This window comes from Carcharhinus amblyrhynchos, chromosome 10 (genome assembly GCF_965287045.1).
Source record: "Carcharhinus amblyrhynchos chromosome 10, sCarAmb.v2.hapA, whole genome shotgun sequence".
In the NCBI taxonomy this organism is placed as follows: Eukaryota; Metazoa; Chordata; class Chondrichthyes; order Carcharhiniformes; family Carcharhinidae; genus Carcharhinus; species Carcharhinus amblyrhynchos.
In genome coordinates, this window is record NC_137333.1 from 62,496,899 (window position 1) to 62,622,834 (window position 125,936).

The following is a 125,936-nucleotide window of genomic DNA, read 5'->3' on the forward strand; positions in this document are numbered from 1 at the left end:
CTCGCCTTAATCCTACGCCCCCTAGTTTTAGACTCTCTTATCTTTGAGAAAAGATATCGACTTTCTAGCTGATCTGTGCCCCTCATTATTTTGTAGACTTCTAAGGTCAATCCTCAGTCTTCTATGCTCCAGAGAAAAAAGTCCCAATCTATCCAGCGTGTCCTCGTAACTCAAACCATCAAATCCCAGTAGCATCCTAATAAATCTCCTCTGGACTCTTTCTAGTTTAATAATATCCTTTCTATAATAGGGTGACCAGAACTGTACACAGTATTCCAAGTGTGGCCTTACTCATATCTTGTACAACTTCAACAAGACATCCCAACTCCTATATTCAACGTTCTGGCCAATGAAACCAAGCATGCTGAATATCTTCTTCACCACCGTGTCCCACCTGTGACTCCACTTTCAAGAAGCCATGAACCTGTACTCCTAAATCTCTTTGATCTATAACTCTCTGCCATTAACTGAGTAGGACCTGCCCCGATTCGATCTATCAAAATGCATCACCTCACATTTATCTAAATTAAACTCCATCTGCTATTCATTAACCCACTGGCCCAATTGATCAAGATCCTATTGCAATCCAAGATAACCTTCTTCACGGTCCTCTATGCCATCAATCTTGATGTCATCTGCAAACTTGCTAACCGTGCACTATAAATTCTCATCCAAATCATTAATATAAATAACAAATAGTTGTAGACCCAGCAACGATCCTGAGGCACACCGCTGGTCACAGGCTTCCAGTTTGAAAACAACCTTCTATAACCATCCTCAGTCTTCTTTCATCAAGCTAATTTTGTATCCAATTGGCTACCTCACCCTGGATCCCATGAGAGAGGTATCAAGTTAACATTTTTATAATTGTACAATTAGTGTATTGTCAATCTAGTGATTTCTGTACATTTTGATCAATAAGCCAAACTTATGAGCCCATAGTGGCATGGTATTTCCAGCCTTCTAACAAAAAAACAGTGAACATCCCATAAATTTGTCACTGAGTGATTTACCATAATGTTAGGTTGTGTAATCTAGACTCTGCATCCCATGCATTGGCAGAGAATAGAAATGCAGGTTTTGGTTTACAGAACACTTCCTCCAGTCCAGTTCTGTAAGAAATTAAGAAAATAAGGACAGTTTGGGTGTGGAAGGACTGAGTTTTAGTTCCAAACTGAATTCTGGATCAGGAATCCAGAAATGGGCATGGTGGGACCTTGGAGGAGAATTTTGGGGGGGGCAGCAAATTAAGAGGCTGCTTCCAGTAGCTTCATCAAATTAAGGATGATGAGAAGGCTCAGTAGCTGAGAGGGCCAATCGGAATGTCCAAGGCTCTGGGTGGCTGGCTGCCTCACCTGGAGAAGTGGGAGGTGCTGCTATGGGTGAGAGAGCACGAGGGTACTCCAAATGGGGGAGCGCCCTCTGAAAGCATATAGATGATACAAAATCATTGCAGAGGAAGTGAGGGGGAGGGGGTTGCTCACCACAGAATCATAGAATTCTTATAGTGCAGAGGAGGCCATTCAACCATTTGAATCTGTACCGGTTCTCTGACAGAACATCTTACTCAGACTCTATCCCCATAACCCCACATATTCACCCATAAATCTTGGGGCACTAAGGGAGAATGAGCATGGCCAATCCACTAACCTGCACATCTTTGACTGTGGGAGGAAACTGGAGCATAGGGCAGACACCTACATAAACACAGGGAGAAGGAGCAAACTCCATACAGCCAGTCACCCAAGGCTGGAATTGAATCAGGATCTCTGGTGTTAAATAACCACTGTGTCGCCTGCACACTGCCCCCGCAATTGTGTCAATCACAGGAGAGCAATTCCACAATGCACTGCTTTACAGGATGCAGCTCTGGCAACCTCTGGCCTGCCACTGGGAGATTGCCACCATTAGATCTACAAGATCCAGCCACATTGGGGAGCTGGATGGGGGGGAAGGGGACTGTGCCAGTCTGGAAAATCCAGATGGCACGTGGCATGCCCTCAATTGGCTATGTAATGGGCCTAATTGACTATCCACTGCTAGTCAGTGTAAGGTTGCCAGCCCTCCAACAGCAGCCTCCATGGAAAGAATCTAGAGGTGGGAACATGGGATCATGCCAATCGGTAGCAAGAAATTGCTCACAGTCCCATCTTTGAACCTACGTTTACCTCGGGAATGAGAAATCAGCCCACCGGGTTTGGAAGATTATCAACCGAAAAGTGGTGATGTTTTAATAATTAATTTGTTTTGTTAATTCCTTCTAGGCAATGAAACACTCTTTGGAAATGGTGATGCTGAAAATGGTAATGAAGACAATTCATCTCAAGGTGTCCCTGCATTGCATTATATTCAATTGCAAAGGATTTTCATTACTTAAGAATCTAGTCTATCTAGAGATGTGAAATGGTCATTTTTTTCGCTAAGGAGTGAATTAGTGACACAGTCCAGTCCTCATGATGACGGAGTGTAATCACACCCTTCACAGCTGTGTTCCTGAGGTTCTGAATGAAACTGTGAATTCAGGCAAGACAAATCTTCCCATCCTTGTAAGGATATTGCTAGCAATAGTTATGATGTCAATGATTGCAGTTGGTTTCCTTGGTAATGCAATAGTGTGTTTAATTGTGTATCAGAAACCTGCGATGCGCTCAGCAATCAACCTGCTCTTAGCAACCCTTGCATTTTCTGACATCATGCTGTCTTTGATGTGCATGCCTTTTACTACGGTCACCATCGTAACCGTCGAGTGGATCTTTGGAAGTTATTTTTGTCGGATATCTGCTATGCTGTACTGGTTCTTTGTCCTGGAAGGTGTGGCCATACTTCTGATAATCAGTGTTGACCGCTATTTAATCATTGTGCAGCGACAAGACAGACTGAATCCTCACCGTGCCAAAATAATGATTGTCATTACATGGGCAGTCTCCTTTTGCATTTCGTTTCCATCAGCGATTGACGGGACTGTGGTAGAAGTGCCAACTCGGGCACCTCAGTGCGTTCTGGGATATGCAGAGACTGGAGCTGACCGCGTTTACGCAGTGCTCTTGCTGGTTACTATTTTTTTTGTTCCTTTCAGTGTGATGCTATACTCTTACCTCTGCATACTGAACACGGTGCGAAGAAATGCCTTGCGGATCCACAACCACGCGGACACCCTGTGCCTGAGCCAAGTAAGCAAGCTGGGACAAGTGGGCTTGCAGCGCCCTCATCAAATAAACGTCGATATGAGCTTTAAAACCCGAGCATTCACAACGATTTTAATCCTCTTCATTGGCTTCTCATTTTGCTGGTTGCCGTACACAGTGTATAGTTTACTCTCTGTTTTCAATGAGAACTTTTATCACAGCCAGTCCTTCTACACTGTTAGCGTCTGGATTTTGTGGCTCACTTACCTCAAATCCGTGTTCAATCCTCTCATCTACTGTTGGCGCATTAAGAAATTCCGTGAGTCCTGCATGGAATTCGTACCAAAAACATTCAAAATTCTACCAAAGCTGCCGGGCAGGACAAGGCGGAGAGTCCGGCCCAGCACAATTTATGTTTGTAATGAGCATCAGTCAGCTGTATAAATGAAAACTTTTGTCCCAAATGCCTTGTCAAACTGCCCATAAGTAGAATAATTTTTGGTGTGACATGCACTTGCCATTTATTATATGAAATTGACCTTTTCTTGTGATAGGTTGCTGCCAAAAAGTAATTTGTTAATCTTGCAAACCTGTTTATTACTGCCCTGAACGGATGTGTTAATGAGAAAATGATATTTGTGATTTGTGCTTTACTATGTATGATAATGGAGCCGCATTGAGAAAAACCCTCTGCACCTTTAAGGATCCTCATTAGAAGTGAACCAAACAAGACTTCATATTTCATTCAAAATTGTCCCATGGAATTGTGCAGGGTATGGCACAGTAGGATTAACACTTCAAATGTTGGCACCTGTGATTTATAATTCCTTCTTTTGTGAAATGGACTGTTTTCACAATTTTCTAAGGTGTTGTTTCAATTTAACTAGCATCAAACTTGCTGCCTGGATTTAAAGCTATTGTTACAGATCAGTCATACATTTCAAAAACTGCATCATTTTAATTTTCACTGAAACTACTTGTAATGAAAATTAAGCAGTTTCTATAACCAACAGCCAATGCACGATGTTAACAAAGATAGATAAAGAGCCTGTGGATTTGATACGAATCAGCATATACTATCACATATTAATTCTCTCAGTGTTGATTTCCAATCTGTTTACTTGCACACGGATAGGCTCCAAGTCACAGGCTTATGTCAAGAATATCAACATTTGCCTATTTACTTCTAAGTAGAATAAAGTTGGGGGTCTTGAGAATAGCTGATTAGCTTTGCTACTTGGCTACAAGGCACATGTGATTCATATTATCATGGAGATAGGCTTTGAGAAGGAGAGTGTCCATCAGAAACCATTGTGGGATGAGGTTCTATGTTTTCCTAAAAATATTGCTTAACCTCACAAACCTGAAAACAAACAGAAGGATAGAGAGGGCAAGACTCTTCTTCACCATGCACAATGTGGGTTGGAGCTCACACTCAGTTAAAAAAAAAATCCACGTAAAGCTAACGAAGGGGCTAGACAGGGTAGAGGCAGAGAGATTCTTTCCACTTAGAAAGGAAACAAGAACTAGAAGACACAGCCTCAAAATAAGAGGGAGTCAGTTTAGAACAGAGTTGAGGAGGAACTTCTTCTCTCAGAGGATAGTGAATCTCTGAAATTCTCTGCCCATTGAAGCAGTGGAGGCTACCTCATTAAATACCTCAATTATCTATCACAGGTAGATAGATTTCTGATCAATAAGGGAATTAAGGGTTATGGGGAGCAGGCAGGTAAGTGGAACTAAACCACTATCAGATCAGCCATGATCTTATTGAATGACAGGGCAGGCGCGAGGGGCTAGATGGCCTACTCCTGCTCCTATTTCTTATGTTTTTATGTTCTTATTTGCCAAGCTTTAGCTGGAGGAAAGGATCTCCAATTTGTTCTTCACAGTGCAAGTCAATTGGGGGAGAAGATGTTATCTGCCTGGAAAAGGATAAAGGAACTGCTTTAAACTGTTTCGCAAAATGAAGTGCCCATTTAAGGGACAGAGTATAGTGTAACCATGGCAGGGGGATGTTTGGCATTTATTGTGCAAGTTTCCCACTGAAATATTGTTTAGTCAATGCTGCTTTTAGTTTGTTTGTTCCAGTAAAAGTTTTTAAAACCTGAAATCTTGATGTGTGATCCTTTCAGCATTTACTGCAACTTTGAATTTCTTTTTAAAAATTGTCGGTGTCCACAGGAATCATAACAACTACACTGGGATTTGCCAGAGTCCAAATGAACCAGATTTCACAGTGAAAATGCCTTGCAATAGTTAACAAAGATTCAGAAGCAAAGTTAGATTGAACAGTTAACTTTGAATCTACTGTTGCTGTCAGACTTGCTGAACATTTCCAGCATTTTAGGTAGCATAAAAACTGATAAAGCTCTGGGGCCTGATGGCATTTAACCCAGGCTGCTTAGAACATAAGAAATAGGAGCAGGAGTAGGCCATCTAGCCCTTCGAGCCTGCCCCGCCATTCAATAAGATCATGGCTGATCTGTCGTGGCTCAGTTCCACATTCCCGCCCTCTCCCCATAACCCTTAATCCCCTCTCTTATCAAAAACCCATCAACCCGTGTCTTAAAAATATTTAGCGAGGTAGCCTCCACCACTTCAACGGGCAGAGAATTCCAGAGATTCACCACCCTTTGAAGAAGTTCTTCCTCAATTCTGTTCTAAACCACCCCCCCTTTATCTTGAGGCTGTGCCCCCTAGTCCTACTGTCCTTTCTGAGCGGGAAGGGAGGTGAAAGATGAAATTACTGGGCAAATCTTTGTCTCTTCTTTGGACACTGGTGAGGTCCCAGAGGACTGGAGGGTAGCTAATGTGGTACCACTGTTTAAAAAGGGCAGTAGGGATAGGATGTATAAGTATTTGGAGTGTTGCAATCTGATTAGGGATACGCAACATGGCTTTGTTCAGGGGAGGTCTTGCCTTACGAATCTAGTAGAATTTTTTGAGGAGGTGACAAAAACGGTTGGCGATGGGCGAGCCGTTGATGTCATCTATATGGATTTCAGGAAAGCGTTTGACAAAGTCCCTCACAGTAGGCTGGTAGAAAAGGTTAAGGCACATGGGATACAGGGACAGGGATCTAGATGGATTGAAAACTGGCTAGGCAACAGGAGACAGTAGTAGTGGAAGGGTCCTTTTCTAGCTGGAGGTCTGTCATCAGTGGTGTGCCACAGGGCTCAGTACTAGGATCTCTTTTCGTAATATATATAAACGACTTGGAAGAGGGCGTACGTGGTGTGATCAGCAAGTTTGCAGATGACACCAAGATGGCAGGATTTGTGGATAGTGAGAAAGATTGTCAGGTGACACAGCAGGATATAGATAGGCTGGTATACTGGGCAGATAGATGGCAGATGGAATTTAATCCTGACAAATGCGAGGTGATGCATTTTGGAAGGAATAATGCAGGGAGGAGTTACATGATAAAAGGTAGACCAATTAAGAGTATAGAAATGCAGAGGGACCTGGGAGTGCAAGTGCACAAGTCTCTGAAGGTGGCAACCCAGGTGGAGAAGGTTGTGAAGAAAGCTTATGGAATGCTAGCCTTTATAGGAAGGGGTATAGAGTATAAGAGCTGGCATCTAATGCTTCAGTTGTACAGAACGTTGGTTAGGCTGCATTTGGAGTACTGCATCCAGTTCTGGTCACCTTACTACCAGAAGGACGTGGAGACCCTGGAGAGAGTGCAGAGGAGGTTTACCAGGATGGTGCCTGGTATGGAAGGACTGGGTTATGAGGAAAGATTGGGTAAACTGGGGTTTTTCTCCTTAGAAAGACAGAGATTAAGGGGGGATCTGATAGAGGTGTATAAAATAATGAAGGATATAGATAGAGTAAACAGTGGCAGGCTTTTTCCTAGATTGGAGACAAATATCACGAGGGGTCACAAGCTAAGGGTGAGGGGGGAGAAGTATAATTTGGATACTAGAGGGAGGTTTTTCACACAAAGGGTCGTGGGGGTATGGAACGTGCTACCAAGTAAGGTGGTGGAGGCAGGCACGTTGGACTTGCTTAAGGTTTGCTTAGATAGGCACATGAATGAAACAGGGACGGAGGGTTATAGGAGACGGTTTTAAAAAGGGTCAGAGCCTCGGGATGATACTGGAAATGTAATACTACATGTTAATGTTTTGTCTCTTTTAATCCACAGGTGTGTCGGTCCACCTTGTTGTCAAACGAGGGGCATGCACACGGTGGGTCATGCGTGGGCTGCTCTTGGATGTTTCGAGAGTGGCCTAGTACTTCGCGTTGTGTGTGCTTAAACCTGGACCAGCACATGGGCACCACAACAGCTCAGTGACTATCACTGCTAGCTGTGCAGATACATGGATTTGGGCCTGTGTCTGTGGGAGTTTGCGCATTCTCCCTGTGGTTGCGTGGGTTTCCTCCGGGTGCTCCAGTTTCCTCCCACACCCCAAAGATGTGCTCTTAGGCTGATTGGTGCACCAAATTGACCCTACACCATTCTCCCCTGAATCTGGTTACAATAGGAGTACCATTCGCATACACACGGGGCAAGGTAGGTGTTGGGAAATGCTTTGTTAAGATGGCGGCGCAGGCTCGTTGGGCCGAAGGGCCTGTTTTCCGTGCTGGGTTGTTCTTTGTTCTTTCTGTTTTATTTAAGATTTCACTGTGACAGTAGCTGTAATAATTGAAAGATTACCATAGTCCAGTGCTAAAACATTCCTCAAAGAGAGGAGATATCTTTGCAGCAATTAATAAAAGTTAACTTGAAGTTGATAGCAAATAAATTGAAAATAACTTTAAAAATAGGTGCAGAGAAAGTTGAGGTATTGGCTCAACATTTGAACATTGAAGAAGTGAAAGTAATGAGACAAAATAGGGTTAGGTTAGCCAGGATTCAGTCACAAATAAAGCAATGTGAATTAGAATTCCAAAGGGAAGAAAAATATAATTTTTTTTAAAAAGCTTGAATTAGAATTCCAAGTGAAGGAAATTAATGACATTTTAATTCAAAGTGCTGGGCAGACTTGAAACGGAGTATTTCAGATCCAACTTTTCAACCCATTCGCAGGCGCCCCCGTACGCACTCTGCCTGTGAAAATAGTAACGATTCCGAATTGCACTGTACAAGCCTGTGGGTGGGACTTAACATGCCCGAAACCCTGCAGCTTCAATTGCTGCCTCCAACTGCGCATGCGCAAAAAATAAGATAGAATGTGGCTCCCCTAACACATCACTTGCAGCCGGAAAAAGCCTCCCCTGGCACCCACAGACATTACGCCACCCCCACAATATTACTGACCCCCTTATCCCTCCCACCCAACCCCCACCCAGACTGATTGCAGCCTCCTCATCTCCTTCCCCCTCACTTTTCACAGGCAGGGTGGCAGTGGATTCCCCTTCCCCCTTACTGATCACAGGCAGAGTGGCAGTGGACCCCTCTCTCCCCTGCCCCACCAATCTCAAGTAGAGAGCTGTTGTACCTACCTTCCCCACCCTCCAACTCCTCCCACCACCAGAGAGCCATTGGATGCTCGACACTTACCTCCTCACTAACTGGAGCGCCCAAATCGGACTTTTGTAGTGTATATCTGTTTAGTGCCATATCTGGATGGACAAATGCGATGGTAAAGTGGGAAGTGCAGGTAAGGTTCGGTGTGCAGTCCATTAAGTCAAGTTAAATGCATGCACGGTCCCGAATGTGGCCATTTTTGGGCCTTGGTAAAGGGGGAACCGGCAAGAAGGAAGGCATGGATCGCACTACTCACCTCACGAGGCAGATATCTCTGTATAAAGATGTAACATTTATTCAAAACAAAAACACAAAAGCAGCTGCTCGGAGGTCACCAAAAGGGTTAAGTAGCTCTGAGATAGAGCAACAGAACTTCTCCAATGAATCTAGTGTATACAATCAAAAACAGATCAATTACAGGTTTCCTTATTGATTAATCCCACCTCATATTAGTTTAAAATCAAGTACATTCAGTAAACTTACATCAATAATAATTCCTGACATATACCTCAGCTAATTGCATTTTATCATCCAACATAGTGATATCTCATTTGTCCATTTAATCCAAACACTAGCTCCCACCTCGGCTAAAGTCACTTCCTGGTCGCCTCTTTCCCCAGGATGCTTGCTACTGGGGTCAAAGTGGACATTCCCACCAGATCATTGCCAACCTGGAAAAACATGTTCCTGCAGCCAGGCACGTCCTTATCCAGAATTTGGACAATAAATGGACCTATTACGTTGCAAGATGCATTCCCTCATAAGAAACTTTCTGATATGAATTTCGCTAACTACAGGAGGTTCCCAGGCCTTTAGTTCTGACCTATTCCCCTCTCCCATCATAGCTTGTGGTAACTTGCTTTTGGCTGAAATGAGCAATGAGTCACATAACACTTAAAATACATTCAAAATATCAGTATATGTTTTAAAATCATAATTATTTGTTTATTCTTATACTGCATCCACATGTAATCTATTTGTCTCATTGGCTTATTAACTTCGTTAAATGATTCTTGAAACACTTTACTGGTAGTCTTGTCAGTGCCTTATGGATTCTGTCTAAAACCTTATTAATTGGTTAGTAATTTCCCTCTTCAGTAGAGAAAGTGATGGAGGTTGACTCCATCACTTTCATGATGGAGTCAACCAGGGTCATTTTAGATGAACAGTCTGTAAAATTTCAAAATGGTTAAGAGTGCTGTGTACATTAAGCATATAAGTTAATTCCAGAAGGTCGCACGCAGGACTTTGGAGAACTGAGGAATGAACTACATCAGACTTCAGAAAAACATTGTTTGATGGATGGTGTGGATTATTGAGCAAGATTTTGAAAGCTTCAGATAATAGAAAAAATGAAAAAGGAATAAGATGTCACCAAGGAGACTAAGGTTTCTAAAATAAGAGAAGTTGCTGTTTTGGCTGATGATTACAAAACTATCTCATAAAGCTTTGTTTGCAAACCCACACACCATTTGGAGAGATAAGAGGAGGAATCATGAACTGGACACAAACCATCATGAGAGGTGTGGTAGAAATGAACAGATATGCTTCTGAAAGTAGTGAAAAAAGTATGGAAGATAAGTGGTTCAGGTGGCCAACATGATACTTTTGCCACAAGGTGAGGCTGTAAAAGAAGAATTCTGGAAATTAGAAGTTAAGCTGATGGCATCTATAGGTGTGTCTAATGTATTTCCAGGTTATGTTGTACCAGTGAATGGAGTTTGTGAAAAACAGTGGATATACATTGGAACATAAAACATAATGGAAGTTTTATGCTTGAGACTAAGGTGAGTTTGCTTTTGTCAGAGAAAAGTACCAAAAAGGTTGTTATTCTTCATGATTTGGGTCTGGGCTCAATCCCTGCTATCAGTAAAAGGTCTGAATTTCTCACTGGATAGTTAATTAAATAAAAGTGTATTGATACAGAACATTGATGGAAATTGTTTGCCTGTTTCATTGTGTGGAGTGAAATTGTGTTTTAGTCAAAGGTTCTGTTATTTAAAGAGTGGTGTTAAGATTGCCTATGAAAGATATTGACTTTATCTTGGGAAACAATCTACCTGGAAATCACATGCTACCTCTGGACATTTCCACCAAATCCGTTGAATCTGTTAAAAGATACAGATCAGCAAGATCAATGGAAAGCAGACGGCACGGTGGTAAGCACTGCTGCCTCACAGTGTCAAGGACCTGGGTTCGATTCCTGGCTTGGGTAACTGTCTTTGTGGAGTTTGCACATTCTCCCCATGTCTGCATAGGTTTCCTCAAGTGTTCCGGTTTCCTCCCACAGTCTGAAAGATATAGTGGTTAGGTGGATTGACCAGAACAGGCGCTGGACTGTGGCGATTAGGGGAATTTCACAGTAGCTTCATTGCAGTGTAAGACTTACTTGTGACTAATACATAAGCCTCAACTTTAAAAATGTACATCTGTCTGAGTCTGTTGCAGCCAACAATAGTTTGACTCAAGAGGGAGATTCACAAATTTGGACTTCTGAGATTAAAAAGACACTGAAATCTCAGCCTGACAGCAAAGAGTTTTTAAAAAAACTGAAAACAAATCGTCTGAGTTAAGCCTGCCTGCAGACCCTAAACACAGTAAAAAGTCTGACAACACCAGATTTTAGTCCAACCTATTTATTTGATAATATACTCGCAAGCTTTCGGGTTAGCCCCTTCGTCAGGTGAATGGAGAAGGGGCTAACCCGAAAGCTTGCGAGTATATTATCAAATAAATAGGTTGGACTAAAACCTGGTGTTGTCAGACTTTTTACTGTGTTTACGCCAGTCCAACGCCGGCATACCCACATCATGCAGACCCTAAGCCATAGGAGTCAAAGCAACATACAGCAGCAGCACTCCAGACTAATGGAGAAGCAAAGGAAAACAGTTCTTAGAAACAAAATGACTTGGCTGTAGCTAATGATACTGCAGAACTACAAGGACAAGATTAGGTTTTGGAATCATAGAATCCCCACAGTACAGAGGGAAGCCATTTGGCCTATCGTGTCTATATCAACCACAATCCCTGGCCTTATTCCCACAACCTCAAATTTACCCTGCTAATCCACCTTACACTAGGGTCAGTTTAGCATGGCCAATCAACCTAACCCGCATATCTTTGGACTGTGGGAGGAAACCCATGCAGACACCAGGAGAACATGCAGACTCCACACAGACAGTGACCCAAGGCTGGAATTGAATCTGGGTCCCTGGTATTGTGAGGTAGCAGTGTTAACCACTATGCCACTGGGCCATCTTGTTACAAAGATACCCAGACTGAACCAATTTTTTAACCAAGGATAGGGAAGCACTGGAAATTACTCAACGGGAAAACGGAGATTTACTTCAACACATGACAAAAAGTGAGTGAACAGTAACAGCATGAACTCTCAGTCAGAAATCTACTGAAATTGAGTTTGAACTTCCAATTGTTGCATGCATTTGTTTTGGTATAGATTAAACATTGTGATGCTGCCAGGATAGATTATTTAAATACTGAGATTTGACAACAATTTGAAGAAATTGATGAGTATACTGTGTGTTGTAAGTTAATTATTACAATGTATAGTATATTATCAGTTATATTTTGGCTAGTGACTTTTTTTAAAACGTCACTTTGGTGATGACTTTTCACCTTTAAAGAGGGAGGTGTAACACAATGCAAGATTTATCAGATTATTGTATTTTGCAACTCTCTCTTTAGGTAAAATGATGGGGATCATAACGCTTGGTCAGAATTCTGCTGATAGCAAGCCAAGGTAGTTTGGTTGTTGGGATGAGACAGGTGGTTTTAAAAAGGTGCAAGACATTCACACCTGTAAGCAACAACCCAGGCAGCTGTGCCGACTGTGGATAGGTGCTACCCATCTGAAAAGGGAAAAAGGAGTTGAAAATAGGACTGGTCCCTGCAGAATGTAGTGTCCAGTTAAGGAAGAGAGTAAAATATAACTTTGATAGAGGGATTTTCAGTTATTGTGAAAGGTAAATGGAGAATCTTTCCTGTAGTTTAGAAGCTGTCCATTCAAAGTGTTTAGTCAATTTTACTTTTTGTTTATTACAGTAAAAGTCTTAAAACCTGAAAACGTGTGATCTTTTCAGTCAAATTTCTTATTGAAGTTATCAGTCACACTGGGGACTGTAACAAAGCTCAAGTGCGCTGGTGGATACTAGAAGCTTTAACTCACCCTGCATATATGTCAATTGTGGCTCATGCGTTAAGTCACAAGATTAGGGTTTGACTCCTATTCCAGGAATTGCACATCAAATTTAAGACTGACACTCCAGTGCAGTACTGAGGGAGTGCTGCACTGTACGAGATCCTGTCTTTTGGATAAGATGTTAAACTGAGGTTCCATTTGCCTGTTCAGGTGGCTGTAAAAAAAACCTGTGGCACTATTTGCAAGAATTAGTCAATAGCACAAGAACAGAATATCTGGTCATTATCACATTGTTGTTTGTAGGAATTTACTGTGTACATATTGATGTATATCAACCAACACGCTTCCTACATTACAACAGTGACTGTTCTTCAAAAGTATTTCATTGGCTGTAAAATGTTTGAGATGTCTGTGGCCATGAAAAGTGCCTCATAAATGCAAGTCTTTCTTGGTTTCATAGCAGCTTCCACAATTAAACTAGGTCCCAGTGCAATTGAAGGAATGGAAGCTCCAACTGTAATGAAACCCAAATGGATGGATCTGCCTTTGGGAGGCAAGAGACAGATGGAGAATCTGTCCCTCAAAAACATTCAGGCATTCACTGAAACAGTGGAGGAATAAAACCTCACTATGGAAACTTGATTGCATCAAAGATCATTTCAAATGGACTATTATTAGTTGTCTAAGTTAAAAGCAATTTAATTCTTGGGTCAATGCTTATATGTAAGCTCTGAATTGTAATGTGATTCCTAAGGGCTGGCCTCACTGCAAGGTGCAAAATTTGCCCCAGAGTGTAATAAGCTCCCAGATCTTCTAAAAGTGAGCTGCTGTCACTATGAAAGGTGAATGTAACAGAGCCAAAGCACAATGGAGGTTAACTTCAATAGGTCCCAAAAATGGACATCAGAATCACCAAGCAGGTTTAACGCTTGCCTGCTGCTTTTGACTCAGGCAGAATGCCAACTCCCTGCTGCCTGCTAATTAACATGTCTGCAAGGTGCAGCGAGCATTAGCCACAATTCTGAGTGGATATGTGCCCAAGTAGGCAGCCCAAAATGGTGAGCAGCCACCATTAGTCAAAGCTAGCCTGCACTACTACTTAAAGCTATTGTTTAAAATGGACATGCACTGTGGCTAGAATAGGTTCAAGAAGTCGTCACAGAACTCATTCTGACATGGAAGTGGTTGCAATAATGCCACAGCATTTAAGTGGGCAGACTTCAAGATTTAACAATCCTGTACAATCAGCAGGTCAGGGAGGTAGAGAACAGCGAGATGTGTTTTGCCCACAGTGGACCAGGACGCTCTTCGGTCAATCCCCCAGAAGGCAGTGGGATTGATAGGTAAGGCAGTCAATACCAGAAATCAAGCTCCGAGGACCTCAATACAGCATTGCAAGATGTTCATTGGCCTCAACATGAATGGTCAATGCCAATTCCTACTATTCACAGCACTAACATTACTTACAGCTCAAGATACTACACTCCCACCACTAACCTACCAACAACCTTGATCAATCAGGACTCATACTGAACATTCATAGCTTCACCTCATATTCACAAATTTAGCACTTCGGCAAGCCTCTCAACTACATCTCACAGATTGCAAAACCAGTCAACTACTCAACCATAAAATCCATATCACCCACATTACACATACTCACCAAGACACTTCCCTTTCCCGATGCGATAACCACAGGCAACAACACCTAATTGGTGAGGAACAAGTGTGATTCATGTCCTCATCCCAATGGTGGATATGGTGCTCACCCTCAATGGAGTGGCTATTGTCGTGGGTGCAGCCAGTGGTGGGTCGGAGAGCACCGAAGGTGGAGATATCATAACACTTAATTCTCTTTCTCACATTCCATCCCTCCTTCATTCCACAATCTCTGAGTTAGAAGCTGCAGATCGCATAAGCATGCAACTGTGAATGAGAGGGGTGGCTGGAACACAGAGCTTCAAAATGTCGATTCAGGCTTCAAGTCAGCATTGTGGCCCTACTGTACATTAGGCAGATACTCACTATGCACAGTAGCCCCATCATCAGTATGATACTCAGTGCAACTTGCACAACAGGTTTTCTCATATGCTGCATTTAAGATTTTGGGCCTCGAAGGACACCCTTACTGCCCAAAAAATAAAACAGGTATTATGTATCCAAATTTTGCACCAAATTTTGCAAATTGCAGCTGTTTAATTAGATGCATTGGGTGTACTCTTGCAGGCCAGGGAAAGGAGAATGACATTCCTTGGAGTGGAAGGCTACCTTCCAATTAAAGGTGCCAGCTGCCTGAATGGGTCGTGAAAGGGATTCAATGACTGCTAAAAATTAATGAAATCTGGATAAAGTTAACTCAGTGTCAAAATATGTGAGTAGATATACTTTAATTAACATCCAGGGATGAAAAAAATTGTGTATTGCAGTACCTCAATGTGCTGAACAAAGTATCTGGACAAGTTTGAATTTTCTGCAATTGTATAGAAAGGAGAAAAGTGCAATATTTTAAGGTGCACACAAGAACATTGTACTGTTTCACACAAAAGTGAAAAAGTGTGCTCCAAAACCTACATTCCCACTAGACCCTACATGCATGCTGCTTTGGTTTCATTCACACTGGATGGGATATGTAGTTCCCACAGGAATGTTTATCTGGGTAACTGTCAATTTCCAACATCCGGGAGACTGAGTGCACTTTTTGGAACAGGCTGCTCACCATTAACTTGAATTTTACAGTCACTCAAGATGAAATTTACTTAATAGTCACAGGTAAGGCTTATATTAACACTGCAATGAAGTTACTGTAAAATTCCTCTAGTCACCACATTCCAGCGCCTGTTCGGGTCAATACACCTAACCAGCAGGTCTTTCAGAATGAGGGGGGAAATTGGAGCACTCAGAGGAAACCCACGCAGACACGGAGAGAATGTGCAAACTCCACATAGTTACCCAAGCCAGGAATCGAACCCAGATCCCTGGCACTGTGAGGCAACAGTGTTACTGTGTGGAGGTAATGGATCACTACAAGTGACCCAATTTCAGGAGAAGCCCACAAACAGATTAAACATTAAATTGATGAAGGAATGGAGGAAGCTATGTTTGGAAGGAGACTATGTCTCTCCAACAAAACCGCAGCATTTCCAGAATCTTTTACAAGGACAATAAATGCCATCCTCACCAGTGACACATGCATCCCATGAATGAGCAACATAAAATTGTGACCTTTACTCTTTCACATGGTAATAAGGAGGCAAACACTGCACAATAATAACACAATGCACATTATATTGCTATTTACATTGATTATATCCCAAAACTATTTTTTTACTTCCTGAATTTTCCAAAAATGAGAGTGAATCAGCTGGGGCACTTCAGAGCATGGTGCAAGACACAAAAGCCAGCTGCTGCAAGCACTGTCACAGGTCCCCGCACACTATGCCATTTAAAGAGTGAGTTTAAGGTGGATGCATCAGCTGAAACACTGATTACAGGGCACAGGGAGGCGATGGCCTGGTGTTATCACGAGGCTATTAATCCAGAATCCCAGCTAATGTTCCCAACAAAGATGTGCAGATTAGGTGGATTGACCAAGTTAAATTGCCCCTTAATATCAGGGGGACTAGGTAGGGTAAAGGCACGGGGTTATGGGGATGGGGCCGGTGCAGACTCGAGGGGCTGAATGGCCTCTTTCTGCACTGTAGGATTCTATGATTCTATAACAGTACAACGGCGAGAATAAACTCATTATGACATACTTTGGTGCCATGCCAAACAGCCTCCAAGGTGTGTTAGTGCTTTGCAGGAACATGAGAACAGAGTTTGGATAGATGTGCCAAGTTGCCCCCACCTCCTTTTGTTTTCCCTGGGGTAGCTTCTGTTCATCAACAGCAACTTACTGAGGTTACTAATGATGCAATTAGGAGATATTTTGCAAGGGCAGTGGAATTTTACCAGTGGTGCACAGGACCCCAATTGAGTCTGCAGCTTGTCAACTCAAAGGAGATGACTGCACAGCACAAGATTGGAGCACCATAAAAATAATCTGCAATCTGCACATTAACAGAGCAAATCAGTAAGCCTGAGGCCATCGGCAAGCAAAGACTTGCAATTAATTTTGTGACTATCTCCTTGATAGTTCAGACAGTTCTGGTAGCTGCTGTTTCCTCCAGCCATTTCGACCCTCACTCAATTCACTACTCTCACTGCAGATGTAGTGAAGGTTGCTGTAGCAACTGTGTATGCTGAACTACCCTCCCACCTCCTCAAAACACCTGCTGCCCTGAATCGGTCAGTCATCCTGAGAGCTTCTACAGGCAGTTTTGCTGCTGTGATGTTTAGGTTTGCAACCTGAAAATGTTACAGAAAAATCTAAAGGTGGGAAAATTCATCTCAATGTGTGAAGGATTTGAACAATGTGTCATGTGGCTACTTGACAAGATTGTGAATACTTTGCAGTCAACAGCAAGAATAAACAAATGGTGTGACTCACTGCTCGGAGACCTTGGGTTCACACCCACAAAAGACTGACTTGACCAATTTGAGATTGTTTTGAGAGAGGTCTGATAGTAGGATTCACACACTTCGTGGAAACAGATGATGTAGACATATCCAGGAGCTGAGACAATGAATGCTTTCTCTCAGGGCAATCACATATAAGAACATAAGAACATAAGAAATAGGAGCAGGAGTAGGCCATCTAGCCCTTCGAGCCTGCCCTGCCATTCAATAAGATCATGGCTGATCTGTCATGGCTCAGTTCCACATTCCCGCCCTCTCCCCGTAACCCTTAATCCCCTCGCTTATCAAAAACCCATCAACCCGCGTCTTAAAAATATTTAGCGAGGCAGCCTCCACCACCTCAACGGGCAGAGAATTCCAGAGATTCACCACCCTTTGAGTGAAGAAGTTCCTCCTCAACTTGGTTCCAAACCGCCCCCCCTTTATCTTGAGGCTGTGCCCCCTAGTCCTACTGTCCTTTCTGAGTGGGAAGAGTCTCTCCACCTCTATCCTATCCATCCCATTCATCATCTTATATGTCTCAATGAGATCTCCCCTCAATCTTCTAAACTCTAACGAGTACAAGCCTAGTTTATTCAGCCTCTCCTCATAGCTCAACCCCCTCAACTCCGGTATCAGCCTAGTAAACCTCCTCTGCACTCCCTCCAAGGCCAAAATATCCTTGCGTAAGTGCGGCGACCAAAACTGCACACAGTACTCCAGCTGCAGCCTCACCAATGCCCTCCAACAAAACACAATGGCAACCTAGCTATATAAATTTCAGCTGATGACTTTTGAACATTTTATTTATCTTCAGTGAATTTTGACTCTATTAAGTGCCATATTAAGGTTAGACCTGGTAATAAGATAGTGACTGTAAGATACTAGAGTAGACAGAAAAGTACAGATTATTGTTTGAATGCACATTATATTATTTTGTTTATTTACAATATTTGTAAAACCGTCTAGAAATTATAGAAAGTGAGGATCATCTGCATACTAATCTTCCAAGCTGTAATCTTCCTGTGCTATTACTATACCATTGGCCAGCTCATCCTGTCTCGTACTGATACCTCTTTGTGCTGCAAAGCTGAGTGACATGCAGCAAATAGTGTTTATCTGAGCCACCTTTGCAGACTGAAAGAGGGGTCCACTGCTGTTCTAAACAGCAGACACTTTTCCTTCAGCAATAATATAATCTCTACAATTTCTAGTTGAGGCATGTGCTTTGATGTAGCTACATTTCACTGTTGTTCAGGAGTTTTGCAATGTGATGGGAGTGGGTTGGGTTTGTCTTTGAGTGACCATCTATGAGTCTTCATGGCACACTGGCATTGTTGGCTGCCTTATAATGACAGCATCATGAGTCTTGCCTAAATAATAATCACAGACTTGCATTAGGATGTTTGTGATCAGACGCCACCTACAGATTAATTGAATGAAAATACTTTCAGGTTAGAAGTTTAAATTATATTTTTTAGAAATTATATTTAAAAAGGTCACATTGTATCAAGTACTGGTTTTCAAACTTAAAAGCCATTGGACAGAATTTCCCCAAATGAGAGGCAGTCCCAACCAAGGTTAAATTCAGATCCTGTAGCCACCTGGGTGCGTGTGCACCAGGACATCCTCATCCACAGTCAAGTAACATTTGTCAGGTGGGAGAGCCAGTTAATATCAGGTGGTGAGCAGGAAATGGTCCTATATTGTCAAAGAAAGGTGCTATTTTAGTCAGCACAACCTTTATCCAGATGGCACACAGGGCATTGCAAAGGAATCTGAACAAGGGAGGTTCAGAAGGAAACACTAGCGTCAGAGGAAAGGTTGGACTAAGGTTCAGTGGTGTCTCCCTTGAAGTGCTCCTGCAGATGGCAATAATATAAAGAGGTGAAAGGGAGGAAGAGGCTGGTAAGTTTCATAAAGAATTACCAAAAAGGTCAGCAGCTATGGGACGCTTGCGGGAACATTGATGGAGTACTGGAAACATCTAAGTGACTATATATGGTCTGGCAAGGTGAGTGGTATTCATAATTATAAACACCTATAATACCTGGTTGACCTATGCATTGGCCAGAGGCCAGCACCCACAGTTAGATACAGAATTGACTCAGACCAGAGGCCAGAATAAATCACTGCATTGACAACACTGAATGGCCACTTGCAGCAAGCTTCCATTGGTGCAATGCTGTAATGGAAATTAAGAAGTCTTATAACACTTACCTGACGAAGGAGCATCGCTCAGAAAGCTAGTGGCTTTTGCTACCAAATAAATCTGTTGGACTCTAACCTGGTGTTATGAGACTTCTTACTGTTTATCCCAGTCCAACGTCGGCATCTCCACGTATTGGAAAGTGACAGGCTGATGAGCATAGCTGGGCTATGAAACAAGAGTGTCACTGTGTGTCCATGCATATTGCTAACAGGAGAAGTATTCTCACAATGCCAGGGAGTAAGGAGAAGCGGAGGTAATGTGCAATTCATAGCATTGACTCCAATAGACAAGGAAGCAATGAAACTAGAATAGGTTGCAGAAGGGCAATCTGTCACTGAGGGCAAGGTGGGGTCCACAGAGAATGAGCAACATGATGGATGTGGGCACTTTCTGATAACCAACTATGGTACACATCATGCTTGAACACAGGGATACCAGATCACGTTCAGCAAGCAGGAGGTATTGGAAGCACAGCACCTGAATATCACTTGTCTCCTCAGCAGGCCTAGTTGAGAGCATGGGACCAGCAATTGCTTAAAAATCATGAGACCTCAGAGGAGAAGCTACCATGTGAGGAGACATTAATTCAGCATACCCTCCACCAATGTGGATACTTGCACACTTGAGGGCCTTCATGTGCAGTTAGAAACTGCTGTGGGTGAGCACAGCATCGATGCACGAGGATAGCTAACAGAGGCAGTGACAGCAATGGGCACTTAACATCGGAAAACTGAGGGGGGGTTCAGTGATGCTCAGTTTCAGATGTCGGTACGCAGAAGCCACCAGCAAAGTGGCAGATGCTGAAGCAACAGCGTGAAATGTGGATATTGGTCAGTTTTGAGAGGCTGTTCACTCCCATGCATATTCAATAGAGGAGTTTCTAAGCAGGTGCCTGCCTTACAATGTTGCTTAACTCAACTGGCTGCCAACTCCACCCAATACTTACCTGCCACTGAGCTATTGCAGGCATGCCACAAACGCTCTGTGGATCCCATGCACTCCAGGGAAAATTTAAAATACACTTCCAAATTGCTGTCAATTGGCTGTTTAACAGCCCTAATTGTCTGAACACTGCTGTCTTGTGCATTCGCAATCCCATTGCCTGTATGCCCCTGGTTTTATGATCTTTTAAAAGGAGATTCAAATTTCCAATTATTAGTTGAAAGAAAGACATGACAAGATTTCACATTTGAAAAATTTACTGTAACAAATGACAAACAAAATGCTCGACAAAACAATATTTTCTTTTTGTAGGTAACATATACTTTAAACAACAGAGGATACAGACCTTTGGGAATGTGTAATCGGCAGAAAGGGAAAGCTAACACCAATGGTACCCTGCTCCTGACAAAATGCCTAGAACATGACCTTGTCAAAACCAACACCATGATCCATCAGGCAGACAAGTATAAGGCAACACCTTATACTTGTCTGCCTTGCAACACCCTTACTCCAAGCACTGGCACCTGTTTGACTACATCATTATCCAAATGAGAGACCAAGTGCATATCACATGCACCATGACTGGAGGCAACGACTGCTGGACAGACCACCATCTAATCCACTCTGTGATCAGCATCGATGTAGCCCCAAAGTAGCAACAGCAGCAATGCTGCAGGAAAAACAGTGCCAAAATTGCTTAGGAACATTTCTCTACAATGGAAAGAGTACAAAAGTGCAAGATATTATTGTTGTTGCCCTGATCGATTTTAATTTGTATTTTGTTGGTCCTGCACGTTTTAATTTTATCCAAATGTTGGATGGATTAGTAGCCTAACACAAATGTAAAAGCATCTTCAGAAAGGACCTGTTAATTCCCATAAAACATTGTCTGCTGTTGATTATAATTAATAAATATGGTACAATAATTTTAGGGCAATTCGAAGTGTTGTACAGAAAAAGTAAAGGTATCTTGCACATTACAACCCAACCATTTAACAGCCCATCTTGCTGGCAACATGACATTAATTTCTTCCTATGTAGATTTATAGTCAGGCCACAAAAGCAACTTTAATTTGCAACATTGTGAAATGGCTATTCCAGATATGATTCTTAGATTTTTTAAAGCAGTGATACACTAATGGGTTGGTTCTGTTAATAGAGGTATAAACCTGCAAAGCAGCATCAGGTTTTCATGGGACCACAATTTGGGCATCCAACACCATCAATGTGGCCATGAAGCTGCCACTTTACGTAGCCATATTAGTACCAGCAACAATCTACACCAGCAAGACATCGAAGAAAGCAGCAAAGATGTCACCCAAGTTGGCCATCTTTCACCTCACAACCCAAGAAAGAAACTGGGCATCACATGGAAAGACAGCCAATGAGGAAGTGTAATAGAGGACTGATTAAAAGGTGCCTTGTGTGATTATGACCGAGAACTGACTGACGCTGGCAGGACAGGGATTTTAGCTCCTGGACATCCACCCCCCCCCCCCCCCCCCACACACACACACACACACACACACACACACACCCGCCCCCAGCATGACAGTAGAGTGGAGAGAGCAGCAGGTAGAAGAAGACAGGGCTGTCCTAAGATGACATGCTATAGTAGTACATTTACGGAGGATCTTAAAGACTGGGTCATTACCTGCACTGTAGCCAAAGGGATTGTGATGAACCTAGGCCAGGCAGAATCTTGCTGCTCATTGTCCTGAATGGGACTGCAGGAACCAAATCCAAGCCTAAGGTAGCTTGTTAATGGATCAACAATCATCCAACGGCAGTTTGAAAACTTGAATTCAGTTACAAAAATATTCTGATGAAAAATTTTAGCAGCAGTAAGACTGATTGTAAAGCTGTTGGATTGTTTCATTCATATCTAGAATGAAAAAAAGTGAAAACATTAAAGTATTATTTTGTAAATGTGTAGCTGCTCAATGCTTATAAGATGATGATTTAAGAGCAATTTTTTTACATCATAATATTTGAGTAAATAGTGTAATTACTATTAAACATGTTTTACAAACTGTATTATAATATACACCATTAGCAATGCTAAATGGTTCTGCGTGTAAACAATTTACAATGTTGTGTTTAGGGCCACTGGAGTTTTCAATCTCTGAAGGTACCTCTCCTTCCATCCTGAAATATTGCTGTGGTTACATTTAGTAAACAAGGGGGTTGCGTTTTTATCTTCACCATCTGGGCAGTAATCTGGCAGGGAAGATTGCTGGCTTATAATAGATGAATGATTTTCATTCCATTGAAATTGAGCTCGTTCTATAACATCCAGGCAATCTGCCACACCAAATTATAATCGCAATAATTTTCTCCAATGGTTTTCAGAAAGCTTTAGAAGATTTTCAGTTTGGCAAATTAAAAACTTAGGTACTGAACAGAAAATCAATGGTTTAAAAGATGCACCAAGAGAGTCTTTCAGTATTTTAGTCTTACTTCATACAATCAGTATTTTCCTTTAATTATCCATGGGAATTGGTATTTTAGGTTTATCAGCTAACTTTCAGAGGAGCAGAGGGTTTCAAGGAGCAGTTGTGAGGCCTCTTTGCTTTTAATCAGGTCTCTTACAAACACAAGAAACACAAATGTTCTAGTAGTGTGTAGGTTAAGACAAGGTGAAAACAGCATTCTATATACATTTTTGGTCCTAATTTCATTCTAACAATACAGTTGAGCTAAATTTACTTGCAAAATAATTATGAGTTTAACGCTATTTGCTGTTATTAATATCCAAATCAGAGAGAATTGTGGTAAGATAAGAGATACCTCACAAATTGCAAACTACAGCGTGTTGCTGGACATCTTGAGTTGCTTGGCTATCAATTTCTAAAACAGCAGCTAACAACTTCCCCATGTGTTTCAAGAAATTTTCTACATTTACACATTAATTACCAATTAAACTTGCCACAGTACATTAGGGTGCAAGTACCCTTTTGATGGTGAAACATATGTTAATCCAATGCCACTCAACTTCTCCAGCCCAGAAAAGGAATCTGTGAACTTGCAGAGTTTCATCCAACGAATAATAAGTAGTTCATCTAGATTTTAATCTTTTCTTACTTTTCCTTTTAATTTGTTTCTTGTAGTCCAATGCTTAAATCCCACTTCATTTCTTTGTGCCTTTTTTGACTTAATTCATCCTATTCCCTTCTCAGTCTCATTGCTTGAGCAGATATACACTGTTGGTCCTCACATTCACCTGTCCATCTGGTCACACTGCTATCATCTCACATATCCAACCATTTGAGCTGCAAAGATTTTTTGAGCTGCAAAGATTTTTTGAGCTGAAGGATGAAACAAAAACTGTTACCAGGTCATACTGAGAGATGCCCTGTTTCAGAAGATTCTGGGCTAATACATAACAAACGACTGCATGGTTGGCTGTGCTGATCTATGCATGATCGAAATTCGTCTGTCTGAAGTATTGTAACAATGGTACACAACACTACCTTAATTTTGAATTGTGCTTTTTGTTATTATGAATTTCCCTCCCATATTACTCACTTTTTACCTTAACTATTTGCCTCCTGTGTAGAAAAACCATTGGGAAATCAGAAATGATTAACGACAAGAAAGTGCATTTGCAAGGCTCAGCGGTAATTTTGCAAAATTTTCAAGGGTAATTATAGAGTCATAGAGGTTTACAGCATGAAACAGGCCCTGCAGCCCAATTTATCCATGCCGTCACTTTTTTGAACCCCTAAGCTAGTCCCAATTGCCCACATTTGGCCCATATCCCTCTGTACCCATCTTACCAATGTATCTGTCTAAACACCTTTTAAATGACAAAATTGTACCTGCCTCTACCACCACCTCTGGCAGCTTGTTCTAGACACTCACCATCCTCTGTGAAAAAATTGTCCTTCTGGATCCTTTTGTATCTCTCCCCTCTCATCTATGCCCTCTAGTTTTAGATTCCCCAATCTTTGGGAAAAGATATTGACTAGTTGATCTATGCCCCAAATTATAACGGCAAGGTTATGATATAATGTTATCGTAGTGCTTTGCATCACCTCCAGAAAGTTGATAGTGAAGACTCCCATGGCACACTGGCCTGCCAATCTTCCCCCTATAATAACTTAAATTCGTACTTTTAGTGTACAAAATAATTTTGAGGAACTTCACAGATGCAAGATAAATATTGGTACAGAATCAAAAATTGGAGAAGCTCGGACAGCTTTTGCAAAGATATAAGGTCTACTGGTAGAAATACAAGTTATTGCTGACAATGAGTTGGTAAAGCAGCCCTGTTACTTTGCCTCCCATCCTGTTGGGCTGAATTGCACATTACAGGAGACTGGGAATGATTGAGGACCAGAAACTCAACCCATCATCAATTGAGAAATGCAAAGGGTTGGTGGCTAAGAGTGAGAGCAGTGTTTCAGGGAAAAAGAAGTGGCAGCAAAGGGAATTGAAATGAATGCCCTTGGACCTGAGCACACAAAATGAAACCATGCCCTTAGAGAACAAGAGTGGGGGTCTAGGAGCAGAGTGACATCTCAGGCAATTGATACGGCAGCCCATTGGCAGACAAGCAGATGCTGTAGTCAAGGAACCATCAGGACAGAACAGATGCAGCCACGGGTAATTTAATGATTTCTGGTTTGGTTTTAATTTGGAAATATTTATCAACAGAAGGAAGTCATTTTGGTCTCTCACCGGAGCCCACTGGAAATGGAATAACATGGAAAATATATAAACGTAACAGGATATTTTCATTCTAGTGGGAATGTTTTTCAATGCAGTTCACCATTCAAAGCTATACAAGAGAACAGAATTTGCACTGAAGTTACTTGTGCCATGTAATTTTTCAAATGGAATACTTTCATGTTGAAATAGGCAGTGCTTTACAGATTTTAGTCACACTGCAACTCTACTTTTTATGTCATAGTCATAGAGGTTTACAGCATGGAAACAAGCCCTTCGGCCCAACTTGTCCATGCCACCCTTTTTTTTTAAAAAGATCCCCTAAATTAATCCCAATTGCCCACATTTGGCCCATATCCTTCTATACCGTACATACTCACGTAATTATGAAAATGCTTTCTAAAAGATAAAATTGTATCCATCTCTACTACTACCACCTCTGGCAGCTTGTTCCAGACACTCATCACCCTCTGTACGAAAAAATTGCCCCTCTGAAACTTCTGCATCTCTCCCCTCTCAATTTAAATCTATGCCCTCTAGTTTTACACTCCCAAACTTTGAGAAAAGATATTGACTCTCTACTTGTCTATGCCCCTCATTATTTTATAGACCTCTATAAGGTCACCCCTCAGCCTCCTACACTCCAGAGAAGAAAGTCCCAGTCTATTCAGCCTCTCCTTATAACTCAATCCATCAAATCCCGGTAGCATCCTAGTAAATCTTTTCTGCACTCTTTCTAATAATAAGGTGACCAGAATTGCACACAGTATTCCAAGTGTGGCCTTACCAATGTCTTGTGCAACTTCAAAAAGACGTCCCAACTCTTCTATTCAATGTTCTGACCGATGAAACCAAGCCTGCCGAATGCCTTCTTCACCACTCTGTCCACCTGTGACTCCACCTTCAAGAAGCTATGAACATGTACTCCTAGATCTCCTTGTTCTGAAACTCTCCCCAACGCCCTATTAACTGAGTAAATCCTGCCAATCACTGCCAATCAGCTCATGGTCATCTGGGACAATGGTGACTTTACTATTACATGCCACATTTGTCTTCGTTCTAATTTTAAGTCTTAAAAAGGCGGATAAGTGACAATGTCCCCATAATTCTGTATTTAAATAAGGAAATGCAAAATGAATCTAGTGCATAGGATGATCATTATATAATTCAAAATTAGGACAGCATGAATCACTAAAACAAAAGGGCCGAACCGAGCATGATCTATAAATAATTGGTGTAAAGTTATATTTCTAATATGTTCTGCCAAATGTGTGCAACGTGAAAGGTAAAATCGTAGAACCTGCTTTAGAACCCCAACATAACTCATGAGCAGAGCTGGCCCTAATTACATGGCCAGTAAGATAATTTTGCCAGAATACTTAGCAGATTCTGAAAAATGGCAGATGTGATTTATGTCCTATGTCACCCTGCCAACATTTTGCTGACAATTCTGTCGCTCGGCAACTTTGTTTAACGCTGAGTTTCAATTGGCAAACAATTATAACGTTGAGTAAAATAAGTATAAATTCGAATTGTGGACAGGGATTTTCTATGCCAGCATGCCTCTGGGAAAATTAATCAATTTGCCACCAATTTCAGCCAGGCTTTCAGTCCAGATTGAATTGATGCTGCATTTTGCACCTCAGATGAGAGCTGCCAAAATTGCGGCAAGTGACAGACATCTCTGGAGTCAATGACAGTCTGGTTTGGTGTCTCAAGGCGATTGTCTTCAAGTTAGCCAGCAAGAAAATATCTAATTATTCTATCCATTTTTAAAGTTCTTTCACAGGATGTGGCTATACTAGCAAGGTCGATGTTTATTACACATTTCCAATGTGTAATTGTATGAAGGTGCTCGTGAGCTGTTTGTCTGTGTGAAGAAAGTTACTATGGAGGGAGTTCCAGAACTTTGACCCAGAGCTAATGAAAGAGCAGCATTATGTTTCCAAGCCATGATTATATGTTGCTTGGAAGAGATCTTGATGATGATAGTGTTTCCATGCAACAGCTGCGCTTGTCTTTCTGGGTGGTAGACACCTGAATTTGGAAGATACTGATGAGGAAACCTTGGTGAGTTGCTGCAGTACATTTTATAGGTAGTATACACTGTATACCAGTGATGGAGAGATGCCCAACAGGCTATGTCCCAACTGTTGACAAGTTTCTTGAGCATTATTGGAACTGCATTCATCCATGCAAGTGGAGAGCATTTCATCTCACTCGACTTGCTCCTTATAGACGGTGGAAAGGCACTGGGGAGGTGAGCCATGTGTGGCTACAAGCATCTGTTCCCCACTGAGTTGTTCATCAACATTCATGACTGCATGTGGCAAGGCTGTAGAATCTTGAACTGATCCTTTGATTGTGAGATTGTTTAGTTCTGTCCATAACATTGTGCTTCAGCTTATGTTCTGGCATGGCAAGTGCTGCTCTTGACGTGATCTTCTACGCTACTCATTGAGCCAAAAGGTTGGTATTCTTAGTGGTAATAGCAGAATGAGGAATATGCCTGTCCATGTGGTTACAAATTGTGGTTGAATACAGTTGATAGCCCACAGCAACTCAAGAATGCCCAGTTTTGCACTGCTAAATCTGCTCTAAATCTATCCTGCTCAGCACGACGATGGTGTCACACAACACAATAGCAACAGATTTTTGTTCAGATAGGATTTCACCTCTTTTTGATTTATTGTCACATGTATTAGCATACAATGAAAAGTATTGTTTCTTGCAAGCGACACAAAGCATACTTTTCAGAGGAGGACAGTGAATGCTGAATGTACTTTTACAGTCAGAGCTAGGGCATAGAGAAAAATCAATTTAATGTGAGGTATGCCCACTCAGAAGTCTGATGGCAGCAGGGAAAAAGCTGTTCTCAAGTCCGTTGGTACATGTCCTCAGATTTTTGTATGTTTTTTCTTACAGATGAAGGTGAAAGAGAGAATGTCTGGATTGCAATGGGGTCCTTAATTATGCTGGCTGCTTTTCTGAGGCAATGGGAAGTGTAGACAGAGTGAGTGAGTGATGGGAGGCTAGTTTGAGTGATTGACTGGGCTTCATTCGTGACCTTAGTAGCTCTTGCAGTCTTGGACAAAGCAGGAGTCATACCCAAGCTGTGATACAACCAGAAAGAATGTTTTCTATGGTGCATCTGTAAAAGTTGGGAGTCGTAACAGACACGCCAAACTTCCTTAGTCTTCTGAGAAAGTAGAGGCGTTGGTGGATTTTCTTAACTATAGTCTCAGCATGGGGGGACTAAGACAGGTTGGTGATCTGGACACCTAAAACCTTCAAGCTCTCGATCATTTCTATTTCGTCACCATTGATGTAGACAGGAGCATGTCCACTGCTTCTGAAGTTGATGACCATCTCCTTTGTTTTGTTAACACTGAGGGAAAGATTATCATCGTTGTATCAATTCACCAGATTCCCTCTTTCCTGTACTCCATCTCATTATTGTTTGAGATCCGTCCCACTACAGTGGTGTCATCAGCAAACTTGAAGAGGAATTTGGCCAGTCATCAGTGTATCAGTAGGATGTTAAGTGGCTGAGGACACAGCCTTCTACAAGGACAGTACAGTAGTCACTATCAATACTGTCATGACAGATGGCATTTGTGATAGGTAGATTGGTGAAGACAAAGTCAAGAAATTTTTTCATGTTAGTATATATAAAGGTTCATCAAATCAGAGTGCACGTTGTTCTGGGACTCATGGGGAAACCATAAATCAAACAACTAAATTTTTGCAATGACCCCTCCAGATGAAGTGATTACCAACAAGATTCTACTTTTCATAGCATTTACTTTAATGCACATCAGGATCAATATCAATTACACATGAATAGGCAAACAATACTTCAAACAAAATGGTACATTTCACTTTGAATAATCAATATAACAAGGATACAGCTTACATAGCCACAGGACATTTGCATCACTGCCCATGGAAATGTGGCATTATGTACCCACATAGTTCCACAATCTGCTGTTCTTTATTCATGCAGGAAAGATTGTGTTCTAATTGACAATAGTGTTCACCAAGTTTCTCGGGTATTATCAGCAAGGCACACTTGTATCAATCGTCTCTCCCTTGAATCATGACAGTCCTGGTGATGTGCCTTTCTAGAGTTTATATTCGATTGATCAACTAGTTACATTCCAGTCCACTGTTTGGCCACTCCTTGAAAGCATCCAGTCCTCCAACTTCTGTTTGTAGTTCTCGCAGTCAAATGGACAAAGCCTGAGAAATTAGGCCCAACATAAAAGTGGACTTTTTAAAATTAATGCAGCTAAAAACTGCTTCTGAGGTTACCACAGGTCAAAAGCCAACAGAGACACATGCCAGAACTGTCTCGCACATCGAACAGGGTGCTTCACCTTAATAGGGAAGTCATCAGAACCCGAAATCAAAACCCAGACCTTTTACATATTGAATAGAGAGGCTCAAACTTCACAATGGAAGAGTCGTTAATGGGCTGAAACCCATCAGGGAGTACTCAGACATGATGATTGTGTATTCCCTAGATTCAGCCAGACTCCCTGCTGCTAAAGAGTATGTACAACTAGGATGACCTGGCCTAACCTCATTGGGTGCTGTGACCTCCCCTCCCCCCACCCTGTCACCCCATTGGCCAAAAACCGAGCATTTTAAAGGGAGGAGAATAACAAAAACAGCCATATTCAAGACAAACTCCAGGAAAGACTCTGCCAAACCTATTGTGCCCTGGGATGATGCCAGGGGTTGTGCAAGATCCATCTTCATACGAAGAGGATGCTGAGCTCAGTGAATTGAATCCAAAACCCAATCAATTTCACCAGACTGGGTAATATCCATTTCTCAGGTAATTTAGCCTAATTTGAAGAAAGTTAACAGTCTGTGTAAGAATTGTTTCTTTAATCCAGGAGTGTTTTTAATAAATCTAAACTTGAACCACAGTTCTTTGTCTGAATCAAAGTAAAGGCATTTGAGATAAATGTAATAAACTGGTTGAAGTGTTTGTATAAAATATTTCACCATCAACTCTCCTTTTTGTCTTTACACCTCCCAGTCTTAACTTTCTTCCTGTTGGTACTACTTTTAGGTCAAATGGACCAGTATTTATTACCCAAGAAAGTTACAAATTGATCTCGATATTTGATGCAATTCTTAAAAGCCTTTTCAGTCATTCTGAAAAACAATTAATTCCATACCCATTGTAATTACTAATTTTCCTTACTGTGGTGCTTCCAGATCAAAGATCATCATGACATCAACTTTGAACTCAAAATGATAGGATGATTTGCACTTGTTATATTTGCACCGCTACCATCACTTGTAACCCAAAGGAGTTTTCATCATGTCTGATGAAATTCAGGTCATCAAACTGCAAGTTTGAAAGCCAATATTCTAACTCAATTTCCACCCAACATCACACTTGGATGTGCCGTTACCTAAATTTAACCTAAATGTTACTGGGGATCTCATTACAGCAATATTAAGTGAAATTACTTGGGGAAAAATGGATTACTTTGTTGGAATAAAGAAAAAAAACTGCTACAACATATAGAATTAAATCAGCGATGTTGAGCTTGTGGTCTAAATAAGTAAATGCACAATTGACAATGCATGGGATAGCTCAAATTCTGCAGCATTGAAATGGAAATTAACAATAGCAAACTATGGTTTGACCTCAGGAAGAACAGTATCAGTTTGAATTGTTGAGTGTATGATCCATGTCAGATCATTAAAATATGGGGTACACTGTAAAAGTTGGAATTGATAGTTGATGCAGTTAATAATTTTGAAACCAAATTTGTTTATTGAGTTGCGATTGGAACAAGACATTTCAGTTTATATTTAATCTCTCACTATGCATCTCCTTCAATACAGTACTGGGGCATATCTGGCTGGATTTGAGCAGAATACAGGTCACAGCAAGTATACCGATATTGCACAAATCAAAAGGGGGGATCAATTCTGGATTATGGATGGAAGTTTTGGTCCTGGAAATTGGGCTAAGACTGAAGCTTAAGGAAACTAGGTTTTTCAAGACAAGCTCAAGTAACTACTTTCCTTGAGAAAGGTACTAGGATGATCTAAGGATTAAAACACTAAAAGCTAAAGTAAGGAACTAACATGGACAATAAACAATACAATACAAGATTCATAAGATTCAAACAACATTGGAGATGAAGAATAAGCATGGCAAATTGTTATTATTTTGTCAGAAGAAAACCTAATGCCCTTTAAAATATAGGACAACTTGATGGAGATAGTAATATTGATGGGGGGTGTCAAGTGGTAGGATTGTGTAGAAAAGTTCCAATTAATTCTGGTTAATAATAACAACTTGACATGGACCCCAAATATAGCTAACATGATGGGCTGAAGGTTTTCTCACTTCAGTTTATGCACGTAACTCAGTTCATTTCCAGTTTGCCGCAGAAATTCAATTAAATAATTTCTAACACAATCACATCTCAAGTGAAATGTCTGTATGTGGTACCTAACCACCTTTAAATTTAGTATGTATGACAGGAATGCTACAAAAATACAACATTTGCATTGCGCAGAGAGACCAAAATACTGAATGAATTCAGAAAATTATGGAAACTGAGATGTGGAACTTTTAAAAGATCAAAGTGCGAGGATGTGCTTGAAGGTTAACATGAAGAATTAATGAAAGCCATCAAGTGGATTTTTATAAAATTATTATTTAATTACCATACAAAAAGCTGCCAAATGTCCAATTGCAATTTTCTCCACAGGTACAGGGATGTTGGTATGGGTGGTAGGTGCAAGTTTCCCTTTAATATTAAGTTCTAGGTGGCCACCACATTCCAGAGCAGCTCCACAGACTTGCACACATTGAGGAGTAGGGGTATATGGTTCCCTACAGGTCAAAACTCACTGGAAGTTTGATTGGCATATACACAGTACCATACACTCCAAAAGGGCAAGTTTCTGTAGTGATGACCATTGCTTACTGTGCTGCAGTATCCATTGAGGCATTCTTCAAGGAACTACTCATGCGATGCCTGACTGGACCAAATGGCTTGCCTTGCAATCTCCAGTATTTGGGACTGCAATGGCCTGTTTTGTTGCAATGACATACAACAGCGGAGCAGGCTCAAAGGGCTGAACTGCCTACTCTTGCTCCGAATTCTTGTGAGGACACATTGGCCTCCATTTAATCTCCTTTTGGGCTTTTGGGGGGCGGCAGGGGGGGGGGGGGCAGAGGTGGTGCTTCTCAAACCCTCTTTAGTGGTCTTTTTTGGGTGAGGGTCCTTTCCTGAGTGGATTGCTTTGCTTATCTTTACAATGCTCAGGGGCATGGTTTGGAAGGTGTCAGCCTGAGTTTCCAGGCTGCTGGGTAAGGTCATAGCCGTCTGCTATGATTGCTGAGGATTCTTTGCTCCCTGAGGTGTATTCACAGGTTGGAGGAGGCTTGGCAATGTCTTAATTCCTCCAGTGCAAAGCCTCATGGGTGAATGGGATTCTTTGATATCTTATCCATTAATTGAACGCAATTCATTTCAGCCATTCAAATGTAATGTCGGCCTGTGATGGAATTGCCAGCAGTATGGCTTTGGGATTAACTCTTAGGTGTTCCTAAATAATGAGCAGAGTAAGACTGCCATCTTCAGTGGGTAGAATGAAGTAGACCTCTTGGGTTCTCCCACACAGCTGCCCTCGAATTAAAAATATTCAGATTTCCAAGGGCCATTTTAGATATCCTGCTAGCTTCTCAAAGGTGGTAAACTTTGTCACTCCAAATTTGGGAAGGAACCTCGTATACGTCAAGGCCTGGTGATTTTCACTCGAGTTGCTAAATCAGCTTCAATTGACAAACCTTTGGATTTCTGTTTACAATATTGCCTCTAATTAAATTAGTAGCAATCTTAAATAGTAGTTCCTTTAAACAGTAAAGAACACAGGCAGCTGAGGACAAAAGGCAGGCCAGAAATAGGCAATACCAACAGATCAGACAACTCGTCCTTGTCAGCAGTGTGGTCTACAATCAAGCCCCTTGGCCACATTAGAATGCACAACAGATGATGCTCTGCAGGCAAATAACCATTTTCAATAATGAAGGGAAAGCACTAACGACAAAACAAGGTGGTCAAAATTAGTCAAATTCAGACAACATCAATTGGTACATTCTTTGACATGGGAAAAGTCAGTTTGTTGCAAATAAACTGAATTATCTTTATGATAAGGAGATTTAAACTTGGTAACCTCAGTACAACAGTTTTAAATATGGAAGGTAAGTTTCTTTTCATAGGTTAACCAAGAAATGATACATTAATGGTGTTCGAACAGAGTTGCTACTTGTTAGGAGTGCAATGATATTTCAACAGTATTTACACCAAGAAGTTTGAAAAGGAAAATTGAATTCAGACAATGAGGAGAAAAGTTAGGAGAGATGACTTGAAAGAATGATTAAACTTGGAGAAATCAAGTTTACATTGCCAAGTTTACGGCAATTTTTAGAGGAAAACAGGACTCAATTTAAGTTCACTTTTCTGACCATTTTTAAAATAGAAAATATATGCAAGAAATTGCAAAGTAAGCTTATGCTTCATTATAGTTCAAACTATAATGAAAAGGGTTAAAAGGTCAGAACATACAATGGCCAGAATTCTCCGGCCACTCATACCAACGGGATTCTCTGGTCCTGCCAACAGCACAGCCCCACCCAAGGATTTGACAGCGGCAGGATCAGAGAATCCCACCACTAGCAAACAAAGCGCCACCTCTCACAGGTGAGAAACATGTGGCTGAGAGGCCGGAGGATCTTGCCCAATATGTTTGAACCAATGACTCAAAAAATTATTGATCAAATAGATGCACTGCAAGCAATCATAATTCACATCATATATTGTAGAATTTAATTTTGAAGCACCAGTCAGACTTACTGTTTCTTGATGATACGGTGATCTCTGTAAAACCAATATCATCGAAAACTCTGCTGCCTGTGTCCGAACCTACACCGAACCTGCTTCACCTGTGCACACATTAACTTTGGTTCACTAATGTGTTAAACTTTAAAATTCTCATGCAATTCTATTTTTCCAATGAAAGAATTTATTAAAATTGTCATCTGTACATTTATACAATTAAGTATGTCACCAAATATTTACAGTGCAAAGTTTAATAGAAGCAGAGCAGTCAGATACAACAACTAAAGTAAAAATTACTTCACCGCATTAGGCAATTTGCAATGGTTAAAATGTTTCCACCTAGATGTCACCAGGTTTAAGTGAGCATACGGAGGAAACAAAGTTTAGATCATCATCCAATATATAGTTTACTGCTACCAGCACTAATGCACACAGACTACAAAACCACAGAAACAGTAAGTGCACATCTGTGATTCAATAGTGAACATGCACTTTGGTTCAGTTTTTCTCATTTGATTGCATTGTTTAAAACTTCTGATTTTTTTAAACTTGGTTGTTTTGCTATTTGAAGCAAAAGTTACGTTTTCCTTTTAAAATCTAGTACAATTCACAAATTGTAAAAATATGCACAGTTTAGTAGAAAAACCTTTGCTTACTTTAGGATATACCTTTCAAAGGATGATGCAACAGAATTGGAAGTTATCATCGATTTAAATCCATACCAAACAAAATGTCATTGGAGATAGGGACATTAATAAAGATTTGATTGCAAAAAAAACAGAAAAGGAAGAAACACTGTAAAGACTGTAAAGGATGTGCAAATTTTGATCTAGTCAGTAAGCAATATGTTCAAAACACACATCTGTTACTGCAAACATTTAAAAAGTATCTAAAGTAAGAGTCTTTTATCCAATACTTAATAAATCCTTCAACATAGGTTAATACAGAACACCCGAAAAAGATACATTTGACCAGGCTAGAGACTCAATAAACAAGATTTATAAATTAAATGTTTACTTACTACGGAAATAATCATTACAAGATGGAAGATTAAACAAAACTCAGCCAGATGCAAGAATTATGTTAATAAATTAATGGCATATAATTGATAAATATTTAGCTGTAGATTAAACAAATAGCTATTGACAGGTCCAAAAGGGGTTATTCTCATTTTTACAGAATTGGATAATCAAACATTGTTTCATGAAATAATATTCCAGATCATTTAGATTGACTAACATTCTTGAGTAGCCAAAAGCTATCTTTTTGAACAGAATAGGATTGTGTGAATTAAAACCTAATCCACCAGCTTCTCATCCTGTCTTCCCCATTGTTTCCCTTCTAAAAATCTGTGGAAATTGCATTAGGACGTTCACAAACTGGATATATTGGAGATCAGACAATCATTATTCTCAAGGTTTTTTTTCAGTTTCTCTTCTGTCCCCTCTCCGTGCAACCCCCCCCCCCTACAAACAAATCCACCATTGTTTTTCAACTGCCTGCAATCTATTATCACTGGGAAAGTCAGATTAAAAGATGGATAGGAAGGGAAGTGTAATTCATTACATAAAACAGCTGGTCAAGACTAAATTACAATAGGACATTATACCATTAGCTGTAATGAACTCTCAGCTCTCCCACTATATACATACTGGCTTAAGTGTGACATGTACATCCACGGTTCACCCTCATCAGTTATTCTATGACAGAACTATTGGACAGTAAGAAGTCTATTACTGATGTTCAAATAAGTCCTTTCAGGAGCAGCAGGGATAGCCTACACATATCCAATGGAAGGCCAAAATTCAAGGGATAAAGTATGATTCTTGCACACTCATACAACAAAATTCCCAAACCATCAAGAAGTACAGAACCAAAGTCTAAATCACATACTGTGAAGTTAAACATGGCCAGATTATCAGAAGATCAGTGTGTTTTCTGCATGTTGCACATTACAACTAATAGCATCACCTTTAGTATTAGGGAATTTGGGAAGTTCAGGTAATGCTCGACTGCATTTTCTTTGTAGGTCAGTGCAGTTACATATAATGTAGGTTGCTGGAAATTTCCAGTAGATGCAGACTCTTTCTTCTTCCTCGATTAGCAGCATGTTCCTCTTCCTTACCATGATCTTCAACAAAGGTAATTTTTGAACTGGCCAACCCATTCAGTTCTGGCCAATATTTCATGACTGATTTCTAGCACTGGCAAAGTTCTGACCAGTGGCAGGCGAACTGTGGAGTTTTGTAGCACACTGGATGTGAGCAAGACCACCCTCTGGGTATCGCACAAAGACTGGCTCAGTGAAAAAGCCCCGGCATACTTGGCAGACCTTTTTATCTGAAAGTTTAATAATGTTTCCTCTTGATTTTACCTGAAAAGTGAGGAGTGGAAAGCAAAAACAAAGAGGGGACTCTGTTTCAGTTCATTGCAGTTTAAGATCCGAAAACTTGAACTAGAAAAGTAATAAACAATATGATACAGACTATCACAAGGCAAGTCGTGTGCAAAAAAAAAGAAAAATCTTTTATACTATAAAAAAAGTTATTTTTGTTTGTCATGCCCTTGATTTTGACAAATTAGTTTTTAGGTTTTGGCATTTGGACATTTTGATTTAACCCTCACACAAAGAGCTGCCACACTCACTGCTCGGTCTGTATCTGAAGCTTTACTATCCTACGGCAGACAGGATAAGAATAAAATATACTTTGTGCAACATTGTGGTGCAGCAAGAGGTAATGGTATGATAGACAACTCCAAAAGCTAGTGGTTTGTGCTACCAAATAAATCTGTTGGACTTCACGCTGGTGTTGAGACTTCTTACTATGATAGACGTCATGGTTTTGCTCCTAGTGAAACTTTATCATGAGTTCACAGACAGATATTTCTGAAAGCCAAATGTATAACCCATACAGAGTTAAAACCAAGATGAGGCCTCTCATATTGCTGCCAGAACAGACAAGACAATAGTCAGTTGTTGGTCAACCCTCGAATAGGATACTTGTACAAAGCTGCTGTGCTGCTTCTTTAACTTAATAAAACCAGCTTCATCTGAAAAGAGATAGTATTGCATTCTCAGTAGACTTTGATCAATTATATCCAAGCTGTAAGAAAAACCAATAAATGTACTGCTCTGTGCAATTACAGGTAACAGCTATCGAGGTAGAGGTTGAGGAGAATGATGAAACAGCTGAAGTAACAGAGTATGTCATTTATGATTCTGACCAGCGCAGTCTCTGTGACAGAAACCATGATCTCAAAAGGAACGGTGGAAACGTGGATGAGGAAACGTCATTTTTCAGATTTTTCTTATTCAAAACCATAACCAACTTGTGTATTCAATCACTTCTTCCTATTCTATGATCACGTAACAGAGTTAGGGGCATTTTATTTTTCACTGGAGCTTTACACCACCACAAATACCTCCAATTTGTGAATACAGAGTGCCTTTCTAAACCAAGCCAAATAGAATGAATTGATACCAAATAAGCAGAGTAAAATTAGAAGGAATTTTTTTTAATTCTTACATGTGGGCATTGCTGGCTGCCCATCTCTAATTGTCTCAGTTCTTGGACTGAGTGGCTGGCTAGGCCCATTTCAGAGTCAACCACATTGCTGTGGGTCTGGAGTCACATCAGGTAAGGATGGCACATTTCCTTCCCTAAAGGACGTTAGTGAACCAGATGGGCTTTTACGACAATTGGCAATGGTTTCATGAATCATTGCTTGACTCCACTCCCCAACTTCACCACCTACTGCTCATCATTTGCAACCATTTTAAAGCTTGTCGAGAGATAGATTATTGGCAAATATGACATTTAGGACAAGCTTAAATCGGGTGAAGCTGGGTATCAGTTGTTAAATGATATGGGAGAAAGCCAGAGTTACTACAAACTGGTTTGTAACTCTGAAGAGTCATATGGACTTGAAATGTTAAGTCTATCTCTCTCTCTGCAGATGCTGCCAGACCTGCTAAGTTTTTCCAGCACTGTTTTCAGATCCCCAACATCTGCAGCATTTTTCTTTTATTATACAGGAGTTTATTGTTACTGTGGAATACAAAGTTCCCCCAGCCTAAAGCAAATGTGGGAGATAGGATTAAAGAACGTTAAAACTTGTTTAGTTTATCTAGTACAACCTCAAGTTCAACAACAATTTGCATTTATATAGCATCTTTAATTAGGAACGGGTTCCATGGTTTTTCAGAAAAATAATGAGAACAAACTGACATAGCTGAGGAGAAGGTATTAAGATAGGCCACTAAAAGCTTGGTCAAAGAGATTTTTTTTTTAAAAGACTAGGGTTGTGTAGAGATATTGGAAGGGAATTGTAGAAATTCATGCCAAGATGTCTGAAGCCACAGTCTTCAATAACGAGGCAAAGCTAGTGAGGAATAAATAGGAAATGGAAATTGAGGAATGAAAGCCATTGGAGCACATTAGAAAGAGGACATCTTAGGCAATGAAGGGATTTAAACACTTGGTTGAAAATTTTAAATTGGAGGTATTGTAGGGACCACAAACCAATGAAGGTCAGTGTGTACAGGAATGACAGGTGAGAGAATTGGCACAGATAAGTCTGGGGTAAGTTCACGTTTATGGAAAGTTGTCATTTATTAGAAGGAAATGAAATATGAAATTAGTGAAGTTTTGCTACAGTTGTGCAGGGCATTGGTGAGGCCATATCTAAAGTAATGTCTACATTTTCTGTCTCCTTATTTAAGAAAAGGCATAACTGCATTAATAGCAGCTTAGGGAAGGTTCACGCGACTAATTCCTGGGATGAGGGGGTTACTTTAGGAGGAAAGATTGGACTAGTTGGCCTGTAGCCATTGGAGTTTAGAAGAATGAGAGATGGTCTTATTAAAACAAAAGATCCTGATAGGATTTGACAGATTGGAAGTTGAGAGGATATTTCCCTTACGGAACAGATTGGAACCAGAGGACAGAGTTTAAAAATAAGGGGTCTCCCATTTAAGATGGAGATGAAGTGAAATATTTTCCTCGCAGAGGGATGCAAAGCTCTTCCCCAAACACGGTGGAGGCAAGATCATTGAATATTTTTAAGGCAGAGGTAGACAGATTCTTGACTAACAAAGCAAAGAACATATGGTCTAAGCAGCATCAAGATTGCAATAAGGTCACCATGATCTTACTGAACAGCTAAGCAGGTTCGTAGGGCCAAAAAGTCTACTCCTGTATATTGGTAAAGGAGACAGAAAGGTTGAGAAGGATGAGAAGGTTCAGAGCACCAGGTCACTGGTGGTATCATTTGGGCCTATTAAAGCTGTGGTAGGGACAACAATTGCATTTAAAATAGGAACAGAGGCAATCACAGATTAAAAGAACTTGACAGAAAATGCTGGCCAAGATGGGACGATAGATTGCAAGAAGGATTGAGGGTGTTCATCTTTAAGGGCATAACAAAGTAACATGCTCAAAAAAATAAAGCGTAGGAAGAATAGGAGGATGAGGCTAAGGTGAGGTTTGATGAAAAGGACCATGGCAGTGCTTTAGGTGTGAGAGACAGAGGGCAGAATTTAATAAGCTTTCATCAATGCAATCATGCATGAATAGTATCAACACAATCACCAATTTTAAAAGATGTCGAATGACAAAGACAAGTGACAAAGGGCGATGCAGAGGGGATAATAAGCAATTGACTGGCAGGGTCCAAGGCATCAGTGATGCAAGGGAGCAACAAAGCAAGGGGGAATTTGGCAAGATTATCCCAATTTCTTTTGGAACAATATAGAAGCATATCAACAAACAAAGCATTACAAATATGTTGGTTCCGGAATTATACTAAAGCACCATTGAACAGTATAACCAAGATAAAGACGACTATACAGTATATTAGGTAGATATTGCATCTGATTAAGTTATTACCTTAATATAGAAATTAAAATTTAGAATAATTTTATACATAGCATTTGACATTTTAATTATTTTTAAATTAACTTATTAAATGAAAGATTGAAAAAAAAGTAATTTAAGTGCAAGGTTTGCTTTTACTGAAAGCTACCCACCTTTGCATATTTATAACTTAAGTTTTCGGATCTTGCCAAGCCAGATGAAAGTTCTGCTGTGCATTTGGAATGAAAGCTCCCTCTCATTGCCTTAGTTAGGAATGGTGAAAGCAGTTGTATTGACCAATTTTCAGGGACCTGCTGTAAAACGCGAATTGCATCAAATTCAACAGCACGGTTATTTAAGAGGTCCACACCAGCCATTGCTAATGCATCACTAGCAACACTGGGGTGCAGGTAAAGTGCTAATAACATGTGAAAGAGCCTCTGCCGACATGAAGGATCCTTTCCATTAGAATTCCACAAACAGTAAGACTCAGCTGCTTGGAAATCTTTTAACTTGTGAACCAGGATTTCGAGAGCTTTCTCGTGCTCTTCCAGCTTTCCGTGTAATATTGCACATTCCATGTAGAGATCAGTGTCTTTAATTTTACCTGCAAAGAGAGGAAGGGAGAATACATATTAGTTAATAAGTAAAATGCTGCTGCTATCATTTTAGATGACGGTTGAAGTTAATTACTTTTCAAAACCAACTAAGGATACTTTTTCATGATGCAGTCAGTTATAAAAATATAAACAGTGGGGCACACAACAAGCAAGGTATAGACTTCCTGAAAGGAAATGCTCTACCGCTGTCAGCAGCATCATAAAAATCCAATAGATGGGGCCAGTGTGCACAGCTTTTTCTTATTCAGGAATTTCCTGATCCACATTCAAGGGAAACTTTGATGTCATAGAACCCCTACAATGCATAAGAGGCCATTCGGCCCATTGAGGCTTAATTAACTCTCCAAAAACAACATCCCACCCTTATCCACATAATCCGTACATTTACCATACCTACCCTAGACATCTTTGGATGCTAGGGGCAACTTAGCATGGCCAATCCACCTAACTTGCACAGCTGTGGACCGTGGGAGGAAACCCATGCAGAAACAGGAGGAATAACTCCTCAGTCACCCAAAACTGTAATTGAATCCTGGTCCCTGGCACTAAGCAGTGCTAACCACTGCACCACCTGTCAGTCAGAGCTACTTGTTGGCCTTCCAGCAGTTGGCATCAGGATAGTTGAGGAGGAACTTCTTCACTCAAAAGGTGGTGAATCTCTGGAATTCTCTGCCCGTTGAAGTGGTGGAGGCTACCTCGCTAAATATATTTAAGTCACGGGTAGATAGGTTTTTGACAGACAAGGGAATTAAGGGTTATGGGGAGAAAGCAGGAAGTGGAACTGATCCACTTCAGATCAGCCATGATCTTATTGAATGGCGGGGCAGGCTCGAGGGGCTAGATGGCCTACTCCTGCTCCTATTTCTTATGTAGGAAAGCTCACGACTGAAGGGATAAATGATAATGGTGGAAACCCTTGGGTTTGAGAATGACTCTTGCCAAGATAGTTAGATAAATTCAGCACTGAATTTGGAAGAAATAAGATGGAAACATTGAAAATACTTAGCCATTTTCTCCTTTTATGCAGTGAAAGTATAGGTTATAGAAAGATTTCTTTCAAGCCACTAAGGCAAGTTTCAATATTACAAATTTAATTTTGTATCACTTTGAAGTGTTGAACTAACAGGAATATGCTGGCAGGATTTACCTAGCAAAAGATGAACTCTATAGAGATTAGATTGTTGAAGCAGATTCTTGAGACTGTGACGTGCTGAAATGAGTTCTTCTGACATGCTCCCTGCCCGAGAGTGTAATCCTAGAACTTTGTCCAGGTACAATACAGCCAAATGAGTGTGGTACTTTTCCTTCTGCAGATGCAAAAAAATCATAATTCACACTATGATTAAAACAGGCAATAAAAATGAACAGAAAGTTTATGCACTACTTGGGAGCTATCAAATAGCCAAAAAGACCACAATTGTCTTCTATAGCTCCATACATCTCTATATGCTTATCACATCAGATTTGGACAACTAGAACTATGGCCAGAGCAAAATACATAGCAATCAAGGATAGGCTGTAGAATACAAAGAGGCAACTCTGGAAATATGGCAGGAGTTGGGCAAAGTAGATAGATGACCACCAAAACAGAAAATGCTGACAAAATTCAGCTTCAAAGGCGGCATACTGACTTGAAATGTTAATTCTATTTTCTCTCTCCACAGGTGCTGCCTGACCTGCTGAGCTTTCCCAGCCTTTTCTGTTTTTGTTTCAGATCCAGCATCCGCAGTATTTTGCTTTTAGTTTAGGTAAATGATTAAATGGATTCAGTTTAATAAATTTGTTCCAGAACACACTTTCAAAAGGGACACAGATCCAAACTAGTGAAGGGAATATTTCAGATTGATGTCAGAAATTTCATCACACCAGTGACTAACAAATGGTATAGACACTGAAATGAAAGCAATCCATTGAATTGTTTAACAGTTGGATGCTGTGGTGGGCTGGAGGGGAGAGAAGGATATGAGACTAATGACCTTTCTGGGCGCATGTATTAAGCAGGGTCAACAGCTTTTCTCTTCTGAAAATCAATCTTGTGGTCAACTATGCCAAAAATCAATTTCCAGCCGTAACTTTCTAAATTAAGGAATATATTCCATTACAAGTGACAGCTGTTCACCTGCTGTAAATGGATAACAAAACAATTCAGCTTTCCATTAATGCTGAGTGCCTGCATAGTTTAAATATTCCAGCAGAAACTAAGGCCCACATGTTGCTTGGGGGGGTGGGGGGGGAAGGGGAAAATGGTTCGCACCACACATCCAGCAGATGCAAAGTCAGCGTGTACCTTGCTCCATGCCTGCCTGGGCCCACAGTGCTACTGGGTGGGCTAAATAGGTAACGTGTGGGACTTCTGCCCCTCCCTCTGTGGAAGTCTTGCCCTCAGGAGTTTTTGGCCAATTGCACTGGCTGACAGCTCCAGCAGTCCTGGCAACCCCAAAAGCACATCAGTGGGCTTATTTCGGAGGTGGGTGAGAAGGTGATACGGTTGGCACCTGTGCTATTTTACATGCCTTCCCCACCACCATGAGAAATACATTCTGCACATCAAATCCAGCCCCAAGTTGTCAGTTGGATTTTCTCACATATAGAATATCATATTTCACATTTATGAACCATAAATATTGGACAGGACTTTGATTTTCAAGCTCCATATTCATACAGGTTTGACGGTTTACCTGAATATTTCTTTCAAATACTAAGTGTTCCAAATATACAACAACAGCTTTCTTGTACTTATGAAGATAGTTGACAACGTCATCTGGATTCATATGGCTTGTCTGGTTTTCATCCAAAGGTCGCCTTGTGAAAATTTGTACACCAACCTATACCACAACAAAATGATAACTGTGTCACTGTGTGGACTCAAATTTACTGCAACACCCCTCCAGACCCCCCCACTCCCCAACCCTCTGCTGACAGGATTCTTCTAATTTATCACAGGACCTAAGCTTTGGGAATTTTTTAATTCAGTCTCCTAAATCTAAGCCTACAATTGCTTGACAGATGATGTGTTTACAGGGAATAAAAAGCCCTCTTTCTTTCCTCCCCTATCCCAGTATGCTAGCCGACTTGTTCAGCCGAACAAAATCCACTCAGAAACAGACTCAAATGACAGTCATAGGTTGGGTTCTCCACAGCTGGTCTATTTAGCTCAGATGTCTTTTTTCCCCCCAAACGTCTTCCACAATTTTGTTCACTATCAATTCTGAAGCCACTTGGTATTTAATTCTAAATTTTCAAATTCATAAGCAGATGGTGATTTTTATTTTAACTCGTGCCCCACATCTGTATAAAACAGCTTTACATATTGCTGAGATTATTGTATCAATTTTTCAGTTTTTAAACTAAAAATAACCCATTATCCTTACACCTCATTTCGTACAGCCTGTAGGAATGTGCACCATGTTCTTAAGTACACAGTTGCTGCTCGTGATAGTAACTAATATACCCTTTTAGTTAAGCTATACTTGGGAATAAATGCAACTTGAACTCAGCTTGTGCTACAAGATTAGCCCATGTGAAATTAATTCAGATTTTTAAAAACATTACATACACATACATTAGAATAAATTTCATTTCTAAATTACCATAGGGCAAGTTGTCCTTTGTACATCGTGCATTCAAATTTTCAGTTGAGACCAGATTGCAAAACAATAATAAATAAATCAAGGCAAAGACAATTCATCTAGCACCTACATCCATGAAATTAAAAAGAAAGCAAACCTCTTCATTTTTTTGCAAGGCCCAGTCCGCATACTTCCACACCAGTTCGTGGTTAGAGCAGAAACTGAGAAAATCCACAATATACTCAAAAAGATCTGAACGAGTTGCATCCTGTAGCTGTCCATCAACTATCTTTACCCACAACTATGAGGAAAAGAAAGGAAAACATGTAGTTGTATAAATGCCTCAAATTATCAGACATAACGGACCAGAACTACTGAGGAGTGGAACTCACTGTTGGATTGCCACTCCACTCCTTTTCACTTGCCTCAGTCGGGAACTGCACATTTCTTGCCCATTCTTCCAATTCAGGCCTGGTAAGAATGGTGCAGCGCAGCAAGGTGCCAAGGCCTTCAGCTTAGGGCAGCACAACTGAACTGCACAGTGGGACAGGTAACTGAATTGACACCTGATGGGAAGTGAATCTATGCTTCCTTTTTGAGGCATAAGCTACCGTAAAACAAGCAAGTTTAAAAGTCCCAATCACTTTGAGAAGGCAGGCAAAATATACGTATGTATGTTAAGTGGTAGTGCAGTGTATGTTGCGTGTCATCGATATGGAATCTTCAAGAGTTAGAAGTGGTTTTAATTCTTACTTTTCCTGGATCACTATTTTGCTGAGGGAGTCCGAACCATCTGAAGTCTCTGATTTAAATTATTGGATGGATGGTTCCCAATGCAAGGTAACTGGCCGTCCAAAGTTTTAACTTCCCAGGTAATTCCCACGCAGTCCTGGCTGTGGAGACTTCTGGAGGATCACCCAGCGCATCTTCTGGGGTATCTCCAAGGTGTGTGTTTCACGCCCCCCCCCCCCCCCCCCCAAAAGAATGTTCTTGGCCATTCTCAATAAGTATTAAGTACAGTTGTAAGTCAGAGACATAGAGGTTTACAGCATGGAAATAGGCCCTCTGACTCAACTTGACCATGCCACCATTTTTTTTAAACCCCTAAACTAATGCCAATTGCCCACATTTGGCCCATATCCCTCTATACCCATCCTACTCATGTAACTATAAATGCTTTTTTGAAAGCTATTGAGATGGAGTTTGAAATCTATTCGGTTATGAGTTTTATTTGCCTAAAGGAAGCCAAGTGTAAAATTATAAACTCAAAGGCCTTCACCATTTGTACAGTCAACATGTTGGACCTTCACCAACCATATCACCATCACCCATAGAAAGGCACTGAAAAAAAATCAGAATCTAACAATGCTGTAATTGATGGCTGATCGAACAGTGGAATTTAATAAGGTAAAAGTGGCATGATGGCACAGTGGTCAGCACTGCTGCCTCAGTGCCAGGGACCTGGGTTCGATTCCCTGCTCGGACACTGTGCGGAGTTTGCACATTCTCCGTGTCTGTGTGGGTTCCCTCCCACAGTCCAAAGATGGGTAGGTTGGGTTGATTGGCCATACTAAATTGACCCTCAGGTGCTGGAACGTGGCAACTAGGGGATTTAGACAGTACCTTTTTTGCAGTATTAACGTAAGCATACTTGTGACTCATAAGTAAACTAACTTTTAAGTGGGACGTACCAAGCCCCTTAATCTTAAGCACCTCAATCTGCTCTCTTCTAAAATGGAGAATCACAGACTAAATGGCTACTTTGTCAAATCCCTGTTCTAATCAGAAGTATAACTCAAGCTTCCCATCACTTCTCAATTCAGTTACCTGTCTTACTCCAATTTAACTTCCATCTTTTGCCTTCTCCACTCTTCCAACAGACTGGAAAAACAACATTCTTAGCAAGCATATTTTGTCTTTTAAGTCCTGCAGCTGTAATCTCAGTTTTGACCAAAGGTATACAATCTCAAGTGTTAACACATCAATTCTCACCAAAGAATGTTTAACATTTCCCGGTTTGTTTCAGATTTTCAGTACCTACAAAATTTGGCCTTTTCTCCTGTTAATGTTCTTGGGTCTATAACAAAACGTCTGCTCATATGCTATCATCCCTAGTATTTTAGTCAATCTCATATCTGCACAATTATCCTACCATTGTTCCTGAAGTAAGGCACCCAAAATTTAAGTGCAGCTCAATCACCAATCTGTACATGTTTAACACTGCTCCTTTGCATTCTGGGTCCTATATTAACCGAAGTAGCCATCTTAAAAATGTACTAAATACACTTGTGAAATTAAAATGAGGATTATGCTGGCAAACAAAACAATTAAAATAAAGGTTTCCTTGACCTAAATCTCTTTATCACCCTCCATTTCATTAAGACTCTCCTTAAAAGCCACCTCTTTTGATCAAGCTTTTAGTCATTCCATTATCTTGATCTCTGTGCAATTGTTTTTTGATTACACTACCATTAAATAGCTTTGCCATGTTCAAGGCACTATATAAATGCAGGTAGCTATTGTCATGAACTTTCAAAACATTATGTTAGCTTGAATCAGGGCTGCTTTTCTTGCTTTGATTTCCAGTATCCAGCATCTAACCAGGATTTTTACTTCTGGTTGCTCCAGTGAAAGTGCTCATGGATATCAAGGAGGAACAGTATTGGGCTCATTTATATTCCTGATACACTGTCCAGCTAACATGAAAAATGTGAACGGAAGTAATAAAGTAAATATGTCTTTCAATTGATTTGCCATGGCCCCACTGATACTATATAAAGCTCCAAACAATTTTTGTCTCTCAAATGGCGAATGGGCCAGGAAATGGCAAATGGAATTTAATGTTGGCAAGTGTGAGGTGGTCCACTTTGGTAGGAAAAATGGTAGGAAGGACTATTACTTACGAGGCGAAAAACTGCAGCAGGCGACGGTGCAGAGGGACCTCGGGGTCCTTGTGCATGAGTCGCAAAAACCCAGCTTGCAGGTGCAGCAGGTGGTCAGGAAGGCGAATGGGATGCTGGCCTTCATAGCGAAGGGGATTGAATATAAAAGTAGGGAGGTCTTGCTGCAGCTGTATAGGGCATTGGTGAGGCCGCAACTGGAGTACTGTGTGCATTTTTGGGCGCCGCACCTGCGCAAAGATATTTTGGCCTTGGAGGGAGTGCAGAGGAGGTTTACTAGGCTGATACTGGAGTTGAGGGGGTTGAGCTATGAGGAGAGGCTGAATAAACTGGGCTTGTACTCGTTAGAGTTTAGAAGAATGAGAGGAGATCTCATTGAGACGTATAAGATGATGAATGGGATGGATAGGATAGAGGTGGAAAGACTCTTCCCGCTCAAAAAAGACAATAGGACTAGGGGGCACAGCCTCAAGATAAAAGGGGGGCGGTTTAGAACGGAGTTGAGGAGGAACTTCTTCACTCAAAGGGTGGTGAATCTCTGGAATTCTCTGCCCGTTGAAGTGGTGGAGGCTGCCTCGCTAAATATTTTTAAGACGCGGGTTGATGGGTTTTTGATAGGAGAGGGGATTAAGGGTTATGGGGAGAGGGCGGGAAAGTGGAACTGAGCAGCGACAGATCAGCCATGATCTTATTGAATGGCGGGGCAGGCTCGAAGGGCTGGATGGCCTACTCCTGCTCCTATTTCTTATGTTATGTTCTTAAATTAGCCATGACTGCAACAACATATTCTTGTCAATTTTCTTAATTTGCTTAACGCATATCACTTCATACACTGGTAACTTCCATCTTTCCTGCTCCTCAAAGCAACTCAATAATCATCCTACTGGAATCACAGCACCTCTCTATCCTGTCCTTAACTCATTTAAAAACTCTTTCACAACATACCTCCACTCAGATTCCAGTTGAAAATCAACACGTTTTTTAACCAGTTCCTCCAGTATCTTGAAGGATAAAGGCCTCAACTTTTGTTTTTCCGATCCAGGCCACAGGCTCAATCCCTGATCTGTACTGAGCTAGTTGATTGTGGATGGAACACAAGCCACACTTGGCCTCAGTTTCTTCAAATTAGGAAAGGAAGGGAAGGGAAGGCGGCCGGGGGCAGCGGGGGGAGATAGTATGCTGAGTGAATAAAGTAGGATTACAAACTGAATAATAAATTATTGATTAAGCTGATCTAAGCATCTCTACTTTCAGAAGTAAAACGATTCCCTGATCATGTTGAATTTAATTTGATTGATTGTAAAATAAAGCTCAGTTGAAAAAGCAAGATAAATGGATACTGGCAAGCTAACAAGACCATTCATAGACTGCTTAGCTTCATCAACTTGGGGAATACGGTGAACTTTATATTGATCAAAATTTGAGTAATTAATGTTTTAATAAAGAAAAAGGGAGTGGAGGGGAAAAAATTTCTGTAATGCATGGAGGAGAATTTCCCTGACCAATACGTTCTCAATCCAACTAGGAAGTCGGTATTGCTGGGTCTGGTGCTGGGAAACGAAGTGGGTCAAATGGAGCAAGTGCTTGTGAGGGAACACACAGATAAGAATGATGAACACAAGGTTCAGACTAGAATTAGAGAAGAACAAGGAACTATAAAAGTGGAACTTCTAAACTGAAAGAGGGCTAACTTCATTGGATGAGAGGGGAACAAACCAAGGTAAAATGGACTGACAGGAAAAGCTACATATAATAGGTGTTGAAGAAGAAAAGTTTCAGGTGGCAGATAGAATTTAATACAGACAGCTGTGAGGTGATGCATTTTGGCAAAAGGGACAAGAGGCAATATTGGCTGAATGGTACAATTCTAAATTGCATGCAGGGACAGAGGAACCTTGTGGTTCATGTGCACAGATCCTTGAAGATAGGAGGACATATTTGGAGAGTAATTAGTAAAGCATATGGGCTGCTGGTCTTCATTAATTGAAACATTGAATACAAATGGGAAGTTACATTGAACCCTTAAAAAGCTCTGATTAGGCCACAACTAAATTATTGCATCCAGTTCTGACCACCCCACTGCAGGGAGGATCTGAAGGTCCCCAAGAGGGTTCAGAGCAGGATTACCAGGATGATTCCAAGGATTTTAGCTACAAGGTTATATAGCTGGAATTGTAAAACTAACTTTGGGGGAGATATAGAGATATACAAGATACTGTCAGTGTTAGATCAGGTGAAAAAAAACTGTTCCCATAACTTAAATACTGGGGCAGACCCCTAGTCAACAAGGACTAGGGTACAGAGAATTGATGGTTTGGGGAAGAGATTCAGGGGGGAATTGTGAGGAATAATTTTTAATGCTGCTAGTGGTAATGATCTGGAACTTGTTGCCTAAAAGAATGGTGAAAGAGGAGACAATCAATGATTTCAAAAAGAAATTGGATGGACACAAAGGAAATGAACTTGTGGGGGCTATGGGGATGAAATGGGCAAATGGGACTGATTGGATTGTTCGATACCGATTGTTCACTAATCTAGGTTGCAAATAAACTGGGAAATCTACAACTTGAGAAATTAATATTCATTAAAAACTATTTCAAGCCAAGTCTGTTTTTGTGTTAATTATAGACAAACAAATTGACAATCAGTTCAGAAATTTGCAATGTTCTGAAAAATGATAACAAGCAACACAGATATGAAGTGGGTTATACCCAAGGGGCACATTTACCCAGACTTGATTTCTCCATGCCAGCTGGGAATTTGAAATTGATTCTGCATTCACAGTTGCTGCTTTCTAATACAGCAAAGCTTGCATATTCTTGACTGCTCAGTGACAGTGACACTTCTTAAAACAACGATCTGCATAATCACATTAAGTTCTCCAAAATGCAGAATCTTTTCTATTGTTGTTTTCTAGACAGTGCTGAAACAAATTTTTAAAAATACATGAATAAAAAGGTAAAAAAAACAAAAGGCTGAGAGTTAACCTGCTGAAAACTTTCATACATGTTTACCAATTATGTTTTTCATTAAATATTGGAAAGATGAAAGTTTTTTGGGCTTCACTCCAAACTCCATTCCCTAATTACTGACCCAAACCCATTCTCTGTTAAGTCTGAGATTGAACAAATTTGTTTGTAATCTTTGTCATATTTGATCCCAAGATCAGCTTCTGACCTCAAATTTGCATCACCACCAAGACCTACTTCCATCTCTATAACATTGCTCAACGTCGCCATCTCAGTTCACCGGCAGATCAAACTCTCATTCTTGCCTCGGTTACCTGCAGATTTAACTACTTCAACACGCTCCTGGCTGGTCTCCCATGTCCAACCATTTGTTAACTTGCAGTCATACAAACCCACCTGTTACCAAATTTCTGGTCATTTGACCAAATTTTGCCTTGTGGTTCAGTGTCATATTTTGTTTTAAGACATTTTCTTATGTTAAAAATACTATTTAAATTATTGCCATGCTAGCCAATATTATGATCACCTAACATTTACAAGGCTATACATTGATACATCATGCTAGCATTAAGGCATGTAAGGCACTTCTGCTTAGCTAACGTCAACAGATTGAACTATAGTTGCCATCCAATAGTAGATTTGGGGTAGTGAGCTTCACACCAATGTTGCTGGATTACCCCAATGTTTGGGCAGTGTTCTACTGGGCCTTTGGGGGGGGCGGGCATCAGGAATATTAAATAGATGCTCTTCTTAGATGAAGTAGTGACTGATCTTCCTGAATGCAGATTTCAATTTTGTTGCGTTACATGTGATGTTCTAATTCCATAACTAGTAAAATCTCCAAGTCAGAACATTGAGAAGAGCATTCCTCCATAATAATCATGAACTTTCTCTGCAGGAATCCCAATGAATGTCCGCACAGTAAGTTATTTACACTGGATTATTTCTAAACTAAATACATATTATACTTAGTGGCATCACCACCGACAATAACATATTTTCACTTGCCCTGGTCATTGCTTGCTCTAACTGGGAGAAGAATCTATTGAATATCACTGTATTAGACCCATCAACACTTCATAGTTGTAAGCTGTTTCATGTTAGACTAAGAGCACTGCATTCCCTAAGTGTGGGTACCTTGCAACCAGCTGCAAACGAAGTATGAACTTGCTTTGATTCACCAAAAGCTGTCCAAGATCCCTATGGCTTGGGGAAACTGTTTACAGGAGCATACGTCTCACACTATATGAAAAGCATCTACATTAGTGGCATGCCGCTGACCACTATAGCTTCTATAACTACCTTCACCCGTTTGAATAGCCAGAAGGCATTCTTTGGATGCTCCAACTGTTGTTGTATTCCATAATTACCAATGTTATTCACATTTACACCTCTCCTCACTCCCACTCACTAATTGAGAAAGTTAAGTCTATTTCTGCCAGTGAGTTTCACCAATGCAGAAAATACAGCACAGTGGGTAATAATGGTATTCAAATATGATGTGTAAATATCAACTTACCTGTAGTGCTGCTTCATTTTGACCATTATAATGGTAAAGAAGACCAAGGGCAAAATACCTATGTTCAGAAAAAACAGAAATTAAATAGCCTTAAAAAGCTTAAGGTCTTTAGCATTTAGCTGGATTTAAGATGCAATATTGTATGTTGCATTAGACGGCAGCAATCACTTAAATTTCAAAAAGTAAAAGCTACATTAGAGCTGCTTTCTTGGTGATTCTAACCTTGAGATACAGGTGATCTGTTCATCGCCCCGCACACACTCACCTTCCGCAACCTCTAAATCAAGTGGCCATTGAAAAGGCCTAAGTCAAGCAGCTTTAAACTCTAATGTGGGGAAGTATAGGAGGAGTCAGAAAAAAGGGTAATTCTAAAGCAGTAAGAGAAAAGGCAAGAATGTAATAGAGAAACAGCTTGGGTAAAAATAAGCATGTTCGGTCAGAAAAAAGCAGAGAACTTAAAGGTAATAAGCATTTATGACAATGGCTGCCATCAGGGAAAAGCAGAAAAATGTTAAAAGCTAACCACATATTTGAAGCATTCATTGTGAATTGTTAGCACAGATAGAAATAAATATGTTTGATCCAATAGTCGCTACAGAATTATGGTGCCAGGGTGACCAATAAATACTTCCAGGAAACTTGACTTTAAAAAACAATAGGCAATATGGGTACCTGATAAAGTATGGGATAAAAAGACAGCAAAGAGAAGGGATCTTAAATAAGTATGGGTTCAACTAACAAGGGGCAGAAAACATTTAGTAGGCGTAATTCATAATTCCCAACAATAATTGGAGCATCAGGCAGGATAGAAATCAATAAAGTGTATGTGTGGATTTAAGATGGTAATATTGTAAGACAGTGTATTAAAGTGTATGTGAAAAGTAAAAGAGACTAATCAGGGAGAACTTTAATCGTCATATAGAATGGGCAAACCAGATTTGTGGTAATAGAAGAGGTCATAAAATGCATTCAAAGTAGTTTTCTGTCAATCTGTCAATGAATCAACAGGGGAATGGGCTCTTTTAAATCTAGTTTTGTGCAACGAGACAGGGTTAATTAATAACCTTATAGCAAAGGAGGCTGGGGAAAAGTGGCCATGATCTGATATAGCTAAATCCAAAACTAGGATTTAAACGTGGGTACAAAGGGCATATTGGTTAAATTACATTAGATTAAAAAATAAGGTAGGAGATAAATAATGGCAAACTATGTCAAGACATTATTCATAATTTGCAATGAATATATATTCTCTTCAGGAATAAAAGCCCACAGCAAAAGTTATCCAACCCGGACTAACAAGAGAAGTTAAAGATGGTAATAGATTAAAGGCTTATAATACATGGGAATGTTCAGGAACAAGACATTTCTATATTACAGAATTACATTAGAATGCATTACTACAAGATTGTGAACCAGAAACACTGCAAATATAAACACTCACTGAAACATGAAACAGTGATAACACATTATAAAGCAGTAATAAAAATGGTTTTACTTATCCAAATATTCTATCTTCCATTATATTAAATTCCATTTAAAGAACTTAAGAGTTTTTCACACTACATCTTGGAGTCATAAACTGTTCAGCTGCTTGGGATCTGCTCAAAATATTTGAGGACAACTTGTTTCTGAACAATGGATTTCCAGATGGGAGAGGTTACTGTATTGCCAAAAAAAAGCCCGAGGATTAGGTAGATTTTGGAGTTCAGCAAGAGGAAAAAAATTGAGAGAAAACACAGATTTGGCACAGACCAACAAGAGGTATAGAAGCTTTTACAATCTGCTCAGCAGGTATATAAACAGGAGAGGTTGGTGACAGTAAATGTATGAAACCAAGAGATGGAGGAGAAATTATAATGGGGGACAAGAAAATGGCAGAGACATTAACACTTTGGATCTGCCTTTACAACAAAAAGACACGAAGAACATTTCAAAAATAGTGCAATGCAAGAGGATCTAATGAGAATTAAGGAATTAAAAAGGTAAATAAGTTCTAGTGAAATTATTCATAAATTGACCAATCCCCAACACCTGATGGCCTACATTGTGGGGTTTTAGAAGAGATAGCTACTGAAATCAGGGATGCAATGGTTTTTATCATCCAGAATTCATTAGATTTTAGAATGGCTCTCATGGATTAGAAGGCAGAAAACATAACCCTGCTATTCAAAAAAATGAAGGAATAAATAAAACAGGGAACTATAGGCCAGTTCGTCTGACATGACTAGCAGGGCAAATGCTAACATCTGTTATTAAGGACATGAAAATAAAACATTTTGGGCAGAGTCAATATGGATTTAAAGGCAAATAATGTTCAACGTATCTTAGGATTGGCCATGAGTAGGGAATCTAAGTATGAACCAATGGAAGTAATGTACCTGGACTTAAGTGCTAAACAATGTTGTTACCAAAAAAATTAGAGCACATGGGATTAGAATTGGATAATGGACAGAAAGGAGAGAGTAGGAATAAACAGATCATTTGCAGTTTGGCAGGGTATAAATAGCGAGGAACCACAAGGGCCAATGTTAAGAGTCTGAGCCATTTACAATCTTGATTAGTTACTGAAATGGAAAAGTGTGTAACATAACTGAGTTTGCTGATAATACAGAGCTAGGCAGGGAAGTACGCTGTGGAGGACAGCGCAAACTGCAGATGAATATAGATTGGTTGGTGAGTGAAACGTACTGTGAGGAAATATAAAGTTACTCACTTTAGTCAAAAAATAGGAAAAAACAGAACTTTTTTTTAAAAAGCTAACAGACTAGGAAATGTTGATATGCAGAGGGACCATTTCCTTGTATACAAATCACAAAGTTAACATAGCACAAGAAATGAAAGTGCCTTAGCCTTTATTACTCTCTGTATAGCAATCCTTTCATATCTTGTTGAGCCCGCACCATAATTCTATGTACAGTTCTGATCTCCTTATCCAAGGAGAAATACGCTTGTCTTCAAATGGGACACAACAAGTGTTCACTTGATTGATTCCTGGGATGAGAGTTTGTGCTATTCAGGAGACAGTAGAGAGGGCCTATATTCTCTAGTGCTTAGAAGAATGGGGCGTCATCTCATTGAATCTAAAATAATATATTAAGGGAACTGACAGGATAGATGCTGAGATGATGTTTCCACTGGCTCGGGAGTCTAACACCAGAGTACGCAGTCCCAGAATAAGGGGTTAATTATTTTAGACTGATGAGGAGAAATATTTTGCATTCAGAGGTTTATGGTTCTTTGGAATACTATTTCACAGAGCTGCATATGAATCAGAGTATATTCGAGACAGCAATAATTCACAAAGGTGGAATAGGCTTGAAGAGCCAAGTTGCCTATTCTTGGCCCCTATTTATATTTTTGTCCTTTACATAGGAGCTAAGCATCAAGTCATTGGTAGCCAATCTCACCACTGCTATCAGGCTGACTTTAAAAGACTCTAGAATGTTTGGTATGCTATAGAAATTAGATAGCAAATTGCTTTATTTAATGAATATTTAGTAAATGTACAGATTCAAATATTCCAACTAAATTATTCTTAATTTACTGCCGCTTTTAAATCTGTGAAAATGCAAGAGGCGCGCCCATCCAAAGAAAAAAAATAGGAAAATCAGTAATCGTTTGGAAAGTATCACAAGATTCACTTGGACTTTGTTTCCAGTCCAAATAGAAACAAACAAAACTTGTCAATTCTATTGATATAGTAAAAGACAGACAGGATACATGATTCATATTACACAAGGATCAAAGTAAAGTGGTTTATAGGTAAGCAATAAGCAGATCTAAAGATGCAGAAAATAGCTCAAAAAGGAAACAATAATTAAAATGTCTCTTTCATTGTCTGATAAATACAAAAAAAGCAATGGAAAAGCTCAAATGCAAGGATAAGAAACACAACAGTATAGTGTAAATCTACAGGTTATGCTATAGCAGTGCAAACCAGTCAGATAACTTCAGAAATGTATTCAGTTTTAAGGCTAAGAAAGCAGGATCACTGGAAATAAATAGAAATGAAGTAAAATTTAATTTAATGCAGATATCAGGAACAGCTTTTACTTTTGGGAATGGTCTGCTGGATCAAAAACAAACCAGAGGCAGGAAAAATAGGGTTAATTTGGATTTTGCTTTCAGATACTTAGGGATGAACATTGCTTAGGCCAAATGGCCTACATCCTCCACTTTTCTTATGTTCCCAGAACACAAAAGGTTGTGATACCCACCAAATTTTAAGAAATACAAGACAACTGTGTTACATACTTCTTGTGTTTTTCCAGCCAGGGAATACAGTCCACTAAGAGACATGAATTTTCAGAAACCAACAGATCCAGCAAACTGTCATGATTAGCTTCCGCATAGAGTTTCAGCAAAGCTGTGTCGATATCTTCTTTATAACCATTTGCTACTTCAGTGCTACGAATCTCATTCAAGTAGCTCATAAGGAAGCGTTTGCACTTTGTAATCTTTTCTTGGTCACCCTGCATTAGTTGATTTAAGTCAGCATATTCATGCAATGGGGGATGGGAACGGATAAATGTAGAGGTTGAAGGAAGCAGTAACGGATAGAGAGACATCAACTCCCTTACATCCAGCTGGCCATTCCTGTTGATAAAGACAAAATTAAAACAAACATAAGCTACCAATGTTTAATAAAATACACTCATCTGGATAGTAAATTGATTCCTAAAGGAACTATTTTGTCGATAAAAGGCATTAAATAGCCAGATGTGAACTAATAAGCAACAGAAGTAAAAGTACTAATCATTGTAACTGGAGGAGTGGGAGCGAGCTGATTGGATAGCTCTTTGAAAGAGCACATGCATGATGGGCTGAGTGGCCTTTCACGCTGCAAGATTTTACAATTCTATGACACTTCGAGCCATGGTTAATTTAAGGTTGTTTTGTCAGAACTACCTAAGTTGAATCTTCAGACAAACAGCTAAACAAATAGAATTCTAAAAATTTTTGATAACAACTGCAAAGGTTCATTAAACACCATTAAAGACAATGACTGCACAGCACTGAACTAATAGAGTGGCTGCTGTAATTATAACGAATCATGTAAAGCAAATACCATAAAGGAACAAATTGTAGTTTGTACGTAACAAGATTGGTTACTGCCTTCCTGGATTTGATATTTGGACACTTCTTCCCCTCTATTATTCAAAAACACAAACATAGAAAATAGGAGTAGGCCATTCAGCCCTTCAAGCCTGCTCTGCATTCATTCTGGTCATGACTGATCATTGAATTCAATATCCTGATTTTGCACCCCTCCCCCCACCCTCCATATTCCCCAATTCCTTTTAGCCCTAAGAGATATATCTAATTTCTTCTTCAAATCACACAATAATTAGATAAAGAATTTATTTAAAAGTAAACAAAAACAATATTTTAAACAGATTTAGTATAATCTAGTGTGCAGTAGTTAATTAATTTTCCATATATAACAAAAACAGAAAACAAAAACCTTAGCAGGTCTAACAACATCTACGGAGAGCGAAAAGAGCCAACGCTTAGAGTCTGGATAACACCGTCAGAGCCAGACATGATAAAGGGTCATCCAAACTCGAAATGTTGGTTTTGTTCTCTCACCACAGATGCTGTCAGACCTGAGATTTTAAAGCATTTTACGTTTGTTTCCGAATCCAGCAACCAATTTTTATCAGATACAATATTTGTTGCTTATAGGTTTTTAAAAAGTTTTTTTGAGAAACGTATAATGCAAGGCCCCTAGCAGTGGGATTAATGCAAACTATTAAAGGAAATTATATTTGTGTGCAAACACTTTAGAATTAACACAAACAAAATCTGGTATCCATTAACTAAGTCTACATAGTACCAAGGCTGTCCATACCTGAAGAGTTCTTTAGCTTCTAAAAATTGAAGCTGGCCAAACTGTATGAATCCTGCTTGCTGCAGAATTCTTCTGTACATACCCTAAATATTATAAACAGGTGGATAGTCAAATATCTATAAACAGTTAGCTGGAGCCTTTCAAGAATCAACATGGATAATTAACCAGAGCTATATAAATTTTCACAAGTTAGCACACAGATTAGTGTTATTTATAAACACTTTTCTGCAAAAGAATACTGATACAATCCATAACAAAATCATGCAATAAAATCTTTAACCAAATACTACTGCAAACACCTCAATTATTTTTCAATATGCACAACAAAAGCAACATTTTTCATACAAGCTAGTTCAATTTGTCTTCCCATTTTATTCTGGTGGCAAATTCATTATTACAGTTTTAATATTTCACTCCCAACATATTAATAATATGACACAGAAGTATTTGTAGTATTCAAAGTTCACAAAAAGCATTTTTTTAAATTTTAAATACACAGATTTGATTAGAGTAAAACAGCTAAATATTAGCATATTTGAAGAGAATATAGAATGCATTACATTCACTTTCATGTTGCAACAAGCTTGTAGGAGACCTAGGAACAATACTAAACTGCAGCAATGTTAATTAATAAGGACAACAGATAGAACATGTCATCATTTCAGTAATAGGTAGTTATCAAGACAGCCCTGTTTATTTGTCATAAGCAGAAATAACTTGATGTGGATGAAGAGGAGTCAGTGGAGCAACGAGGAGCAATATAAAACAATGAATGACCCAGATAAACACATCTTAGAGTTCTAACATTCACCATTTAAAGACATTAAATAAACATGGGTCTTTATATTTAACAGAACAGAGTTAGCAATTTCCTCACTTAAAATCCTACTAACCTGGAATTTCTCTTTTGGAATGTTTCGTCGAGCTCCTTTTGTTAGGACTAGTGCTTCTTCTACTCTATGACTGGCCAGAAGATCTTGAATTTGCTTTTCCAAAGGTAAAGGTACCAGGATATGTACTTCTTTACTTGTGGCTAAAATCAGTTTTCCTATTGAGTAAAAGACCTAACAAATCAAGATCTGCAAATTTATGATTCAACTAATACTGTCAAAAACAAAAGGTGAATGCAAGTAACTAAGCAACATCTGCAACATGGTCTATGTTGTTCAATTAAGAGAAAATACAATTCATTCTAATCTAATCTTGAAATTCAAGGTCAATTTAAAGATTGAAACGCAAACAGAAAATACTGGAAACACTCCACAAGTCAGACTGCCTCTGTGGCAAGAGACAATCTTTATGAAATGTTGCTCTCTCCACTGTTGTCTGACTTGCTGAGTGTTTTTAGCATCGACATCCAAAGACGTGCAGGTTAGGTGATCGGCCATGCAAAATTACCAAGTGTCGGGGACGGTTAGTGGGGTAATTAGGTGGGGTCTGGGTGGTATTGTTGTCAGCGTAGGTTTGATGGGCTGAATGGTCTCTTCTGCACTGTAGTGATGTAGAGATTTTAGGACATAATGTGCTTTTAGAACCATTGAAACTCTACAGTGCAAAAGGAAACCATTTGGCCAGTTGAGTCTGCAATGAGTCTCCGAAAGGGTATCTTACTCAGTACTCCCTCCAATCTATACATCTTCGGACACCAGAGGGCAATTTAGCATGGCCAATCCACCTAATCTGCACATCTTTGGATGGAGGAAACTGGAGAGAACCCCAGCAGACAATGAAAACGTGCAAACTCCATACAGTCACCCAATGTTTTGTTCTGAAGGTTTGAGCAATTATCCAAAAAGCATTAGCTTCAGAAATCACATGTTACAAGTCAAATATTGCTCAGTAATCTCAGACACAAAACTGATCAACATACGTTGTCCTTTCAAGCCCAGATAGTTGATAAATTAGAATAAATGTACACAACTCCCACGTCATATCCTCTACAATGTAATCCTGTATTAAATACCTTCATTTTGCTGTATTAACTGCTACAATTTCAATACTTTGAAAATTCTAGTAATTAAGATTTTCACAGCAGGCAGAACTCTTGCCTGCCGATGAAATCAGTGGAAACCCACCTGTGCTTTACTGACTTCACACCACTGAAGGATATAAACATGGTGCTCACCAAAATCAAAATGTAGAAATACATCAAAATTGCATAATGGAACAACAACACCAGAAGCATCTGTTGTGACAAGATTCCCCAGATTGTCAGATCCTTCCACAGATATACGTCAATGGGTGAAGGGAACGGACAGACTGGTTCTTTGGCACTCCCAAAAAGCCTTGGGAATTATGGACGAATTCCAAGGCAAAACAGCCACTTGATTGGCACTCCCATCCACCACCTTAACATTCATTCCTTCTACCATAAATGGACCGTGGCTGCCGTGTATACCACGTACAAGATTGCTGAGTCTCCTTTAGCAGCATCCATGACCTCCATCACCTAGAAGATAAAGTGGACCAGGTGTGCAAACACCACCATCTCCAACGTCCTATCTTCAAAATCTCACCGTCCTGACTTGGAAACATATCACTGTTCTTTCACTGTTTTTGGGTCAAAATCCTGGAACATCATGGGTTATAGCAGTTCAAGAAGGTGATTCATCACCAGCACTTCATCAAGGGCAAATAGGGATGGACAATAAACGCTGATCTTGCCAGCAGTACCCATGTCCCATGAATGAATGAAAGATTGATCTGTTAGTGCCCAAGCTGAGATTGCAGCATAACCTGCAATTGAAAGGACTAATCCTGGAACTGTTGCAGATACTTGGATATGTTAAGTGTGACATTCAAGGGTCTTGAGCAACGTACATTATCCCTGCAAAGAGGGGAAAAAAAAAATCCTATCAGTGACAAAAGAAGTGTAGGGGTGAGGGGAGAGGAGGAGGAGAAAGGAATGTAGTAAAGGAAAGGAAGGAGGCACAGCAACTTTCAGACCCTTCAACTTCTTTTCAGTGATAGAGACTGATTTGTGTTGATTGATTTTCTGAGACATTAGTGCAAAAGCTAACTTAAGGAATCATGCCAGAAGGTGATTCATACCAGAATGATCTGCTAGATAGAGCAGTGAATTATGGAATCCCTACAGTGCAGGAAGCCAGCCTATTGAGTCTGTGCCATCTCATCCATATAATCCCACACATTTCTCACTAATCACCTGTACCCACACATCTGAGGACAATAAGGGGCAATTTAGCATGGCCAATCCACCTAATCTGCACAATTTGGACTCAGGAAGGAAACCCACGCAGACATGGGGAGAACATGCAAACTTCACAGGCAGACATTCGAGGTCAGAATCAAACCCAGGTCCCAGCGCTGTGAAGCAGCAGTACTAACCCCTGTGTCAATGTGCTTAAAGTAAAACTCAATCCATTCATATTAGATAGAAGGGTCATAGGCCCCTCATTTATATTTCCTTATCTGCACTAAAGACATGTTATTGTACCAGTCTATCACATCTGGACTGATCCTTGTTAAGTATTGTTTGAGTTTATTACTGTGGCATAGGTTGATCTGAACCCCCCAAAAATTACTCAGTTACGTCCATTCGTTGAAAGAACAATTGCCCTCAAGTATAAAAATATTCCACAGTGGCAATTTGCAAAGTGAAATGCTCATGTTGGAACAAACGTATTAAAAAAACTTCTAAAAAAAGTGGTGGGGAAAATTTAGGAGAGGGAGTTTCAAAAAGTTCAGCTAAGATGGCACTCTGAATTCACGGCTCTCGTTCTCCCTCAATCTCTGACTGTGTAAACTTCCCAACCCATATTCTCAGCCTTCCCCTCAACTTTGCCATCTCACTTGGTCTCACTAGTCCCAACATATCAAGTTAAGGCCATCTCTGATCATTTCCTCACATCACTCACCATGCACACCTACCACCACCATTTTCAAGTCTCCTTGACTTATCTCCTTCCGTGTTCAACCCTGGATCTACCCCCAATTCAATTTACATTCGCACTTTTAAAATCCCAACTAAAAACCTTTGGCTCACTGTTCACCATAATATTTCTGCAGTGACTGATTTACTCAACTGCACCCTTAACTCCACATCTTTCCTGCCCCAGCCTCCAATGAAGCTATTTCTCTCTCTCTCACCCTGGCACATCCAAGGGATGCACATTCAAAATAGCTTGTTTAGGCATTCACCAGCAGATCTGATGGACCCTTAAAATATTGTCAGGTTCTGCTCTCATCTGCAAGAACTGCTCATTATTCCAGCATCATCTTTCCCCAGTTAAATAGTGGGAGGACTGAAGCAATTGTTTTTGGTCCCTGCACCAATCTCCATCTAGTAATCGCTGATTACATCCCTCACGTTGGCAACAGTTTAAGATCAAGCCAGTCTATTTACAACCTTGGTGTCAACGCCCTTGGGGTTACCATTGACCAGAAGCTCAACTGGACTCGCCATATAAACATAATGGCTACAAGAGCAGTTCAGAGGCTAGGAATAATGTGGCAAATAACTCACCTCCCGACTCCCCAGAACCTACCCATCACCTACAAGGCACAAGCCAGGAGTGTGATGGAATACTCCCCACCTGCGTGGATGGGTGCAGCTCCAACAACATTCAAGAAGCTTGACACCATCCAGGACAAAGCAGTCTGCTTGATTGGCACCACATCTACAAACTTCCACTCCGATACTCAGTAGCCACAGTGTGCATTATCTACAAGATGCAACACAGCAATTTACCAAAGATTCTTAGACAGCAACTTCGAAACCCATGACCACTTCCATTTAGAAGGACAAGGACAGCAGATAAATGGGCACACCACCTCCTGCAAGTTCCGCTCCAAGCCATTCATCATCCTGACTTGGAAATATATTGCTGTTCCTTCACACATCAAAATCCTGGAATTCTCTCCCTAGTGGTATTGTGGGTCAACCCATAGCACAGACTGCAGTGATTCAAAGTGGTGGCTCACCATCACCTTCTCAAGGGCACCTAGGGATGGGCAATAAATTTTGGCCAGCCAGAAACACCCATATCCCACAAATGAATTTTTAAAAAATTTTTGAACTCAAGATGACCTTCTGACCCATATTTGGGCAATAACTCAGACTGCCCATCTCCACCTCCGTAAAAGGTCCTCACTTTGGACATCTTTGCTCATTTGCTGCTGAAATTCTTGTTCCTACCTTTGCTACCTCTAGATTCAACTATACCAACACATTCCTGGCTAGTGTCCCATATTCTACCTTCCGTAAACATAATCCATCCAAACACTGCAGTTTGTGTCTCAACTCGAAAATTCCCCATCACCCATACGCTTTATGATCTAAATTGGCAAGGTAGTGTTAGTTTTCACGTTTGATGATAATATCCAACTGTATCTCACCAGGTCTACATTACACATCTTACTTTTAAAATTCCCATCCTTGTTTTCAAGTCTCTCCATGGCCCCACTTCTCCCTGCCTCTAAGCGCCCCCAGCCAACAACTCTTAGCAATATTTGTTTTCCCATAATTCTAGCCTCTTCCATATCCCCAATTTTAATTGTTCCATCATTGGTGACTGTGCCTCCAAGCTCTGGAATGCCTTCCTTACACCTCTCTATAGCAGTCTACCTTGCCTTCTTCCTTGAAGATATATCTTGACCAAGGTTTTTAGAACTCTCACCTAATCTTCCTCATTTGGCTTGGTGTTGTACTGTTTTAGGATGCTCTTGTGAAGCACTTTGGGTTAAAGATGCTATATAAATATATCATGTCACAACTTCCACAATTAGAAGCAATATATTACTGAACTCCATAATGGAGGAAAATAATCTTTCCAGAACTCAAATTTTATTCTGAAAGAGTGACAGTGAAACTTAAGCACAATGTGTAAATAAAATTGCAAAAGAAGTTAAAATAAGTCAATGTCACTTGTCAAGTAGGTTTGCATAGCTTCTGAATGTTAAGGTTGGACACAGCTTAATTATGTAACAAAGTGCTTTTTCCATTACCCTTATCTTTCAAATTTGTAAACAACACACATTTTTGAACCAAAGAGTAACTATTGATACTGAAGTAACTGAACATATGCTGGTCAAAAGGTACTTCCTTTGAATTACCTTCAAAGTCTTGCAGTATGTGGCCATCTCTGAATGGAATAGTTTGCTTCTGTTGCTGGTCAAGCATGCTGTGCACAGTAACAAATTCTTCATCAAGAGCTACTACATAAGGAAAACATACAGCTGCTCCAATCACATTCTCTGACCAGTGAACAGGTGCACGCTCTGAGATTCCTGCAGCTGTCACAAACATTCCTGCAAAGGAAAATTTTAAAAAAAGAACTGAATTAATGAGTTGCAATTACCATGTCCCTAATGCCTTGCAGCAAACTTGCTGCCTGATTGGTAAGCATTTGTTAATAATTATAGGACCTACACTACTGAGAATAAAAGTGTTAATTCACACATTTAATTACAAGCAATGCTTCAATCCCTTTTCATTCCCAAGACTCTTGACTAGCGGAGATGGTATTGGAAGCTGTTTCTTCATTCCTCAAAAAGTGCATGAACTTTATCCACAAAACATGCAAAACCACTTGGATGTACTGCCAGTGACCAAAATAGCAACCAAGTACTATGCCTTTCAACTGAAGCAGTTTAATTTAAAATTCTTTAGAAGAATTACTGGAAAAAGGCCAGTTTTGAAAAGGAGCACAAAAAAATCACCTAATTATCATTAATCTTGAATAATTGGTAATAGAAACAAAAAATGATTTCTGTATGGACTGCTCGCTTCAGGTTATTTCCACACAAACTTAAAAAAGTTGACACTATTTAAGAACATAATTTTGCAAACCTCAGGTCCAGTTCCTGAGCAACGAAGGGGAAAAAAAACGTTTTTCCATCCAGGAGTATTTTCTTGAAAGGCCATCTCCAATAAATTGTGATAGTGTCATAGCAATTAACTCTTGGCATTTGGTGGCACTGTAAAAAAGTCTTCTTTTGAAAAACATTAGATTATTGGCAAGCTTATGCTATCAGGAGCTTTGTCAAACTGTGATGCATTTCTAGAATCTTTTATTAAAATAACGTATTTAGATAGGGAGTGAGATTTGTACTACAAATTTTACAGTGATTGATTCTTAATGTCACCAATCAGTTCTATGCAACGTCAAAATGGAGACTCTTAAACCCCAATACTCCCGGTTTACACAAACTAGCCACATTCTGTCCACTGAATGAGGGAAGCAACTTCGCATCCTGTTCTTTGACATGACGTCCGGGATAATTAAAAAATGCTGACAATATTTAAGTCACCACGCTTTCATATTTTCCACTACTTTTCTTTCCACTAATCTGCCTTTCTTGTCTCTTTCAATACAAAACAGGAACTCAAATGAGTTAGCAGAAAATGGTCAAACCATTAACGCTTGATGGACACACAAAACTGAAAGTTCAATCCCAAATTCTGCTGGCAAAATAAAATAAAGCTATTTATTGTTGTCTCTGGGAATTATGCAAGTTTTTTCCAGAAACTTTGTTCTGGATTAATAGAACTGGAAAGCAGGGATATTATAGAACATAGAACAGTACAGCACAATACAGACCCCTGGCCTCTAATGTTGTGCCCAGCTTTGACCGAAACCAAGATCAAGCTATCCCACTCCCCATCATTCTGGTGTGTTCCATGTGCCTATCCAATAACCACTTCAAAGTTCCTAAAGTGTCTGACTCCACTATCACAGCAGGCAATCCATTCTACACCCCAACCACTCTGAGTAAAGAGCCTATCTCAGGCATCCCTCCTATATCTCCCACCATGAACCTTATAGTTATGCCCCCTAGTAACAGTGACATCCACGCGAGGAAATAGTCTCTGGATGTCCACTCTATCTATCCCCCTCATCATCTTATGAACCTCTATTAAGTCACCTTTCATCCTCCTCCGCTCTAAAGAGAGAAGCCCTAGCTCTCTCAACTTTCCTAATAAGACCTACCCTCCAAACCAGGCAGCAACCTGGTAATCTCCTCTGCGCTCTCTCCAATGCTTCCACATCCTTCATAGTGAGGTGACCAGAACTGCACACAATATTCCAAATGTGGTCTCACCAAGGTCCTGTACAGAACCCCATGGCTCTTCAACTCAAACCTCCTGTTAATAAACACCAACACATTGTAGGCCTTCTTCACAGCTCTATCCACTTCAGTGGCAATCTTCAGAGACCTGTGGATACGAACCCCAAGATCTCTCTGTTCCTCCACATTCCTCAGAACCCTGCCGTTGACCCAGTAATCCACATTCAAATTTGTTCTACCAAAACAAATCACCTCGCGCTCATCAGGGTTAAACTCCATCTGGCATTTTTTGGCCCAGCTCTGCATCCTATCAATGTCACTTTGCAGCCTACAACAGCCCTCCACCTCATCCACTACTCCACCAATCTTGGTGTCATCAGCAAATTTACTGACCCACCCTTCAGCCCCTCCTCCATGTAATTGATAAAAAAAAATCACAAAATAGCAGAGGACCCACCACTGATCCCTGTGATACATCGCTGGTAACTGGTCTCAAATCTGAAAATTTTTCATCCACCAGCACCCTCTGTCTTCTATGAGACAGCCAGTTACTTAACCAATCAGCCAAATTTCCCCTCTTTCCCACACCTCCTTACTTCCTTCATAAGCCTACCATGGGGAACCTTATCAAATGCCTTACTAAAATCCATGTACAGGACATCAACTGCTCTACCTTCATCTACACACTTAGTTACCTCCTTAAAGAATTCAATCAAATTTGTGAGGCAAAACCTACCCTTCACAAATCTGCACTGACTATCCCAGATTAAGCTGCATCTTCCAAAACGGTCATAAATCTTACCCCTCAGGACCTTTTCCATCAACTTACTGACTACCAAAGTGAGACTAACTGGCCCATAATTACCAGGGTCATTCCTATTTCCTTTCTTGAACAGAGGAACGACATGCACCACTCTCCAGTCTTCTGGCACTACCCCCATGGACAGTGAGGACCCAAAGATCAAAGCTCTGCAATCTCATCCCTTGTCTCCCAAAGAATACTAGGATATATCCCATCTAGCCCAGGGGACTTATCGACCCTCAGGTTTTTCAAAATTTCTAATATATCTTCCCTCAGAACATCTACCTCCTCCAGCCTATCAGCCTACGCCACACACTCATCCTCAAAAACATGGTCCCTCTCCTTCTAAACACTGAAGAAAAGAATTCATTCATTGCCCCTCCTATCTCTTGACTCCATGCACAAGTTCCCACTACTATCCTTGACCGGCCCTAACCTCACTCTGGTCATTCTTTTATTTCTCACATAAGAATAAAAAGCCTTGGGGTTTTCCCTGATCGACCTGCCAAGGACTTCTCATGCCCCCTCCAAGCTCTCCTAAGCCCTTTTTCTTTAGCTCATTCCTTGCTACCTTGTAACCTTCAAGCAACCCAACTGAACATTGTTTTCTCATCCTTACATACGCTTCCTTTTTCTTCTTGACAAGACATTCAACCTCTTTTGTGAACCATGGTTCCCTCACTCAGCTATTTCCTCCCTGCCTGACCAGGACATACCTATCAAGGACACACAGTATTTGTTCCTTGAACAAGCTCCACTTTTCATTTATGCTTTTCCCTGAGTTTTTGTTCCCATGTCATGCTCCCTAATTCTTGCCTAATCGCATCATAATTACCCCTGCCCCAATAATAAACCTTGCCCTGCCATACAGCCCTATGCCTTTCCATTGCAATAACGAAAGACACCGAATTGTGGTCACTATCTCCAAAGTGCTCTCCCACAAACAAATCTAACACTTGGCCCGGTTCATTACCCAGTACCAAGTCCAATGTGGCCCCACCCCTTGTCAGCCAATCCACATAGTGTCAGGAAACCCTCCAACACACTACAAAAACTGCCCATCTGAACTATTTGACCTATAAAGGTACCAATCAATATTTTGAAAGTTAAAGTCACCCATGATAACTACCCTGTGACCTCCGCATCTATCCATAATCTGCTTTGCAATTCCCCCTTCCACATCTCTATTACTATTTGGGGGTCTATAGAAAACTCCTAACAATGTGACTGCTCCTTTCCTATTTCTAACTCCAGCCCCATATTAACTCAGTAGGCAGATCCCCCTTGAACTGCTTGTCAGCAGCCGTTAAACTATCCTTGATTAACAATGCTACTCCTCCACCTCTTTTACAACTTTTCCTGTTCTTATTTATTCTGTTTGGATGTCAGAAGTTGCAGCGAGACATAGATAGGTTGCAAGACTGGGTGGAGAAGTGGCAGATGGACTTCAACGCGGATAAATGTGTAGTGGTCCATTTTGGCAGGTCCAGTGGGATGAAGGAATACAATACCAAGTTTAGCAGTGTTGAGGAGCAGAAGGACCTTGGGGTTCGGGTCCATTGGACTCTTAAATTGGCCTCACAGATGGAGGATGTGGTCAAGAAGGCGTATGGTGTACTAGCCTTCATTAATCAAGGGATTGAGTTTAAGAGTTGTAAGGTAATGCTGCAACTTTATAAGACGCTTGTCAGACCCCACTTGGAGTACTGTGTGCAGTTCTGGTCGCCTCACTGCAAGAAGGATGTGGAAGCTATTGAGAGGGTGCAGAGGAAATTTACAAGGATGTTGCCTGGATTGGATGGCATGCCTTATGAGGATAGGTTGAGGGAGCTAGGTCTTTTCTCCCTAGAGAGATGAAGTTGCGAGGCGACCTGAAAGAGGTTTATAAAACATTGCGAGGAATAGATAGGGTGGATTCTCGGAGGCTATTTCCCAGGGCTGAAATGGTCGCTATGATAGGACACAGATTTAAGGTGCTGGGGAGCAGGTACAGAGGAGATGTTAGGGGTAAGTTTTTCACTCAGAGGGTAGTGAACGAGTGGAATCGGCTGCCGTCGGTGGTGGTAGAGGTGAACTCGTTGGGGTCTTTTAAGAGACTTCTGGATGAGTACATGGGATTTAATGGGATTGAGAGTTATAGATAGGCCTGGTAGGTATGAATATGATCGGCGCAACTTGTGGGCCGAAGGTTTGTGCTGTAGTAGTCTATGTTCTAAAAGTATACAAAACTTTGGTTAGACTACACCAAGTTCTGTCCAAAGTTCTGGTCTACGTATTACAAAAATGGATACACAGACATTAGAGAGGATGCAAAATAGATTTTCATCTGGACTTACCAGAATAAAACAGTTATAACCATCAGGAAATGTATTTTTTCTCTAGCAAAAGGCTGAGGGTTAACCTAACGGATGTCTTCAAAATTATGAAGTGACTTGAGATGATAAAGATAGGGAGCGATATTTCCACTTGTGGGGATGTTCAAACTTAATGCAACTGTAAGTCCAATTGGGAATTTAGGAGGCACTTCTTCACACAGCAGCAGGGACCCGGGTTCAATTTACCTGGCTTGGATCACTGTCTGCGCGGAGTCTGCACGTTCTCCCTATGTCTGCGTGAGTTTCCTCCGGGTGCTCGTTTCCTCTCACAATCCAAAAGATGTGCTGATTAGATGCATTGGCCATGCTAAATTCTCCCTCAGTGTACCCGAATAGGCAGCAGACTGTGGCAACTAGGTGATTTTTTGCAGTAACTTCTTTGCAGTGTTAATGTAAAGTGAATGACACTAATGAACTTTAAACTTCGTTCCCGAGAAGGAGAAAAAAGCTGAAACAAGTATTTGATTGCCCAAATTGGCAACTCGTCACATGCATGTGTTTCCAGTAAAGATATCCTCGCTTCTTTTGATAACCTCATTAAAGGTCACTTGTAACTAAATGATTTTATGCCTATCCTTTCAGTAGCTATAACTGGAGTTAAATGTACCCATTAAACTTCTGAAATTAAATACTTTATGCAGTGAATCTGTTTCTACTCAAATTGGTGTTGCATTCATTCTTTTTGATTACTTTTTTTTAGGGGGAGACACAGGGTCAGGAATGGGGGAGGAGCAGCACTGAAATACATACAGAACAGGTGGTGAGAAACTTCTAGACTACAGTACATTATTTTCACCTGACTGGATAGCTAGATACGCCCAGATAAGCCATTTAAGTCAGGATGATATAAACTAGTGATACAGTTGGCATTGTTATGGTGGAGAATTACAAGCAGATTCCCTAACACACATCAAGCACCGGGGCAAGAAAATGCTGCAACAAAGCTTCTATGTGCAGCACAAATAGTGGGAGCAACTTTCTCATTTTGTATCCGCGTATCACATGCTAAGGTTAATGTTGACTACATTAAGAGCTCTTGAACCCTTCCCCTTTTTAACTGCAGCAAACATCATCATAGTCTTAACCTCATCACGTATATGATCATATTAATTGTAATGTGTTGCTGAAAGCACTATTCAATAATTGAAAGACTGAGTATGATTTGTCACATTTGGGACTAGACAGCCAGTTGATCAAAGATGACTCCTTTTGTTGGAGACAGTAATCTATGAGCGGTGTAATCGGTTCCTAAAACTTCTAAATTTCTATATCATTCAAGCATTATTGCTAATTTTTGTATGTCATTGAAAAAAAGTCCATGAATTTTATGCATTTGCAGATTTATCAATACAAATACCACAAGCTGAAAAACGAGAAATGTGCATAGCAATAAATATCGAAAAGATTCTGCAACATTTCTGTATGAGGAAGAATTTAGTACAGTAAATGGGTCTGCCATTGGCATTACTGTAAACGCTTGAGCACTTTTACAACTTTGCTGGCAAGGCTGGTAGTTTTAAAGTCAGGAATGGAAACCAGTTTCTCATACTATTGTAAAGAGTGAGAGGTGAAGACAACCTGCAATAATGTTGGCACAGTGGATGGAATCCTCCCAGTCATGTGGGGCATGTTGAAAACGGATCGGAGGAAATTCACAAGATTTAGTGTTAGATCAGAGTGCTGACAGTCTTCCCAGAGGCTCTGCCTGGTAATAGTGGGAAGCCAATCTACATGATTAACTGCCCATCTGTAGGCTAATGGTGATCTTCCCAGCAGTGATACCCCACTGAGGGCCAAGTCTGGCAGGTGCCTGGAACCAGCATGCCAGTCACCACCCAGAGACTCCACAACGCCTGTAGCCATCCTGTGCAGCAGCTTCCACTCCACAGGCGTGCCTCATAGCTGTGACCGTCTTATATTTGATTAGCTTGATACCTCTTCAGGGGGTGCCTCAACATGGGGCCCTCCCAAACTCTTTCCTACACTGAGAGTGCTCACCTGTGGGACTGCCACCCTTGGAGAACTCAGGAATCCACCTGCCCTCCTTAATTGGACCGCAGACCTGGGAGGTGGTCTTTTGATTGGTCTACTCCAGGAAGATCTCCCTGGCAGGCATGCTGATGGCCAGTGCAAGTTTGGAACCCAGAAATGACACTGGCCTTCGATTCCACCCAGTGTGTGGCTTAACGAGGAAGTCTTAAATTCCCAAGCCCCACACATCAGAAGGGTCTTGACAATTATCTTTTGTAGCTTTGCTTTTGCTAATCTCATCAATTTAAACTGACTATTAAAGTTACAACATCCATTCACCAAAGACAAAAATCTTATCATTTCTTCAGTACACACTGTACAAATTGTTCCTTATAATTTTGGACATTACAAAGTACTTACTTTTTGTTGTCACATACTATCAAACCAATGATTAAACTATCTAACGGCTAATAGAGATTTCCACACTCTCTGAAAATGTGACCTTAAAATATTCACTGCTAAAACATTTTGCGAGGGTTGGAAATACATGCACTTTGATATTACTGCTGTTATTTTTTAACTTCCATTTTCTGTAATGGTTTACAATCAGCAATGGTATGAGAATTTCAGTTTCTTCATGTTTCCCCATGACCGGAATAAATTTTTGCTTTAAGTATATGTTAAGTTCCTTTTTTAATGTTACAACTGAATCCGTAGTCCATCATCCTTCCAGGCAGGGAATTCCAGATCACAACACTCTTCAGAAGTTTTCTCTTCAAAGGAGGGTCGTTGACAATTATTTGCCAACCCACAGCTAGGATTTTTATTTTTAACTACAGGTAGGTTGAGAAGACAGGCCCTCAGCATGAACGGAATTGAAGCTAGTGCTGTTGGCATCAAGTTGATTACACGATAACTGTCCAGCCAATTGGTTCCCCTTGCAATAACTTCCCATTTCTGTCTTTTTGGCAAAATATATTAAATCTGTCTCCTCCGGTTACAGATCTTCCTGCTAATGGAAGCAGTTTGTTTCCATCTACTCTATCAAAACCCTCATTAATTTTAAATACCGCTTTCAAATCTCCCTCTTAAATATTTTTCTGCTCAAAGAAAAATCCCGAATTCTCTATTTTCTCCAGATAACTGAAGTCCATTCTCCTCAGTACTATTCTGGTATTCTTTGCATCCTTAAAGAAATGCCTTGGCATTTTTTCTAAGCAGTACTGACCAGCACTGGGTACATTACTTTAGCTGGGACCTGACCAGTGACTCAATAGATTTATCATTATTTCCTTGCTTTTGTACACTACTCTAATTTAGGATTTTGAACACTTTATCAGGATTGAAGCATTCAAGTTAGTCTATACCAAGCTATCCTGTTATCTTAAGAGATTTGTGTATGTGAATTCCAAGGTCTGTTCCTATACCCACTTTAAAATTATACAATTTAACTTTCATCACTATTCTTTTAACCAAAACACATCATTTCACACTTGTCTGCATCAAATTTCATCTGCTGTCTCTCTTCAAGTCTGTGATCATGTCCTCATTGTTTACCACATTTCCATGCTTTCCCTGACCTGCAAAGTTTGAAACTGTGTCCAGAGTCCCCAAATTACATTCAATTTAGGAGCTGGAAGCCACTTGGCCCTTTCAGCCTGCTTCGCCATTCAAGATCGTAGCTGATCTGACTGTAACCTTAACTCCACATTCCCACTTACCACAGATAACTTTTCACCTTTGAGGAAGAGTTCTATAGACTCATGACAAAAAAAACTCATCTGTATCTTAAGAGTCACCCACTATTTTTAAACAATGATTCCTAGTTCTAGATTTTCCACGAGGAAATACTCTCTCAACATCTACCCTATCAAGGCGCCTCAATGCTTCAGGCATGGTCTCACCAGTGCTCAGTATGACTGTAAGCATAACCCCTCTACTTATGTAATCAATTGTCCTCACAATAAACAATGACATTCTATTCACTTTCCTCGGGTGTCCTACCTGCACAGGTTTTTTGTGATTCGTGCACTAGGATACCCAAATCCCTCTGCACCCTCTCAATTTAGATTATATGCCGCTTTTTTATTCTTTCTTCCAAAATGGAAAATTTCACATTTGCCAGAAATATGCCCATTCACCTATTTTATGACCCTTTGTAGCCTCCGTATATCCCGTAGTTGGAGAAATGCTTGAATCCGTCAAAGAAGAAATAGCGAGGCACCTAGAAAAGAATGGTTTGATAGAGCAGACGCAGCACGGATTCGTTAAGGGAAAGTCGTGTTTGACGAATTTATTGGATTTCTGTGAGGATGTGACTAGTGCAGTAGACAGAGGGGAATCGGTGGATGTGGTGTTTTTAGATTTCCAAAAGGAGTTTGATAAGGTGCCTCATAAAAGGCTGCTACAGAAAGTTAGGGTGCATGGAGTTGGGGGTAAGGTGTTAGCGTGGATAGAGGATTGGCTGTCTAATAGGAAGCAGAGTGTTGGTATCAATGGGTGTTATTCTGATTGGCGGTTGGTGACTAGTGGAGTGCCACAGGGATCGGTGCTGGGGCCTCAGCTATTTACCGTTTATACAGACGTGCTGGAGGAGGGGGCTGAGTGTAGGGTGACGAAATTTGCTGATGACACAAAGATGAGTGGAAAAGCAAATTGCGTGGAGGGTGTGGAAAGTCTGTAGAGGGATCTGGATAGGCTAAGCGAGTGGGCGAGGACCTGGCAGATGGAGGGCAAGTGTGAGGTTATCCATTTTGGCAGAAATAATAGTAGGAGGGATTATTATTTAAAAGGCGAAAAGCTGCAGCATGCTACGGTGCAGAGGGACCTTGAGGTCCTTGTGCACGAGTCGCAAAAACCCAGTCTGCAGGTGCAGCAGGTGATCAAGGCGGAGAATGGAATGTTGGCCTTTATAGCGAGGGGCTAGAATATAAAAGTAGGGAAGTCTTGCTGCAACTGTACAGGGTACTGATGAGGCCACAGCTGGAGTACTGTGTGCAGTTTTGGCCGCCGCACTTGCGAAAGGATATATTGGCCTTGGAGGGAGTGCACAGGAGGTTCACTAGGCTGATACCGGAGATGAGGGGGTTGGACTGTGAAGAGAGACTAAATAGACTGGGTCTGTACTTGTTGGAGTTTAGAAGGATGAGGGGGGAATCTTATAGAGACGTATAAGATAATGAAGGGAATGGATAGGGTAGAGGTAGAGAGATTCTTCCCGCTTAGAAAGGATAGCAGGACTCGAGGGCACAGCCTCAAGATGGCAGGGGGGGGGCTGCTGTTGAGATCAGAGTTGAGGGGGAACTTCTTCACTCAAAGGGTGGTGAATCTCTGGAATTCTCTGCCTGTTGAAGTGGTGGAGGCTACCTCGCTAAATATATTTAAGTCATGGGTAGATAGGTTTTTGATAGACAAGTGGAACTGATCCACTTCAGATCAGCCATGATCTTACTGAATGGCGGGGCAGGCTCGAAGGGCTAGACGGCCTACTCCTGCTCCTATTCCTTATGTTATGTTCTTATTCAAAACTTACTTTCTTACCTATGTGTCATAAATTGAAATCACTAATACATCAGAAAGAGAAGTGGTTCCAAGACGGACCTTCATGGACATCCCTGCATGTTTCTATCCACTCTAGAAAATTAAACGATTCATCTTTGCTTTCTGCCTTTTCGCCAATTTCATGTCCATGTTGGCAGTGTTGCTTTAATCCCATGGATTTCAAATTTGCGAACAGGTTTAATATATAACACAGTATCAAACTTTTGAAAGTCCATCACAATATACACATTATGTTCATTAATTCTTGCTATTACTCAACAACTCAAAGTTTGATATGATTACAGCCTTCAACAAATTCGTATTGGCTGTCATTTATTAAATTCAGCATTGGCTGCCATTAATTAAGTCCTGTTATTCCAAGTGACAATTCATTTAATTGCTATTGTACACTCATTTTGTCTTCTTATTTCCTTTCTCTGCTCTCCTCTGCAATGCGCAGCTTGAGAGATTCTTTACTGTAACATGAACGTCATTTACCACGAACCTGTATCATTTTAACAATTTCTTTAGTCATTCATGGATCTTTAGCTTTGGAAGGTGTCCTTCTTTAAAGGAATGTTTTGAGTTTGCATCCAAACTATTTCCGCCTTGAAAGCCTCCCACTGCTCATGTATTGTTTTACTTGAAAATCTGTTTCTATTCCAGCTGGTTCAGGTCCCTTTTCTGGATGAGCTAACTTTCCAATTGAACACTGTAGCAAGTGCAGAAAATCTTACTGATTATTGAGGCTCTGTGGCAGAGTGAATGCAAAAACAAAGCACATTGAAGTTTTCTGTGCATTATTCTCAAACCAAGATCCTTTCTTCCCTCCAGTTCATTTAGGATTCCAGAACACAATTCAGAATATTAGACAAATGTTTCTAACCTTTCTCCTTAAGCTGTCCAGTCTAATCCCACTGCTCTACAAGCACATTGTCTCTTTTGAGTGATGGTGAATCAAATGGTGCTTTTGAACATAGAACCCTACAGTGCAGAAACAGGCCCTTCGGCCCATCGAGTCTGCACCGACAAACATCCCACCCAGGCCCTATCCTCATATCCCTACACATTTACCCACTAATCCCTCTAACCTACACATCCTAGGACACTAAGGGGCAATTTTAGCATGGCCAATCAACCTAACCTGCACATCTTTGGACTGTGGGAGGAAACCAGAGTACTGAGGAAACCCACGCAGACACGAGGAGAATGTGCAAACTCCACACAGACAGTGACCCGAGCTGGGAATTGAACCCAGGTCCCTGGAGCTGTGAAGCAGCAGTGCTAACCACTGTGCTACCTTGCCACCTCAGACTATACATTGGACTCAAAATTGGCAGCAACTTTTGAAATGGATGACTTATTCACCCTTTCATCTGAAATACTTAAAAGCCATATTAGTCTATATAAATGGTAATCACATTCACCAAATGACACTCAATATCATAATCAAATTGCCAATAAACTTACCCAATGCGCCTGGACCAGCTAATAGAAATTCCTCTCGACCAATTCGCTTTACAATCGGTCGTTTCTCCTCACTGTTGTACGGAAACAGGTCCTGTGAAGTTCCTGTGTTATAACTCAAAATAATATATTGTGTGCTCATTGCCAAGCAAAGGAAGAACCCATCTGCAGCTATAGCAACCGGCTGTTCTGGTGTGGAGACTTCCTTTATTAGTTGGACACGGTCCTCATGCACTGCATATATTTGTACAGTTTTCCGCTTCAATGAAATGGCACAAACCTCAATACAGAAAGGATCTCCAGTCACTGGATTCTCATTCACAGCAAATGCAGTTATTCCTTTGATTTTAGCTCCTGATGATACAGGCTCTAGGTTGATCATATTCAATAAAACCACAGTGTTGTCACACAAGACCATAAGTCTGTTCAAAGCAGATGCTGCCTTTAGCTCATTCACAGCTTTTTTTAGCCCCAGGTATTTGTGTAGTTGTTTGGTTGGAGTAAAGGCAAGTCTCCCTGAGGTGGATGCTTTTTCTTCCAATAGAAAATGATAGATACAGCAGTCACTCGTCCCTACATAAAGATTTTTCCCACAACATTCAATGCAATCAATGGACATCCAGGTTTTGTCTATCAGCAGATCCTGCCCAAGCACAGGAACAAGTTCAAATGCCTTCACACTCATTGTGTCTTCTCAGTCATCTTAAAAAAAAGACAAAACAAAGCAATGAATCATAAAACATAGACATTATCAAAGCAATGGAGCCTCAAACCTCTCAAAAGTTAATGGCACCCTCGGCTATATTTTTGCAAGTTGACTAATGTGCACTCACCTAACAAACAAAAAATAAATATCATCCCATGATCCTACTCACAAAAGCAGTACTTATAGCTTTTCAACAGAACTGGAAACAGCAATAGAGCTGGTCAATATATTACTGCAGTGGTAACTACATAACTTAATTTTAATAGAAAAAATATGGAATGTGATTTTTTAAGGTACCATTGATGATTCACATTCACAAACCTCAAAATATTTAATTGCATCATTAACATTAGATGAAACGGCACAGCACAGGGAGAGAGAAGGATTCAAAAGAGCGAATGAGTTACTTGGGCCATTTATGGCAAAGGCCTTCTGGCATTCAGTAATTCCAACATACAATGTACCATTTAAGATTGGAAGTGAATCAACCCCAAGCTTGGCTCACTAAAGAACATGAATATGTAGATCTGTCATTGTGGGCTCTGGTTCTTCCTAATGTTGGGAGATAAATTCTAGAAGCCAATGCCCCAGCAAGTGTAGTCATCCTGGCTGGAAAAGCTTATTAATACTGTATATACTGACATCAAGTCTGTAGCTGGTAAAACTCCCACAGCATTTCTATGCACACATGGAACTCCTACACTTGGGCATTTGCAAACCTGTCCCTCAGCTATTATGGTTTCATTAGTTGTTTATTTTATTCATAGAAATCCCTTGCAGACTCACCCATCTGTGCTGAACTCACCAAATTAGAACAAAAAGATAAGTCTGACTACTGACCCAGCCATCTGGCAACAATTTCAAAAATTACAAACTTTTTTTCCAATAACCATGATGTAAAAGTTAATCTGTAAAGTAAATGACAGTAATGGGTCAATATAGATCTTTGATGAAAAAGCCTATGTAACTATTCTGACAACCTTTATGTCAATGCCAACATGGTTGTGAAATTGAATGCTGGATATCAAATCAATGCAGTCTACACTGGAATTTCATTGAAATAAAATCTTCACAACATGCTGAAACACTTAGTCACAAATGTTTTGAATTAATTGCTAGCCTGTCCTTCAACAGCTCAAACTGGTGCAGTCCTCAGCTATACAAACAAGCAAAGTCCAAGATTTAATTCCTTTCCTGGGCTAAATTAACTGATCTTAGTCAAAGCAGCAGTGCAGTAAACCATGTCCCCTGCTGGAAGTGTACATGCTGGACTCAGTAGCAATGTGCCTAGCAGCTGAACAACCAGCTGATAGTCAGTATTATAGATTACAGAAACAGAAGACCATTTGGCCCCTCGAACCTGTTCTGCTGTTCAAATGAGGTCATGGTTACACTACTGTATATCTGCCTTTGCTTCATACGCCCTTAATTCTTTTGCTTAATAAATTTGTATCAGTCTCAGATTTAAAATCAACAACTGACCTGGGCTCGATTGCCATTTGTGAAAGCATTCCAAACTTCCATTAGCCTATGTATTTTTCTAACCTCATTTCTGAGAAATCTGGCTCCAATTTTTAAACCATGACCATTAGTCCTGGACTCTTGAACCAGCAGAATTGGTTTCTCTCCATCTGCCCTAAGCATTCCCCTCATTATCTTGAAAACCTTGACCAAATCAAATCTGAGCTTGCGTTTGAGGGGATACAACACTGGTTTTGCAAATTGTTCCTTATAAATTAAACCTTGGAATCCAGGTACCGTTCTAGTAAATCTGTACCACACTCCCTCCATAAGCAATGTATCCTTCCCAAAATGTAGTGCGAGAGCTGCTCTGAGTACACCAGGTGTGGTCAGAGCAGATCTTTGCATAGCTGAAGCATGACTTTTGCACCATTGTATTATAGTGCCCTCAGTACAAAGGCCAGCAATCCATTAGCTTTGGGAATATTTTCTGTCTGCCAGTGACATTTAAGTGATTCGTGAACTTGAAATATTCCAAGCTTACACCCGTGTACTTTCTTAACCTCATTCCTAAAATTCAGATTTCTTTGAATCTCCACTTGTTCTAGCTTTCAACCATTTAGAAAGTAACATAATCTATTCAGTCACTTGGTATACAAAACTTGAATACTGATGAAAAGATACAAGTTGCCGAAGGTTTGCTTATCAGGACAAATACATGAATGCCAAATTTCAAATGATCACAACAATTGACAAAGGAAGAGAAAAGGGTGCTGACTAATTGGCCGAGATGTTGCCATGATTATTGCAACAGGCAACTTTAGGTGCTCCAAACTTCCAGAGGTAATTCAAAACTTGAACATAATCCTTTTGGTAAATGGGACCCTGCACATGAATATATATTCCTTCTAACAAGTTACCCTGGAAAGGCAAAGCATCTCAAAAATTTGAATAACACATTAAGCAATGTTTCACGCAGCTACTATACAGTACTACTCAATCGTGTTTTCCACTAACGGAACACTGCCATCAGACCAAAACTGCCAAAATTTTGTTTATTTGTTTAATTAATTTAACTTTTATGCTTCCATCTACACTGCTTACATATTGACAATCTTGGATATGTTTCTACTCCATCCAAGCCTTTCACAAATAAAGTGAATAAATGAGGCTCCAAGACACATCTTGCAGAACACTATTTATATTGGCTGTGCATTCTTCCTACTCTCTGCCTTCTGCCACTCAGTCCATTTCCTAACCAAGTCAATAATTTGCCTTCAATTCTATCAACCTCAGTCTCTTTTCAGAGACGTCATCTGGAAGAATATATAAACAACATCCAGACAGGCTTGCCCATCCAGTGCTTTCAGTCAGCTCTTCAAGAAGTTTGACCAGATTGACTATAACTCCACACTGCTGCTCCTTGATCAGATGAAAGCTTAAGGTGCTCATCAGTGTGGATGAACAGAGGGATCTAGGTGTATGTGTACATAGATCCCTGAAGGTTGGGAATCAAGTGGATAGGGTTGTTAAGAAGGCATACGGTGTCTTGGCGTTTATTGGTAGGGGGATTGAATTTAGGAGTCGCAGCGTCATGTTGCAACTGTACACAACTCTGGTGCGGCCGCACTTGGAGTACTGTGTGCAGTTCTGGTCCCCACATTACAGGAAGGATGTGGAGGCTTTGGAGAGGTGCAGAGGAGGTTTACCAGGATGTTGCCTGGTATGGAGGGGAGGTCCTATGAGGAGAGACTGAGGGATTTGGGGTTGTTTTCGCTGGAAAGAAGGCGGCTAAGAGAGGATCTTATTGAAACATATAAGATGATTAGAGGTTTAGATAGGGTGGACAGTGATAGCCTTTTTCCTCGGATGGAGAAAGCTAGCATGAGGGGGCATGGCTTTAAATTAAGGGGGGGTAGTTATAGGACGGATGTCAGGGGTAGGTTCTTTACCCAGAGGGTGGTGAGGGATTGGAATGCCCTGCCTGCTATGGTTGTAAATGCGCCTAGTTTGGGGGCGTTTAAGAGATCCGTGGATAGGTTTATGGACGAAAAGGGATTGGTTTAGGTTAGTGGGTCATTGTTTTTTAAACTGGTCGGTGCAACATCGTGGGCCGAAGGGCCTGTTCTGCGCTGTAATGTTCTATGTTCTATCACTGTCCTTAATTGTAGATTCTAGCAACTTCCTGACAGTGGATGACACAGGACAACACATGACTAATGGTCACTTAAGAGAGATAACAGATACCTGCTGTAGCTCATGAAACTAATCCTAGTATGGATCACTGCCTTCTGGGGAAAGAAAAACATTTGAAAAACAGTATGTCATGTAATAACCAGCTGGAACCAACCCAAAATCCATTTACACATTGACACTGATATTTGTGACTTATTGCAAAATTCCAAATACAAACATGCAGTTTAAATGTGACATAGCATGAAATGTCAACAAAGTCAGATTGCAGGAAATACAGGGGAGTCTCCCTGTCTGCCACATGGCTGATGATTGCAAGGACCCTTCTCAAACTCCTCCTCCCAGTGGGGAACTCATTGCAGAATTGTTTTTTGCCAATCGAGGGCCACCACAGATATGATCTTCACTGTGTTGCAAATTCAAAAAAGGCAGAATCAAAGCCAACCTCCGTACATGGCCTTTTTCAACCTTACCAAAACCTTTGACTATCAACCATGAAGACTCATGAAGTATCCTCATCAAATTTCACTGTCTTCAGAAATTTGGCATTATCTTTTGCCTAATTTATGTTGATGTGCAAGCCATGGTCCTTATGAATGGAATCACCACAAACTATATCTGAGTGAATGCTGGGTCAAACAACATTGTGTCATTGCATCAACTCTTTCTCATTTCCCTTGCTGCAATACTGCACCTTACTGCCAGCAAATTAGTTACAGACATGGAGGTAATCTACAGGAGAGATGGGAAACTATCCACCCTATGCCACCTTCAATCCAAAACCAAAATCACTGTAACCTTAATGCTTGGAACTTTACATGCTGTTTTTATGTGTGCTTGCTCAGAAATTGCATTCCAGATTATTGTTGACTCCTTCTCTGAAGCATGAGAAAATTAAGATCCTCTTCCAACCAGCTCTCAGCGCAACACCTCTCTGCATCATTTAAGATCCACAGCAATATCGTGGAAAACCTGGACCAATTTCCATATTTCAGGAGCCACCTCTTGACCAAGGCAGACATGGATTACAGAATTCATCATCGCTTCCAATGTACCATACATGTGCCTTTTGTCAAATATTCTTTTCCTCTCAGCTGACTATCAGAATCTCAAGCCTGAGACTGTCATCATTTGCCTGGCAGCAGTGATCCTCGTGCTCCTATACGCCTTGGAGATGTGGACAAACTACAACAGGCACCTTAAAGCACTGGATAAGCACCAGCAGTGATGCCTTTGCAAGCGCCTTCAAATCCACCGGCAAGAAAGGTCATCAAATAGCAGTGTCCTTGCCCAAGCCAACTTGTCCAGCATCGAGTCACCAATCATTCAAAACCAGCATCTGGGCAGAACATGTCATTTGTCTATCTGACACAAGACTCCTGAAGTGACTTTCTACTCAACTCAATCGCTGCAGGGATCTCTCAGGAGGAGAGAGGATACGCTACAGGGATGCTGTAAAAGCACCCTGATGAGGTCAGATGTTCACATCCCCACCAACGCAAAGGAGTTCCCGGCTTTTGACCAACCAATTTGGAGCAGGTTTATCCAGGAAGGCACCAAGCACATCAAAGGATTTTGTTGGAAACACACAGAGGTGAAGTCAAGGCATCAGAGAGACCGTGCAAATCTCCAAACAACTCATCCACCCAACCACTCGAGCAGCACCTGTCCCATCTGCAACTCATGCACTGGACTTGTTGAATCAGACAGGAAGCAAGTCATCCTTGGGACTGTCCCAGAGGAGAAAACGAAGTATGACCTGAGCTATATAAGTTATTAGATTAGATGACAGAGGTTTTAAGAATCTTAAAAGAGCAAAATGAGGCGCAGAGGTATAAGGAGCGAATTCCAGAATTTGGGACCTGGGCAAGTGAAGGTACAGCCACCAATGGAGGAACAATTGTAATACAAAATATGCAAGAGGCCAGATTTAGAGGAACAGAGGTACATTGGAGGGTTGTGGAATTGGAGGAGATTACAGATATACAGAGTGACAAGTAGGGATTTCAGAACAAGAAGGATTTTAAAATCTTAATGCACCATTCAGATAATTCGAGGCCTGGAGACCACAGAAAAAGCAGAAAATTAAGAAAGGAAAATAATGTCAGCTGTTGCTTACCCCAGTCTGAGCATAAACATGATTTTTTTTGCTTTTGTTTAAGTTCAGTAATGAGAAAGATTGATAGTTATCTCAACTGGGCCCAATTAAATGCTTATTCCCTTTAATTGCAATTATATTGTTAATTGTCAAGTTTTTGCCTACATAAAATCATAGCAATAGTGAAAATGGCCATTCAGCCCAACATGCTGACTGTTTAAGAGATCATATAGTGACTTCACTAATCTCGCTGGATTAGCAGTTTTATTTGACTGAGCTAAGCTTCCAACTCCATATCCTCTCCGTCACAAATGACGACTACTTCCACCTCCTTCATACCATTCATCTCTGGCCACACTTCAGGTCACCTGTAGATGAACCCCTCAATCAAGTTGTTTGTTTCTTCCGGACTCAGCTATTCAAATGCTCTGCTAGCTCTCTCAACTGCTACCCTTCCTATACATAAGTTCGTCCAAAACTCTGCTGTCTATGTTCTAACTGGGACTGGTTCTAAACATCCGTCATCCAAGCTTGCTGACATACAGCAGCCCCCACACTTGTACCTTGAATTGAAAATTCTCATTCTATTGTTCAAAATCCTTCCCAAATCCTATCGCCTCCTGCTCTCTGAACCCTAACCCTGCTCTAATTTCAACCCAATACTGACACAGCCTTCAGCTATCTCAGCCCAAAAGTTTGCAATGCCCTCCCTAAACCCATCTCCTCTTAAAACTCTTTACAACCAACCTCTTAAGATTTTAATCATTAATCCTAACATTTCCTCCTTGGGCTGTATTAAACTTTAAATGATCACTGCTTGTGAAGTACACAAGAAACATGTACCTACATGAATTTTTTTTTAGGGGTAATTAAAATACCAAAATAAAATCAAAATTGTAGTTCGAAAAGGAAACTTGGGGTGGGGGGAAATCAGATAGAAACTTAATCTCTGCCAACATTGTCTGAAAGATAACACCCTTGCTCAAGTCAGAAGATCCTACATCTAAGTAGATAGTCTAGGCTGATCTTCAGTGCTGCACTGAAGGAGTGCAATACTCAAGGGTGTCAGATATGCGATATGGCTGTAAACTGAGACAACATAAAAGACTCAACAATAAATATAGGGCATTCTCGGTATATCCTGATCTACTCTTTGTGCCTCAATTAGCTCCAGCAGGACAGATTCACAAATCATATATATCGTGTGGGATTCTGTTGTTTGGAAGCCAGCACCACATTTCCCTAGATTACAACACTTAATTGATGTAAGCACTTTTGACAACCCAGAACTATGGAAGTTACAACATAAATACAAGATATATATAAAACATATTATATTATGTATGAAAGCTGCCCAAACTCAATTGCAACATATCGGGTGCTAGCTGTATCCAATAGATAATGCCTACATCATGTAATTTCTCCATTGGTGGTGTTGCAGCCTCAACCTGGGATTCTGCTCTCTCTTCAAAATATATGTTTGTGAAAATAGTTCCATATATTCAGAATTTTACAGCATGAAAAAGGGGCCCTTTGGCCCATCAAGTCTGTGCCAGCCATCAAGCATCTATCTATTCTAATCCCATTTTTTAGCACTTGGTCTGTAGCCAGTTTATGAGAATTTTTAATACTTGGTTTGAATGCATTGCTTTCAGTTATGCAACTTCAGGCATTTTTGGAAAATCCCCGAGGTCTCTGCTGACATACAGAAATAAACAAACAACAGTCAGTGCCCCTCCCAGCCTTGCTTCAATAATCCACTAAACAATTCTTTGCTCTATGCTACACAGTTTTGTCTCCATATCAAAGTCCTCATGATCCTTGGTTATGACATTTAGGACAAATTAATAAATAGCCCTTTAAAATTCTGTCACAGCAAAAATTACTTGATTGCCCAGCAAGGTGTAATTTCCACAAAGTTCATTTTGCCTTGATTGCATTTTGTTACTGGTTATTTGTCATGTTAAACAGAGAAATAAATTAATAACTTGGTAAAGAGAAAAACACCATTTACCTCATCCAAAGCAACCCTTCAATTGATTACTCCCTGCCCCAATACCAAACTATCCTATTCCTATTGCAGCTGGTGAGGACTGTTCACCTACCATCATACTCATGTCCAATCCAAAGCAAGACAATGCCTGCAGCTTTCCTTTCATTATCAGTAGCCAGGATCATCCTCAAATCTTCCTCCGCTTCACTGCTGTTACCTCATTAGCAAAGTGGGAGCAGATACAAGGAGTTTCCCAGCCAGTGAGTTCCAAAGACACGATTGAACATCATGTTAAAACACAAACATTTACAGCATCAGGAATAAAATGACAAAGCTGTTTAAGCATTTTGGGTTACCAGCAACAAAAATCAAAGCCTGGCTTTGAGGATTCTTTGATTTGAGGGTTCATTTTGAGGGTTCTACGATTCTATGACTGACAATGATTACGACAATGACCATTTATATCTACATTAAAAAATTATTATGCAAAAACACTTAGAAAAAGGGGGCACTTATGGATTAAAATTCTACCAAGGAAGAGGCTCAAACAAAATTTGGGAACTTCATATTGAGTTAGTCTTGGTGACTCTCCTCTGAATCAATGTTATGGGATCAAGCCCTTCTGCAGAGACTTGAGCACAAAATCTGTATTGACACTTCAATATGATATAATGCCACACTATCAAAGGTACAGTCCTTTAGATTAGAAGTTAAACAAAGGCACTTTCCCATTCCAAAAGACAATCACTAGCCACCACATGTTTCACATCTTCAAATTTTAAAAATCTTGTTCTTCATACTCAAGTCTAAGTCATCAATAAAGATCAGGAAAAACAGTGTTCCATAGTTTTGAGTCCTGGGGTGCCCCATTGTAGACTTTCCTCCAGTCTGGAAAACAATCCATTTACTCATTTGCAACTCTCTCTTGCCTGTCACTCAGCAAACTTTGTATCTATGCAACCACTATTCCTTCAATTGCATGGGTTTATCTTTCATGAAAAGTGACTCAGTTCGATCTGTTCCTGGACTTTATCCAATGCCTTTCCAAAAGTGTTTTTTTTTGATGACATAAAAAAGAGCTACTTCTCAAAATGCAAAGAATTCAACAACACTATTTGAACATCAGGCGAGTTCTCCCCAGTGGCCTCAATCAATATGAATCAGAACTTAAAAATCATAGAATGATTTTAGCATTGAAGGCCACCATTTAGCCAGTATAACCATCCCAGCTCTCTGCAAAAGTGACTCAGTTTGATCTGTTCCTGAACTTTTTCCCCTGTAGCAATGCAATTTATCCAATTCCCAGTTGAAAGCCATGATTGAATTTGCTTCCACCTCACTCTCAGGCAATGCATTCCAGATCCTAACTACTCAATACAGAAAGAAATATTGATGGCAGCACCATCTTTCATGTCACCTTTGGCTCTTTTGCTATAATTTCTCCCCATCTATCCAGTCCAGACCTGTTGTTATTCTGAACAGGTCTATCAAAATACTCAACTTTCTCTTCTCTAAGCAATCCTCATGATTGAAGTCCCTCATCTCTGCAGCCATTCTATTAAATCCTTTCTGCACGCCCACTGATGCCTTTGCATCCATCTTAGATGCACAGACACAGAGACAATGCTCCAGCTGAGGCTGATCAACTGTTTATGTAAGTTTATCATAACTTCCCTGCTTTACTAATCTGTGCCCTGACTTATAAAGCCCATTACCCCATTGCTGTATTAACAGTATTAACAAGAACTAGAGGGCACAGCCTCAAAATAAGGGGGAGTCAATTTAGAACAGAGTTGAGGAGGAACTATTTCTCTCGGAGGGTGGTGAACCTTTGGAATTCTCTGCCCATCGAAGCAGTAGAGGCTACCTCATTAATTGTGTTTAAGTTACAGGTAGATAGATTTTTGATCAATAAGGGAATCAAGGGTTATGGGGAGCAGGGGGGTGAGTGGAACTGAACCACTATCAGGTCAGCCATGATCTTATTGAATGGCAGGGCAGGATCAAGGGGCTAGATGGCCTACTCATACTCCTATTTCTTATGTTCTAACTGCTTTCTCAATCTGTCATAGCACCTTTAACTATTTGTACACGCCCACCTCCCAGTCCCTCTGCTCCTGCACCCTCATTAAAATTATATCCTATATTTTGTATAGTCTCTCCTCAGTCTTCCTATCAAAATGAATTGCTTCATACTCCTCTGCATTAAATTTCATCTTGCACTTGTTTTCCCATTCCAAAAGACAACCACTAGCCTCGTTTCACATCTTCAAATTTTAAAAATCGTGTTCTCCATACTCAAGTCTAAGTCATCAGTAAAGATAAGGAAAAACAGTGTTCCATAGTCTGAGTCCTGGGGTACCCATTGTAGACTTTCCTCCAGTCTGGAAAACAATCAATTTACTCATTTGTAACTCTCTCTTGCCTGTCACTCAGCAAACTTTGTATCTATGCAACCACTGATCCTTCTATTCCAGGGGTTTATCTTTGATGAAAAGCATGTCAAGAGTCACTTTATCCAATGCCTTTCCGAAAGTGTTTTTTTAATGACATAAAGGCCTACTTCTCAAAAGACAAGTTTATTTTATGAACTCAGTCCAGAAGGACAAAACTGTGAAGAACGAAAATCTCAGCACTCTGGCTTCATCTTCCCTTGAACAGAGTGGATAACACAGAACCAAATCTGCACAGGAAAAGGACAAAGTAACTACATATTACATTAAGTGGGAGATAAGGAACGATTTTAAGTACAAACGTGGTCATAAACCACGGAACACATCACATGAACCTACCTCCCAGGACCTGTTGTGGGAGGAACCTTATTTCTGTATTCAATACCTCGGGCAGGCCACTGAATGAATGGTCAAACTAGGCACTGCTTTTCTCATTACACAGAAACAGAATAAACCTGCAGCACCAATATTTGATCTGGAAATGACTGAAGATGCATCTGTGGACGTGTAAATAGATACAACTGGTTTCTTAATCACCATTAAATTGACGCTTTTTCTTTAACCCTTCCCCGAGGTGGCACCGACCTATGTCCACCATCCCTCTCAGTATTTGCTGACATACAACATTCCTCCTCCTCCTCCTCTCCTACCTACCCCCCCAGAGCAGATTGTTAATCAAATTACACATTACCAACTCCTCCCGCCCGGGTCACATCCTCCTCCGCTTACCCAAACCTCTGGCTCCCAGCTGTATACCTGACCTCCTCCTTCTGCAGCTGCTCACATCCGGCGCCATGTGTTTCCGGTCATGTGACTTCTGAGAGGCGACCGGGTTGTCACGTGATCTTGGCCATGCCGCGACCTCCGCACTGGGAGGGGGCGCTGCGCTGCTGATTCCCTCAGCCGAGTTTGCTCTGGTCATTGCCCGGAGTTCCGCTGGGTGGCAGTGTCGCCCCCACCCACGCACCCACGCACGAGCAGATGCTGTTGCCCTCCGCCCCGGGGGGGGCGGGGCGGCAAAGCGTGGTGACGTCAGGTGTCTCGTCTGCGACCTCTGATTGGCCGGAGCGGAAGTCACGTGGGGCGAGCGCTCTGGGAGATTGCGAAGATGGCGGTGGTGGAAGCTGGGCTTGGGGAGTTTGATTCGCAGCTGCTGCTGCACCCGGAGCTACTGACTGGGGATTTCCTCCTGCACCTTTTGCAGCAGGTGAGGTGGTGATGGTATACCGCTCTCCACTTCTGTCTCCTGAGTCCGCAGCAGCGGGTTACATCCGGCCGCACCCCGGGTTATTGTTGTAGTGTCTGCTGCTGGTTCTTATAGGAAACTGGTCCAACCCCCCCCCCCCCCCCCCCCCCCCCCCCCCGGCCCTGGGGTGAGCGCCACCCTCACTGACAGCTCCGAGATTGGACACACTGGCAGCAGGTGACAATCCAAACTCTCCCAAACTGGATAATATAAAGAGAAAATGCTGCTCATGCTGGTAATCTGAAATAAAGTTCGAACTTGAGGGGTCATTGACCTGAAACACCTTCTAGCCACAGATGCTGCCTGATGTGCTGAGTATTTCCAACATTTTCTGTTTTTATTACAAATTGGAAAATTTTGTTTTAGTTGTGCTATTTTAAAGACTCGCGCAGCACAAATGCAAATTGGATTCTTGAGGTTAGGTTGAAGAAGTTGGGATTGTTCTTGAAGAAAAGATTGAGGAGAAATTTGATACAAACAAGTTTAGATCTGGTTGATAGAGGCTGTTCCTGTTAACAGCTGGAAAAAGAATTGGAGAATACAGATTTAAGGTTTTGAGGTTTTAAAGTTTGAGGGAGATGAGAGGAAGAACTTTTGTAATGTAGCAAGTAGTCTGGAACTTCTTGCCAATTAAGGTGGTAAAAGTGGAGACAATTTCAAAAAGAAATTGGATGAGCACTTGAGGGATAACTTACATGGCCACACCAGGGAACTGGGATTTTGTAAAAGTTTACAGAGAGCTTTACTTGGACTTGATGGCCTTCCTTTGTGTCATAATGATATTTGATATTTTAAAATTCCTCCTATTCTTTGCCCTTGCCATTGCCTCTTTGGGTAAGGTGAGCACAATAGACGTGCAGCAATTAGGAAAATACAATAACTCTTAGTTATAGGAATGCAAGGTTAGACACTGAATTCATATTGGAGATGTCTGACCTCTTAACATATTCTGTATAAACTGACATATGAAAGCCATCATCCAGTTTTGAATATCAGAATTAAATAAAACGACTTAGTAAAGTTTTCTTTTTGGTTTACTGGTGTCACAAGTAGGCTTATGTTAACATTGCAATGAAGTTACTGTGAAAATCCCTTAGTTGTCACACTCCGGCGCCTGTTTGGGTACACTGAGGGAGAATTTAGCATGGTCAATGCACCTAACCAGCACGTCTCTCAGCCTGTGGGAGGAAATCGGAGTACCCAAAGGAAATGTATGCAGACATGGGAAGAATGCGCAAACTCCAGTCACCCAAGGCTGGAATTGAACCTAGGTCCCTGGCACTGAGGCAACAGTGCTAGCCACCATTGCCCTTATGGGCCAGTTTCAAATTGCTCCAACTGGGTTTTCTTCCATTATGATTTAAAACTTGTGCCAGTAGCCCAAACTCATTACGTTCTGCAAGCATAAAATACCCCACAAATCTATGGGTTTCAGCAGGTGGCCTCGACTTTGACATTCTATTGAATGTGAGGCATTATTGTTTCACCAGCTACTGTGTCATTGAATTGTTGAAGCTACATTTCATCCAGACAAGTGAGAAGTATTCCATTACACCCCTGACTTATGCCTTGTAATAATGGACAGGCTTTGGGCAATCACCCCCTGAGTTACTTAGTGCAGAATTCTCAACCTCTTGTAGCCCCAGTATTTATATGGCTAGTCCATTAGGTTCCTGGTCAATGGTGACCACCCTCCCTCACTCCAGTATGTTGATAGTGGATAATTAAACATTAATGGCATTAACTGTCAAGGAGAGATTGTTGATTGGGGCTGTATATTGGAGAACAGTTGGAAAGTAATATTTACAGTGTTGCAGTTCTCAAGTGCAATTGTTTGTGGAATTTAACTAGATCTGCATGATTTTCTTCAGAGAAAAATAACTACTGAGAACCTCCATGACGTTGGGAAGGATCAGCTTGTTGATGTGTACATTCAGCATGTCATTCCACTGCCACAGAGAGAGCTGCCCAAGAATAGATGGGGAAGAATGATGGCTGAAAAAAGAGGACAACAGTCCATGCTACAGAGTGCTACAGAGAGTAAAAGGCATGTAATTTGTGTATTATACAGTGAATCGATTATGGTTTAATATTGCGTCCTGAGTGTCTGTCCCTCTACCACGGCTACATTTGCAGTCAGGTGTCCCTGGAGAGGGAGCATGCGGTGTCCATGGGCGCAGTTGACGCCTCCCGTTCTCATTGGGCACCGTAGGGGCTGGGGTGTATTAAAGACCCTGACAATCACGTTTTGTTTTAATGTTTTAAGTTTCCTTTAGACTTTGGTTTTGTTTGGGCCATCCCCCCTTCCTTTTTGGGGGGCCGCCCCTTTTAATTTGTCCCCAAGTTAATTTGAGTTTGTTTACTTGTTTGGCATGCAAAAGAGCAGCTCCTGCTAACTGTTTCTGATTATCATAGAAACCTACAGTGCAGGAGGAGGCCATTTGGCCCATTGAGTCGGTACCGACCACAATCTCACCCAGGCCCTACCCCATATCCCTACATATTTACCACTAATCCCTCTAACCTACGAATCTCAGGACACTGAGGCAATTTTAGCACGGCCAATCAAACTAACCTGCACATCTTCGGACTGTGGGAGGAAATCCATGCGGACACGAAGAGAACATGCAAACTCCTCACAGACAGTGACCCAAGCTGGGAATCGAACATTGGTCCCTGGAGCTGTGAAACAGCAATGCTAACCACTGTGCTACCATGCTGCCCATCTATTTTTGTTTTAAACTGAACCGGGTGATAGTTATCAGTGATGGTTTTGACATAATTAGCATTAAGAAACTGAAGAACTCACTGGCAACAAATAGTTATTTGGATGTAAATAATAGACTGGTGAATCATAGAATCTCTGCAGAAGGAAGCTGTTTAGTCCATTGAGTCTGCATCTACTCTCCAAACATCTTGCCCATCTACAGAACATTTTACCAAGGCATCCACCCACCTCCTATCCCCATTACCCTGTGTATTTATCATGGCAAATCCCCCTAACCTCCGCATCTTGGTACACGAATGGGCAATTTAGTATGGCCAACCCACCTAATCTGCGCAATTTAGGAGTGTGGCAGGAAACCGGAGCATCCAGAGGAAACCCACACAGACAAGGGGAGACAGTGCAAACTTCACGCAGACAGTGACCCAAACCAGGAATCGAACCCAGATCCCTGCTGCTGAGAGGCAGCAGTGCTAACCACTGTGCCATTGTGTGTTTTTAGAATTGGTCAATTAGTTCATGTTTTTATCATCAGTTTTAAAAGTTCTTAGTGCTCCAGTTGACTCAGTGAAATTTGTTTTCTTTTGTGGCTCTGTGAATATTGCAGCAAATAAAAGGAAATTATGTTATTTCACTAAATTATCTCTGAAGTTCATGTGGTTTCAATGAACAGGAAATGTTCAGCTGCAAACCTTTGATTCATATGAGTTTACAGTATTGTCTTGCCATTTTGTTTCAAGAATGCTTGTGTTTATTTGAAACGTTAATGAGTAATGTTATAATCCCTAATTTTGATGCATATGCATTTGGATATACGCAAGGGTTCAGTCTGCGGTATTTATATTCAGTAAGATTATGGTAGTTGTTGCTTTTTATTTCTAATTAATTCAAGTAAACATGGCACTGCTGACTACCCTTTTCCACTTCAGTATTATAGACTTTCAACATTCAAGGTAAACTGTTTTGCTATAATGTGATTTGTTTCGCATTGAGAGGTGCAAATGTTTAGTGTTATCTGTAGGAAAAGCTGCAAATTCTCTTTATCTGATTAATGTCTGAAACACATTTTGTGCAATGGCTGTAAATCCATAATATCATGGTACTAGATGTCATAATATTTTGATTGAAGAATAAAGTATTTTTATTTGACAGTGTATGAAATCAGAGATCTATTTATCAACATTAGTGTGTCATATTCTATTTGTAGTTCATTTCAACGCAAGTAAGTTTCTTGAAGTATCCACCCACTTGTAGAACATCTTTGTAACCACTCTTATAGTTTGTAGTTTTTCTTTGTACTTTGATGGAATGTGAGCAGTTCTGGCAAGGCCAGCATTTGTTGCCCATCCTTAATTGCACTTGAGAACGTGGTGAGCTGCTTCTTGAACAGCTGTAGTATGTCTGGTGTAGGAGCTTCCACTGTGCCTTTGGAACAGAGTTTTAGTTGTCATAGAATCATAGAACTGTACAGTGTAGAAAGAGTCCCTTCAGCTCACCAAGTCTGCACGGCCACAATCCCACCCAGGCCCTACCCCCATATCCCTACACCTTTACCCGCTAATCCCTTTAACCTAAGCATCTCAGGACACTAAGGGGCAATTTTAGCATGGCCAATCAACCTAACCCACACATCTTTGGACTGTGGGAGGAAACCAGAGCACCGGGAGGAAACCCACGCAGACACGTGGAGACTGTGCAAACTCCACACAGACAGTGACCTGAGCCAGGAATCGGCCCCAGGTCCCTGGAGCTGTGACGCAGCAGTGCTAACCACTGTGCTACTGTGCTGACCCAAATGCTAATGAAAGCAATGTATTTCTAAGTCAGGATTGTGTGGGGCTTGGAGGGGAATTTGCAGAGGGTCTTGTTCCCATAGGTCTGCTGCCCTTATCCTATAGTTGGTTGGTGTCATGGGTTTGGAAGGTCAAAGGATGTTGGATGAGTTGCTGCAGTGGGAAAGGAATGTTTAAGGTGATGGATGAGGTGCCAGTCCAGCAGTCTACTTTATCTTGAATGGCATTGAATCTCTTGAGTTTATTGGTGTTTCACTCAACCAGATAAGTAGAGAGTATTCTCGCACTCCTGACTTTTAGGTAGTGGACAGGCTTTTGGGGGTCAGGGGTTACTCGCTGCAGAATTCTGTCTCTGACCTGCTCTTGTGGCCCAGTATTTATATGATTAATCCAGTTACCTGGTCAATTGTAACTTCTCAGGGTTTTGAAGGGGAAGCATTAAGCACTGGTAATGCCAATGACTGTCAATGGGAGATAGTTACATTCTTTTTTTATTGGAGATAGGCATTGCCTGACGCTTGGTGCAAATTTGTTGAAAAATATTAATTAGTTCCTCAGAGATACTATGTATTGATATATACTTTATAGAGAAGAAAGAATTATTGGCTTTTACGTTTCAACTTTGCCACATTAATATATCATTCAGCTTACAATCCTTTATCACTTATTTTGCAGATCAGCAACGGAGGGCTCAAGGAAAAGACCTCTAATTGTGTTTGATGGCAGCTCCACAAGTACAAAAATAAAACTGAAGAAAACTGAAAATGCAATGGCTGATCAAGTAAAGCAGTTGTCACCAGTGATTATGAGCACCAGCCCCACGAATAAACTTGCTGTCCCGCCAAGTGGCTCAAATATTTTGACCAATAATAATACAGTCAAAAGTCCAATTCGAAATCTTGTACCTAGCAATGGGATGGCTGCCGTGAATCATGGAGGCAATGTGCTTTTGAAAACCTCATCATTGCCTTACCCAACATCTGGAGGCACCAACCCCATAAAGCTAAAGCGAGCACTTGCAAACGATGGAGAGGGAGATGCACCAGTAAGTTTTAAAATTTACCGTTTTTAGCAGACCTAACAGGACATGCAGAAGTAGATTTTTGTTTTGCACGCTTGTGTAATTGAGATGTAGCCATTGTAATGTAACTTTTTATGGAATTTGATTAAATGATGAAGTATATAAGCTAAAAAACAGGTCCTGTTGAAGAATGACATTAGATCAGCTTATTTGTTATACCAATTGGAAATGATTTCATAAAATAGTATTCTGTAATGATTCAACTTAGTGCATTTGGTCCAATAAACAAATCGTTTCTGAGCTTACATTTTGTTTGTTGTTTGTTGAGTGATATTTATTACCTAACATAATTAGATATATTTAAATAAAAATTAATACACAAGGCATGTAAGTCTGAAGCTCACATTCCAGCATCAGTTCTCACTGTAGTCTGAGTCACTGTATTCTCAGTTATAAATCTGTTGCTGCGGATGCCCTTGTGCATACATATAGTCTTAATCTTTAGTTCTATTCAGAACACGTGTGTCTCCTCTCCTGTTAGTTATTATTCAGAATAAAAAATGTAGCCTTCTATCACTGCCAAGTGTGAGTAAGCTGGTATGAGTTCCTTTTTCCTGCTCCTGCAATCTATTTATTAGAAGGAGAGGTTAGCCAGGATTTTAAAAGTTTACATAAATATTGTAAAATATAGTTGTAAAACATGTACTATTTCAAATTTTCTACCTGTATTTTTTGCTGCTGGGAACTTTTTAAGTAACCTGTTGCTGCATTCCAAGAAGTATCATTCCATCTTCAAATATGCTAGAGTATCAACTTCTTATGAGCTCATTTTCAAGTTAATGTGTTATGTTGGTGAAGCATTTTAGGCACTAGAAGCCCTCCAGAATAGGGTCTCACCTGTGGTCTATAAGCTATCCTCTCCCTCTATCACTAAGATTCCTTCCCTCAAACCCCAAGGAACTTGTTTCGATTTTTGCTCATATTTTTATTTGTGATTTTCACTCCCTGGACCTAGATGATTGGAAAGGGATGATTATAGCACAGCTGCCTCATTGAATAGATCTTGCATTGGAACATCAAAATTTCAAGTTCAGTGATATAAAAAATTAAAGGAAAAAATCAATATAAACCTTATGAGATGATTCTCCTATTCTCCATAATGAATACGCTATGTATGTCTGGACGAGGTGTGCTTGAATTTTCTGTCCGTGTCATCTGCCCAGGCTAGAAAACTGGAGCACAGCTGCAACCCTTGCACCTCATAGTCTGATGACCTGCTGCAGGAAGAGTTGTATTTACCTTGGGGATCTTCTTTAGCTTGCCCTGGTCAAATCCGCTGATTTGAGCCGAGTCCTCATGCAAAACTCTTGTATTGGTTTCAAGAGATATCCACACCCGTGGCTGCATGAGAAAGTAATTAAGCAATAAAGACTGGCAATAGCACTTTCTGCTCATATTGTTATATAATTATTGTCCCTTTCCTGTGGCTGCTGCAGGCAAGGCTTCTGTTTGGAGAAGCCCTGGAAATTCTATTGCAATGTGAAAGTTCAAGAGATCTGGTGTAGCTAGTTTTTCTCTTTCTGTTTTTCCTGCGCTTTGTTTCTGGAGGTCAAGCTTTCCCTGGGGACAAAAATAGAGAAAACTGGCTGTTATTTAGAATCATAAAATGATTCAGTGCAGAAGAAGGCCATTTGTTCCCTCATATCTGTACTTGTTCTATGATAGAGCTATCCAGTTAATCCCAGCACTGCTCTTTCCTGATAGCCCTATCAATTTTTTTGTCTTCAAGTATTTACCCAATTTTTCTTTGAATATTACTATTCACTCTGTTTCCACTAATCTTTCAGGAGGTCCATTCCAGATCTCTGGCACATAGATACATATAATAGAATCAATGAAAATTAGAAGATTTTATACTGCTGCACTTGTCTTCTTAACCAAGTGTTTGTTCATGTGTAAAACAAGGCTGTTGTGACAGTGGGCATCATGCCGAAGCCCAGTAGCTCACATCACTTTTCTACTTCTGACAGGATGAATGAACATAAAACATAAGATAAAATAAGACTATATCAACTTGTAAGAATAGGTTCAATCCATTGTTGTGGGAAACAGGATAGGCACATGTGATTAGACCAACTGCTTTTGAGAGAATAAACATTAACATGTGCCAGCATATTGATTTTTTTTTCATGTGCAAATTGTTGTTTGGTTTCTCACCTCTCGAGCAAATCAGCATCGCTTACATCACAAACTTTCCTTCGTAGACTGGTGCTGTTCTTACAAATGATCAATCCCCTGATCAGAAGTGTAGGATCTGTGTATGAATTAAGGGCCTGCCTTCAGTTAATAGGACAAAATGTGCAGTTTACCTCCACATTAAGTCCTTGAGATACTTTCAGTCAATTGGCTGCTAAGTTAAAATTACAAGAAATAAACTTGATAAAATAGCTAATCCTAACAAACCAGCCAGAAATCAAAATAAAAATGAAAATCCATATCTGACCATCTGCACCTGGATTGCAGTTTCAGTAAATATGAGAAGATGACTGGCATGTTTGACTGGAAAAGCAATGACCACTTTAGTTGGGATGAGCAGTAAAACCTTGCTTAGAATGCATTTTGGTTTGCAGCTGGATGATCTGGTTGAAATTTGATGTTTTAAGTCTGGTTTTTCTACCTATTGTGGTAAGTTCACTGAGATAAAGTAATTCATCCTATTGGACAGATTTTGAAGATAAGATTTGTTAAAAGAAAGGAAACATTATGTTTCATGATGATTCTGGCCGCTTCGTGTAATCCATTAAGAGCCAATTGACAAATGGCAGATGGAGTTTAATTTGGATAAATGTGAGGTGATGCATTTTGGTATATTGAAACAGGGCAGAACTTACTCAGTTAGTGGTAGGGCTTTGGGGAGAGTTATAGAACAAAGAGATCTAGGGGTGCATATTCATAACTCCTTGAAAATGGAGTCACAGGTGGACAGAGTGGTGAAGAAGGCATTCAGCACACTTGGTTTCATTGGTCTCAACATTGAATGCAGGAGTTGGGATGTCTTGTTGAAGTTGTACAAGACATTGGCAAGGCCACACTTGCAATGCTGTTTACAGTTCTTGTCACTATTATAGAAAGGATATTATTAAACTAGGAAGAGTGTAGAAAAGATTTACTAGGATGCTTCCGGCACCTCATGGTTTGAGTTGGAGAGGCTGAATAGTCTGGAACTTTCTTCCCTGGAGCGTAGGGAACAGAGGGGTGAACTTATAGAGGTCTATAAAATAATGAAGGGCATAAATTAGCTAGATAGTCAATATCTTTTCCCAAAGGGGAGTCTAAAACTAGAGGACATAGGTTTAAGGTGAGGGGGGAGATACAAAAGGGTCCAGAGGGGCAATTTTTTTAGAGGGTGGTGAGTGGAACAAGCTGCGAGAAGTAGTATTAGAGGTGGGTACAATTTTGTCTTTTAAAAAGCATTTAGACAGTTACATGAATAAGATGGCTATTGAGGGATGTTGGCCAAGCACGGGCATTTGGGACTAGCTTAGTTGCTTAAAAAAAAGGGGTGGCGTGGACAGGTTGGGCCGAAGGGCCTGGTTCAATGCTGTGGGCCTCTATGACTGAAGAGCAGAAAATCATTGCCCTAAATCTTTGGAATAATTGTAATACCCACTTTGGAGACTGCCTTCTAAGGAAATAATTTTAGTTAAAAAGAAGGAATTGGTTCAAAAAGTAGGTAGGCTAATAAGGAAAGGTATTACTCCAGTTTGAAGGAATGTTTTAAGGTGTAAATTGACTGAAGTAGAATAGTATCATTGGAATAGGAGCTGAAGTAGGCAAATTCAACCCTCTGACCCTGCTCTGCCATTCAATCAGATCATGGCAGATCTCTCCCTGGTCTCAAATCCACCTCCCTATCTGTTCGCCATAACCCTTCAACCAGTTTTTTGATTAGAAATATATCTATCTCCTTGAAAGCATTTAATGTTTCAGACTCCATTGTGCTATTGGGCAGAGAGTTCCACAAATTCACCACCCTCAGTGAAAAATAGTTGTTCCTCATCTCAGTTTTAAATCTACAGCCTTTTATATCTGTGACCCCTTGTTTGAGATTTGTCCCACAAGGGGGAACATTTGGTCTACATTAACTTTATCAATCCCTTTTAGTGTTTTATATACCTCAGTCTGATCCCCTCTCATCCTTCTAAACTCCAGCGAGTACACACCCAAATGTCTCTTCGTATGTCAACACTTTCATTCCCGGAATCAATCTGGTGAGCCTCCTCTGAATTGCTTCCAATGCCACTGTATCCTTCTTCAAATAAGACGACCAAAACTGGCTGCAATACACCATATGCAATTGCAACACTTCTCTACTACTTTAATTTTGTACTTCTATACTCAAACAAACTTTCTGAAAAAGTTTTAACCTGCATCTAAGATATAAATAGCTTTTTTTGGATTTTGAGCTATAGAAATAGGCCATTCAAGTCAACAGTAACATTCAATCAGATTGTGCCTGACTTGTACTTCAACTTCATTTAACTTCATACTTCGATGGACTCGTCAAATGGTAAACAATCAATCTCAGGCTTGAAAATTTCAAACAATCCAATATCAACAATCTTTTGGGAACAGAGATTCATATTTCCACTACCTTTGGATCAAAAGTGCTGATTTCACTTCTAATTGGCTAAGCCCTTTATTCAGATATGCACAGCAGAACTCTTATCAGTACACCAAATTACTTCATCATTTTAAACAGCTTGATTAATTCACCCCTCAATCCTCTAAACTCAAGGGTACACAAGTTACCTTTATACAACTTGTCCCTATAATTTAACCCTTTAATCTATGATGGGAATCTGCATTGTGTGCAGACCACAATACCTTTCCTGGGGTCAGGCCAAGGCTTGGTATGAATTCCTTTTTTCAGATAAAGCTTAACATTCCATTAGCTTTTTTGATTAAATTCTATACCTCTGAACTAGTTATTAATGATTGATTGTACATGGACACACAATTTCCTTGTGAGTTCCTAATGTCTCACCATTAAAAACATGTTCTATTCAGTCCAAAGTGGATTATCTTGTGCTTCCCCACATTTAACACTATCTGCCATGATTTTGCCTACTCGCTTCATCCATCGCTAGTTGTAACTTACTGCTTCTTTCTACACAACTTTTTATGCTTTCAAGTTTAACATTGCCTGTAAGCTAGGACAGCTAACTCTGTTCCTTACTCTAAATCATTGTAATATATGGTGAAAAGCTGAGGCAATTCCCTTGGGAACCTTACTCATAGAACTACGCAGTAAAGAAGATGACCATTTGGTCCATTGTTAACTGCTGGCCCTTTGGAATTGAATTAGTCCTACTCCCCTGCTGTTATCCCTGGCCCAGTAACATTTTCCTTTTGAGGTATGTACCCAATTATCTAATAGCTTTGAATCTGCTTGAGCAACTTTGCAAGCAGTGTATTCCAGATCATCATATCTCAATGCAGAAGTTTTCCTTTTACTCATTCATGGGAGATGATTGTTGCTGGCAAGACCAGCATTTGTTGTACATCCCTAATTGCCTTTGAGAAAGTGATAGTGAGCCACCTTCTTGAACCACAGTAGCCTGGGGTGAAGGCATTCATGATGTGGAGATGCTGGCGTTGGACTGGGGTAAACACAGTAAGAAGTCTGATAACACCAGGTTTAAGTCCAATCAATTTATTTGATAGTAAACTGTTGTCAGACTTCTTACTGTGAAGGCATTCCCACAGTGCTGTTCAGGAGTTCCCAGATTTGGTCGAGTGATGATGAAGGAATGACCAGAAATTTCCTAATTAGGATGGCATATGAGTTGGGAATGTTGTCCCCATGCACCTGTTGACCTTCTCTGCTGTTGAGGTCACAGTTTTTCGGTGTTGCCTTGTTGAGTTGCTATAATGCATCCTGTAGATAGTCTATATTGCAGCCTTGGTGCAGCAGTGACGAATCAGATACCAATCAACCAGGCTACATTTTTCTTGACGGTATTAAGTTTCTAAGTGTTTATAGAGCAACACTCATTCCGTCAAGTGGAATCCATCCATCATATTCCTGACTTGCGCCTTGTGGATAATAGAAAGGCTTTGGGCAGTTGGGGGGTACACACCCACCAGAGGCCTGCTCTTGTAGTCTGAGCATTTGTGACTGGCTCAGTTAAGTTTCTGGTAAATGAAGTTCTTCTCCAGGATGTCGAGCTTGGGGGGTTCAATGATGGTAATACTGTTTCAAGTCAAGGATAGGTGGCTCGTCTGTTGCTTGTTGGAGATTGTCATTGCTTGGTACTTGCATGCTGTAGGTATTACTTCTCACTTCTCAGCACAAGCTTGAGTGTTGTCCTACTTGCCGCTTATACTTGGATATCTTCATTGTATGAGGAGTTGCAGTGAGCAGTGGACTTCTGATCATATATTGGAGGAAAGATCGTTGATGAAGCATCTGAAGATGGTTGGGCCCAGAACACTACCATGAAGAAGTCATTCAGTCATATCCTGGAACTGAGATGATTGGCCTTCAACGATCAAACCATCTTCCCTTGTGCCAGGTATGACTTCATTCTCATTGACTTCAGTTTTACTGAGTCTCCTTGATGCCACATTCAGTTATTTGCTGCCTTGATGTCTCACCACTGGAATTCAGCTCTCTCGTCCATGTTTTGACTAGAACTGAAATTAGGCCAGGAGTTGGGTGATCCTTGTGGAACACAAATAGTGCTTCCGCGAATAAGTTGTTAAAGTTTATTTATTAGTCACAAGTAAAGCTTACATTAACACTGCAATGAAGTTACTGTGAAACTCCCCTAGTCACCACAGTTCGGCGTCTGTTCGGGTCAATGCGCCTAACCTGCACATCTTTGGACTGTGGGGGAAAACCAGAGCACTTGGAGGAAACCCACGCAGACATGAGGAGAATGTGCAAACTCCACACAGGCAGTGACCCAGGTCAGGGATCGAACCTGGGTTCCTGGCACTGTGCAGCAGCAGTGCAAACTACTGTTGGTAGGTAAGTGCCCTTTCTACCACAGTCAACAGCATTTTCCAATGTGCTGATTGTTGATGATGGGGTGTTAGTTGATCATACTACTTTTTGAAGCTTCCTGCTTTTTGAAGCAAGCCATAGCTAGACAATTTTCTACTTTGCAAGACAGATGGTAATGTAACTACTGGAACAGTTTTGTTAGAGGTGCAGCTGGTTCTGAAGCACAGTCCTTCAGCACTACAGCCTGGATGTTGTTGGGGCCTTGGTTGTACCCCATGTTGTCTTCAGTTTCTTAATATGATGTTTAGACATTTTTCCTAAACCATGTTACCCAGAATTAGATGCAGTTCTGAAGCTAAGTCCCAAGCAATGTCTTTTAAAGGTTTAGTGTAACTTGCTTTATATTTTAATGGCCTGAAGCTTCCAGTTGGTTTTGTAATCTGTGCAGCCTGTGTGGCATTCACCATAAATATTTTTGAAGAACGTAGAGCAGGTAGCAGCCAGCAGTGCTGTCAGCCTTTGGGAAGGCTGTTGTCTACAAAGTGGTGCTGTTTGAAAAAAATATTTCCTCCATAATTGAAAAATCTAGAGTGCCTCAGAAAATCAGAGCTAATACATCTAAAATGTCTTTACCTATTTTTTTTCGGTACCCTGGCATGGAAGTTGTTAGGTGCTGGAATTTTGTCCATCTTAAGGTATATTATTTTCACCATTATCATTTTTGAAACATATGTTTGCACCTCATTACTTTCTTCCTCTTGCTGCTTTGTTGCCCACCTCATTTTTTCTTGCATTTGTGTAAATCTTGTCTTTCCTTCAGTGCCTTTATGAATTGGTTGCAAAGATACTAAAGAGCCAAGTGAAAACTAGACCCAGACATCTTGCTATAGCTAAATTTTCATCTGTGGCCTTAAAAGCTCTTCTTGCACTGAAATTAGTTATTGCTCTTTAATGGTTAGACCATGGTTCATTTCCTGCTTGAATTAAAAATTATTTTAAATTGAATATCTTTGGAAGTACTTCCCTCAACCCCAATCTTGTTTTTCTCTTCTCTCATCCAACACCCTCCTGACCACCCCCCACACCACCACCAGCCAGCCATCACCCACAGTCCACATGTTTACTAATCCATCTTTTTCACTTTGTGCAGGAGATCTATGGAAGTTGTAAAGTCAGGTTTCTTACCTTTTTCCAAAGGTAGTTTTGAACAACATTTCATTGCTCAAGAAATGTACCGTATTCCAGTTTGTTCTTAGGATCTGGATGTGAAATCCAATCGTCAACTATCTTTCAATTCATGATAGTAGTATTGTAGAATGTAAGGGATGCTAGTTCTGACTGGGTAAAAAGGACATATTAATGGTGAGCAGCACTAAAACTGCAGATTTTCAACATTTATTTGAGGGAAGTGCTCAGGGCAGATATGGAAATTATTTTGTTCGTTTTAATATTTGAGTTAATGATTTAGTGAATTCCTCAGACAACCCCAGGATCATCTTTCTTTCACCAAAGGTGCTGGTGCTGATTTTACTGTCCAAACTCCAAAGCAATCAATAGTACTGGCATTGATTGAACTGAAAGCAATTCTATTATTTCCAAGGAGCCAACTGGCAGACAAGACAATTACCAGAAAAATTCTAGGAAGAAAAGTGATCTATTTTACCAGTCGAGTAGTTCCATCATTTTCTGTTTTTATTTCAGATTTCCAGCTTCCGCAGTATTTTGCATTTGTGAAGATTAAAACATTGTTGATCAAAACTATGGGCAGAATGTCTGCATCGTGTGCTTAATTTAACAACTTAAGTTTTGTGCTTTACTGGGGTAATCGAGGCAATGGATACCATACAATTGAGACACCTGGGATACATGACATGGTCTTCTTTACATACCAAAGTCATGCCCTATCAAACAAAGCAGCAGCATATCTGTTTGTGTTTGCTTATCTTTCTTTGATGTTACACAGCAGAGTTGAAAATTGTATTTTGCTCAAACCCAGTGCAGGACATAACATTGGTGAAACCTTTCTAAATGCAAATTGTATTCAGCGATTACAAACAGTTTCAAACCTGGTGGCAATCTAATGAGTACATTATTGCTGTTATATCCACAGGCGCACAGAACGATTGAATTGTATTTAGTATTGCAAATAATACTTTGTTTTTGCCTGCAGGTGGAGTTAAGATCTACAGAGCCAAAGAAAAAGATTCAGCATGTTACCTGGCCATAAGGTCTGACAGTCTTGTTGTTACATTTTTCATTTACATCTTATGATGTAGCCATACCTGTTGGAAATGGCAGGCTGGAAAACCAACTGGAAACAAGGCACCTGTTAAACAATTGAAAGAAATCCATTTGGTTTTGGTTCTGTAAAATAGACCAAGCAATGAAATAGCATCTCTCACTGAACAATTTCATACTACGTGCAATTTATATACTTTAGAAGAATGGATTTTATGGTGTAATTGCTTTCTGTTTGTGAAAGAGACCAATTTCATTTATGAATAACAATAGGAATATTAGGTATAATACATTGTTTTATGCACAATTTACACAAGTCTGCATTTAACTGAGTATATATGTTTGGTTGAAACTTGGGATGCTTTTTAAATTGAAAGATAGTTAACACTAATAAATCTGACTGTTAATTTTACACTGTATTTTCCCTTATCATCATTCAGTTTTTTAGTTTGACCCATCATAGAACATACATTTTAGTTTTGCAAACTAAAGTCCCTAAAGAAATGCATAACAATTGATGTTTCTGTTTTGTACTCATGGAAACTTGTGTATGCCAAATTAATAAATCCAGTGAAGACAAACTTCAGGATAGGCAGTTTTTCATTGGTTCCGCTATTCTGCTTTCATTATAAATTTGGTACTATTGATTACTTTATCAATGGACATTAAATCACATCTCAAATTTCCACATCTGTTATAATTAAGCAGTGTCCATGTATCTGTGAAAATGGGAAGTTACCTCAGTAACCTGAAACCTCTTTTTAGTTGTTCTGTGTGCATCTGTCTTCAGCTTCTAGATTCATAACAAAATGTGTAAACTAACAGTCCTCAATGCAAAGAAACAGGGTTCTGTGCAAATCTTTTACAATTAAATAATGCAATTAAGGACACACATACAAAGATAAGTTCAATTTATTATATTATGTGATCACTCCTTAGAAATGACCCAATGCACTTCACAAATGTTGATTTACTTTACAATCCCACGGATGTTATACAATTTGCACAGATAACTATTATAAATATAAAAAACTCTGAACAAGGTGTAAGAAATTGTCTTAAATATACTGAAACAGGGTACATTTTAGGATATAGCATATATGGTGTCAACTTTTAACTTTTGTTGAATTATTGTGATATGCCTATCAAAGTAATAGATATTAATGTGGCATTAGGATATGAAATCATTTCTCATTTTGGGTATCTAGTGTTAGTACTAGCTACTGCATGGTCGGGTGTATCACAGCGGGCTTTGTCTCAATAATCTGTCTCTCAACAATGTGCCTTACAGAAACACAAATCAATGTGATATTTCACGTTTCCTTAATGACCATCCTTGTGCCCTCAGAGATTGCCAATTAGTGACAAAATAGATATAATTTAGTGTAATGGACCATTAAGTTGAGACTGCTAAAGATTTGGTTTGATAAGAAAGTTCACAAACTAGGAAAGACCGGGTACCTTTATCTGAGCGACTCAGGATGAAATCAAACCCAGCTACCAGAGTGAAAAGTAGATTGCTTTTATACTATCACTGCAGACAGAAGTCTGTACTCACGTGACTTCATATTAGGCCAGACAATATGATCAAAACTGTAGTGCATTTGCTTTGTATTCCAATGCTATGATGTAATTGGTAGTGTTAGGATCTTTTACATTTTGTGAGACGAGCTGTGTAGCATCTCTCAAATTTTAGTCTACACGGTACTGAACATCATCAATTATCTGTCAATTTTATTAAATTATCAGATCAATAGTCATATTCCTGAGAAGATAATTTATAAGTTGAAAAAACAATTTTTGACTGTATTATGTAAAGGAAAAAAATAGTTTTGATTCATGTAGTGCCTTTCTTAACCTCAGAATGCCACAAAGTGCTTTACAGGCAATGATGAAACAAAAACAGAAAATGCTGGTAAATCTCAATGTGCTTTTTGAAGTGGATTTGGATGGGAAACAGAGCAGCAAATTTGCACACAGGAAGGCCCCACCAATATCCATGTCATAAATAACCAGATCATCTGTTGCAGACGATGCTCTTTTGCAGTTTCCCCAGTTCCAGCAGCAAATAATTGCATGGGATCTTCTACATCCAACTGAGAAGGCAAACAACCTAGATTTAACATCTTCTCTGAAAGATAATATTGCACTGAAGTGCCATTTTAATTTTATGTGTCATCTCTCTACAGTGGAGTGTGAACCCTCAGTCTCCTAACTCACAAGTGTGTGCACTTCTGTTGATACCAAGAATGGGCTACTTGGGTGATGTCCTAAATGGGACCCCTGTGACAGTGAGGTAGAGAACCAGTGTGGTGCTGGTGTAGGTGTTCCTGTTGACTGTTGCCACCAAGTAACCAAACAAGATCCTTGAGGATTACTTAAGGGAGACATTCGAACACCGGAGGCACCAGGAGGAGAGCCACAAAGCTGATTCACAATGTCACGGGGAGTGTGTTATAGTAAGAGACTTGGGGACAATCTTAATCTAACCCTGTAATAATTTGGTTATTGTTATTCCTGTACTAGCCTCTTTTTCTCAACTACACAACCATTAGATTCTGCGTACAGATTGTGTTAAGGAGAGGTTCAAATTACTGTACATATGATTAATCTGCAGACTTGTCAATAAATCTACAGCTACCTTACACTCAGCTTTCGGAATTAATTGCAATATTATCATTGTGTACAAAGAAATTTCCGCTACCGATACTAAATTAAAATGCCTGTCAGAGCATGAGTTCCAGATTAGCAAACTATAATATCTGTTATCTTTGGATTCCTCTTTATTGCTATTACAGCAGTTCTGTAAATCAGTTGTCATTTTGTTGGATATAGCGAAGTTTGCAAAATATTGTTTTAGCTGTGAGTAATTTTTATATGAGTGGTAAAAGTAGCAATGACTGAATAAATGCTTTTGAATCTTTAATCTTCCCTTTTTTTACCCTCAGCATATAGGTATATATAATTGGCATCATCCAAATATTCCTCATATTTGGTTGATTTGGAGTTCAGCCTTGGTATTTGATATGATCTGAATGCTTTTTATGATACAAGTCTATTTTAACAGATGATTTTTACAAGTTCTCCTCAAAAGGATAACATTGAGCATGTTTTCTTCTTTTAACTCCTTCTGAGCAATGCTATGAACTCTGTATAGCTGTTATTTACTTTGTGGATGCTGCAACTGAAGGTGATGAATTTGAGTGAGGAAATAGCCCTTTTTGGCTATTCTCTTGCATTGTAACCAAAATGATAAACCAAATGGTTACTATTATATATTAAGAGTGCAATTCAATTTTCAAAATCAAAATGTATTTTTATACAACATGTGAAAAATAAAATCCCCCATGTTTTGTGCACCAAAGGCTGACATTTAATTAAATACTATATGTTGGACTAGCTCTTGACATACCAAGGCATTGTGCAATGGAGTGCTGGGACAATAGAATTGCACCTGATGTGGGCATTCACCTGTCAGCTGGGCTTTCAAGCAACTGTGCATTTCCATAGGAAGTGAAATTAATGTAAGTAATTCTCTGCCACTTGCACACACATCTTATTGCTGCCAAGTACCTCATGGGTTCAGTAGAGGCCTAGGGTAAGCTGAAAAATTAATTTGAACTTTCTGAACCAAAACATGACGCCTGGGATGGAGGGTCTGTCATATGAAGTGAGACTAAGTCAGTTAGGATTATATTCACTGGAGTTTAGAAGATTGAGAGGGGATCTCATAGAAACTTATAAAATTCTGACAGAGTAGATTCAGAAAGAATGTTCCTGAGGGTGGAGGAGTCCAGAACTGGGGGTTATAGTTTGAGGATAAGGGGTAAACCTTTTAGAACTGAGGTGAGGAGAAATTTCTTCATCCAGAGGATGGCGAATGTGTGGAATCTACTACCATAGAATGTAGTTGAGGCTGAAACGCTTCTGATTTCAAGAAAAACTTAGATATAGCTTTAGGGGCTAAAGGGATCAAGGAATGTGGGGGGCAGGGGGATAGGATATTGAGTTTGATGATCAGCCAAGATCAAAATGAATGAAGGAGCAGGTTTGAAGAGCTGAATGGCCTACTGCTGCTTCTATTTTCTGTGTTTCTATGTACACATTTAAATATTAACACTGATAAAACAGATCAACTGCTCGACTGATTTAGTGGGAACCGGCAATTTGCATTTTATGAATGTTGATCGCTATGCAAATTTAAAAAACTGAACTCCTAATTTTCAGCTTAACAGAATACTGAAATATATTGCCAAACCCATTAATTACAAATCAGAGGCTGACATTGAAACTATATCTCGCTGTAGTTAGGCAAATGCCTTGGGTACTGCATTTAATTCTGGCCACCAAAACAAGAGGGACAAATATCAGAGACTGTGTTAAGGCTGATTCCTACCCTGAGTCATAAACCAGAAAATTGAGCTCTTGAACAAAAAACGGAAGTGATATTTGAATTTTTACAAGACAATGACTTGACTAAAGTTGGAGGAGTACTGCAAGTTGTTCCTTGCATGTCATTGCAGGAAGAATATTGCAGCCATCAGAAGATTGTTTTATGAAAAGCAGGTTTGAAAAGTGGGACCAGTTCAATGGAAAAAAAGCAAATTAATACATGATCTAACATTGAAGATATTGGAAGTTATTAACACTTTTGAGAGGATATAAAAATATTTCAGTTGGTTGGCAAATTGATAAAGTGGGGTAGACTCAGGATTGTCAACACTATTTACATGTTTTAAGTTGTTACTGAGGTGTAAAATTTACTATTATAAAAAAAAGGATAAGTCTTTGCAAAGGAAGGGCATAAAATATGTGGAGAGTGGAGTTAGCAATAGATAGCTACTGCTGAAGGTCTAACATTGACAGAAAAATAGTGGATTGAGTGGCCTTCCATGCTGTAATTTCTAGGAATTCTTCAGCCTTGATTAGTGAGTGAGAGAAGCCCTATAGACATATGTAAAATAAGATAGGGAATAATAGAGGTAAATCTGGAGCATTATTTTTTGTTAAGCCACAACTGTAGAATATATGGCAGATATCAATAAGCAAAAAGCAAATTTAGAACTGATGCCGAGAAACAAGAGTGGTTAAGTCCCCAAATTGTCTTTTGAATCAGAAATTAAGGAGAGAACTCTGAAATTTGGGATACCACAAAGATCAATACTGAGCCATTTCTGTTTTCAACACATTTAAATGATTTGGTTCAAAGAAAGGACCACAGCTGAATATGCAAATAACAAAATAATGGGGGTGGGGGAATTGAAACAATAAGTACATGGGAAATTGGGTTGCAAGTGGACAAGCCATTTTATGAGGAGAAACGCAGGGAACAGAAAAGGTTCTAAACTGGGGGATAAGACATAGGAAAGATATTTGAGAGTGTGTTGTGTAGTTTACTAAAGTCAACAACACATTTATGCAGCAGAAAGGGAGAATATTTAGAAGTTGGACTGTATAGGAAGGATGGTTAGCACAAATCTCAGTAGCTGATTACAAGTATCTTCAAAGCATTAGCATGGCGATGCTTGGTTTTCAATTCTGGTCACCATACTTCAGCAAGATTATTTGGCCACTGAGATTTTGAAAAGCCTGTATTGTTTACTCTAGAAAAAAGGTTCAGGAGAAATATTATTTTAACAATCAATATCCTTAAAGAACAAATAGATCACATCCAGACGGGACATTTTATACTAGGGGACACAGTGTCAAGTTTAGGAGTGCACAGAGTTTAAATTTATTTCCTTTACACAGAGGGTGGTTAATTTGTGGATCAGTGGAGGCAAACACTAATGTAGAAAGCATTTTGGGAGAATTGGATATGTATTTGAGGGGGTGATGATTGAAAGGTATACATTTTTGGGATTGCTGAGATGAGCTCCCAGCCTGTACTTTCCTATAATCATGTGATTGATTCAAGAGGCCATTAAATCGCAGAATCGCAAAATTGTTTTGACGCAGAGGAGGGCATTTGACTTAGATGTCCACATCAATTCTCCAAATGAGCATCAATGCTTAGTGCCATTCCCCTATCTTTTCCCCATGCCCCTGCACATTGTTTCTATTCAAGTAATCATCTAATGCCCTCTTGAATGCTTTGATTGAAGCTGCCTCCACCATACTTCCAGGCAGTGCAATCCAGATCAGAGCCTCTCATTCTCACATCACATTTGCTTCTTTTGCAAATCACACTAAGTCTGTGCCCTCTCATTCTAGATACTTTTATGAACAAGAACAATTTCTGCCTATCTTTTTGATTTGATCTATTATTGTCCTTTGCAAAGACTTATCCATTTTTTTTATAATAGTAAATTTTACACCTCAGTAACAACTTAAAATATGTAAATGGTGTTGCAATAAAACCTTTTCTTTTGTTGCTTTAGTGACAATCCTGAGTCTACCCCACTTTATCAATTTGCCAACTAATTGAAATATTTTTATATCCTCTCAAAAGTGTTAATAACTTCCAATATCTTCAATGTTAGATCATGTATTAATTTGCTTTTTTTCCATTGAACTGGTCCCACTTTTCAAGCCTGCTTTTCATAAAACAATCTTCTGATGGCTGTAATATTCTTCCTGCAATGACATGTATTGTACAGTGAAAAGTATTGTTTCTTGCGTGCTATACAGACAAAGCATGCTGTTCATAGAGAAGGAAAGGAGAGGGTGCAATATATAATGTTGCAGTGATAGCTAGAGTGTAGGGAAATATCAGATTGATATGAGATAGGACCATTGAAAAGTGTGATGGTAGCAGGGAAGAAGCTGCTCTTCGATCGATTGGTACGTGACCTCAGACTTCTGCATCTTTTTCTCGATGGAAGAAGGTGGAAGTGTGTGCATCCGGAATGTGTGGGGCCGTTGATTAATTTGGCCTTTCTGAGGCAATGGGAAGTATAGACAAAATCAATGGATGGGAGGCTAGTTTGCATGATGAACTGAGTTTCATCCATGACACTTTGTAGTTTTTTGCGGTCTTGGATAGAGCAGGAGCCATACCAAGCTGTGACACAACCAGAAAGGATGCTTTCTATGGTGCATCTGTAAAAGTTGGTGAGCGTGGTAGCAGGCGTTCTAAATTTCCTTAGTCTCCTGAGAAAGTAGAGGCATTGGTGGGGTTGGTTAACTTGGGCGTGGAGGGACTAAGACAGGTTGTTGGTGATATGGACACCTAAAAACTTGAAGCTCTCGATCATTTCCACTTCAATCCCATTGATGTAGACAGGGGTATATCCCCCACTATGCTTCCTGAAGTCAATGTCTATCTCCTTTGTTTTACTGGCATTGAGGGAGAGCTTATTGAAATCACAGCAGTTCACCAGATTCTCTATCTCTTTCCTGTACTCTGCCTCATCATTGTTTGAGGTCTACTCCGTTCAGTCCCTTCATGATTTTGAACAGCTCCATCAAATCTCCTCTTAGCCTTCTTCTCCCTGAGGAGAACACACAACCTCTCAAATTTATTCTCATAGCCAAAGTTTCTCATCCCTGAAACCATTCTAGTAAACATCTTCTGTACTCTCTCCAGTGTGTTGATGTCCTTTCTGTAGTGTGGTGGCCAGAACTATACAAATATTCCAGATGCAATGCTGCGACAGGGTTTTATGGAAGGATAGATTTGAAGAAACAGATAGCCTCCATATTCTATACACACAACAAAAATAGAAAATGCTGAAAATCTCAGCAGGTCTGTCAGCATCTGTAGAGAGAGAAACGACGTTTTGAGTTTGGCTGATGCTTCATCAGAACTCCATATTCTAAACTTTGTGATCACAGTAACTTTCTACAGTAAATGATTTCAAAATACTATTGTAAGGAATAAAGAACTTAAGACTCCTGAACACCTATTATGTGACTAATGAAAAGTGAAACTGATTTTGTATATTGCACATAAGTAAGCTGGTCATTATTATTCCATTTTATTACAAAAACACAAACAAGATATTACATCTTGTTTTATGGAAAGCAAAATTTTGTGATGAGTTTAATTCCAAATTTCCTTCTGATATTATAGAAATAAAATATTTCACAAATATGTAGGGAATTATCATTAATGTAGGAGACTGCTGTAATACTCAGAGTTTACCACTAGATGTCACATGAATTGCATACAAAATCATTTGGGCTTGATCGCGCACAGTTACGTTTTTTGATTCCTATTCAATTGCCACATAGGATGGGATTTTCCCATCCTGCCCGAAACGAGAATCGTAATGGGCAGGACAGGACCTTTGACTGTGGGTGAGATTTTCTGGTCTTGGGGTGAGGGTGCCTGGAAGATTCTGCCCATAATTTCTGTCTAAGTGGTGTGAAATCACAGGGTATATGCTGATTGTATTGAATTCAAACGTGAATTATGGCAACTGAAATATGTATTTGGGCATTGCAGGCAAATAATGATGCAAGCAGGGGCGGGACAATTGAAAAAGTGACAAGATAGATTGGGCATCATCAATGTGCAAATATACAAGAGGTGCCTGAATGTGAGGGAGAAGTCTTTTGAGACAATATAATGTCTACAATGCATCAGGCTATTACTTACGGGGCGAAAAACTGCAGCAGGCGACGGTGCAGAGGGACCTCGGGGTCCTTGTGCATGAGTCGCAAAAACCCAGCTTGCAGGTGAAGCAGGTGGTCAGGAAGGCGAATGGGATGCTGGCCTTCATAGCGAGGGGGATTGAATATAAAAGTAGGGAGGTCTTGCTGCAGCTGTATAGGGCATTGGTGAGGCCGCAGCTGGAGTACTGTGTGCAGTTTTGGGCGCCGCACTTGCGCAAAGATATTTTGGCCTCGGAGGGAGTGCAGAGGAGGTTTACTAGGCTGATACCGGAGTTGAGGGGGTTGAGCTATGAGGAGAGGCTGAATAAACTGGGCTTGTACTCGTTAGAGTTTAGAAGAATGAGGGGAGATCTCATTGAGACGTATAAGATGATGAATGGGATGGATAGGATAGAGGTGGAGAGACTCTTCCCGCTCAAAAAAGACAGTAGGACTAGGGGGCACAGCCTCAAGATAAAAGGGGGGCGGTTTAGAATGGAGTTGAGGAGGAACTTCTTCACTCAAAGGGTGGTGAATCTCTGGAATTCTCTGCCCATTGAAGTGGTGGAGGCTGCCTCGCTAAATATTTTTAAGACGCGGGTTGATGGGTTTTTGATAAGAGAGGGGATTAAGGGTTATGGGGAGAAAGCGGGAAAGTGGAACTGAGCCACGACGGATCAGCCATGATCTTATTGAATGGCGGGGCAGGCTCGAAGGGCTAGATGGCCTACTCCTGCTCCTATTTCTTATGTTCTTATGTTCTTATGTAAGAATGGAAACAGAAAACAGTGCCCTGAAGATGGACTATTTAGACATTCAGAGAGGGACAATCAAAGTAGCAGAGAGGCCCAGAAATTTGATGAGAATCAATGAAGTTCCATCAGTCACATTCAAAAGTGACTTGATCATTCCAATACGTTCTTGGACAGCCTCCCATGATTCAGCCTTCATAAACCTGAGTTCATCCAAAACTCTGCTGCCATGTCCTTACATCTGACTTATATTTACACCCAGTCAGGTAGCATCTTAAATTTAAAATTCTCATTCTTGTTTTCACATCTCTTGTCCCTCCCTATTGATGTAATATCCCTCTAGGCCAACAACTCTCCAAGGTATCTGCACTCCTGTAAGCCTAGCCCCTTGATCATCCTTGATTATAATCACTCCATCATTGGTAGCCATGCCTTCTGCGCTGCAATTTTCTCCCCAAATCTCTTTTCCTCTCAACCTCGCTTTCCTCTTTCAATTTGCTCCTTAGAATTTACCTTTTTTTGGTCATCAACTGTAAGAACATTTTATCTGGCTTTATGTCAAATTTTATTTTGTAATGATCCTGTTAAGTGGTTTGGGGGCATTTTGTTACATTAAACGTTCTTTATAAATGACAAATTGTTGTTGGGTGTGGTTTTAATGTTCTAAGCTTGAAGTGTCAGCATAGCATAGTTTTAAGACTATTACATGATCTCTAGCTTTTGTGAAAGGTTTGACATAGGGCAATAGTTGGAAAGGGGTGTTGGGATAAGGAAAAAAATGTTCGGGTCCAAAAATGAACAGGCAGGTGTCAAAATAAGCCTTTAAGAGATAGCAGCATGACATCACTAGAAGTGAAATGTGTCATGTAATCCAATCTTAGTTTCATTTTTGCTTTTGAGCAGAGTGCACATACAAAGCTCTGCTGCTGGTATCTTCATTATTTCTATCTGTTCTCATGTGCCGCGTATAAGTAAATGAACCCATAATATGTTTACCCAAGCCTAATGAATGACTGGTTCCTTTATATCTTTATACCAACCCAACATTGTGACAGTGGTGGAGTGCAGCTGACCTATTATCCAAATACAAAATGTTTATACACTGTACTAAGCTATGGTTTATTGATTGAGATGTGTCTGAACCAGATAAGCAAGCCATAAAAAGTTGCCTAGCAATTGGGAATGAAGATCTACACAGGGCAAACATGTCAGAATGAACAACAGAAGAGCCAATGGTCCCTGAAAAGGTATGGTCTACATTAGAAGACCTGCTTATAATCAGGTTAACATTCCGTTATCATTGGCTGGTGTTCATGTCATTTCAACAACATCCTGCAGAACTCATAGACCACTTTGGAAGCAGATGTGGAGAAACAGGAATGTACTGTGATTTTTTAAAAAAATGGAGAACAAGCAGACAGAATTGTTGAATTGGTGATTGCATCCACTCCAGTGAAAGTGTTCCAGAAAGATCTGGTGGACAAGCCCAAAATGTATAGCATCAAAGAGCTATATAAGAGCAATGAAGGATGGATGTAAGTATGAAGCAATCCTCAAAGAAGCTTCAGAAAACCCCAATTGTTGACACACTAGAACGCACAAATCTAGCAAGACATGTGGGAAGTGCAATCTTCTGCATGCACCAAGGAAATGCTTAGCTTTCCATCAATACTGCAAGGTATGTGGCAGAAAAGGTCATTGCCAGCTGCAGTACACGAGAGCAAAGATTGATGTAGCTACAAAGAGCTGTACACTGATCCAACCTGATTGGAAACAGCAGGTACCTTCAAGCAATAAGAGTGACCAACCATTCGTTAACCCTTCAGAATATGAGGTGATTGACAAAGCAGAAAATGATGGTGATGTGCACAATGTGACTAAGAGCATGAATACATGTTTCATGCTGTCAATCTCATATGTATACTGTCATACCAACTAAAGTGTTGACTAAGATTCAAGCTATCTGCCCTAAGAAAATTGGCTTCTATTCGCTATTGGTCAAGATTGACAGAGGAGCAAGTGTCAACATACTACTCCTCCAAATTCTAAAAGACACGCATCCACAGATGTGAAAATCCATGGCAAAACTTCCTGCTGTGAAACTTTTAGCATACATTGGTTCACCAGTTCCATATGCAGGATCTGTAATGCTGCAATGCAAGTATGCTCAATTCTCCTAGATGTCACAGATTTCCTACATCGTGAAAACAAAGGGCCAACCAGTGATTGCTGGTCAACTGGCATGTCATGATCTCACACTAGTGGCAATCCATGGTATCTGTCTGACTTCACATGGCAGATCAACCCCAGAAACGACTCCTTTTAACTCAATTCATCACTCAACATCATAGAGTTCAGTCCTCGGGCCTCAACTATTTACAATCTATATAACTGATTTGGATGCAGGGATGGAGGTACTAAAGCTAAATTTGCAGATGACACTAAAATAGGTGAGATAGTAAGTTGAAATGACAAAGTAAGAAATTTACAAATGGACATAGGTAGGTTAGGGCATATGTCAAAATGTGGCAGATGGAGTTTTACATGGATAAATGTGAGGTACCCATTTTGGTCAGAAAAATGGAAAGGCCACTTATTTTCTAAATGCTTCGGGGAGCTTTGGTGCAGAGGGGTCTAGGTGTCTTTGTGCATAAAACTGGTATGCAGTTACAATTGGTAATAAAGAAAGCAAATGGAATTTTGGCATTTCTAGCTAAAGAAAGAGTATAAGAAGAAGGAAGTGTTTCTGCAACTATGCCAGGTATTGGTTTGATTTGATGTGATTTATTATTGTCGCATGTATTGGGATACAGTGAAAAGTATTGTTTCTACCGCGCTATATAGTAAAAACATACTGTTCATTGAGTATATAGAGGAGAAGGAAAAGATAGAGTGCAGGATATAGTGTTGCAGTTATAGGTAAGGTGAAGAGAAGGATCAGCTTAATATATGGTAGGACCATTCAAAATCCTGACAGCAGCAACAAAGAAGCTGTTCTTGAATCAGTTAGTATGCAACCTCGGACTTTTGTATCTTTTTCCCGATGGAAGAAGGTGGAAGAGAGCATGTCCAAGGTGCATTAGGTCCTTGATTATGCTGGCTGCTTTCCCGAGGCAGCTGGATGTATAGACAGAGTCAATGGTTGGGAGGCTGGTTTGTGTGATGGGCTGGGCTATGTTCACAATCCTTTGTAGTTTCTTGTAGTCTCGGTCAGAGAAGGAGCCATACTAAACCATGATACGTCTAAATAGGGTGCATTCTATGGTTTATCTGTAAAAATTGGTGAGAGTCATAGTGGGCATGCCGAATTTCTGAGAAAGTAGAGGTGTTGGTGGGCTTTCTTAGGGACCAGGGCACCTAGAAACTTGAAGCTCACCGCCATCTCCACTTCATCACATTGATGTAGACAGGGGCATATCTCCATTACATTTCCTGAAGTAGATGAATAACTCCTTCATTTTACTGACATTGAGGGAGAGATTATTGTCATCACACCATTTTGCTAAGTTCTCTATCTCTTTCCTGTACTCCGTCTCATCATTGTTTGAGATCCAATCCAGTACAGTGTGTCATCAGCAAACTTGAAAATAGAGTTGGAACAGAATTTATTCACACAGTGTAAGTGTATAAGGAGTATAGTAAGGGGCTGAGGACACAGCCTTGTGGGGCACAGGTGTGAGCATAATCATAGAGGAGATATTGTTACCTATCTTTACTGATTACATTGATGAGACCACACCTGGATCACTATGTACAGTTTTGTTCTCCTTATTTGAGGAAGGATGTAGTGGCATTAGAGGCAGTTCAGAGGAGACTCACTGGATTGATTCCAGAGATGAAGGGTTTGTCTTATGAAGAGAGATTGGGCAGTTTAGAAGAACGAGTGGAGATCTAATTGAAGGATATAAAATAATAAAAGATATTTCAAGGTAGATATAGAGCAGGTGTTTCCTCTTGTGGGGAAATCTAGGACAAGAGGTCAGGATAAGGGGTGACAGATTTAAAACAGAGATACTGAGAAATTACTTCTCTCAAAGGGTTGTGAATGTTTGGAATTCACTATGCCAAAGTGCAATGGATGCTGGGACATTGAGTAAATTTAAGGAGGAGAGAGACAGATTTTTCATTTGTAATGTGTTGAAGGGTTATGGAGAATGGGCAAGAAAGTGCAGTTGAAGTTGTGACAAAATTAGCCATAATTGTACTGAATGGTGAAGCAGGCTCAAGGGGCTGAATTGCCTATTCCTGCCCCTAGTTCTTCTGTTCTAAAACCTTGAGGACACAAACGCTTTTCTCTGAAGGTGGCAGTAGCTGTTTCTAAAACGTGCTACTTTAGGATCTCATAATCACATCTACCTTCAATCTATCTTATTTCACTTTCATCTTTAACTCCATTGTTTTACATTCCTTTAGAATTTCCTTTTTGCAGAATTTACAGGTCTTTCATGTTGTTTTATGGCTACTAAAGTAAACCTACTACTTTGCTTCATCCATTATGATCTATGCCAATTGTAGCTCTTCCTTTTGAAATACAATGGTTATCTTCAAGTCACTTCCCTTATCTTCTTAATGTAAATTTATATTTGTACTGCCCATTGGTACTCCATTTGCTCTGCTCATCAAACTACATGCTTTCATATTTAACCCCTTTTTGAAATTCTGAAGTTTACAGTCCATTGTCTTTAATTAAGTTATTTACACCCATACTCACATACACAAGCTTGTTTCACAATACAAAATAGTATTGGGAGAATATTAAAAAATATAATATTTCTTCACTGATCAGCCCTTATTGCCAGAACAGATTTGTTCTGTATTTTGTGGACAGGACAAACCTGGACAAATTTCCACATTGCCCAAAAGTTGTCAGTGATGTAGTTGTTCTAGAACAGCCTAATGAGGGCAGGTAGTTCTAGAGCACTTATCTTCAACATTACAATTGGAATGTTTTTGGAGAGGAAATTGCAGTCCATATCCTTTGTTGTTTCCAGTTCAACCTTGATATCAAATCAAACTGACCATGGATTTTTCACAAGGGTGACTTTTAGTGTGCCATATTCAGTATAATTAATTGTAAAATGAGAGATGAAGCATCTTTGTGAACATTTTTCCTTTTGGTTTATTGTTGATCTTGATATTCTTAGTTTTGTATGGGAAGACCCAGGAAGTTGGACAAGATAAGTCATCCAGATGGCAGTTATGAGGATGTGATTGTATGGAAGGAGGGGCTTGTTGATGCATTGAAGCCAAGAGAGAATATTCTTATTAATATCATGAATTACTCTTTGGGCCAAATAGATAACCAAACATTCCCTCTGCAGCTGATCTTTCACTTGTTTCTTCTTCAGGTATTATAATTTAAAACATTGCCGATCATGGATATCCAACTTTCATAGTCTTTGATAATGGTTAAAATGTTGTGTTCTCAAATCTTAAGTTTGATCTGCTTAAGCTGTCAGTATATCTCCTCCTTTGTCTTCCTCTTGCTCTGCTGTCCTCAGTTTTACGAGTCACCACCAGATTGTTCTGATTTCTCTCACCTATAGATATGTGTCCAAGGAATTACAGTTATCTCTGGGCAATAAAAGTTTGAATCATAGAACCCTACAGTGCAGAAAGAAGCCCTTCAGCCCATCGAGTCTGCACCAAACACAATCCCACCCAGGCCCTACCCCTATATCTCTACATATTATACCCACTAATCCCTCTAAACTACGCAGCCCTGGACACTAAGGGGCAATTTCTTAGCATGGCCAATCAACCTAACCTGCACATCTTTGGACTGTGGGAGGAAACCTGAGCATTGTTCTCTGGAGCAGTGTACTGGTGGCTGGTGAGTGTAAACTGTGAGTGTGCTGTGTTTTTTTTAAATTGCATTGCTGGGTTGTGGGTTTTTTCCCTTTGTGCTTTCCATAGAGAGTCCTAGGTGCAAGGGCTGTTGGGAAGGGAGTGAGGGAGTATAAAAACAAGGCCACAGTAGCTAGTGGGCAGCAGAGTGAGGTGGGTGCTGAGTGAGTACTGCAAGGGCTTTGACTCACAGGGCTTAGGTGAGGCAGGGTTAGGCAAGGTGAGTTATTGGTCAAGTTTTTCAAAGTGTGTCCATAAGTCTGAGGGTAGTCAAATGGCAGGGACCATGGGGAGATGTGTCAGCTGTGTAAGGTGCAATATGTGGGAGTTCTTGGAGACACAGCATCTCTGGAGAGTTCACATCTGCACCAAATGTCTGGAGTTGCAGTGTTTGAGGGCCTGGGTTAGGCAACTGGAGCTGAGGCTGGAGGATTTATTTTTAGTGAGGGAAAATGAGGCACTAATGAATAGGAACCAGATTCAAGAGGGGATCCCAGAGTCAAGGAAGGGGGATGGGTGGGTTACAGTTAGGAAGGGAAAAAGAAGACGAGTAATGTTCCAAAGACTACCCGAGGGGTAGTCTCTCAAGACAGCAGGGGTAAGGCACCAACTGAGGTGGAAAGGGCATGAGGGGAAGAGGAAAATGCCTCAGAGGGAAGGAAGGGGGCTGGATGTGAGATAGTGGTGGGGGATGGGAGGGTTAGAGGAATTGATAGGCGGTTCTGTGGGCAAAAGTGGGAGTCCAGGATGGTGGTCTGCCTCCCTGGAGCAGGGGTACAGGATGTGTCAGAGAGGGTAGAGGGAATCTTGAAGGGCAAAGAGACCCAGGTGGATGTAATTATACATGTAGGAGAGAAGGACATAGGAAGGAAGAGTAGGGGGGAAATACGTACGCAGTTCAGGGAGTTGGGAGCCAGGCTGAAGTGTAGGGCCTCCAGGGTGGTGATCTCTGGGCTGCTGCCAGTGCCAAGCAATAGCAGGGATAAAAATAATGAGATCCTGCAGCTGAATGCATGGCTGAGGGATTGGTGCAAGACAGAGGGTTTTAGTTTTGTTGACCATTGGGAAGTCTTTGCAAAGGAAGGGCACTTGTATAAGAGGGATAGGGAACACTTAAATTGGAAGGGGACACATATTTTAGCTGGGAGGTTGGCTGGAGTGTTTAGGCAGGGTTTAAACTAGTATGGAGGGGGGGTGGGGAGGAGAGAGACAGCTCACTCGCTGGGAGTGAGTTGGAGGTCAGGGGAAGTCTAGTTGATAGGGAAATCCCCCAGGAGAAGGAAGATCCGAGAGGGCCTGAGGGTCTTAGGTGCATCTGTTTTAATGCGAGGAGTGTGATGGGAAAGTCGGATGAACTTAGGGCCTTAATGTTCGTGAGGAATTTAGATGTGGTGGCAGTGACAGAGATGTGGTTAAAGGAGGGGCAGGACAGCAGCTAAATATTCCAGGGTATAAGTGTTTTAGGTGTGATAGAGGAGGGTTGAAAAGAGGAGGGGGGGTGGCACTCTTAGTTAGGGATCAGATCACAGCGGTGCAGAGGGAGAATAACATGGAGGAGTTGGACATTGAGTCTTTGTGGGTGGAGTTGAGGAATAGGAAGGGGGCCATTACTATGCTAGGAGTGTACTGTAGGCCACCTGATAGCCCGTGGGCAGTGGAAGAGGGTATATGTAGGGACATTTTGGATAAGTGTAGGAAGAATAGGGTTGTTGTAGAGGGAGATATTAATCTCCCTGGGGTGGATTGGAAGGTGTCTAGAGCTGGAGGGTCTGATGGGGAGGAATTCGTAAGATGTGTATTGGAAAGATCCTTGCAACAGTATGTAGATAGCCCGACTAGAGAGGGGGCGATACTTGATTTAGTTCTGGGAAATGAGCCGGGTCAGATGGTTGAGGTTGCAGTGGGCGAACATGTGGCTAATAGTGACCACAACTCTGCCTACTGTAGGATACGAATGGAAAAAGATGAGAGCTGTCCTAAGGGGAGGGTGCTAAATTGGGGGAAAGCTAGATACAGCCAGATTAGGCAGGAGCTTAGGGATACAGACTGCAACAGGCTGTTGGAAGGCAAGACCACGTTACGCATGTGGGAGTCTTTCAAGGGAAAACTGCAAAGGGTGCAGGAAAGGCATATGCCAGTTAGGAGAAAGGATGGGAAAGGTAGGATTAGGGAACCGTGGATTACTAGAGATATAGAAGACCTGGTTAGGAAGAAACGAGAGGCGTATGCCAGGTCTAGCAGCTGGGAACGGAGAGAGCGTTGGAGGAATAGAGAGTAGGAGGGATCTCAAACGGGGAGTTAGGGGTAAAATCGGTCCTCTCAGGGACAGACGTGGGGAATTGTGCTTAGAGGCAGAGGGAGTGGGGGAGATCCTGAATGAATACTTTGCATCGGTATTCACGAAGGAGAGGGGCTTGATGTCTAGTACGGTCATTGAGGGAGCGGTAGACCGATTGAAAGATCTATTGATTACGAAGGACGAAGTGTTAGGGCTTTTAGAGGGCATTAAGACCGATAAATCTCCGGGGCCTGATTGCATTTATCCTAGGCTGCTTAGAGAGGCGAGGGATGAGATTGCTGGGCCTCTGACGCAAATCTTTGTCTCTTCTTTGGACACAGGTGAGGTCCCAGAGGACTGGAGGATAGCTAACGTGGTACCGTTGTTTAAAAAGGGTAGGAGGGATAGCCCGGGTAACTATAGGCCGGTGAGCTTAACGTCAGTGGTAGGTAAATTGATGGAGAGGATTCTTAGGGATGTGTGCGCACTTGGAGCGTTGCGATCTGATTAAGGATACGCAGCATAGCTTTGTCAAGGGGAAGTCTTGCCTTATGAATCTGGTAGAATTCTTTGAGGAGGTGACAAAAACGGTTGACGAAGGACGAGCCGTTGATGTCGTCTATATGGATTTCAGTAAGGCGTTTGACAAAGTCCCTCATGGTAGGTTGGTGCAGAAGATTAAAGCTCATGGGATATGTGGTCAGGTATCTAGATGGGTAGAGAACTGGCTTGCAAAGAGGAGTCAGAGTAGTTGTGGAGGGGTCTTTTTCTAGTTGGAGGTCTGTCACTAGTGGTGTGCTGCAGGGCTCGGTACTGGGACCCCTTCTCTTTGTAGTGTATATAAATGATTTGGAAGAGGGAGTAGGTGGTGTGATCAGCAAATTTGCTGATGACACCAAGATGGCTGGATTGGCGGGCAGTGAGGAGCAGTGTCTGGCAATACAGCAGGATATTGATAGGCTGGTTGATTGGGCAGATAGGTGGCAAATGGAGTTTAATCCGGATAAATGTGAGGTGATGCATTTTGGCCGGAATAATGTAGGGGGAAATTATATGATAAAGGGTAAGCCTGTAAGGAGTATAGAGTTGCAGCGAGACCTGGGGGTGCAATTGCACAAGTCTTTGAAAGTGGCAGTGCAAGTGGAGAGTATGGTGAAGAATGCCTATGGTATGTTAGCCTTTATAGGAAGGGGTATAGAATATAAGAGCTGGAGTCTAATGTTGCAGTTGTACAGAACGTTGGTTAGGCTGCATTTGGTGTACTGCGTACAGTTCTGGCCGCCTTACTACCAGAAGGACGTGGAGACTCTGGAGAGTGTGCAGAGGAGGTTTACCAGGATGTTGCCTGGTATGGAAGGACTGGGGTATGAGGAAAGATTGAAGAAATTGGGGCTCTTTTCTCTTGAAAGATGCAGACTGAGGGGGGATCTAATAGAGGTATATAAGATTATGAAGGGTATAGATAGAGTAAACAGAGGTAAGCTATTTCCTATAATAGAGTCATGTAGGACAAGGGGCCATGGACTTAAGGTGAGGGGGGAGTGGTACAACACAGATATTAGAGGGAGGTTTTTTGCACAGAGGGTAGTGGGGGTATGGAATGCTCTGCCAAGTAAGGTAGTGGAGGCAAACACGCTAGAGTCCTTTAAGAGTAACTTAGACAGGCACATGACTGAGTTGGAGATGGGTGGATATAGGAGAACCTTTAAATAAGGGTCATTAGCATTGGGGTGTCCCTAGAAATGTAAATGGGTATAATATGATAAAAATGTTTTTCTCTTTTCATTCACAGGTTTTAAGTCGGTCCACCTCGTGTCCAACGAGGGGCATACACACTCGTACTGGGGCTGCTCTTGGTTGTTCGAGATTGGCCTAGTGCTTCATGTCGTTAGTGTGTGCCTAAACTGGACAAGATACTGGGCAAGACAACAGCTCAGTGACTACCGCTGATTGCTGTGCAGACACATGGATTTGGGCCTGTGTCTGTGGGAGTTTGCGCATTCTCCCTGTGCTTGCGTGGGTTTTCTCCGGGTGCACCGGTTTCCTCCCAGACCCCAAAGATGTGCTGTTAGGCTGATTGGCAGGAATAAGTTGTCCCTAAATCAGTTTTCCCTCAATCTGGATGGCCATAAAACATTAGGTAGGGGTCATGGGTGGAGAGGTGGTGTTGAGATGGTAGCGTGGGCTCATTGGGCCGAAGGGCCTGTTTCCCAGGCTGATTTTGTTCTTTGTTCTTTGTTCACACAGAGGAAACCCACACAGACATGAGGAGAATGTGCAAACTCCACACAGACAGTGATACAAGCCAGGAATTGAACCCAGGAGCTATGAAGCAGCAGTGCTAACCACTGCTACCGTGCCGCCCGTCTTGGTGTGCCTGCTTTCCTCAAAACCTCCTCACTAACTGCACATGTTGTCCATCTAATCCTCATCCTATATCTCAGAAACCACATTTCTGTTGTCTTTATCTTCCATTGTCCTGTTTATATTCCAACTTTCATATCCATATAGTAATGTTGAAGCATAATCTCATTATACTTTCATAAAGATGTACTTTCTTCAAAAAAAAAGTCTGACATCTTTATAGAGGTTTGTCTTGCAAATCTTCTGCTCTTCATGATGTCTTGATCACTTCTCCCACCAGGTGTTGTTAGGCTGCCCAGTTAAGAAAATAAGAAAATTCTTCAACTTGTTTTATTTATTTTCATAAATTTCCTTACTGGACTCTAAGGATAAATAATTGAGCTTATCAATAATATTCCACAGAACCATGAAATTAACAGTTATGAATTAGTGCATGTGGAAATATGTTATTGTTTGCATTTTCGGATCACCAGTTTGATGATGGGCTGCTGTGATATAGTTGTTAACTATAGCTCAGATATAGAAATTTAGCCTCTGAGGTAGGAGGTTGTGTATTCAGTCCTCCAAAGACCTTACATACAAAATCAAGGCTGACACTCTGGTGCAGTACTGAGAAAGTGTTACGATATCAGAGGTGGGACTTGCCTTTCTGATGAAATGTTAAACCAAAGCTTCACATTCCTTAGCAAGTGGAGGTAAAGGATCCCATGACGCTATTTGAAAGAAGACCAGGAGAATTCTCTGCAATGTCCTTCAATATCTTTCAACCAATATCACTAAACAAAAACATTATTATTGTTCATTATTATCACACTGCTGTTTGTCGGATGTCATCTGTGCAAATCAGCTGCTACATTTCTTTCATCACAATAATGACTGAACTTCAAAAGTCATTCACTTTTGGACATTCTGAATTTGTACAAGATACTATCAAATGAGAATCTTTTTTTTTCTTTTTGATGCACGCAACTACATGTTGTACTTTTTGGATCAAGTATGTTTCTGTAGATATGTACTTGGTCCATCTTATTTTTGTAAACTGTTACAATTAGATGATTGATAGCACTGAGAAAGCTAAATTTGTTTCCCTGATTCACAATCTTTTATTTATCATTTGCTGCATTACCATGAATATACAGAAGCTTTCTATCACAGTAATACCACAAACAATTGGACTTAACCTGGCTTGACTCTGCATTTGATATCTCTCCAGCTCATAGACTTGTTGCTTAGCTTCCATATCCACTGTATAAAGTTTGGTTAAAACTTAAAAAGATTTTTCTTGCAGTACAGAAGAAGGCAATTCAGCCAATAGTGCCTGTGCTGTTTCACTTATGGAACCAATCCAAATTAAATCCATTGTACTAACGTATTGCTCTGTATAATTCTGATTCAAATATGTATTCCTCTTGGCCATAAAAGATGCAGTGATTCAAACCATTCCATGATCCAACATATGGGGGGGTGGAGGAAATCCCCTCAGCCTGCTGTGCTGCCCTAGCAGTGCAGCGGGCTGGGAGACTCAAGCAGAAGCCATGTAGTCGGCTTCCCATTTGGTGCCACAGCCTCCACAAGTCTCCAGCTGTGAGATTTCTGGTGCCATCAGCTCCACACCAGAAATTGGCGCAAAGCTGTATAATTTATTCAACTGAGAATTAGCATCTGATTAGTGGGCCTGGGGCTGTACTCTCCAGGCCCTCCAGAGTTTCCTCCCACCCCGGCACTCCAGGAGGGTTTATAGTAGCTTCCCACGTGCAAGGAACTGGCACTGCTGGAGTGGAAGAGGCCTCATGGAGGCCCCCCAGGAAGTTAAGGGTGGGAGGGGGGGTGCCTCCTGGGCATTGTCAGCTTGACAGTGCCATTCTGGCTCCCTGGCACTTCCCAAGGGGCAAAGTGGCAATGCTTCGGAAGCACCTTGGTACTGCCCACCGGCAATCGAGCAATGCTAAGAGGGCGAGGCCCAATGTAGGCAGGCCCTATAGGGGCGGGGCCTTTGAGGGTGATTGGTGGGAATGGGAGATTTCACTGGCAAGGCTGGCAGAAGTCGGGAACCCTGGATGACTCGGAATATTGAGGCTTGGTCAAGAAGAAGAAAGAAGCACATGACGTGCATAGGCAGCTGCGATCAAGTGAATCTCTTGAAGAGTATAGGGGGTGTAAAAGTAGAGTTAAGGGAGAAATCATGAGGACAAAAAGGGGAAACAAAATTGTTTTGGCAGATAAGGCAAAGAAGAATCCAAAGAACTTTTACAAATACATTAAGGGCAAAAGAGTAACAAGGGAGAGAGCAGGGCCTCTTAAGGATCAACAAGATCATCTATGTGGAGATCCACAAGAGATGGGTGAGATCCTAAATGAATATTTCTCATCAGTATTTACTGTTGAGAAAAGTGGGGATGTTATTTGAGGAAATAAATAATGACGTCTTGAGGAGTGTACATATTACAGATAAGGAGGTGCTGGAAGTCTTAAAGTGCATCAAGGTAGATAAATCTGAGACTTGATGAGATATATCCCAGGGCATTGTGGGAGGCTGGGAGGAAATTGAGGGTCCCCTAGCCGAGATATTTGAATCATCAATAGTCATGGGTGAGGTGCCTGAAGATTGGAGAGTGGCCAATGTTGTGCCTTTGTTTAAAAAGGGCTGCAGGGAAAAGCCTGGGAACTACAGGCCAGTGAGCCTCATATCTGTGGTGGGTAAATTATTGGAAGTTATTTTGAAAGACAGGATCTACAGCATTTAGAGATGCAAAGACTGATTAGGGACAGTCAGCATGGCTTTCTGAGTGGAAAATCATGTCTCACAAATTTAATTGAGTTTTTTGAAGGGATAACTAAAAAGGTAGATGAGGGCAGTGCAGTTGATGTTGTCTACATGGACTTTAGCAAGGCCTTTGACAAGGTACTGCATGGTAGTTTGTTGCATTAAGTTAAATCTCATGGAATCCAGGGTGAGGTATCTAAATGGATACAAAATTGGCTTCTTGACAGAAGTCAGAGGGTGATTGTAGACTATTGCTTTTCAAACTGGAGGCCTGTCACCAGCAGTGTGCCCCAGGGATCAGTGCTGGGCCCGCTGTTATTTGTCATTTATATTAATGATTTTGTTGAGTAAGTTTGTTAGTAAGTTTGCAGATGACACCAAGATACTGGACAGTGAAGAAAGTTATCTCCAATTTCAATGGGATCTTGATCAATTGGGCCAGTGGGCTGACGAATGGCAGATGGAGTTTTATTTAGACAAATGCGAGGTGATGCATTTTGGTAGATCGAACCAGGGCAGGATTTATTCAGTTAATGGTAGGGTGTTGGGGAAAGTTACAGAACAAGGAGATCCAGGAGTACATGTTCATAGTTCCTTAAGTGGAGTCACAGGTGGACAGAGTGGTGAAGAAGGCATTCGGCATGCTTAGTTTCATCGGTCAGAACATCGAATACAGAAGTTGGAACATCTTGTTAAAGTTGTACAAGACATTGGTAAGGCCACACTTGGAATACTGTGTGTAATTCTGGTCACTTTATTATAGAAAGGATATTATTAAACTAGAAAAAATGCAGAAAAGATTTACTAGGATGCCACTGGGATTTGATGGATTGAGTTATAAGGAGAGGCTGAATAGACTGGGACTTTTTCCTCTGGAGCGTAGGAGGCCGAAGGGTGACCTTATAGAGGCCTATAAAATCATGAGGGGCATAGACAAGGTAGATAGTCAATACCTTTTCCCAATGATAGGGGAGTCTAAAACTAGAGGACATAGGCTTAAGTTGAGAAAGGAAAG

At 40.6% G+C, this 125,936-nt stretch overlaps 3 protein-coding genes across 7 annotated transcripts; 2 read left to right on the top strand and 1 right to left on the bottom strand.

Moving 5' to 3' along the window:
• The first annotated feature begins 2,453 nt into the window (after positions 1–2,453).
• Positions 2,454–3,664, top strand: gpr45 (G protein-coupled receptor 45). The gene has a single exon (XM_080197899.1). It carries the CDS (start codon positions 2,454–2,456, stop codon positions 3,567–3,569), a length of 1,116 nt encoding a protein of 371 aa, XP_080054025.1. The 3' UTR covers positions 3,570–3,664.
• A 31,781-nt stretch (positions 3,665–35,445) lies between these two features.
• tgfbrap1 (transforming growth factor, beta receptor associated protein 1) lies at positions 35,446–87,137 on the bottom strand. Of its 5 annotated transcripts, none has more exons than XM_080197165.1 (12): positions 87,073–87,137; positions 75,443–76,141; positions 63,329–63,523; positions 58,147–58,301; positions 57,254–57,336; positions 55,657–55,998; positions 51,403–51,460; positions 44,172–44,315; positions 43,124–43,270; positions 41,593–41,752; positions 39,999–40,432; positions 35,446–36,344 (listed from the first exon to the last, which is right to left on the bottom strand). In XM_080197165.1, exons 2-12 carry the CDS (start codon positions 76,122–76,124, stop codon positions 36,156–36,158), a joined length of 2,589 nt encoding a protein of 862 aa, XP_080053291.1. In that variant the 5' UTR covers positions 76,125–76,141; positions 87,073–87,137; the 3' UTR covers positions 35,446–36,155. The 5 variants fall into 5 exon arrangements, with proteins under 5 accessions (XP_080053291.1, XP_080053295.1, XP_080053294.1 ...); XM_080197169.1 differs by lacking the exon at positions 87,073–87,137 and adding an exon at positions 87,035–87,054; XM_080197168.1 differs by lacking the exon at positions 87,073–87,137 and adding an exon at positions 86,881–86,922.
• Positions 87,138–87,404: 267 nt separating this feature from the next.
• On the top strand, positions 87,405–105,726 carry c10h2orf49 (chromosome 10 C2orf49 homolog). Its single transcript, XM_080197171.1, has 5 exons — positions 87,405–87,550; positions 89,461–89,636; positions 92,783–93,152; positions 102,311–102,368; positions 104,568–105,726. The coding sequence occupies exons 1-4, from the start codon at positions 87,452–87,454 to the stop codon at positions 102,365–102,367; spliced, it is 702 nt and encodes a 233-aa protein (XP_080053297.1). The 5' UTR covers positions 87,405–87,451; the 3' UTR covers position 102,368; positions 104,568–105,726.
• The last annotated feature ends 20,210 nt before the right edge of the window (positions 105,727–125,936 follow it).

Excerpts from the sequence above, each read along its gene's own strand:
- gpr45 (XM_080197899.1), top strand. The coding sequence starts at position 2,454 with ATGATGACGGAGTGTAATCACACCCTTCACAGCTGTGTTCCTGAGGTT.
- tgfbrap1 (XM_080197165.1), bottom strand. The coding sequence starts at position 76,124 with ATGAGTGTGAAGGCATTTGAACTTGTTCCTGTGCTTGGGCAGGATCTG. Across the intron at positions 58,302-63,328 it reads CATACTGCAAGACTTTGAAG|GAAAACTGATTTTAGCCACA; the intron begins GTAATTCAAAGG and ends TTTACTCAATAG. Across the intron at positions 41,753-43,123 it reads TATTTGAAAGAAATATTCAG|AAGGAAAAGTACCACACTCA; the intron begins GTAAACCGTCAA and ends TTGCATCTGCAG.
- c10h2orf49 (XM_080197171.1), top strand. The coding sequence starts at position 87,452 with ATGGCGGTGGTGGAAGCTGGGCTTGGGGAGTTTGATTCGCAGCTGCTG. Across the intron at positions 89,637-92,782 it reads AGTGCTACAGAGAGTAAAAG|ATCAGCAACGGAGGGCTCAA; the intron begins GCATGTAATTTG and ends CTTATTTTGCAG. Across the intron at positions 93,153-102,310 it reads ATGGAGAGGGAGATGCACCA|GTGGAGTTAAGATCTACAGA; the intron begins GTAAGTTTTAAA and ends TTTTGCCTGCAG.